Here is a 144,179-nt window from a genome sequence, read left to right as displayed (position 1 = left end):
CACATATTAATCCCACCTGTCATAAAGTGCACTGCTATTATTCAGTTCTTCTATGTATTTTCACTATTATCTAAGACTTGTGAGCAGTACTCAAGAATTGATCAAACAGAGGTTTTGCATTCAACTTTCTACTTGGGTGTCTCACATATCTGTAGGACTGTTTCATGAAATCACATAGTAGAAGATGCTATTTCTACAACTACTTTTAGCACGGTTTTGAAACTTTTATGTGCTCTGAATGCATCCTTCATAGTGCTACTGTTTCCTGTTATTGATTGCCAATCATACAATCAAACTGCAATATGTTTTTCATCCTACGTGCACGCAGTATATTACATTTATTTATGTCGAAGGCTAGTTTCTTATAGCTGTACAGTGTGATAATCGTCTACGTGCTATATTGGCCTGTGACCAGTTTGTTACTGTGTTACCCAAGTCGTCGTGTGGCTCTCCCTGTCGGAGGTTCGAGTCCTCCCTCGGGCATGGGAGTGTGTTGTCCTTAGCGTAAGTTAGTTTGTGTTAGATTAAGTAGTGTGTGAGCCTAGGGACTGATGACCTCAGCAGTTTGGTTCCACAGGAACTTACTACAAATTTCAGATTTTGCACAAGTGGCATATTGCCTTTAGGTTTACTAACTTGAATGTTGTCTAAATTTAAAGAAGAATTTGCTGTATGGAAAGGGACCAGAAGTGCTTTGTTTCCATTTTGGATCTCTTTTTATATAACTCTATATCCCATGTGGCCGCCTCTGTGCTGAATGGTCAGCATAACTGACTGCTCTCAGGAGAAAACAGGTTTGATTCTCGGTACTGCGAGGGATTTTTCTTTGGTGGGAGGACTGGAAAGGGGTGCACTCAGTCCCATGAGGCTGATTGACGAGATGCTCGATTGAGGAATAGCCAAGCCATGAAAATTGATAATGGCTGGAAAGTGGTGTGCTGGCTTCGTGCCCCTCCATACTGTATCCAATAACACTATTGCCAGAGAATGGCATGGCGGTCAGTCTGTTCTGATAACATGCCAGAGCCTGTGGATGTAGTTTATATAGTGTCTGGGTATGTACCAACATGCCACATGTAACGTAAAACGTCCATTGTCTGCTGCCCTAAACACATTTTTCATAGTATTAATTTCTGACTGGAGCACATATTAATGAAGCTGAGAATGTACTGCTTTTATTTATTTGCAGAGTGTACATTTACGGATACGAACTGCATAGCTTACAATGAAGTTATCGGCACTTACATAATTTCATTGGACTGTGTTAGTTTCACCAACTGCAATGTTTAATTTCTGAATAAAACAAAATACTCAAATTAATAACCAAAGGTGTTAATTCCCTACTCAAAATTATGTATTAATGCCAAAACCGTAAGATGACAAATTATAGGAACAAAAAAATATAGATGTATTGGGTTTGTCATTAAATAATTAGATCAAATGGTATGTTATACACTGCCTAACATGATTACTTTTCAAACTCTTACATACTATGTTCAAAGTTCTTCCCGTTAGCGTTGCTACACTTATCAACCCATGATTGTATTGAATTCCAGTGGTGCTGATGTATGCCTGGTCTGTTGCATATGATCCGGTCTTGCACAATAATCTCTACATCTCATACTAGGATCCAATGCGCAAGAGATTTCAAATGCCTGAATATGAGACTGCCCTGTTTAGGTATGGAAAATGTGGAGGCCAGGGAACTTGTTATTTAGAATCCAGCAGGCTTTAACTCTGAGTAGTAGCTCCATCACATTGATAGAGGCTCACCTTCTAAGGGATCTGACAAGGTATTCTGTAAGAAAAGAGTGAAAGTTTGTCCGTTGAGCAAGAATGCAAAAGCATGAAGCACTAACAAACAGTCATCGACAATGACATGAAAATTTTCATTGATATAATGTTTCAACAATTTCTTCAGGATTAATGCTAGTCTATCTACAAAGTTTGAAAATAATTAATGTACCTATCTGATCAAAAGTATCCAGACACCTTCACATAATGTGGAATTGTCTGATAGATGTTACGAGAGGTAAACCCACACGTATAGAAGGAGATGGGACGTACACTGTTGTCAGTAGTGAAGTAGTAGCAGCAAATCTGATTGGTCAGGAGAGCTCAGTGACATCAAACAATGGAAAATCCAGGATGGAAAAATGGCAATATTATGAAAAGGACAGATAGTGGAGATGTTGAGCACAACAAAAGGACTGCTGTACAAATAAGCTTTTGGGCCAAAGATGTTTTGGCTGAGGGTTGGGTCGGTTGTTTGGGGAGGAGACCAGACAGCGAGGTTATCGGATTAGGGAAGGATGAGGAAGGAAGCCGGCCGTGCCCTTTTGAAGGAACTGTCCCGGCATTTGCCTGGAGCGATCTGGGGAAATCACGGAAAACCTAAATCGGGACGGCCGGACGTGGGATCGAATTGTCGTCCTCCTGAATGCGAGTCCGGTGTGTTAGCCACTGCACCACCTCGCTCGGTGTTTTGGCTGAAAGCTTACTTGTTCAGCAGTGTTTTTGTTGCAGCTGTCTGTGACTCAACATCTCCACTATATGGTGAGTAACAGTCTATCCTTTTCATAATATTGTCAAGGTTTCAAAGATGGACTACTCATTGGATATCATCCAAGCAACAAATCCATGAGAGGCATCTCAGCACTTCTAAAGCTGCCCAAGACAACTGTTGCTGATATGATTGTGAAGTAGGGGCAATCACAGCTGAAGCAAAACTAGTCAAAGCTCATATAGTGACGGACAGGGACTGTCGTGCATTGCAGAGGTCGGCTGAGGAAAATTGCATGAAATTAGTGAAGGAATCACTCTTTAGTTTGCAAGTGCTACCAACAGTCCAGTTACCACAATGACTGTGCGTAGGAAGTTAGAAGAATGGGATACGATGGTCAAGCAGCTTATCATAAGCCACTCATTTGTGTAGTCAATCCTAAGTTACCCCTGACATCGTGTAAAGAACAATGCAACTGGACAGAGGGTGACTGGAAACGAGTGATGTGGTGTGATGAAGGAGGAGTTAGTGTTATGGTATGGATTTCTTTCATTGTTAGGATGTAAGGGAGATCTTCTTAACAGTGAAAGATCTACCCACAAATATAACACAGTAATTGGGAATCCCTGTAAATCTGGACACAATTAAAGGATTTATCCTATTAATAACTGTTCTACAGATAGTGCTTGTCTGGATCATAGGTTTCTGTAATCTCTCTTGACATCAAGATAAGAAACTGTGTTCACTGGGATCAGACCCTGGTCATACATTATACAGATTACTAATATACTTTGACAGTTATCATTTACATTTGGGAATGTCAATCAGCCAGATGCAGATAAACAGCATCATGTAATTGGGAAGTCAGCAGCTCTGTTAATTTGCACCTTGGCTAATTTCCCCAATCAAGATGTTCTGCTGATCCTTGGACCATAATTTTTAAGTGAATGAGTGAAGGTGTTTATGTTCTCTTAAGCATATGAAGAATGTAAACAGTGTACAAAGTGAATATAGATGTTGTATGCAGTGAGTGAGTGTCCCATGACTTAACTGCAATCTATTATATATCAGGAGGAAGCTGTAGCTTCTCCATCAGAATGAATGTAGTCCTGTGCTGTGTCTGCATTCATTATATTTTTGAGGAGTTGCTCTATAACTGAGACTGAGGTACACAGTTTGTGTATGTGAGTGCTGTCATTCACCAAGTATTTGAAATACAGGCCTCTCTTTGCAGGAGGTGTGACAATAATCTCCCAGCAACTCCTCAGCCATTGATGTTCTCATTGTAGTAGAAATAGGAAACTCTATGTTCGTAGGTTAAATTTCTTTTAGCTTACAAGTTATTTTTTCTGAGCATAATGTAGTAACAAACTAAGTGTTAACATTTGATAGACAGATAAAACATTACCTAACTCTACAAAAAAATTATTGCCTCAACCAAAAAAAGTTATGTTTTAGCAAAACAAAGCAAAGCTTCTCAGACTAGCTCTGATGGACCATTCAGTACCGACTGGCAGCCATGTCATCCTCTGCCAGTGGCATCATACAGATACGATATGGAGGGGCATGGGGTCAACATGCTGCTCTCCACCCACTATCAGCTTCCCAGGCTTTGGAATGGCTACTTGTCACTCACGTAGATCCTCAGTTCGCATCATCAGGTTAAGTGCACCTCTCTACGTCTACATATATACTCTGTGAATCGCTGTGAAGAGCGTGGCAGAGGGTACATCCCATCGTGCCAGTTATTAGGTCTTTTTCCCGTTCCATTCACGTTTTAAGCATGGGAAAATACCTCTGTGTGTGATGTAATTAATCTAATCTTATCCCCACAATCCATATGGGAACGATATGTTGGAGGTTGTAGTATATTCATAGAGTCACTATTTAAAGCTGTATTTTGTGATTCATATGTAAGCAGTCTCCTTTGGAGATTGATTTCATTTCCCTACTACTTCACCAATAAACTGAAGTCTGCTACATGCTTTGCTCATAACTGAGCCTCTATGATCATTCCACTTCTGTCCATACCGTTACACCCAAGTATTTGTATGAGTTTATAGATTCCAACTGTTACTGACTAATATTATGATCATAGGATACTATGTTTTTTCATTTTGTGAAGTGCACAATTTTATAGTTTTGAACATTTAAAGTAAGCAGCCAATCATTTATTAATCAAGCAGTGACTGAATATTTTTACAGCTTCATTCATACTGGACATTCTTGTAGATAACTGCATCATTTGTGAAAAGTCTGATGTTACTACTAATGTTGTTCACAAGATCATTAATGTACAACATGAACAGCAAGGGTCCCAGCCCATTTCCCTGTGGTACACCCAAAGTTACTTCTACGTCTGTTGATGTCTCTCCATCCAAGCTAACATGCCGCATCCTCCCTACCAAGAAATCCTCACTCTAATCACGTGTTTCATCTGATACCCTATATGATCATACTTTTGATAACAGGTGTGGTACTGAGTCAAATGCTTTTCAGAAATTGAGAAATAGCATATCTATCTCATTGCCTTGATCCTTGGCTTTCAAGATGTCATACGAGAAAAAGTGTTTTTCTGAAATCCATGCTCGTTGCCATAGAGGAGGTTGTTCTGTTTAAGATACATCATTTCAATCCTACCACCATGGAAAAGTCTCTGGTGGTATCAGGAATCATACCTGGGTTCTCATAGATGTGATTTAGTGAAGCCACAAAAGCCTTATCCAGTAAGACTGTCTATAGTTATGAATGCTTGTGGTTTGCAGAATGTACATGTAGATTTGTATGTGACAAATATTCAATAAACAGAACCTTGTCACTGCTTATACATATAATTTATTTCTTCACAACTTAATTGCTTATTATATACATGATGATGTACAATATGTTAGAAACTGAAATAGACTGTAATGAAACTCCATGGCTATTCAAAACACTATGTTATCAGATCTATGGGTCCAGAGACTCTGGTCACTTATAAAAAGAATGGCTAACAAGGTATTATTTTTTGTTTAGTTTTGTATATTTTGGAATTTTGAATTTCCTGACTGATATCTGAAGGCAATATATGAAAAAGTTTTTCAGCAGGACATAAAACTTCATTCTGAATCATAGTCAAGGATGCATAGTCTACATGAAAACTCTCTCCTTTAATACTGTGATTGTGAATTCCACAATTCCTGCTAAGCTCATTCTTTCTTCACAAATGTCATTAAGAAGTAAATGTATTAGCTTGTTTGTGTAAGAACCTTAAGGTCTTTGAAGATGCTGCTGCAGGATGTCTGGTTATCAACTTCACATAATATCCTTGCTGTGCACTTCTGCAGAATAAATACTCTTTTAATTTTAGCTGCAGTCGTTTCAGTAGATTAAGTGAAAGTTTACAAAGTATGCTAGTAATCCTATCTGCTAGTCGCTGTAGAAGAATGAATTTTAAATGCAAAACAGTCAGAAGTGAGTTTTGTGTTGACTTAGTCACATGCTGTTGCTGCCTTGGTTTGTCATCCACCCTAGATGCCTAGGAATTCGTATTTATTTGGGATTTATAATACAAGTTTTTGTTAGATTACGAATGAATGAGTAATTTAGAAGCTCTATGTGTGAAGTTCCTGGATATTCAGGTGGATAATAAACTGAGGAGATGCCAGCTTGTGGGTAAGTTAAAAAAAGGTTATTTCTATCTGCTAAACAGGCAGAACTCTCTGTCACTGTGTTGACCTGTAGGCAAGATTGCTAGCAAACTTTGCATGGTTTTACTCAGTTCTACGTAGTGGCATAGTTGTCTAGGATGTTAAGCTAAGTTGAAAAAAGTATTTATTCTACAGAAGTGTGCAATAAAATATTGTGTGGAGTTGTTAACAGAACTGTAGCAGAAGTCTCTTCAGGGACATGTGGATTGTTATACTTACATGGCAATACACACAATCTCTAGTGACATTTGTAATTAATAACACAAGTACATTTAGGATGAAGTCAGGAAGTCACAACCACAAATACTAGATGTAGAAGTGATTTCCATGTAAGTGGCATAAAATGGGTAATATACAAGATGTATAGGAACCAAGGTGGAACAAAAAGGCTGGAAGACCAAGAACGAAGAGCTCGGGTTAAAAAGGGTGAAAGACAGGGATGTAGCCTTGCACCCCTACAGTTCAATTTACACATCGAAGAAGCAATGACAAAAATATAGAAAAGTCAGTGTGAAAGGTTGTTGGTAATAAGATTCACTGATGACATTGCTTTCTTCAGTGATAGTGAAGAAGAATTACAGGATCTGGTGAATGGAATGAAAAGTCTAATGAGTGGATTGAGTGTAAACTCAAGAACTACAAAAATAAATAAATGAGGGCAGTGAGAAACTTAACGACAAAAGTGGTGATTGTGAAGTAGGTGAAGGTAAGGAATTCTACGAGTACTACCTAGGCAACAAAGTAACCCATGATGGACACAGTGAGAAGGACATAAAAAGCAGACTGATTCTGGCAGAAAGGGCATTCCTGTCCAAGAGAAGTCTACTAGTATCAAATATTGTCATAATTTGAGGAAGGAATTTCTGAGTAAGTATGTTTGGAGCAAAGCATTGCAATTTAAAAGTAGTGAAAAATGGACTGTGGAAAAACTGAAACAGAAGATAATAGAAGCATTTGAGATGCGGTGCTACAGAGAAAAGTTGAAAATTAGGACTGATAAGATAAGAAATGAGGAGTTTCTCTGGAAAACCAGTGAGGAAAAGAATATGTGGAAAACACTGACAAGGAGAAGGAACAGGCTGATAGGACGTCTGTTAAGACATTGGGGAATAACTTCCATCATGGTGCTAAAGGGAGCTGCAGAGGGTAAATACAATAAAGCAAGATCAAGATGCTAGTCTAGGGTTCAGAATGAAGTTTGTTGTTTTGTGTTTACATTACTTACATGGTACAGGTGATGTGTGTACCACATTTAATTTTTTTTTTTTTTTTCATTATGTGACGACAGACATGTTCCCACATATACTTATGCTGAATGTTATAAATTGGTAGGAGTGGTATGTGCAAGACTATGTTTATAACATTCTTCTATCCATTTGCTTCTATCCACATAACACAAAACTAATATTTTTCAATGTGACACAAACAACAACAATGTGATGTACTCGTAAGTAATTTAAACAACAATTGTAATATGCAAGCATAATGTTGTTCACTAATATGTCTTACCTATTTACTGTACTTTTGGTACTATATTGCAGACATTTGAAACTAGCCTCAGGTCAAAGCTGGCCAGCAGTTTAGTTTATATGCATGGTACATTAAAGAAAAAAGTAACTGACAGCCTATGATAATTAAAATGGTTCCATCATTCAGACAAAGTGTGTTTGTCTGGTACCTTTTCGTGGCTAAACTGCTGAATTGATTTTGACAAAATTTGGTATGCAGATAGCTTGAATGCTAAGGGAGAACTTAGGCTACTTTAGAAACTGTCTAGTACAAAATATTTGTTTATTTGAAGAATATTATGCCAATTAGGGAAAAATATTTGTTTTCAGAAAAAGCTATTTATTCTTTGACTACTGAACTTTATCATATTTATGAAACTACGATATGTTCTGCATAACACAATTCAATGTATTGAATACAATGCTTATACAGTCCTCTTGTTTAATCAATATTTCTGTTCTATAGTACAATATTATAAGTGTAAGAGCATCTTTCTCTGTTACGTTTTCATGACTAAATCACTGAACCGATTTCGGTGAAATTTGGTATGGACATTCAAGCTTAAGTTACTTTAGAAACAAAGATGACATGTGAAGTAGAGAATGGAACAATTTTTTTTTTACCTCAGTGAACATAAACAATGATAAAAAGTATTACATATGTTGCATTATGTACATGTTGTAAAATGTATAGCTACACAATACACATATGTGGGGTCCTGTCCCAGGCACTGTTACGCACTGCTTAGCAGCAACATTGCATGTGCCCCATTGTCATGCATTGGGACAGTATGGGGACGGGGAGGGAGGCAGTGCTTACCACAAGCTATACTTATTCGAACAGGTAGATCCATTAGGGCAGGTGACATTATTGCACAGACAATAGCACATTTATACATCATGACCAATCACAACAGAACTACAGATACCAGACTGCAGCTGGTACAGATATACAGTAACTAACATAATATTATCAGTGTGAGTAGATTAGTGCGAGCCATAATTTGTTGATAGTATACTTTACAGAAGCAGACAGCAGTGGTAGCTTCTGCCTGTTAAAGTATGACTTGACTCTTTCCACACAATTTTAGACTCTCTTCTTTATAACGGGATTGATCAAACACTATGTGTGAATTAATGGATCAGTCAGGTCAAACCAAACACACAAGGAAAGCACATGAAGGAAGTAAAAAATGAAATTAATTTGAAGATAACCTCAGATCCTCCAGTAGTCCTACATCATTTGCCAAATAAAGCTGGCCGTTGCTTTAAATGTAAAGTATTTTTCAGATCTGTGTCATCAGCAGTTCACTGAGATATTTTTATTAGTGTTTGGTTATAGTTTCATTTTAGAGATCTTGTTCTGTGTGTGGATGCAGTATATGTGTATGAGCTCTGTTGCACATCAAATTTTTGCCATCACAACGAAGTTTAGTTTAGTGCCCCAGCTGTGACATGCTTTATGTTACAGCTTCTCTTCCCGTAGCCAACCTAGACCTCCTATTCTCATTTGTATATAATGTTGCTTCTTATGTAGTTGCAAAATTTCTGGACTGAATCCTGTTCTTCTTTCTGGACATTTCTGTACACATCATTATGGCATGTGAAGTAACTTTTACAAAACTACACCTCAGTGTGACACAGATACACAACATAATCACCAAGTCCCTTTAAACAGTGGATAAAATGTTGTATTAATCATTCATTTTTTGAGAATAGAAATCCAGTCCTCATTCATGGGGCCATTCAGAAACACATTGCCTAGTTTGTTTTGACTACACTGCAGAACTTTCACTGGGAGGCCCTTCCGCATTCACCAGTCCCGATCTCTCCCCACGCAGTTTCCATATTTATGGAGCCTTGAAGAAAGACATTCGTAACCATAAATTTGTTTTGGACAGAGAAGTGCACACCTGGGTACAATTGTGGTTCCGTAGGCCGCCGCAAAAATTTTCCTATTCAGGTATTGACCATTTGGTGATCCTGTCTCACAGGTGATTACTTTTGAATTAATTAGCAGTGTACTTGCTCTTTTTTAATTTGCCTCATTGTTCAGGATGTGCTTGTTCAAACCCATGTCCAGCTACTCTGACTGGAGTATTCCACAGTTTCCAAAAGTTGCTAAGATTAATGCTGAGATGATTTTATGCAAAAGGAAATGACCATCTTCCTGCCACGTCCTTGCCTAATCTGATCCAAATCTGTACATGTTTTATATATGTATATCTTATATCTGTAATGTATGTAACAACAGTCTATATTGTTGAGTTGTGTGGTCAAAGGATGGATGAATAAATAAATAAATGTATTCATGACAAGCAATTAGTAACAAACAAAAGACTGCCTTGAAGCAATTCCTATGTGAAATAAAATATCAGAGATAAGACTCTCAAATCAGAGAAATTTTGTCATATACAGAGACTTATTCCATATAGTGATTCTTCCTTTGCATAAATCACAGATGAAGCACGAAGGGGTTGAGGTGGAGGGTGAATGTACTGATAATGGTACATGATGTTCTTCTGCCCCATATCATAGTGATGTTCTTCTGCCCCATATCATAGTGATGTTCCTCTGTCCCGTATCATAGTCATGTTCGTCTACCCCATATCATAGTCATGTTCGTCTACCCCATATCATAGTCATGTTCGTCTACCCCATATCATAGTCATGTTCCTCTGCCCCATATCATAGTGATGTTCCTCTGCCCAATGTATTGTAGCTTGCAAAATATAATTGTAGCTATAGATGTAGAAACATGAACAGTATCATAAAGCAGATGTTTTGTGACTGAGTCCCACTTGATAGTTTTAGAAATTTGGATGTAGTACCATAGTTTGTTTACTTTTGAAGGGATTGTGAGCAGCAGCTGTCGTAGGGGCAACGAACCTAGAGGTAGGCGCAAGGGGTGGTGAGCGGCAACTGTTGTAGGAGGGGGAATAGTATGGGGGAGGGGGATAACTTCGACCATCTTGCTCATTGCTGACAACATACATACAGCTTTTGTTTCATACCTATTAACTACTTTGTTGGTAGAAATGAGATGCACACAAGTAATAGGGTTCCATGGGAGCACTATTTTGTAGAGTCGTTCATCTTCACATGTGGTCTTACCTGTAACAAATAACACAAAATGAAATAAGCTGATTTTGGTACAAATAATCAATAAGAGTGAAGAAAGAAATGTCATTTGAAATATTTAGTAAACTTTTACATCACTAATAATATAAGCCAGTTGTGGAATGTGGAGTATAATAAATTAGAATCCAGGAAGCAAAAAACTTCAGAATCAAATCAAGCTTTGATGATAAATCAGACTTCAAAATCAGTAATCAGTCAGTTATCAATTTTATGTTCCAATGAAACAACACGTACGTGTTTCTGTTGGAAGCATGTTGCTGTTTATCTGTAACCAGAGCTCCGAAGTCTGGCTTGATTGAGCTCAGCTCAACTCTCAAATCTTCTTCAACATTAAGTCTCTTTCTGTGTTTATTTTTAATGTATGATAACACAGAAAAGCCACTTTCACGTATGTAAGTAGTAACAAATGGCACGAAACGCAGGATTCCTTGTTTGAAAAGAGAAGAGTAATCTACTTTTATTTTCATCCAGAAAGAACACAGAGTTTTCTTTTGAAGGCACCTTCCCCTGAACTGTGGCTAGCCATGTCAATGAAAGTTTTGTTTACTTGTATGAAACCACCTGAGTCTCTGTGTACCACCAGTGGTACGCATACTACAGTCTGGGAACCCCTTTCGCAAAGGATATGGGAGGCAAGCAGTAATTAGTGGTAATATGAAACTTTGTGTCACTCTGTATTATAGAGCAGAAAGAAGGTCAATATTGGTCATAATGTCACCTATTCTTTTACTGTTTTGCAGATCTAGATTTCAACTGACAGTGCAGCTGTCTTAAGTGAATTATAAGTAGACATGTAGACTGAGCATAATTATAATAACATACATTCCAATCTGACGCAGGCATTATCTTACAACCGATGCTGACCCCCTTTCTGTATGGATTACATCATGGTCATGGGGCCATTGAATCCCATGGAATCAAACATGATACTGTACTGTGTCCTTGGAAGGCTTTTTTCGTTAAATTACTGACACTAAAAGGTGAATGAATGTTTTGCATCCATGTCCATTATTTATATTCATTTGTTCTCAGAGGTTCTTGAATTCAATGTTTACTGACAGGATATCTTCCACCTGCAGCACTTGATTTGGAGGCAGCTGTGATAGCAATTAATAGTGCAGAAAAGGAAAATAATGTCAGTCATCAGGAGTCCATTGTTGAGTTTGGAAGTAGAAGGAAAATTAGGGTCTAACACCCTATCACTGATAATAATCATAATTTCTTGGGGCTCAATGGCCTGTTGCAAGTCTTTCTATAGGACGCCACTTTGGCGACTTACATGTTCCTAAGCTACCCCATTTGTCCAACAGGGGAAGGAGGATCTACAGTGTAACACGGAATGAAAAATTCATGGTCCGATGTAGATTTGATCCCGTGACCTTTCGGTTCCCAGGCGTGCACTCACCTGTTAACTCACCAGGCCCGACCTGTCACTGATGTGGTCATCAGATAGGTTATTGGTCACAACCTTTTTTAAAGTTAGCATTGCAGCTTTTGCTTTTAGCAACTTATGAAAACCACAGACACCTAAATCAGGACAGCTGGGTGGGGATTTGAACTCTTATTCTCCTGTGCACTAGTCCAATGTCCAACTGTTTTTTGTGGTGGGATAGGCTATGGTTTTTTTACCATAGCCTATCCCACCACAAAAACAGCTGGACACTGGACTAGCGCACAATGCAGGAAACTGAGAATTCTAAATGTGATTTCATGGACAGAAACAAAAATATATTGAATGCTGCCACTTTAAATGTACTGTCTCTGATTTTCATTTATACTGGTTTATTACTTTCTTCAATTCTAAGCTTAGATTAACTGTTACAAGAGAGATATAGGGATAGCACCAAGGGCACCTGTACTCGGGAGCGTCCGCAGTTTGTGGTCTAGTGGCTAGCGTTACTATCTCTGGATTGCAGGGTCCCGCGTTCGATGGCGATTTTCTCTGCCCGGGGACTGGGTGTTTGTGTTGTCCTCATCCTTCCATCCTACTTACAAGTAGCCATTCATCTTCCAAAGTTTTAAAAATACTTCATACCCCGAGGTCTTGCCTCACCCCACAAACTATCATATCGGTGCTCTTGGATAGAACTATATCTGTAACAGTATAATTATGCTGAAACATCGAAAGGGAGATTTTTGTCCTTGTTGTCTCACCACTGGCTTGTCAACAACAACATTTTTCTTAATACTGTGAAAGATAAAACTATTACTTTAATTTGAGGTGGATTTGAATCAGTGCCACAATTTACCATAGAAAAGCCGTTTATTTGAAAACATTGTATGCACACTTGCAGTTGTGAGTGTAAATTAATTTCTTATTTATTTTTAACCAGTGAAAGGGCATACTCTAAATGGCAATATATAGGACATGGATCCCTGTGCAATGAGTTTTGACGCCAGGCATATGCTGTCAGTCAAGACTGTCACAAGAAAGGTAATTAGGGGCAGATGCTGCGTAAAAATAATGACTTGAAGTTTTCTGGTAACATGCAAGGTTGACACTGTGATTTCATAGATATTTTGCTGCTGGGGAGTATTATTATCTGAAGGAAGGATGAAGTGAGGTGCTACTGTGGATTGGTTGGTTTTATTTGGTCCCATCTGATTACATCATGTGCAGAATGTGGATTTGTAATGTAGGACAAATCAACTTAACTTAATATTTTAACATATTTAGCCTACATATTACAACATAAAACATCAAATCAGAAACAATGATAGTGATGTTACATGCATTTTTCTCTCGATTGATATTTAGGTCTTTAAGTTATTTACATACTACATACTACAATATATTCTAGTGATTACAATATGTACATACAAGTAATAACAACATTCCTCATTCTTTACACTTATACTCCTCTGTACTCCTCTACAACATAAAATTATTTTTGCATTAATTAATCTTTTAGAAGTTTCTGGAATGTCCTTTCACTCATACTGTCCTGTAGACACTTAGAGAGTGTAGACTCTTAGGAAGATGCTTTACCAGTTGTATATCTGCGTACCGGGGACCTTTATTAGCAGCTTTCTGTCTGTCTGGTATACTTCATAGCTAGCCTGTATTTCTTGTCTCATAGGAATGAACATCTACATTTTTTTCTAGTAGGCCCAATGTATTGCCTTTGATTAATGAAGTCATTTTTCTGTATATGGATATAGATGGAAAAGTCAATATTTTTTGACTATGTAAGGATGTTCCTCAGGAGTCCTAATGCGCTTTTTTTCAATACAAAAGTTCTTTTTGTATTATTGCTGATAGATTTCCCCAAACAATAATTCCATACTGTAAATATGGTTCAAATGGAGCTTGGTACACTGTACATAGAAGTTTTTTTTTAGCATAATGTGCAAGCTGTTCACAATAATTATTACATTGCTTAATTTACATCAGACATTGTCTATATGTTGTCTCGATTGGAGCTTATTTTCAATTGTAATTCCCAAAAATTATATAGAGGTAACTTCTTCCAATCTTGTTTCCTCTATGGAGGTTTCTATGTGATCTTCCTTTTCTCTATTCATGAACATCACGAACATTGTCATTTTTAGATTTATAATTAAGTCTTTTATGTGACCACTCTACTGTGTTGTCCATGTGAACACACTTCTTTCCAGTGCTCCAAAGTTTTTTCTACATTTGCTAATGTCATGTCAGCAGCAACAGTATTTTTTCATCCTTCTTGCTGACTTTGAAATTGTCAAAGTGATGGTATACTTCCTAACATCATGTCACACCTCCTTTTGCCAGGCTTAGTGCAGCAACTTGATGTGACATGGACTCTGTAAGTTGCTGGGAATCCCACGCAGATATACTGAGCCACAATGCCTCTATAACCATCCATAATTGCGAAAGTGTTGCTGCTGCAGGATTTTGTGCACAAACTGGCTTCTCAATTATTTCCCATTTATGTTCAATGGGACTCATGTCAGGCAATCTGGGTGGCCAAAACATTCACTCGAATTGTCTAGAATGTTCTTCAGACCTATTGTGAACAAATGTTGTCTGGTAACAGGATGCATTGTCATCCATAAAAATTCCGTCCTTTTGTAGGAACTTGGAAGTCTATGAATAGCTGCAAATGACCTAGCATCAGCTCTTACCAACTGAAATTGGAGGTGATCTAACCAAGTCACTGTTTGTTAGTCATCTAGGATCCAACCAATATGATCACAAGTCCAGAAGGGGTGCTGCAGTCAAAGTTGTGCTGTTAGCAAAGGCACTTATGTTGGTTGTCTGCTGTCATATCTCAGTAACATCAAATTTCACTGCACTGTCTTAATGGATGCTTTTTCATACCAAAATTGTTTTCTGTGGTTATTTCATATGACAAGTCTACACAAACGCCGCTGCTCTCAGTCATCAAGTGAAGGCCGTCAGCGACTGCGTTGGCTATGGTGAGAGGTGATACCTGAAATCTGGTATTCTCAGCATGCTCTTGACGATGTGGATCTCAGAATATTGTTTTCCCAAAATATTTCTAAAATGGATTGTCTAGCTTCAGCTACTATTCCATGTTCAAAGTCTGTTAATTCCCATTATGTGACAATATTGACATCAGAAACCTTATCACATGAATCACCAGAGTACATTGTGTACATGATAGTACCACCATCTCCATATGTGCATATTGCAATCCCATGACTTTTGTTACCACAGTGTATAAATAGGTTGAATAGAAGTGGCCCGAGTACAGATCCTTGAGGCATACCATTCATAATATTCCTGATCTGCATCCAGATTCTGTCGTCACATACTGCTTAGTTTACTGACGTATGATTTTATCCATTGTACTGCATGTCCTCATATGCCATAGCTAAGTTTTATAGTTAGTGTTGTATGTGTGACTATGTCAAAAACTTTAGACAAATTGAGATACCTTGGATACAAAGTTCCTTTTGTGTAATGCAACTATAACAGATCCTGTTATACATGAGGTAGTGGCTTCTGTAGATTTCCCTTTTAGAAAACCATTTTGTGATGGAATTAAAATCCTATGTTTCTCTAGGAATTTGGTCATTCTACTATACATGATCATCCCTAGTATTTTTGAAGAACCAGAGATTGACAGTACTGGTTTGTAGTTATTCAGATCATCTATGTCACTTTTCTTATATAACGGTACTACTTTACTTATATTTAATTTTTCTGGAAATTCTCCTCTCAATGAGCAGTTTGCTATACCCAGAAGAGGTTAATTATTTCTTCAGTCACAAGCTTTATTAGAAAACTTGATATTTCATTATCTCCTGCAGACTTCTCAGATGTTTTCTGCATTATTTTTATGACTTCTGTTTTTGTTACTGGTTCTAGGAACATTGAGTGGGAACCTACCCATGAGTTCTAGGATGCTTTGATCCCTGATGATTTCTTTACCCCTTCAATCTTTGCACAGCATCTATAAAATTGTAGTCATCTATATTAGCAATTTTTGTTCCATCTCCAACTATATTGTTCTCAATTCTCATTGACTTAATGAAATGTCTACTATTTGCACTCTTTTGACTGCAGCTTTCTGTGTTCATTATGTGTATGCTGTTTTACTATTGTAATTTGAATTTGCGATGGATCTGTTTATTGAACTGGGTTATCCTCTGTCACTGATTGCCTTTTCTTCTCCTCATAGTTTATGTGCCAAATGTTCTGACATGCTTCACTCTAGTGTAGAGTTCAATTATTTCTTTGGTACTGGGTAATACATTGCCTTCTATGATCTTGCTGTTTGTGAAAGATCATTTTTGGGAAGACTGTATAAAAATGATGCATTAGTGTGTTAAGAAATGCATCATACTTCTCATTTGTGCTTTGAGCTTGCACTGTTTCAGGTCAGTCTTCTTTTCTCAGTCTTATTTTAAAAATGTTCATGTTTTGTAGATTTATAATCGTGACTTCCCTCTTATTTTGCTTTATTTCTGTTTTTGAGCTCCTATTTTTGTAGATACAAAACATTACACCAAGATGTTCAGGCATTGCTGTTTGCAGAACTTTTGCTTCACATGCACTATGTTTAATATTTGTGATAATGTCGTCAATTAAGGTCTGACTGATCCATTGGTCTTGTAGATTTGTTTATTATTATTTTAATATTACAGTATAATGATGTTTCTTTTAATTCTTGTTTTAATTTTGATTCTTTACGCATATCTATGTTGTAGTCTCCATACACTACGTCATTCATTTTAAACTTCAGTGTTAATTTTGCAAGTTCTTTAAAGAAATGTTGCAATATTACCCCTTAGAGACCTCTATACAAAGAAAATTCTTAGTTCTTCACTCACTGTGTGAGTAATTTCTGAATATTTTTTAATACATGCTGCAAGGTTTATACATTTACAGTATTCAGTATCTTGAGGACTAGCAACACCTCACCTTTATGTTATGACCTACAGAAATAATTAATCAGATCATAGCCTCTGATGGCTGACATTTAGCAACTCTTTTAACAAAGGGAGAAACCACCAACTGACTGCACAAATTTTATTGCATTGGCCTGGTTTCAATACCAGCTAAAGGTATCTTCATCACAATAAATTACAATTACCTATAAAAATTTTCTAAATCAAGAGAATAACAACAGTATGGTTTTCAAAGGTTGTTTTGATGAAAATACCCTTAGTTGATAATCAAGACAAGGTCAATGAAATAAAATTGGTGCAGTTGTTTGGCTGTTTTTATCCTTCATAGAAATGTTATTAGATTGCAAAATTCTGTTTCATTTAGCCTATGCTTACTAAGGCATAATACATCTGGTTATGTTTCATTCAGGAAAACCTCTACTTTTAATTTTTTGTAGCCTATGTATCGAAGGTTTGCAGCAAGACTTTAATGTTATTTTCCTTTTGATGACTTCTGAGTTGTTGAAAATCTGTTTTAGTTGGAGACTGGTATGTGAGCACATTGTGTTCATTATTATTTATCTTGTTCCTCTTCTCTTTCATTGGCTGTGGAGTAAAAAGTCTTTTGATAAGTGGGGAGCTGCTTGAACTCTCTGTGGGGTCCACTGTGTTTCCTTTGTTCTTTTGCAACATTTGGAGTTGCCAGTTTTCATACTTTGATGTATTTCATATTCTTTTGGCGATGTTGTGTATGATGGTTTAGTTGTTACATTTAATGTTGCACCAGTTGATTTTTTTTCTGTGGACAAATTGTGATCTTCCTGTTTTTTACAATGTGATGGCTTCAGTACTAGTTATCTGCTTCTACTGTTGTTGGATCAGTGTGATAGTCCTCATTTTTGGAGTGTGATGGTCCAGTTATGGTAGGACAATAAAATAGCTCCCTCGTATTTGTGAAAAGGATTTGATTTAGGTTTTACAGGTTCTACTCAAATCCTTTTCACAAATACGAGGGAGCTATTTTATTGTCCTAACATAAAGGGCTAAGGTTATGCATCATCTCTTATGAACCACAAGTCAACTGGATATTAAACATATATTGTATTCCATACTGGATATTTCATCACTGTAAACTATCTACTTCCTTACAAAAGCAGATTGTATGACACTGACAGAAAAAAGTGTAGGATCATGTGAGATGTAATGGTAAAAGAAGTACTTCATCATTTGTGTAGAATAAATGGAAACAGAGTGTCACTTACTTACAGATGAAGTATACGTAATGTATAGACACACATAAAGATTGGATAATCACTAGTTTTTGAAATTAAGTATAAAAAAGAATGAAGATTGGAAAGTTGGTGTCAGATCTTTGTACCTGTGTGTCTACTTTGTCTTATCCATAGCAGAGAGGCAGCCTGCCTTCATTTCTTAAAATTTTGTTTTTAATATTTTAATCCCATTATTGTGGTAAGACTAGCCATTTAAATAGACAAGGAAGTTACTTTGTAAGTGAGAATGCACTTAAAAGAAAATATGTTCAAGAATGATATAACAAATGCACACAAATACTGATTTCTAAATAGTTTATCAAAGAATGTACTGTATATCCTGACTATAGTTGGTGTTAATCTCTTCATTAGAAACCATACTAATGGGTGAAACTTCCTGGTAGATTAAAACTGTGTGCCAGACTGAACTCGAATTTGGGGACCTCACACACATGCCCGTGAAAGGCAAAGGTCCTGAGTTTGAGTCTCGGTCAGACACACAGTTTTAATCTGCCAGGAAGTTTCATATGAGCACACACTCTGCTGCAGAGTGAAATTCTCATTCTGGAAACATCCCCCAGGCTGTGACTAAGCCATGTCTCTGGAATATCATTTCTTCCAGGAGATTTGCAGAAGTGCGTCTGTGAAGTTTGGAAGGTAGGAGACGAGGTACTGGCAGAATTGAAGCTGTGAGTACAGTTGTGAGTTGTGCTTGGGTAGCTCAGTTGGTGGAGCACTTGCCCGCGAAAGGCAAAGGCCCCAAGTTCGAGTCTCGGTCTGGCACACAGTTTTAAACTGCCAGAAAGTTTCATATCAGCACACACTCTGCTGTAGAGTGAAACTTTCATTTTGCATACTAAGTGGTGTTTGGACACCAATTTGCTTTACTGGTTTTTGATACTACTGGAAGTATTATATCTTTCCTGACCCATGAACTGTCCTGGAAAGTCAGTTATTGAAGAACCTGCAGTTTAATGCTGAATATTGATCACAATGTATTTCTTTGTTTTAATATAGGAGGTGCCAGAAAACGTAGTGAATCCTACCTCAACCATCATTCGATAACACACATAAATGAAGAATTCAGTTTTATATTTTCACCATTTATGCACAATTTCAGCACTGTAGTAGCTATAATTTCATAAGGAGAGCCAAAAGAAACCATACAGAGGGCCAAAATTGTAAATATTTTTAAAAAAATTGGTGTGCATACATAGAATCTTGCTCATGTTGCTTGCTTTGATCATAAAAATATTAGAACAATTTTTTTTATTTCCCACCACTGACACGAACCTTTCCAACAGTTTCTTTGCCCCAAATGAATGGCTCTTTTCACTGGAAAACTAGAAGCCTGTGAAAATTTCAAAACAAAGCAGCGTAGTGAATAGTGCAAGTTTGCATAACTCTTTCTTCTGAACCAATTTTCGTGAAATAAGCAGTGCTTTTCCATTATAATTTCAAAATTTTTATTGGCTACTAAGGTGGTGTATTCTGCAGTTTCTGCTAACATGGAGTGCTGGACAGACCCAATCTAGTTTTTGGTCTGATGTGATACAGCTTCTCTTCTGCCCATTCCCACCCCACAGGAAGAACTTGCAGTTGCTTGAATTTGTACACCTTGATGGAAATGTAGATGATGATTTTAAGTTCAGGATGTTCAAGAGCCAGAAGGGTCATGTCAACCATGTTCTGGGTGGGTTCACAATTTTTGCCCCCTCACCCCCAATATAGCATTCTGTCACAACTACTTTTAACATTCTAAAAATACTATAAACTTTAATAATAACAACAATAAAACACTTTAAATATCTTGGAGAAACGATATAGGCAAATAGGATATGGAAAGAAGATTACAAACACAGAAATAAAAAGGTGACTAGGGCATTCTGGAAGATTGAGAAAAATTATATTAAATCATGCGAATCACATATGGTAAAAGTGAGATGTTGTAATACGGTCAACAAACTAGATACTTTGTACACATCAGAAATGTTAGTCATGGATCAGAAAGGTGCACTAGAAAATATCAAGAAATTAGGGAGAATAACCGTCAGAAAAATTGCAGGGCCTAATAAGACAGAAGAAGACTACAGACTGCAGAGTAGAGAAGAGACCGAACTGATATTCTGTCGTAGCACTTGACATGTAGAAGTGCTGATTGAAATTTTGTGGGCATATGAAGAGAATGGCAGCCACTCAACAAACTACACAATGTTCACAGAAAACGTCAAGATTATGAAGTCGAGAACTGAAATCAGGAAAACTAAGAGGATGCTGGCATAACAAACTCTGATATACAGGACAAACAAACATTTTGCTACAAAGTACTGAAGTGGAAAGTGAACCAAGAGGTGAAGAAATTTATTTAGCCATCTGTAGACATTTTAAAATGTATAGGAATGTATGAAACAGGCAAAATACCCTCAGACTTCAAGAAGAATATAATTATTCCAATCCCAAAGAAAGCAGGTGTTGACAGATGTGAAAATTACCGAACTATCAGTTTCATAAGTCACAGCTACAAAATACTAACACAAATTCTTTACAGACGAATGGAAAAACTAGTAGAAGCCAACCTCAGGGAAGATCAGTTTGGATTCCGTAGAAACACTGGAACACATGAGGCAATACTGACCTTACGACTTATCTTAGAAGAAAGATTAAGGAAAAGCAAACCTACGTTTCTAGCATTTGTAGACTTAGAGAAAGCTTTTGACAATGTTGACTAGAATAGTCTATTTCAAATTCTGAGGGTGGCAGGGGTAAAATACAGGGAGCGAAAGGCTATTTACAATTTGTACAGAAACCAGATGGCAGTTATAAGAGTCGAGGGATATGAAAGGGAAGCAGTGGTTGCGAAGGGAGTTAGACAGGGTTGTAGCCTCTCCCCGATGTTGTTCAATCTGTATATTGAGCAAGCAGTAAAGGAAACAAAAGAAAAATTCGGAGTAGGTATTAAAATCCATGGAGAAGAAATAAAAACTTCGAGGTTCGCCGATGACATTGTAATTCTGTCAGAGACAGCAAAGGACTTGGAAGAGCAGCTGAATGGAATGGACAGTGTCTTGAAAGGAGGATAGAAGATGAACATCAACAAAAGCAAAACGAGGATAATGGAATGTAGTCGAATTAAGTCGGGTGATGCTGAGGGAATTAGATTAGGAAATGAGACACTTAAAGTAGTAAACGAGTTTTGCTATTTGGGGAGCAAAATAACTGATGATGGTCGAAGTAGAGAGGATATAAAATGTAGACTGGCAATGGCAAGGAAAGCGTTTCTGAAGAAGAAAAATTTGTTAACATCGAGTATAGATTTAAGTGTCTGGAAGTCATTTCTGAAAGCATTTGTATGGAGTGTAGCCATGTATGGAAGTGAAACATGGACGATAAATAGTTTGGACAAGAAGAGAATAGAAGCATTCGAAATGTGGTGCTACAGAAGAATGCTGAAGATTAGATGGGTAGATCACATAACTAATGAGGAAGTATTGAATAGGATTGGGGAGAAGAGAAGTTTGTGGCACAACTTGACCAGAAGATGGGATCGGTTGGTAGGACATGTTCTGAGGCATCAAGGGATCAGCAATTTAGTATTGGAGGGCAGCGTGGAGGGTAAAAATCGTAGAGGGAGACCAAGAGATGAATACACTAAGCAGATTCAGAAGGATGTAGATTGGAGTAGGTACTGGGAGATGAAGAGGCTTGCACAGGATAGAGTAGCATGGAGAGCTGCATCAAACCAGTCTCAGGACTGAAGACCACAACAACAACAGGAATTATTTGATTGGAAAAAAGAAAGACAACGCATAGTGAGAAGCTGAAAGAAGCTGAGAAAATCTCACATCAGGTGCACACTGCACACTGTCCTCTAGTGGCCTATATGTGAGTAATAATAATAATAATAATAATAATAAGTAACAATAATAAAATGTTTTAAAATAATAATAATTTGTTTACATTCCTTTAATGTAACTTATAAGAAACTGCAGTACCAACTAATACATCTGTTAAAAACATTTTTATTATTACAATGTGTGATATTGGTGATGATCTGCAGTTGTAGTAATGTAATGAAAGTTTATTGCAATTGTGAATATTTTGACATCTGTTGCATTAGGAACGGAAGTGATATCTGTGGGTGACACACGACGATTTGTGCCGTACCGAGACCCGAACCCAGATTTCCTGCTTTTCGCAAGTAGTTGTCTCGACCTTCTCAGCTGTGTGTGTCGGCTTCCAGGACTGATCTAAACCTCCATATGCCACAGTGTCCACTCCCCATTACTTGCAGGTTACCTGGATTCCTGTAGCAGGATTAATATTACTACAACTGAAGCTCATTACCAATATCTGTTCCTTTAGACATCCACGCATTTCTGAAGGAACATTATAATAAAAAGTATTTCAGCATAGTCAGGGAAAACAACAATAATACCATCCTTCCTCATGTTTGTCTCATTAGTCCTGTTGCAGAAATCCAAGTAGGCTGGCATGCAATGGGGGCGTAGACAGTGTGGCATATGGAGGTTTGGATGGACACAATGACAATAATTCTGTTGTCGATCACGTTTGTTCCATTAACCTCGTTTCAGGTAAGCTGCGAGCAACGGTGGTGCAGATGCTGTGGCATACGGAGATTCGCATCGGTCTCGGAAGCACGCACACATAACTGAGGCTGTCGAGGCAGCCGCTCGGAGTGTGTGAGAAATTCAGGCTCGAGTCTCAGTATAACAAACTTTTGTTGAAAGCATTAGTTAGAAAACTCCAGCAGTACCTGTATCACACAGCTGATTCAAAACTATGATAGCAACTAGCTCTTACAGCTTTGACAATGTCATAATTTAGATGATATAAAATAGAAGTGTTCATTCAGCATTATCACTATGTGTCTAAGTGCTACGATTGTGAAAATAGATCTGCCGACAACAGCATGCTCAGGGTCTGCTCTATTGGGAGGGGGGGGGGGGACAGGGAGGGGCAACTCACATTAGTAATAAGATTTCATGACAATTCTTGCTTACCCTTGTTAATAGTAAGTATCCATTACATGTTCCAGGTTTCTTCAAACTGATACTAATGTCTGTCTGTGCAGTGAGGGCAGAATGCAAGTCTGATTCGTCAATATCATTTTCTTCTGAGAAAGCGAGGGAGGCGAATGCACATAAGTACACTGCCTTTCCCCTCCCCCGATTCATTCATTCATTCATTCAAAATGTCCCGCAGAACCTCCAGGGACGTGGAAGAAGTGACAATATACATTAACATGAGACAAAGACATTGCTGTAACTTTGTACTATATTTTTAACAGTAAACTCCTTAATCCTATTAATACTTACACCAGCTTTAATCAAGTAAATGTCCGCCTGCTCAGTTGGCTGGTAACGTGCTTGCTTCCCACGCACTGGCCTCGGGTTTGATTCTTCCCACGCACTGGCCTCGGGTTCGATTCTCGGCCAGGTTCGCGAGTTCCTCAGCTTGTGGACTGGGTGTCGTGTTGTGATCGTCATCATTTCATCCTCATCACAGGCCGCAAGTTGCGCAATGTGATGCCGACTGAAATAAGACCTGCACTCGGTGGGACCTCCCGTCCAACAGTGCCGTACCGTCATCTCATTTCATTTTTTTATCCAGTAAATTAGTAAGAAAGCTACTTATTTGAAAAAAGGTGCTGCCTTTTCTGTTTTACTGTATAGCTGCTGTTTACCTCTTATTTATGGCTCTGAACACTATGGGACTTAACTTCTTGGGTCATCAGTCCCCTAGAACTTAAAACTACTTAAACCCAGCTAACCTAAGGACATCACACACATCCATGCCTGAGGCAGGATTCGAACCTGCGATCTTATTTAACTGCTACTAGTTCAGTACCGTGGTTGCCTGGATGTGTATTTATTCCAGTTTTCTGTTAGTGCATCTCATACTTGCCTCTCTCTCTCTCTCTGACCATATCCTCGTTCACCCCCTCTGTCGATCTCTTTCACCCTCTGTACGTCTCCTTTGCCCTCTCTAATTCCATCTTCCCCAGCTCCCTCTCTTTGTCCACCTCCTCCTCACACCTCTCTCTGTCTGTTTTCTCCACTCTCTCCCCGTTCGTCTGTTTCCCTTCTCTGAACATCTGCTCATCTCCCCTCTTTCTGTCCATCTCCTCGTCTTTCTACATCTACATCTACATCTACATTCATACTCCGCAAGCCAGCTGACGGTGTGTGGCGGAGGGTACCCTGAGTACCTCTATCGGTCCTCCCTTCTATTCCAGTCTTGTATTGTTCGTGGAAAGAAGGATTGTCGGTATGCTTCTGTGTGGGCTCTAATCTCTCTGATTTTATCCTCATGGTCTCTTCACGAGATATATGTAGGAGGGAGCAATATACTGCTTGACTCTTCGGTGAAGGTATGTTCTCGAAACTTCAACAAAAGCCCGTACCGAGCTACTGAGCGTCTCTCCTGCAGAGTCTTCCACTGGAGTTTATCTATCATCTCCGTAACGCTTTCGCGATTACTAAATGATCCTGTAACGAAGCGCGCTGCTCTCCGTTGGATCTTCTCTATCTCTTCCATCAACCCTATCTGGTACGGATCCCACACTGCTGAGCAGTATTCAAGCAGTGGGCGAACAAGCGTACTGTAACCTACTTCCTTTGTTCTCGGATTGCTTTTCCTTAGGATTCTTCCAATGAATCTCAGTCTGGCATCTGCTTTACCGACGATCAACTTTATATGATCATTCCGTTTTAAATCAATCCTAATGCGTACTCCCAGATAATTTATGGAATTTACTACTTCCAGTTGCTGACCTGCTATTTTGTAGCTAAATGATAAGGGATCTATCTTTCTATGTATTCGCAGCACATTAGACTTGTCTACATTGAGATTCAATTGCCATTCCCTGCACCATGCGTCAATTCGCTGCCGATCCTCCTGCATTTCAGTACAATTTTCCATTGTTACAACCTCTCGATATACCACAGCATCATCCGCAAAAGCCTCAGTGAACTTCCGATGTCATCCACAAGGTCATTTATGTATATTGTGAATAGCAACGGTCCTACGACACTCCCCTGCGGCACACCTGAAATCACTCTTACTTCGGAAGACTCCTCTCCATTGAGAATGACATGCTGCGTTCTGTTATCTAGGAACTCTTCAATCCAATCAGACAATTATTCTGATAGTCCATATGCTCTTACTCTGTTCATTAAACGACTGTGGGGAACTGTATCGAACGCCTTGCGGAAGTTAAGAAACACGGCATCTACATGTGAACCCGTGTCTATGGCCCTCTGAGTCTCGTGGACGAATAGCGCGAGCTGGGTTTCACACGACCGTATTTTTCGAAACCCATGCTGATTCCTACAGAGCACATTTCTAGTCTCCAGAAAAGTCCTTATACTCGAACATAATACGTGTTCCAAAATTCTACAACTGATCGACGTTAGAGATATAGGTCTATAGTTCTGCACATCTGTTCGACGTCCCTTCTTGAAAACGGGAATGACCTGTGCCTTTTTCCAATCCTTTGGAACGCTACGCTCTTCTAGAGACCTACGGTACACCGCTGCAAGAAGGGGGGGCAAGTTCTTTCGTGTACTCTGTGTAAAATCGAACTGGTATCCCATCAGGTCGAGCGGCCTTACCTCTTTTGAGCGATTTCAATTGTTTCTCTATCCGTCTGTCATCTATTTAGATTTCTACCATTTTGTCATCTGTGCGACAATCTTTCCTTCCTCAGTCCATCTCCTCGTCTCCCTTTTCCCTGTCCATCTCCCCCTCTCTCTCCATCGCCTCCTCCCTCCTATCTGTGCCCATCTTCTGCTTCCCTCTCTCTGTCTGTCAGTCTTTCTCTCCTCCTCCCTTCTCTCTCCGCAGTATCACCCCCACTCCAGTAGGAGCCTGGTGGTTCTTAACCCCACACACAGTGATCAGCCAGTACATTATGAACACCTACCTAATAGCCAATATGTCCACCTTTGGCACGGATAACAGTGGCCATTGTAATGGTACTTGAATTACGTAACCATTACGGCACCTCACCTCAACCTCTCGATACCAGCAATATTCTACTGTGTTTCTGTAAAATAGTTAACATATTTCTGTGACAACATTCAGATTTGATTTTATTAATGTAGAGGTACTTCGATACATCGATATGTATATATTGCATTGATATTATTCTTATGTGTATTCTTTCTTTTATCACTGTGATCATTGATGTACTTGTAACTCTGATTTTTGGACGCTTAAGCGGTTATTAGAGTGTCAAGCTTTGGTCGTCATGTTAAAAAGACGCAAATTGTAGTCAGTTTATGAAATGTGAACTTTAACAGTGAGGAAGATACTTTCAAGTATATTTTATATTGTGAAGTGATGTTTTGGAACGAGTTACGTGATATTGCAACAAAAGTAATAAAAAAAGGTAGTGTAACTTAAATTCGGAGTGCTGATTACTTTTTTACATCACCATTGTCCTAACTTGCAAAAGTTTAATCTTCGAGAATGGTTTATGGCTAATGGCTCTGAGCACTATGCGACATAACTTCTGAGGTTATCAGTCCCCTAGAACTTAGAACTACTTAAACCTAACTAACCTAAGGACATCACACACATCCATGCCCGAGGCAGTATTCGAATCTGCGTCCGGAGCGGACGCTCGGCTCCAGACTGTAGCGCCTAGAACCGCACGGCCACTCAGGCCGGCAAATGGTTTATGAAACACATCTGTAAAACTTTTGAATATCGCAGAATAACACCTAGGCCTCTTTGCATCCGAACTTGGAATCATCACTACCTAGATTTTCGACGATTGAGCCATGAGTTCACAACGAGACCAGCGTGTGAAACACGAAAAGATGAGTGCCTAGTTTATCCATTATTTCAAGAGATGACTGTATTAACTGTGCTCTAACGACACCTGCCACATAATATAACGTTGTTGTTGCCCGAAAATGCAATATTTAGCAGCGTGAGCAACACTACAATCGCAATTATTTTTTGACCTTTGTTGTGGTAGGGTTGTCAGACGATGCAGCATCGCACGGAAACGGTGCGGCCTTGGGAGATCGCCGGAGGGAACTGGCGCGACATCTCTACACACGAGTCACCTAATTCCTGCAAATTCCAGGGAGGTGGGCTACGACCTCTGATCACATCCCAGATGTGTTCAATTGGTTTCAGATCCGGCGAATTGGGGGGCCAGCACGTCAAATTTAACTCGTCACTGTGGTCCTCAGACTACTCTACCACCTTCCTGGCCTTGTGACATGGCGCATTATTTAGCCGAAAAATGCTACTGCCATCAGGAAACGTGATCGTCATGAAGGGTCTGCAATCAGTGTATGCCTCTCCTTGACGCCTTGCGCGAGTTCTGTTGGACCTATTAACGACCGTGTGTATGTTCTCCAGAGCATAATGGAGCCGCTGCCAGATTGTCTCCATCCTGCAATACAGGTATCGAGGAACTGTTCCACTGGAAGATGACAGATTTGTGCCCTCCCGCTAGAATGATGAAGAAGGTATTGGGATTCGTCAAACTCTGCAACTCTCTGCCACTGCGCCCACGACCAGTGGCAATGGTCACGTGCCTATTTCCGTCGTAGTAGCCGATGTTGTGGTATTAACATTGGCACGTGCACGGATCGCAGGCTGCGGACACCCACTGTTAGGAGCGTTCACTGCATTATGCGCAGCCTATGATGTCTGACACCTGAAATGAGCGATGGTCGCCCTATGCAGTTTCACCTTGGGTTTGTCACGTATTAAAGTCATTCACCACGGCACTCCTCAAACGCCCAACAAGTTGTGGAGTTTCCGAAATGCTGGTGCTGAACCTCCGAGCCATCACAGTCTGTCCTCGGTCAAACTCAGATACACCGCGCGTCTTTCCCATTCAATACACGAGCAGCAAGCTCACCGATGCTATGTGCACCGTGCGTGCAATCACTTCTTGGCAGGTGATGCTGCCATCACCTGGGCAGGTTTATATCGATAGTAGGTCGCCGGTCACAATGTTCTGGTCGATCATTGTCATTTTTTCCAGATCGTAGCTGCACAGTAATGTGACCACCACCGTGTTCGGCATCAGTGTGCAATAACCAGTCGCAGATGGCAAGTGGCAGCAGTAGTGTATCGGGAGGGCGCGGAAAACAGTGTGCTTATTGTAATGCGGAAACGGAGCGATTTATCTGACGTTCAAAAGGGCACGATCGTTGGCTTTGGGGCTGAGGCAAGGGTTTCCGAAGCAGCTAACTTTGTAAATTGTTCGTGCGCCACCGTGGTTAAAGTATACTGTGCGTGGCAAAATGACGCTATCCGAAACGGGTCCCAAGGCATCTGTGGTGCACCGTGGGCCATAGATGACAGGGGTGAGTGATGCCTGTGGAGACGTGTACGAGCGAATACAACTGACCGTCCAGATGAACCGAGGTCCACCAACAGTCTCTCCTCGATGACCAATCAGCTAACATTGCTGTCTATGAGTCTCTGCAGCAGGTGTCCGGTTCATGCATACAAGCTGACTGCAGTTCATCAGCAATGAAGGCTGGAATTGGCACGCCAGTACCGAAACTGGATGTCCACTGGTTGACGACAGGTGGCCTTTTCAGATGAACAACATTTTATGTTCCAAGAGACAGATGTGTCAGGAAGTCGTTTCTGAAAGTATTTGTATGGAGTCTAGCCATGTCTGGAAGTAAAACATGGACGTTAAATAGTTTGGACAAGAAGAGAATAGAAGCTATCGAAATGTGGTGCTACAGAAGAATGCTGAAGATTAGATGGGTAGATCACATAACTAATGAGAAGGTATTCAATAGGATTGGGGAGAAGAGAAGTTTGTGGCACAACTTGACAAGAAGAAGGGATCGGTTGGTAGGATATGTTCTGAGGCATCAAGGGATCGACAATTCAGCATTGGAGAACAACTCGGAGGGTAAAAATTGTAGAGGGAGACCAAGAGATGAATACAGTAAGCAGATTCAGAAGGATGTAGGTTGCAGTAAGTACTGGGAGATGAAGAAGCTTGCACAGGATAGAGTAGCATGGAGAGCTGCATCAAACCAGTCTCAGGACTGAAGACCACAACAACAACAACATAGACAGCATGAAACGTATGAAGGCAAACACACTGCAACAATCACTGGAGCGCTATGATCTGGAGAATGTTGTAATCATCTCGTCATCCTGGAAGGCACAGTGGACGTAGGCATGCATCTATCCTCGGGGACCGTGTCCACGCCTACAAGCAGCTAGTTCTGTCCTCCACACAATGGCATCTAATGTCGAACAGCCTGAAATGTACGTGTGTGCTTCCAAAAGCAGCAGGAGGAGTTTACCATACTCCCCTGATCACTACCCAGACTTAAACCCGATCGGGAATCTGTGGGACCACCTCCATCAGGCTGCTCGCGCCGTCCATCCTCACTCGAGAATCCTAGCGCAGCTGGGCACGACACTAGATCCACATCCCTGTCGCTGATTCTCTTCCTGCACGTCCCGCAGCGGGCCGCGAAACTAATGGTCGTTATTCACGCTTTGGAAAGGGTAATTTGTGTATCAAACTACGTTGGAATCGTTCCAGGGATTTAGGACGAGCTTTTTAGCTGTGGCCTGCTCACGCACATGTCAAATATATTTCACAATTACTTAACATATTTCACTCTTACACAATTACTTAACATATTTCACTCTTATTTGTATACATATTCCACCCATATGTCTAGCGAATTTTTCCCTGCAGTTTTATTTTGATGCAGCTCAATATTTATGACGTCATATCTCCTGAAAAACGAGGAAATGAACTGAAGTGCCAAAGAAACTGATACACCTGCCTAACATCGTGTAGAGCCCCTGCGAGCCCACAGAAGTGCCGCGTAATGAGGTGGCACGAACTCGACTAACGTCTGAAGTAGTGCTGGAGGGAACTGACGCCATGAATCCTGCAGGGCTGTCCATAAATCCGTAAGAGTATGAGGGAGTGGAGATCTCTTCTGAACAGCACGTTGCAAGGCATCCCAGATATGCTCAATAATGTTCATGTGTGGGGAGTTTCGTGGCCAGCGGAAGTGTTTAAATTCAGAAATGTGTACCTGGAGCCACTCAGTAGCAATTCTGGACGTGTGGGGTATTGCATTGTCCTGCTGGAATTGCACAATGGACATGAATTGGTGCAGGTGATCAGACAATATGCTTACGTACGAGTTACCTGTCAGACTCGTATCTAAACGTATCAGGGGCCACGTATAACTCCAGCTACACATGCCCCACACCATTACAGAGCCTTCACCAGCTTGAACGGTTCCCTGCTACATGCAGCGTCCACGGATTCTTGAAGTTTTCTCCATTCCCCACGCGTCCATCCGCTCGATACAGTTTCAAATGAGACTCGTCCGACAAGGCAACATGTTTCCAGTCATCAACACTCCAATGTCGGTGATGACGGGCGCATGTGAAGCGTAAAGCTTTGTGTCCTGCAGTCATCGGGCATACACGAGTGGGGCTTCGGCTTCGAAAGCCCATATCGACGATTTTTCGTTGAATAGTTCCCACACTGGCCCAACATTCAAACCTGCAGCAATTTGCGGAAGGGTTGCACTTCTGTCACGTTGAACGATTCTCTTCAGTCATCTTTGGTACTGTTCTTGCAGGTTCTTCTTTCGGCCACAACGATGTCGGATATTTGATCCGAATTCCTGACATTCACGGCACACTCGTGAAATGGTCGTACTGGAAAATCTCCACATCATCGCTACCTCGGAGATGCTGTGCCCCATCGCTCGTTCACCGACTATAACACCACGTTCAAAGTCACTTAAATGTTGGTAATGTGCCATTGTAGCAGCAGTAGCCATTCTAGCAACTGCGCCAGACACTTGTTGTCTTATATATGTATTGCCGACCGTAGCGCCTTATTCTGCCTGTTTGAATATCTCTGTATTAAAATACGCACGCCTATACCAGTTTCTTTGGCGCGTCAGTGTATTAATGAACATTGATACCTTTGGGACCTTGATGAACTCCGTGAGAAAATAAGAAAGAAACGATCCGAATTATGGAAGAACAGGACCTGGGTTCTACGTCAAAACAACGCTTCGCCTCATATTGCATTGTCTGTTAAGAGGTTTCTAGTGACGTACAACTTCCCAATGTTAGACCATTCACCTGATTCGCCTGGCTTTTCTCTATTCCCCGAGGTCAAATCTGCATCAAGAGGAACAAGGTTTCGGTCCGATGAAGCAGTGAAAGAAAAAGGGACACAGGTCTTCAGGGAGCTCACAGAGGAAAACTTGGAGCACTGTTCCATCAATCGAAAAATTTGCAAGGGGCGTTGTAGGGATAGAGGAGGGCAGTATATTGAGGGTGACAGTAACTAAATATGTATGTACCTGGTATAAAATGTGTTACAGCGTTAGTCCCGTTATTTTATAACCACACCTCGTATACGTTTCAAAATCAAAATTATTAACCCTAAGCAACTGCAGAATTAATGTGAAAAAAGTCAAGGATTTTCGATTTATACTATAATGCGTGAAGAGTTTGATAGAGCACTGAAAGACCTAAGTCGAAACAACGCCCCGGGAGTAGAAAACATTCCCTTACAACTACTAACGGCCTTGGGAGAGCCAGTGCTGACAAAACTCTACCATCTGGTGAGCAAGATGTATGAGACAGGCGAAATACCCTCAGACTTCAAGAAGAATATAATAATTCCAATCCCAAAGAAAGCAGGTGTTGACAGATGTGAAAATTACCGAACTATCAGTTTAATAAGTCATAGCTGCAAAATACTAATAAGAATTCTTTACACACGAATGGAAAAACTGGCAACGTGAGGCAATACTGACCCTACGACTTATCTTGGAAGAACCTACGTTTCTAGCATTTGTAGACTTAGAGGAAGCTTTTGACAATGTTGACTGGAATACACTCTTTCAAATTGTGAAGGTGGCAGGGGTAAAACACAGGGAGCGAAAGGCTATTTGCAATTTGTACAGAAACCAGATGGCAGTTATAAGAATCGAGGTGCATGAAAGGGAAGCAGTGAGGGGAGTGAGACAGGGTTGTAGCGTCTCCCAGATGTTATTCAATCTGTATATTGAGCAAGCAGTAAAGGAAACAAAAGAAAAATTCGGAGTAGGTATTAAAATCCATGGAGAAGAAATAAAAACTTTGAGGTTCGCCGATGACATTGTAATTCTGTCAGAGACAGCAAAGAACTTGGAAGAGCAGCTGAATGGAATGGACAGTGTCTTGAAAGGAGGATATAAGATGAACATCAACAAAAACAAAATGAGGATAATGGAATGTAGTCGAATTAAGTCGGGTGATGCTGAGGGAATTAGATTAGGAAATGAGACGCTTAAAGTAGTAAATGAGTTTTGCTATTTGGGGAGCAAAATAACTGAGGATGGTAGAAGTAGGGAGGGTATAGAATGTAGACTGGCAATGGCAAGGAAAGCGTTTCTGAAGAAGAGAAATTTGTTAACATCCAGTATTGATTTAAGTGTCAGGAAGTCATTTCTGAAAGTATTTGTATGGAGTGTAGCCATGTATGGAAGTGAAACATGGACGATAAATAGTTTGGACAAGATGAGAGTAGAAGCATTCGAAATGTGGTGCTACAGAAGAATGCTGAAGATTAGATGGGTAGATCAGATAACTAATGAGGAAGTATTGAACAGGATTGGGGAGAAGAGAAGTTTGTGGCACAACTTGACCAGAAGACGGGATCGGTTGGTAGGACATGTTCTGAGGCATCAAGGGATCACCAATTTAGTATTGGAGGGCAGCGTGGAGGGTAAAAATCGTAGAGGGAGACCAAGAGATGAATAAACTAAGCAGATTCAGAAGGATGTAGATTGCAGTAGGTACTGGGAGATGAAGAAGCGTGCACAGGATAGAGTAGCATGGAGAGCTGCATCAAACCAGTCTCAGGACAGAAGACCACAACAAGAACAACTATAATGATATCAAGCACACCGAAGAATTGGGGCATCTCCTGCAAATGTACAAGGAGCGCTCAGTATACGATGTAACACTTTTTTTGTGAAAGTGGATTTGTTTTATTCAGGATTCCTATACGCGATATTATTCCCCACAGTTTTGGCTACAAAACTCCATTTTTCGACATAATCTCTGTTTAAATCGACGGCCTTACTAGGAGGGCCTCTGTGTCCGCATCGTACCACTACACTGGTCGACGTCTGAGCCAACGTCTCGCTGCATCAACAACCTCCCCATCTCCACGTACTGCTTCCCGTGGAGTTCGTCCTTTATTGGGCCAAACAGACGGAAGTCGGAAGGTGCGAAATGTGGATTGTAGAGTGGATGAGCAAAAACAGTCCACTGACGTTTTGTGAGCTGCTCTCGGTTGCACGGACCTGTGTGCCCTGCGATGTCGTGGACAGGGAGAAGTTTGATGACGGCGAACGTGCTGAATTCGTTTCTTCAGTTTCGTAGCACCAGTCACATCTGTGTGCGGCCGGCCGGCGTGCGGATCCGACAGGTCTGCGCGACCGAGTTGCGACCGTGGCAACGCCTCGCCCAACCATTCACCTTGCTTTTATTCGCTATCGGGTCTCTGTAGACATTCTGTAGGCGCCTACGATGCTCTGGTTTTCCGCTAAAAGAAACTCAATGACAGAACTGTTTGGCACACCCCTCCGTTACAGACACGATTTTGAAGGCTGCGTGTAGAGGCGCCACATATCGCAACTTCGTGAGTTGGTTGCTTGATTTGGGCGAGGGGACCAAACCGGAGGCCATCGGGCCCAACGGACTAGCGAAGGGTGGGGAAGGAAGTCGATCGCGCCCTTTCCAAATTAACCATCCCGGAATTTACCTGAAGCAATTTTAAGGAAACCAGGGAAAATCTAAATCAGAACGACCAGACACGGGTTTGAACCTCGTCCTCTCGAATGCGAGTCCAGTGTGCTAACCATTGCGCCACCTCTCTCGGTAAACTATAGGAGCTGAAGTGGGAATATTCCACGACGTCCCACTACCAATTCCACATTTTTTCAACCGAAATCGGCCTGCAAAAAAAATGTGTGCTGCATTGTTTGTTGAATACCCCCCGTACTTCGCTTTAACAGCGCCGGCTTTAAAATCGAAACAAAACAGCGCAAACAGCGATGTTAATAAACAGCGCTACGCTACTTCTTTAATGAAAGACTTAGTCGTTTCATTCCCTTACGCTACACGTGGGAGTCGCAGCACATAAATGTTCAAAGCAAAAAGATTTCTGGCACCAGCTGCACGTTAGAAATGTGGAAATCTGTGGTAAGGTCTTACGGGACCAAACTGCTGAGGTCATCGGTCCCTAAGCTTACACACTACATAAGCTAACTTAACGCTTACTTACCCCGTGCCCGAGGGAGGACTCGAACCTCCGACGGAGGGAGCCGCGCGGATACAGCTTAGAAATGCGGTCTGCGGCACAGTGAACAAAAAGCGTGTTTCGTATGTCAAAACAGTTGTACACGTACCTCTTACTTCACTGCGCGCGGGCCTTAAGGGGCCGCAGTAGCGCGAAGCGAGTGAGAAGCAGCCGGTGCTCGGCCACATGATACTAGGATGTTCATGCTGTGTCAGACAACGTTTCTTAAGGCCATGATCAGAGCAGGAATTCCTCAACCTGTATCTGTGACGGACCTGTTTCGACAGGTGACCGCAACGGACTATGTCAGTGTTGCCCAGTTTCTGCAAGAAACGGATATCCAGTTATACGTCAGACTCAAAGCCTCTAGCGTAAGAAGTTGTGATATGTGGACTGAGTTGAGTGCGTGAATGTACAGACTGCACCATTTCTAATGCGTATCCCGTATGCGTGATATTGTATACCAAACCTGTCGTTGTATTGTATTGTATGTTAACCGGGGCCTTAGAAACGACGGAGAGGCTCCGTCCCCGCCGCAGCCGCAGTGGTCCACAACCCCACGACGACTACCGCAGTCCACTTCACCCCTCCGCCGCCCCACACCGAACCCAGGGTTATTGTGCGGTTCGGCTCCCGGTGGGCCCCCCTAAGGAACGTCTCACACCAGACGAGTGTAACCTCTATGTTTGCGTGGTAGAACAACGGTGGTGTACATGTACCTGGAGAACTTGTTTGCGCAGCAATCGCCGACATAGTGTACCTGAGGCGGAATAAGGGGAAGCAGCCCGCATTCTCCGAGGCGGATGGAAAACCGCGTAAAAATCATCCACAGACTGTCCGGCTGACCGAACCTCGACACTAGCCCGCCGGGCGGATTGGTGCCGGCGACCGGCGCTCCTTCCCGCCCGGAAAGCCGTACGTTAGACCGCACGGCTAACCGCGCGTGCGAACGTGTAGTTACTTACTTATCTGGCTAAATGGTTCATGCCAAAGGCCAATAATTATATAAAAAAAGAAAAAAAGGCAGCCGGTACGCGCACGTGTTTAAAAGTTGTACTTTCAGACAGTCATAACTGCGTACTGTCAGAATTATGGCGCAAATTTTCGCGCGGCACCCATTTCTGGCGTTGATGATTTGCAAGCGTTCTTTTTGGCCTTAAAATATGGGAGCAGGTTAGTAACGTATCTTTGTGTGGTAAACAGGTTGGCGCAGGTGAGGTATTCTTGGCGGGCCGCATCAAACTACATGACTCAAAATCAAAACGTCTACCATGAGGTACAGGGAGGAGAATATTCGTACCAATGCAACAGGGAATAAAATTACAGATGGAACTATCAGTGTGTCCAGTGAAGGGGTCCCTGTTTTAGAATTAAACATCTCGAAAACTAAGCTCGGTAGACTCGTGCAACTAATGTGGGAGCTGTAAGAATTTTATACAGAAGTTAAACAGAAGCCGGCCGGTGTGGCCGTGCGGTTCTAGGCGCTTCAGTCTGGAACCGCGTGACCGCTACGGTCGCAGGTTCGAATCCTACCTCGGGCATTGATGTGTGTGATATCCGTAGGTTTAAGTAGTTCTAAGTTCTAGCGAACTGATGACCACAGATATTAAGTCCCATAGTGCTCAGAGCCATTTGAACCATTTTTTTTAGTTATGCAGAAGTTTCGAAATAATTCAATAAGCTGCTAACAGATGGCGCTTAATGGCAATACGTAGTGCCTATAAATAGTGCACCGCAGGACAGCTAACGTGGGGACAGCATGTTGACGAAGTCGTCCGAGAAGCCAGGGGTCGAGTGACCGGCCGTCAGCCCACAGGCGTCACTGAACGCGGATGTGGAGGGGCACGTGGTCAGCATACCGCTCTCCCGGCCGTATGTCAGTTTACGAGACCGGAGCAGCTACTTCTCGATCAAGTAGATGCTCAGTTTGCCTCACAAGGGCTAAGGTCTCGGATATACCTGCCATCAAAGACAGGTTTCGACAGACTGCTCGGATCTTCTACAAGAAGACCGTCTACTCAACGAATGGACATATTCGCAGACTGGGACAAAAAGTGCAGCGTGTCAACACTACTCGATGGCCTCACCTGCTTCGTGACGGCTAAGTCGCAAGCACACCTGGATAACAACAAGGCAAATCGTTAGGAAAAAAACAAGACGCCAGGCCACAACCACAACAATCGTCATTTTGGAAGCATAGCTACCCAAATGGAACTCCGCAGGACAAGAGACCCATCTCTGCCACGCAGCAACAGCAGCAGAACCATAAGTTGCACTGTTGAGACGTGAAAGGAGGTTAGCGTAATTGAAGGAGAAGACTGAAATCGTGTATTCCATCGAATAAAGTGTTTTTCCTGGCACTGGAGTACTACAGATTACAACACAGCCCTAAGGCAACGAGGCACATGTTTTAATGTCCCAAGAGGACCCGATGCAAAAACAACTCGCAAGCTCTTCGCCAAACTCGAATGGACAGGCAGTGTGGCTGATGACCCAGCAGGGAATGTTAGCCCCAGGCAAACTGCAGTTACTCCCGAAAATGTCGCCACGGCTTCCGGAATATTAGTCAGCAAAATCCGACGAAATCCGTCTGAAGAATTTCAGCAGAGACTGGATTGAAGCATCCCAGCACGCAGAAAATTCTGAGGCAGAGCCTACACATGTTTCCATTCAAAATCCAAAGTGTGTTCGAGCTGTGCGACAGAGGGCTGACTTTACGAACCAGATTCTTACGATGGTTGATATTGACGGATTTCATGTTGGTTGCATCTCGTTCGTAGGTGAAGCACAGTTCCACCCCAATGGAGGCGTGAATAAACAATCCCGAAAAATCCCTGTTTGTGTCAAGTGAAAACCCTGTATTACCCAAAGTTTTTGGGTTTTGGTATGCAGTTCTGGTATTATTGTTCCTTTTCATATGCAAGAAACGATCAACAGCGAGTGGAACAATTTGTCGCCTTACAGCTAGTGTTCGAGGATCGCCGAGGCATCCAGTGGCTCATGCAAGATGGGGCCACACTGTGGTGTGCGTACCGTAAGACCTTCGGTACACACACCATCAGATTATTTGACTTGTCGCTCTAACGAAGTAGGCGAGTGTCAGCAATATGTCTCGTGGTCTTATTGTCACGTTTTTATCTTCTGCCGTTAGGTCAGACGATAGAAATGCCGCTTGCGTGCTTAGAGTAGCAGGTTGACGGTGACCAACTTTAAATAGAACTTGATAATTTTCACACACATTTATTAAAATAATAACAAGCACAAAATTACTTAACTTGACTCTGGATGTTATTTACAATTGACAATCTGAAGTTCCTTTGGTCTTGGTACGTTAATCTTATTCCTACATATCTCTGATACTTGACAAAGTGTCTATACATTTCTCTTCATGGCTATGTACAGGAATATGATAATCTTATTAGGCGCAGACTGAAACTTGACTATAGACTGGTACAGACTAATGCATACTGGTACAGACTGGTGCAGACAAATGCAGACTGACTGATCGGAGGTCTGTACACTCTTTATAATACCTCGTGCGTTCAGGTATCACTGCGTGAGTGTGATCCGCGAGGAGAAAAGGTTCCACGTTAGCAGCAATCTCTTTGGCTACATTACATATTAATACGCGGATAGCCGGCCGAAGTGGCCGTGCGGTTAAAGGCGCTGCAGTCTGGAGCCGCAAGACCGCTACGGTCGCAGGTTCGAATCCTGCCTCGGGCATGGATGTTTGTGATGTCCTTAGGTTAGTTAGGTTTAACTAGTTCTAAGTTCTAGGGGACTAATGACATCAGCAGTTGAGTCCCATAGTGCTCAGAGCCATTTGAACCATTTGAATACGCGGATCGGCAGAAGCAGAATTTGGTCCGTCTCTAAGGTAGCGCCATCTCGTAGTGCGGAGACGGACGAGTGCTGCGCCTGCGCTGTTGTGCTTAGAGGGGCGCGCTCTAGTGGGAAAGGTGTGTACACCCTGACCATGCAGAACTATGTACACAACACACACCATACCGCACAGATGTTTCGCTTGCTTGATGAATACTTCTAGAATAGACTCACTGCATTGAATTATTGCAGACTTACTGAATCGGCATCCATATGTGTCCGACCTGGCTCCTAGTGACTACTCTTTTTGGGCACATTGAAAGACACTGTCTATCGGACTCATCCCATCTAGCTGGACGAACTGGAATCTGCGATCTGTGTGGCCTCTGAATCCATTTCTGCTGAGACACTACAGGATGTGGGGGAAAGTTTCATTGTTCGTTTGCGCTACTTTCGTACTGCGTGGACATTTCGGAAAGATTGCGATGTGATTGCAAACACTGCTTGCTGTAGGGCTGCACAGCGTACAACGCCATCTGTTAGATGCTTCTCGAAAAATTTCGGAACTTTTACATAATTTCTGTATAAATTTCTTACACCTTTCGCACTAAATGTACCTTTTGTTGCACACGTCTATCGGTCCTCTGTTTTCGTGAGACTTTATCTTGAAATCAGGGACTACTTCGCTGGGAATCCTGTATATTTACCATTTCAGTTACAGGGTTTAACCTGTCTAAACCCCCCGCTCTCTCCCCTTCGGCACCCCCTCCCCGTTCACGGGAATCGAACCCTGCACCCGTGCCTGCATTCTTGCCCGTCAGCAGGGAATGAAATAACAATAAAAGGGGGAAGAGGTTCGATCCGTTGGCTTCGACCAGTAGCGCATTTGTAGTAGCTGTTTCAGTACTTCCGGACTATGTGCGCACCGCGGCGGCAGTGCTACGTTAAAGCAAGCCAACTCGAATGTTCGCCAGGGAGCTGCAGTTCCGCCGCGGTGTTGCAAGGAGGCTGATGGTGGTGGGGATGACGGTTGAGTGGGGGGGGGGGGGGGGGTGGCGCAGGGCTGTGAATCATAGCATAGCCGTAGCGCTCGCGGGGAGGCCGGCATCCGTTCGATACGGCCGGGAACGACTGCGAGCTATCGATCGGCCGGTGCGACCCGCTCAGCTGTAGCACCGGGGGCTCCCCGTTGCTACGTCAGCGGCGTCATTGCGCGGGTGCACAGTGTAGTAGCTGGGCGTCTCCAACACACTGTGTACAGCTGGCGTAGCCAACCTTTTACCTTACCTGGGCCACAATGGAAGAAGAGGAGTATTTTTGGGGCGCAATTAATATACTCAAAACAAAGATGAACCTTTCGAAAAAAAAAAAAAAATAGGGACAGTCGGAAGTATATAGCTAACATATTCAAGAACTTCAAATTTACTAATCCTTTTACTGTACAAAAGCAAGAGGGAATCAATTTGACAGTTTATGTGTGAGATTTCATTAATAGTTTTTTATGTAAGTTATTACAAATCATAGAATTAATGTGACATTTGACGCTGAATTTGAGAAATTAATGTAACAATATCAGGCTCGATCGAAGTGGCTGTAATTCTCAGCATGTTCTCTAGGTGCTCACCTGGTATTTCGGTTCTATTTTTACTCTCTGTGGGCCTTATTCTTGAAAGTAAGTTTTCACAAAGGTGCGTGATTCCATACATAGAGGCATATATAATCCACGACTATGCATCAAGGGATATTTGTCTTTGGGCAGGTATGATTCGTCAAAGTCGAACAAAAATACGTAATCAAATTTTTCTTTCAGTTGGATCTCAGACTGCAACTTCGTATCTGAAAATCTTTGGCAACGTATCTTCATAATTTTTAAAGGCGTCGCATAAATACAACAATTCTGACTATTTTTTCCGGAAATCGTGAACTCTATTTTCAGATTGTTGCATTAAGTCGGAAAGTAAGGCTGCATATTTGATCAGGTCTTTAGGACTGACGTGTTGAAATGAACAGAATTGTTTGCATTTACTTGTTCTCGCCTTAATTTCAGCTTCATTTGGAACGCATTTATTGTTGGAAATGCTGTATGATAAATAGGCTTTTCCCTTGAAGACGCTTGTTAAGTGAGAGTCAAATCTGCCAAAATTGCTAAATCTGCCATTCACTTGGCATCGTCAAATTCTCACACAGATTTTCCTATTGATATCATGAACAATTTTATTCCATCAGTTCTGCTATAAAATGTTGTAACTGTCTTGACCTAACTGAGCTAACTTACTTCTGTAAAATATACAATATCATCATCATACTCAACATCCAAGCTTCGAGGAATTTCTGGAACTGGTGACGATTCAATCTCATAGGAAGCTAGTCCGTGGGCTGACGAATGAAGAAACTGAATTGAATTAAAGATCATTTCTTTGTACTGATCATTTATTATGGTAGAAATTGCACATGAAAATAAAAAGACTTTGTGAAATCTATTATAGATTCGTCCATGTTCAAATGCGGTTCTTATTTGTAGCAATGGGTATGATATCAAATTAAACCTTTTATAACAGAATTACGGTACTGTTACGTCATAAAAATTGGTGTAATTGCAACCCACATGAAGATTTGTAACCGACTTGTAGTGATCAAAACTACGGTGAAAAATGTTCTTTGTCATAACTGCACAGCAATAATAGAGAATTTTCTCGTATTTCCACAAATTAATTTCGTTCTACATCTCTAAATCTCTAGTTTCGCAGTTGCAGCTGAAGTAGCGGTAAGACAATAGACCAGCTGGACTGATAGATCGGCCGCTTGTGAGAACGAGGTTCTGCATATTCTAGTATAGCGCGGGCGGGACGGACCAATGAGAGATTAGGATCGTGTGGTGGGAGTTTGAAATTGAAAATATTCAATTTATCTTAACATTACATAAATGGATCTTTTTTTAACCGGTCGTGTGATAAATGCTTAGTTCTTGTGCCGCATGCGGCCTGAGGACAAGTTGGAGACCCCTGGTCAACAGGCAGTGATACACCCAGAGGGGGGTAGGGAAGGCAGCATGTTTTCCTTTTTCCTCCCCTACTTAGAAAAAAAATTGTGTGCTGCCTCTACAGACAGACGGATATGTCAATGTATCAACTCAAATACATACATAGGTGTAGCAATCTACTTCTACATCCATACATCCATACACTGCTAATCACTGTGAAGTGCATGGCCAAGAATCTTTCCCACTCTTCCAGCTATTAGGGCTGTGTTCCCAGTCCACTGACTTACAAAGCTCGAAAAGAATGACTGATTAAATGCCTCTGTGTGCTGTAATTGCGTACTCTGGATTCATGATTTCCTTTCAGAGAGGTCACAGTTCGTAGTAATTGACGGAAACTCATCCAGTAAAACAGAAGTGATTTCTGGCGTTCCCCAAGGTAGTGTCGTTGGCCCTCTGCTCTTCCTTATCTATATAAACGGTTTAGGAGACAATGTGAGCAGTCGTCTTAGGTTGTTTGCAGATGTTGCTGTCATTTATCATCTAGTAAAGTCATCAGAAGATCAAAACAAACTGCAAAACGATTTAGAGTAGATATTTGCATGATGTGGAAACTGGCAATTGACCCTCAGTAATGAAAAGTGTGATGTCATTCACATGAGAGCTAAAAGGAATCCGTTAAACTTCGGTTTCACCATAAATCAGTCAAATCTAAAGGCTATGAATTCAACTAAATACTTTGGAATTGCAATTACGAACGACGTAAATTGGAAGGAATAAATAGAAAATGTTGTGGGGAGGTTAACAAGAAACTGCGTTTTATTGCCAGGACACTTAAAAATGTAACAAAGCTAAAGAGACGGCCTGCACAACGCTTGTTCGCCCTCTTTTAGAATATTGATGCGAGAAAGTTCAAAGAAGGGCAGCACGTTTTGTATTGTCCCGAAATAGGGGAGAGAGTGTCACGCACATAATACAGAATTTGGGATGATCTTAATTAAAACAAAGGCGTTTTTCGTTGCGAAATTTCAATAAACAACATCCTAATGGCTCTGAGCGCTATGGGACTTAACTGCTGTGGTCATCAGTCCCCTAGAACTTAGAACTACTTAAATCTAACTAACCTAAGGACATCACACACATCCATGCCCGAGGCAGGATTCGAACCTGCGACCGTAGCGGTCGCTCGGTTCCGGACTGTAGCGCCTAGAACCGCTCGGCCACCCCGGCCGGCTACAACATCCTAATAAGGGACATTAGAGCTCTCACGGAAAGATATAGGTGTTCTATTTTTCTGCTCGCTATTCGAGATTGGAATAATAGAGAATTACTGTGAACGTGTGTCGATGAACCTTCTGCCAGGCCCTTAAGTGTGATTTTCAGAGTATCCATGAAGTTGTAGATGTACTCTAGATTTCGCAGTCTCCACTGGAGATAAGATTTCACGGGACAGCTCTGCGACGCTCCCCCATGACTCAAACAAACCCAAGCTTATCCGTGCTGCCCTATTTTACAGTGTCTATGTAGCTCGATGGAAACGTCTTTCAGATATGCATTTCGGTTTTATTTTTAGGTTAACACATCACTTTGAACTGGACAAATCTTCCGTCCGTAACAATGGAATCACCCTGCATCAACATTTGTACAACATTGTCGTATTGTACCTAAGATAAAAGCCTTAAAATAAGGAGAGAAGAGAGATAGCTCAGTCGGTAAGAGTTTAAGTCCGCTAAAAGCAAGGTTTCGGGTTTTAATCTGACAGTCCAAACTTTCGGCTGCAGTATTTCTTGACCCCCGTAAAGTATTTGGCTCGGTACAACATCAACGCACATTAAGGAATGTACGATAAAATTTAGTTTCTAGCCAAATTTGTGCCTGTATTGAGAATTTCGTGACATTGAGAACGCAACGTATTGGCTTGGATGCAGATTCATCGACCGGCGAAGAACGTCATGTGTTCCCTAGGGAAATTTATTATATCCTTTGCAGTTCATATATACGTTAATGACTTAGCGACAATGTTAGAAGTAATCTCCGATATTTTGCAAATGTTACTATCTTTCAAGAAGTAGTAGTACTATCCGAAGCTGCAAAAATATTTAGGCAATGTTGACTACATTCCAAAGTAGAGAAAAAACTGTCAACTTGCGTTAAATTTTGAGAAATGTAAAACTGCGCACCCCACTAAACGTAGACTTGTAGTGTCCTATGATTATAATACTAGTGCGTCAGAGCTGGAGTCAGTTCATACAAACAGCTGTCATACTGCTAGATATATGAGGTGAAATGATCACACATGCTCACTCGTAGGTAAAACAGGAGGAAGACTGCAGTTAATGCTTACAAAATGCTCCTGCGACCCGATTCCGAAAACATGCAATTATGACTCAGTACATGTTTATGCACTTTCTGCAGTATTATTTCCTTTATAATACAGGTAGCCTGTGGATGGACCAGTATAGACTAAAACAAACTGCAGAATTACGTATAATAGCAGCTGTTGTACTTACAATGAAAGGATAAAATCTTGTGTCCGATTCCAACCATCGCCTTTGACCAATGATCTCATACCTAAGTTAAAGACGCTCCATACAGGCGATATCTGAAGAAAACATGGAGGTAAGAATAGAGGTAGACGCCGTGACGTCACAGCTGTGAAGCTATGTGAAGCCGAGGGTAGCCATCTCAGTCCGACCAAAACATTGCTGCTGTAAGCTTGTGTGCATAGGCTTGTCGCTCGCTTTTGGAAGGATTTTGCGTTATTATGGTGACTTGTGTGGTGTTCGGATGTACGAATCGTTCTGATAGTGATGCGAAATCGAAGGAAATAACATTTCATGTGTAAGTTGTCTCGTTAAGTGTGATTTTACAACTTCATTGTGAATGAACGTGTGCTACATCGGTACTTGTACTATAGCGTGTTTTTCTCCTGTATGATTTTAATTTCCTAAAAATGAAAGTCGGAAAGCTCTGTGGGAGGATGCCGTGAGGAGGAAGAATTGGCGTGCGTCTAAATGGAGCACTATATGTTCTCAGCATTTCCGAGAAGAGGACATAGACCGAACTTCCCTTTTAACAGTAAGGCTCCGAGAAAATGCTGTACCATCAGTTTTCCCTACAAACCCAAAACATTTGCAAAAGGTATGTTAATTCAAAGAATTAAATTCTTAGTTTTCAAGTTCACGTTTCAGTATAATACGTACGTATCGTCGATAATCGAAGTGTTGAGTAACTCACTTTGTCTTCATCATGTACCAAATTAAAAGCTAACACTACATTAACTGGCGTAAAGTATAAGCCTAAACAGGACACTGTGTAGATTTGCCATTCTATGTACCGCATTTCAGTAAATATTGGTGGTAATGGACAGTGTTTCCCATTAGTGTAACGTATCTGAAATGTCCCAGTACGTATTACAAACAAGATGTATTTATGGGGCTTTGGAGGGAGGGGTATAGCTAACTTAGTTTTCAGTTTCTATTATTTAGTTTGTGATACACGTTTATTACTGAATTAACAAAATTGTATCGTTTACATTGAAGACTAGGTATTCGTAATATTACATTAAAAACTATTTTTAATCAGAAGAGACGCGGAATTTCGCCTTTACGAGATTTTATTTTAAACAAAAACTTTGAAACAACCAATCTCATGACGTTACATACGTATATGGTGCAATTAGCGACTGTAATACAAGCAGCGCTATAGCACACTGGCAATGTTTTGGTCAGTGTCATGGCAGCAAGCCACGCCCCCATGGCTTCAAAACGTAGTACGGCTGGGATACGTAGCGCCATCTCCCCTTATTCTTACCTCCATGGAAGAAAAAGAGGCTTATTCGTAAATAAGCGAACGTAACACAGAAAGAGACATAATACAGTTACATACGATAAAGTACCATCGCAGTTCACGTGACTAATTACACAGCCACGAGCTATATCGCAAAGACATTGAGGTAACGAAAGAGAAAGTAACAACAGCAAAAATGAAACATACGAGCGTGGAATAAATTACTATCATAGTTTACGCGAGTAAATGACAGAACCACAGACAACATTTAAAGTCAACTGTAATATCACGCGTAGTAAACTCGTAATATTATGGAATAACGGTAATTCTTAATAAGTACTGAATCAAGGGGGTTACCGCGCGAAAATGGGGGTTTTTGGCGGGGACAAACTACACTGGAGCGCCAAACAAAAAAAAATCTGTTATAGGCATTTGTATTCAAATACAGAGATATGTAAACAGGCACAATACGGCCCTGCGGTCGGCAGCGGCTGTATAAGACAAGCGTCTGGCGCAGTTGTTAGGTCGCTTACTGCTGTTGCAATGGAAGGTTATCAAGATTTCAGTGAGTTTGAACGGGGTGTTACAGTCGGCGCACGAACGATGGGACACGATAACTCCGAAGTAGCGATGAACGGGGATTTTCCAGTACGACCATTTCACGAGTATACCGTGAATATCAGGAATCCGATAAACATCAAATTTTCGACATCGTTGCGGCCGGAAAAAGATCGTGCAAGAACGGTACCAACGTCGACTGAAGAGTATCGTTCAGCGTGTCAGAAGTGCAACCCTTCCGCAAATTGCTGCAGATTTCAATGGTGGGCCATCAGTAAATGTCAGCTTGGGAACCATTCAACGAAACATCATCGTTATGTCCAGAATGAGATTTTCACTCTGCAGCGGAGTGTGCGCTGATATGAAACTTCCTGGCAGATTAAAACTGTGTGCCCGACCGAGACTCGAACTCGGGACCTTTGCCTTTCGCGGGCAAGTGCTCTACCATCTGAGCTACCGAAGCACGACTCACGCCCGGTACCCACAGCTGTACTTCTGCCAGTACCTCATCTCCTACCTTCCAAACTTTACAGAAGCTCTCCTGCGAACCTTGCAGAACTAGCACTCCTGAAAGAAAGGATATTGCGGAGACATGGCTTAGCCACAGCCTGGGGCTAAGCCATGTCTCCGCAATATCCTTTCTTTCAGGAGTGCTAGTTCTGCAAGGTTGTGGCTAAGCCATGTCTCCGCAATATCATTTCTTTCAGGAGTGCTAGTTCTGCAAGGTTCGCAGGAGAGCTTCTGTAAAGTTTGGAAGGTAGGAGATGAGGTACTGGCAGAAGTACAGCTGTGGGTACCGGGCGTGAGTCGTGCTACGGTAGCTCAGATGGTAGAGCACTTGCCCGCGAAAGGCAAAGGTCCCGAGTTCGAGTCTCGGTCGGGCACACAGTTTTAATCTGCCAGGAAGTTTCATCATCGTTATGTGCTTTCCGAGTCGAAGGCCCAATCGTGTACCCTTGATGACTGCACGACACAAAGCCTTATACCTCGCCTGGGTTCGTCAACACAGACATTGGACTGTTGATGACTGTAAACATGTTGCCTGGTCGGACGAGTCTCGTTTCAAAGTGTATTGAATGGATGGACGTATACGGGTATGGAGACAACCTCATGAATCCATGGACCCTCCATGTCAGGAGGTGGAGACTTTGTAATAGAGTGGGGCGTGTGCAATTGGAGTGATATGGGAGTCTTGATACGTCTAGATTGGTCTCTTGACAGGTGACACGTACGAGAGCGTCCTGTCTGATCAGTTGGGTCGATTCTTGTCCATTGGCATTCCGACGGACTTGGGCAATTCCAGCAAGACAATGCGACACCCTACTCGTCCAGAATTGCTACGGAGTGGTTCCAGGAACATTTTTCTCAGTTTAAACACTTACGCTGGCCACCAAACTCCCAAGACGTGAACATTATTGAGCATATCTGAGATGTCTCGCAACGTACTGTTCAGAAGAGGTCTCCACTCCCTCTTACTCTTACAATCTTATGGACAGCCTTGGAGGATTCAGGGTGTCAGTTCCCTCCAGCTCTACTTTAGACGTTAGTCGAGTCTTTGCCACGTCGTGTTATGGCGCTTCTGCGTGCTCGCGGGAGTCCTACACGATATCAGACAAGTGTACCAGTTTATTTGGCTCTTGAGTGTAATACAGGTAGCCTGTGGACGGACCAGTTGCTGAATTAGGTATCAGTAAAGAAAACTCAAGAGCAGCTGTTGTACATACAGTGAAAGGATAAATTCTTGTGTCCGATTCCACCTGTCGGCTTTGATCAATGGCATTACCTAATTCAAAGACGCTGCGTAGATGCGACATCTTAAGGAAACGAGGCTTATTCGTAAATATGCGAACGTAGCACAGAAAAAAATAGAATACACTTACATACGATAAAATACCATCATAGCTCACGTGATCAATTATACAACCATGAGCTACATCCCAAAAAATTGAGGCAATGAACAAAAAAGTAACAGAAGAAAACGAAACATCGGTGCTTGCAAAAAATTATTATAGTTTACACGAGTAAGGACAGAACCACAGACGACCTTTAAAGTCAACCGCAATTTCACGCGTAGTAAACTCGCAATATTATCGAATAGCGGTGCTCCATAGTAAATATTGAATCTAAGGGGCTACTGTGGGAATATGGGGGCAGGAACAAACTAATATCAAGTACAACAACCGCAAAATGAAATAAATAGTAACGTTCAGGGAACGTAAGGAGGACATAAGCAGAAAGCAATACAGAATTCCTAAAAGAAAATAAATTACCCAAGCAACGAAACTTCACGAGAATATAACAAATCTTGAAATCGGTAACTAAAATTGAGCTATGTAGATGAATTGTAGTTATCGATTCCGAGAATCATTATTTTCAGCGTTAATAGGATACGACAATTTATTTGTTGCAGGATTTCTATTTTTGGTTTTGCTTTCTATACTGCTACAATGAATAATTCTAGTTGTCGATTCCAAGGTTTGTTACGAAGTTTTTTTCTGCGGTAAAGGAAGCGAGGAAGCTATACCATACAGTTAAATCCCTTCGGAATCAGCGAAACACACCTGATGAAAATGACATTATAAAGGAACGTGGAATGGACAACTAGGGGGACACAACATGTGGAGGTTCTAAAAGGACGCAGAGCTGGCGCGTGCAGTGATTTGTTGAAGAATTTCTAGTTTTGCTTTTGCTCTCAGCGCCACCGTGAGTAACGACAAGTGTTTTCAGCGTTTCTGCTGTAGGTGTATACTATTCGATTTCTATTTCCATGTTGCTTTCTGTACTATTACGACCTATATAGGTCAGTTCTTGTTACCGATTCCATGGTTCATTATTTTCGACGTTTTGTCAGTAGGTGTGTGCAGTGGTTTGTTACTGGATTCCTGTGTCTGTGCTACACAGTAGTTTGGTACTGTGCGTTCTTTGAGAATTGTCGTGCATGGTATCAGTCGAATCGTCGATTTCACATTCTGTTATTTTTCTTGTTTTTTACTGGCTGTGAATTATTTCGTTAAGGATATAACTTTTTCGTATCGCTCTCTATTCTACTGCAGAAATGCGAAAAATAACAAACGCTGGAATCGACAACTAGACGTGACCTATATAGCGTAAGTACAGCGACAAGAACTAACAAAATAAATCCTAAAAGTAATAAGAATACACACTTAATAAAGCGTCACCAAAAATTACTAACCGTGTGCTGGAGAACTGTAATTGACCTCTTTCATTCGAGCTTAACCTCACCCTCGGGAATCGTGCCTCGTTCGGGAAAACACTCCTCAACAAAAGCTTGGAATACCACAGAGTTTACAGCAACGGCCTCTTATAGTACACCCATTGAGGTTAGTACAATACATTATTAACAAAATTCTTAATGAAAACAAGAACTATTTTGGTTAGTTAAAAAAATTCATTACAAGACGAAGCAGACTCTCTCCTAAGTGAACATCTTGAAAACAAAAATAGTGAAAATCTTTGTCTCGTGAGGACGATTATCAGTCTTTAGCAATGAGTATGTCCCCCCGCGCACGCGGTCGAGTTCTTCCACTCTGCGAGGCATGCTCTGGGTCAGACCACCAAGTTTATCGTAGTGTATGGGGTCCCACTCCTTCAGCGAGGCCCTGGTTTTCAGCTGCACCCGGACGCTGTGCGTTGGCCACCTTCTACGGGTCGCAGGCATCCTCAGTCACATTCTTTTCTGGGGACTGTGCTGGCCAACGCATTCGGTTGATGCCTCTTTGAAGATACCGAGACACTGCTAGAGGACGGTACGGTCTCGCACTGTCGTCGACTAGGATGAAGTTGTCAGCGATTTCACGTCTGGGGGACTTCACAATCGTTTGTAGGACCTCTTGGAGGTAAAGTCGCTTTGTACTTTCTCCACACCTTAGACACACTATTTTCAGTGACACGTAACCTATCGGCAACATCTTGCTGTGTATGACGTGCTGAAAGTAAAGCCACTATCCTGTCTCTATCAAAGTGTTGTATGCCCCTACGTGACATGTTGCTGCAGTGCTGAACAGAAACTCAGGCTGCTGTGGTGTGGCGCTACGACAGCAGTATATTTACGTGACTGGGAAACGTCCACAAAGCATACCAGTAGTAAACACTGTTCAGTATATAGGCTGGATAACGCATAAAGTGCCTAGGTCAATGAGACTTCTAGTATCGTAGATTACATTTTACGATTGAATTCCAAACTTTTGTTGATCAGTGTATTCGTGAGAACCTAGAGTTTAATTATGACTGCAGATCGTTTCACTGGCATTAATGTAGGCTGCGCTGTTAGGTTCCTGCCCAGACTCACATTCTGAAATCATGCCATATTCGGAAATAAGTAGCCACATATTTCTGAGGACCAAGATTATAAATACGGTTGCTGATCGTTCCAGTCGCAGCAATTTAAGCTGTCCTCTCGATGGGAATACTAAAGAATGGGGCGCAACCCGTAGGATTTGACAAATGAGTTCACAAGTTACCACAGATGAGTCATTGTAAGGATTTAAGGGGGGTAAGACGCCAAACGGGCCGACTTGGAGCAGGAGAGGCACCACAGGACATTTTATTTTCTACTGTCTATACTTTTACAAATAAATTCATTAAACTTTGTCAGCATGACCAGGAAGGATTCACACTCATAGCAGTGGAAGTGCAAAAACATAACAAAATAAATTTTTTTTAGATATGAAATTTCATCATTTTTTCACTTACTGTTGGCTGCATTTGTTGCTATAGGTACATTTTTCTTCACAAGTAAGAGAGATTATTTGATGAATTTTGCACAGCATACAAACCATACTTACAGGTGTATGAAACTCTAGAATTTTCCAAATCTATTAAAAACTGTGGTAAAAATTGAGGTAATTAACTACAAAATTTGATTTTTTTCTAAACATAAAGTTTAACACGTAACAGCTCAATCATTTTTTCATAAACTAAATAGATTCTAGAGTTTCAGACACCTGTAAGTATGGTTTGTATTCTGTGCAAAATTCATCGAACAGTCTCTCTTACTTATGACGAAAAGTGTACCTATAGCAACAAATGCAGTCAATAGTAAGTGAAAAAAAGGTGAAATTTCACATGTAAAAAAAATTATTTTTTTATGTTTTTGAACTTCCGCAACTACGAGTGTGAATCCTGAATCCTTGCTGGTCATGCAGCCATAGTTTTATGAATTTACTTGTAAAAGTAAAGAGAGGAAATTAAAATGTTCGGTGGTGCCTCTCCTATTCCAAGTCGGCCCGTTTGACGTCCTACCCCGTAGCATAGACGAATGTTGAGAAACAAGCGATTATAGTAGCCTACAGACTACATCTATATTTCGAACGTAATTTTACGAACATCACTCTTTTCATAGTGGAAAAGCCTAGTATCCTTTTCTTCAGTTGACTTATATAGCGAAGGCGAAAAAAGCGACAAACCGACAAACGTACAATTTGAATCTTCTACTTAAGTTGACCTATATGGGTTGAAAAAAGCGACATACGTAAAATATGTATCATGTACGTAAGTTGGCCTATAAAGGTCTGCTCAGATACAGGATGCCAATGTTATGTACGTCACTTTTTTTGCTTTCGCTAGTAATAGAATCATATTCTTCAGTTGACCTACACAGTACAAGATACGAAACAGCTGCAGGGGAAATAGCAATTGAAACAACTCACTATCGGAGAAAGGTATGATTCAAAACATGTATACAAATCATTTCAAATGATCAAAAGCGACAAAAATCGTACATGGTGTCTGTCTCATAATAAAAGATTCATTTATTTGTATTCACGACTGTGACGCTTACAGGAGATAAAAGATTTGCTATCTATGGCTCGAAAATGAACAAGTTAATATCTGTGACTAAAATATGACGTCATTAGTCAAAGCCGACGAGTTGTATCCCAGATTCCTGCCTAACCCTAGTCTCGGAAATCGCGACATGTTTATAATAAACAGCATAGTTTACGGCAGTTAGCAAAACAATCACTGAAACATTTAATAGCAGGCAACTTACATTCTTTGAATCGTAAACTTATGACGTTACACAGGACGTCACTGATCAAAGCTAACGGGTGGCACCGGACACTAGAATTGATTCCTATGAAATTCCTCAGATATCTTACAACTACCAACGACCTTTCGCAGAATATCATTTTAAGCGTATAGCAAAATCGAAGCTGCTACTTACGAGTGTCTGTGTTATTTCTACGTTCCAGTCCTTTGGCGATTTCCAGTATATAAGTACGTGAGGGACACTTCTTGGCAGCAGTATCACCCCACAGTCAGCGTTGATGGATGTCCTGTTAAAATTTCTCCTTGTCCTTTTTTCGCCCCTTGTAACTACGATTGTAAAAGCGTTTCGTATCCGTTGCGTAGCATTCCATTAACAATCGCCAACTACGCCAAAGAGTCTGTTCTCACAGCGTCACGGAGTCTACTTTCTGTTCCGTATCGTTCAGGAAGGTAAAAAAAGAAGGGAGATGGTGCTATAGAATTATGCTGTATGTGTTTTGAAGCCAGAGTGGGCGAGATCTGCCGTCATCTGCCCAAAACACTGACATACTGCTGTTTACGATTGCTTCTCGTCGATTACTTCCGTCGTGAACACGCAATAGCTTTTTTAAGTACTAGAAAATTACAGTGCTTACATTAATAACATAATGAGAGAAAGACAATTTCGAAAGGTTTTGAGTTCTTGAATGCGTATTTGCTCTAGTAGTACGACACAGTTGGCTCGTTAATGTAACTTGTTTTTGTTGATATATTTCGAATAACCAGGAAGAGTAGGATGTCATGTGAAAAGGATGTTTTTGTAAACACTTTAATTCCACTTTTACTGTTTTTTCATCAATAGCAAATGAAGCTGAAACTCCAAAACTAATGGTTGCTTGCTTACTCAACTCGTGTGCACTACATTTTTAAGGATCACGTTTGCAAAAAACATACCTACATCATCTTTGCTAGCCTATATACAAAATAGAGTATGCAGAATAGAGTTCTTGTTTTATTAGATTAGTCTCAATGTAAGTGGCACATCTTTTCGCTCTGAAATCTACCTATGATGCGTCATTCAGTGTGTGGCCAATAACAGCAATTTACGGGGAGAAAAACCAAACGCTGCTGTAAAAGTAGCTCAGTTAGTAGAGTATTTGCCCTCGAAAGTCAAAGGTGCCCAGTTCGAGCCTCGGTCCGGCACACGATTTTAATCTGCCAGGAAGTTTCAAGTCAGCCCACGCTAGCCGGCAGAGTGAAAATTTCATTCTGGATCTGTAGCTATGTTACGGTATGTTAAGCAAGCTTTGAACGGCAAACTGGAGCTGGCTCCCAAGCAATATGTGTGAATTGGTTAATTATTTTTGCAAAAGATTTTAATTTGGTTGAAATTAATTCTAATCAATGTGCATCGTTGAAATGTGCAAAAACATGCAAAAAACACATGTTTTCTGGGAGAATTTTGAAGCGCACCACTTTAATACTTTAGGCAACGGTCTTACCGCAGTGGATACACAGGTTCCCGTGAGATCACCGAAGTTAAGCGCTGTCGGGCGTGGTCGGCATTTGGATGGGTGACCATCCAGGCCATTTTTCGGGGTGCACTCAGCCTCGTGATGCCACTTGAGGAGCTACTCGACCGAATAGTAGCGGCTTCGGTCAAGAATACCGTCGTAATGACCGGGAGAGCGGTGTGCCGACCCCACGCCCCTCCTATCCGCATCCTCCACTGAGGATGACACGGCGGTCGGGTGGTCCTGGTAGACCTCTCGTGGCCTGAAGACGAAGTGAGTGCTTTGACACTTTAGTTCAAACTTTGTACGAAGGTAGATAAATGGATAAAGTCAAAACAAATTTTTTTTTTAATCCAGTAATTTTTATCCGTTGTTGAGATACGAATTTAAAGCCGAGCGAAACGTATTACGTAGAATGACATGAACTGAATGCGTTTTAAAGCGAATCAGATAAAAAAAATGCATTCGTACGATAAAACTGAAAACTCGCTTTCAAAAATTTAGCTTCATTTGGATTTTACGTGCGAAAAAACACGTTTTTGTGAGTTTTTCTACGCGTGCTACTTCTATGTGTCAGACTTGCGCGAATCGTTTCAAATTTTCAAAGAAGGTAGACAAATAAATGTAATTCACAGTCGTCCTATTGTTGTGTGAAAGCTTTACCCGTCGCTACAATATAGCGGTTTAAAGTTGCACATAAAATGCACGTAAAATCTGCTTTTCACGAAACGCACTTGCTAACACGATTTAAAGTGATGCATATGATAAATAAAAAATATAGTCTTGCGGTAAATGTAAGACGCGTTTGCGAAAAACTTTCATCGTTCAGCTTTTACGTGCGAAAAATCACGTGTTTGCGGATGAAACTCTGCTTTGGACGTACAAAACAATGCATCTACCAAACCAAAATTATGCCGAGCCCTGTACAAAATGGTATACTGTATACTGTTTGATCGTGTGTTTATTGTTTTATCCATGACCAAGCAGAAAATTAAACTGTGGTGTCACCGCCAGACAACACACTTGCTAGGTGGTAGCCTTTAAATCGGCCGCGGTCCGTTAGTATACGTCGGACCCGCGTGTCACCACTATCAGTGATTGCAGACCGAGCGCCGCCACACGGCAGGTCTAGAGAGACTTCCTAGCACTCGCCCCAGTTGTACAGTAGACTATGCTAGCGATGGTTCACCGTCTACATACGCTCTCATTTGCCGAGACGATAGTTTAGCATAGCCTTCAGCTACGTCATTTGCTACGACCTAGCAAGGCGCCATTACAAGTTACTATTGATGCTGTAAAACATGTACCATCAAGAGCGATGTTCACCAATTATGGATTATTTTGCTAGTCTCATTTCCTTGACCTGTTCCAGAACTCACGCCAGCCTGCGTGAGCTAAAACGCGTGCCTTTCGGCTTCCTCTCATAGTGGGTTGGCTCTCTTGCCAATCCGCAATATAAACTAACCCGAAAATTGCTATAAAATAACTGTCAGAAAAAAGGTTACCTTATTTCTAACCAATAGAAAATGTTTTACTGCGTTTTTCTTCATAAATTACAATGCTATCTTGTAGAAAATTTATTGTCTGAGAAAACAAGGTAAGAAACTTCCTGGCAGATTAAAACTGTGTGCACTCCGCTGCAGAGTGAAAATCTCATTCTGAAAACAAGCGTAGTTCGTCAATTTTTGTACAGGATTGAAAAGTGATAGTATTTTGTCGTGCGTACATTGTTTCGTAGTCCTGGATGTTTCGACCAATCGTATTCATACTTAATTCGGATTCATTGTTACAAAATTTCGCGCCAAAATTATTGGTGCGATTTCTTCTAGCGACGTTATCTTAATTTTCAGTTTTCACTGCGACATACTTTAAATAAAAAATGACAAGAATTTTAAGATAACAGATAATAACAAGATGTATGCTTGTCAATAGCTTGTCATTTGTTGCGCTTAATCTTTGAGCTTGCGATATAGTAAGCTTTTATGTAACATTATGGAGGCTTGTGTGCTCTGAGAAAGCAAGAGGCTACGTTAAGTGTGGTCAACCACACCAGGCATGTGACCGTGGAGGAGCTAGGCTAACAATACCTAACTCAAGCAGCATGGTTCCAAGGACATCGTTGTTGTTGTTGTGGTCTTCAGTCCTGAGACTGGTTTGATGCAGCTCTCCATGCTACTCTATCCTGTGCAAGCTTCTTCATCTCCCAGTACCTACTGCAACCTACATACTTCTGAATCTGTTTAGTGTATTCATCTCTTGGTCTCCCTCTACGATTTTTACCCTCCACGCTGCCCTCCAATACTAAATTGGTGATCCCTTCATGCCTCAGAACATGTCCTACCAACCGATCCCTTCTTCTGGTCAAGTTGTACCACAAACTTTTCTTCTCCCCAATCCTATTCAATAATTCCTCATTAGTTACGTGAGCAACCCATCTAATGTTCAGCATTCTTCTGTAGCACCACATTTCGAAAGCTTCTATTCTCTTCTTGTCCAAACTAGTTATCGTCCATGTTTCACTTCCATACATGGCTACACTCTATACAAATACTTTCAGAAACGACTTCCTGACACTTAAATGTATACTCGATGTTAACAAATTTCTCTTCTTCAGAAACGCTTTCCTTGCCATTGCCAGTCTACATTTTATATCCTCTCTACTTCGACCAACATCAGTTATTTTGCTCCCCAAATAGCAAAACTCAATTACTACTAGATTTTGAAAAGGTAGCACATCTACCAGGTGCCTCAATATTTCCACAAAACGGTTAAATTACGTGCGCGAAGCACAAAGAGAGATAAAATGAACTGCAAGAAATTTATCCCTCGATGGACACAGAAAGCTGAGGGCTCAATTGGCTCGTCCAAGGACGAACAAAGCAAGCACGCTTTCATACGGTAAAATACGCTAAACTCCATTAATTCACTCAAGGGAAAACGATTGATTACCGCTTAACTACACAGAAGGCAAGTTCGCCCCATGTGGTGCGAAGCATAGAGGCAAATTTATGGATTCACAGGTGAAACCAAAAGAATTCAATCCGCAAAAAGAAATGAAAACATTCACACGAGAATGTAACCACGCACGCCTACACACTTAGGAAAATCTACTGTAGCGCTATGTAAGCATCACTAGTAGGGAAGCCTTTGCACATCAGAAGTTGTGGTAGCACAAAGAAAGTACCACATGACACCTATTGAAATTGGTAAATTGCACCATGGCCTATCCTACGTAAACTTGTAACGTCCCCTTACGTTATTTGATAAAAATACGGCTGAGTAAAACTGAGCGTACTCGCACAGTTCTCTCTTTACTTATTCTCATCATCGCTAAACTGACTCACAATATTTTTTTTTCCGCAACGCAATCTGACTTGCAGTAATCCCTACATAAGAATGGCCCTGACTAACAATAACCTATACCATTCATGAATCACTTACCTCACAAAAATCTTCGTTACTCGAACTACTGCAACGCAGCGAGAGCCACTACTGCCAGCTAAATAAAAGATTCTAACTAGTGAAGGCATTAACTACTGATAGGCATAGTTAGCAAATGAAAGATTTTGATAGAGAACAAACAAAGTATTTACCTTAATAATGTTCAAAAGTCATATATATATATATATATATATATATATATATATATATATATATATATATATATATATATATATATATATATATATATATATATCAATTCATGACATCCATCTTTACAAATTTCCTTTTTCTGGTGGACACACGTCGAGATCGTCCACTTATAGTAAGTAACCTCTCAAAACTCTGGCATCTCTCTCTCTCCCCACATCCACCGCTGCTGGCGGCTCACCTCCAACTGTCTAACGCTACGCGCTGTTCACATCCAACTGTCCAACACTACACAAGCCGATATTCCAACAATGAGTTCAACCAGCCACTGACTGCACACATCGCAGTCTGCGATTTTCATACAGAGCACTACGTGGCGTTACCAACATACAAACCTACTCTAATTCCCTCAGCATCACCCGACTTAATTCGACTACATTCCATTATCCTCGTTTTGCTTTTGTTGATGTTCATCTCATATCCTCCTTTCAAGACACTATCCATTCCATTCAACTGCTCTTCCACGTCCTTTGCTGTCTCTGGCAGAATTACAATGTCATCGGCGAACCTCAGAGTTTTTATTTCTTCTCCATGGATTTTAATACCTACTCCGAATTTATCTTTTGTTTCCTTTACTGCTTGCTCAATATACAGATTGAATAACATCGGAGAGAGGCTACAACCCTGTCTTACTCCCTTCCCAACCACTGCTTCCCTTTCATGTCTCTCGACTCTTATAATTGCCATCTGGTTTCTGTACAAATTGTAAATAGCCTTTCGCTCCCTGTATTTTACCCCTGCCACCTTTAGAATTTGAAAGAGAGTATTCTAGTCAACATTGTCAAAAGCTTTCTCTAAGTCTACAAATGCTAGAAACGTAGGTTTGCCTTTCCTTAATCTTTCTTCTAAGATAAGTCGTAAGGTCAGTATTGCCTCATGTGTTCCAGTGTTTCTACGGAATCCAAACTGATCTTCCCCGAGGTCAGCTTCTACTAGTTTTTCCATTCGTCTGTAAAATATTCGTGTTAGTATTTTGCAGCTGTGGCCTATTAAACTGATTGTTCGGTAATTTTCACATCTGTCAACACCTGCTTTCTTTGGGATAGGAATGATTATTTTCTTCTTGAAGTCTGAGCGTATTTCGCCTGTTTCATACATCTTGCTCACCAGATGGTAGAGTTTTGACAGGACTGGCTCTCCCAAGGCCGTCAGTAGTTCCAATGGAATGTTGTCTACTCCGGGGGCCTTGTTCCGACTCAGGTCTTTCAGTGCTCTGTCAGACTCTCCACGCAGTATCATATCTCCCATTTCATCTTCATGTACATCCTCTCCCATTTCCATTTTATTGTCCTCAAGTACATCGCCCTTGTATAGACCCTCTATATACTCCTTCCACCTTTCTGCTTTCCCTGGGTTTCCATCTGAGCTCTTGATGTTCAAACAAGTGGTTCTCTTATCTTCAAAGGTCTCTTTAATTTTCCTGTAGGCAGTATCTATCTTACCCCTAGTGAGATAAGCCTCTACATCCTTACATTTGTCCTCTAGCCATCCCTGCTTAGCCATTTTGCACTTCCTGTCGATCTCATTTTTGAGACGTTTGTATTCCTTTTTGCCTGCTTCATTTACTGCATTTTTATATTTTCTCCTTTCATCAATTAAATTCAATATTTCTTCTGTTACCCAAGGATTTCTACTAGCCCTCGTCATTTTACCTACTTGATCGTCTGCTGCCTTCACTACTTCATCCCTCAAAGCTACCCATTCTTCTTCTACTGTATTTCTTTCCCCCATTCCTGTCAATTGTTCCCTTATGCTCTCCCTGAAACTCTATACAACCTCTGGTTCTTTCAGTTTATCCAGGTCCCATCTCCTTAAATTCCCACCTTTTTGCAGTTTCTTGTTTTAATCTACAGGTCATAACCAATAGATTGTGGTCAGAGTCCACATCTGCCCCTGGAAATGTCTTACAATTTAAAACCTGGTTCCTAAATCTCTGTCTTACCATTATATGATCTATCTGAAACCTGTCAGTATCTGATACCTTTTAGTATCTCCAGGGTTCTTCCATGTATACAACCTTCTTTCATGATTCTTAAACCAAGTGTTAGCTATGATTATCATGTGCTCTGTGCAAAATTCTACCAGGTGGCTTCCTCTTTCATTTCTTAGCCCCAATCCATATTCACCTACTACGTTTCCTTCTCTTCCTTTTCCTACACTCGAATTACAGTCACCCATGACTGTTAAATTTTCGTCTCCCTTCACTATCTGAATGATTTCTTTTATTTCATCATACATTTCTTCAATTTCTTCGTCATCTGCAGAGCTAGTTGGCATATAAACTTGTACTACTGTAGTAGGTGTGGGCTTCGTATCTATCTTGGCCACAACAATGCGTTCGCTGTGCTGTTTGTAGTAGCTTACCCGCACTCCTATTTTTTTATTCATTATTAAACCTACTCCTGGATTACCCCTATTTGATTTTGTATTTATAACCCTGTATTCACCTGACCAGAAGTCTTGTTCCTCCTGCCACTGAACTTCACTAATTTCCACTATATCTAACTTCAACCTATCCATTTCCCTTTTAAAATTTTCTAACCTACCTGCCCGATTAAGGGATCTGACATTCCACGCTCTGATCCGTAGAACGCCAGTTTTCTTTCTCCTGATAACGACATCCTCTTGAGTAGTCCCCGCCCGGAGGTCCGTATGGGGGACTATTTTACCTCCGGAAAATTTTACCCAAGAGGATGCCATCATCATTTAATCATACAGTAAAGCTGCATGCCCTCGGGAAAAATTACGGCTGTAGTTTCCCTTTGCTTTCAGCCGTTCGCAGTACCAGCACAGCAAGGCCGTTTTGGTTATTGTTACAAGGCCAGATCAGTCAATCATCCAGACTGTTGCCCCTGCAACTACTGAAAAGGCTGTTGCCCCTCTTCAGGAACCACACGTTTGTCTGGCCTCTCAACAGATACCCCTCCGTTGTGGTTGCACCTACGGTACGGCTATCTGTATCGCTGAGGCACGGAAGCCTCCCCACCAACGGCAAGGTCCATGGTTCATGGGGGGGGGGGGGGGGGGGGGACAATAACGAAACCTATACCACATCAGTCGTCGCCCGAGTCAACAAAACTCTACATCGGTTGCCAAGCTATGGCGATCTGATGCCAAAATTATGGTAGAGTAGAAATTGGGAACGAGAGTGAAAAATGATCCTAACATCCCATAAAAAAAGGCGAATATGTCCTGGGCAGAACCAGAAATGTAAAGGAAAGGACCTAGCTTTTCCACTTATCTGGCACGTTGAGCGACTTTTACATCGAAACATCTTGACATATCTGCGCTTTTTTGCTAGTTAACCCTACTTCCCCAGCGCACTGAAATCTCTTAGCTGTAAGGTGTTAAGACACATACATCGTGCAAAATCCAGAAGATTCGCCAGCCATAGTACAGCCATGTACGAGATGTACAAAGTTCACGTGCCGTATTGTGAAAGACAGTGGAAGAATACGCAAATCTCCCAGGTTACATCAGCGCATCAGGGATTTAGTACGACGACGGGCATTTTGAACATTTCATTTAGGAAAGTGTTTCATACCGTAACCAAGAAGTTATGGTAAAGATTTCATGTAAGAAAACGATTCATGTAATGCTGGTACGTTCTATTTCTGTGTGTTTCCCATGATTCATGTGATTATGAGGAAAAGTAGAAAATGAGCTATAACTAGGCAATAAAGTGTTTCCGGATCAATGTCCATATAACATATATTCTTCCTCTATGTGTGAATAATGTTTCCTGATAGTTCGACCACACCTTTTTATTAAGCCCTGTACATTGGACTGTGCTTCATAGTGTAAAACTTCCCATTTTTGAGCCGGCAGCGGTGGTCTAGCGGTTCTAGGCGCTCAGTCCGGAACCGCGGGACTGCTACGGTCGCCTCGGGCATGGATGTGTGTGATGTCCTTAGGTTAGTTAGGTTTAAGTAGTTCTAAGTTCTAGGCGGCTGATGACCTCAGAAGTTAAGCCGCATAGTGCTAAGAGCCATTTGAACCATTTTTTCCCATTTTTGCTTGTGTAACACTGGATAAAGTTATAAAATAGCAGACTTAAGAGGTTCTTCTTTCGTTACAGGTCATCTGATGACGTGGCGGGTAACTCGGCGCACACCATAAAGCAAAGGTACTGTACGCTACAGAAGGCACTGTGTTCACTCAGATATCACGACTTCGGAAAAGGCCGACAGTTGGTGTTCCGTAAAAGGTTTTTTTTTACTGAGCCTGTGAATGGTTTCGAAGGTCACTCGCTCTTTCATATCGTCACATTCCTGTCCATTATTGTGGTAAAATGTCATCTGATGCTGTGAAGTAGGGATTTCGGCGCTTTATTTAATCTTGATGCCCGCTGTATGTAGTTCAGTAGTTCATTGATTACTGTGTTTTGCAACATTTTTTCTGCAGTGGTATGCGCCGTAATGATCAATGTTCGATATTACAATGAAGAGCCAAAGAAACTAATACAGCTGTTTAATATCGCATGCTGAGCATGCAGAAGTGCCACAATACGACGTGGCATGGATTCGACTAATGTCTGAAATAGTGCTGGAGCGAAATGGCACCTTGAATCCTCGATAAATCCGTAAGAGTACGAGGAGGTGGAGATCTCTTCTGAACAGCACATTGCGATACATTACAGATACACTCAATAATGTTTATGTCTGGGGTGCTTGGTGGCCAGCGGAAGTGTTTTAACTCAGAAGAGTGTTCCTTGAGCCACTCTGTAGCAATTCTGGACGTGTGGGGTGTCCCATTGTCCTGCTGGAATTGCCCAAGTCCGTCGGAATGCACACTGAACATGAATGGATGCAGGTAATGAGATAGGATGCGTACGTACGTCCCACCTGTCAGAGTCGTATCTAGACGTATCAGGGGTCCCATACCACTCCAACTCCACACGCCCCACTCCATTACAGAGCCACCACCGGCTTGAACAATCCCCTGCTGACACGCAGGGTCCGTGGATTCATGAGGCTGTCTGCATACCCGTACAGTCCATCCGCTCGATAAAATTTCAAACGAGACTCGTCCCACCAGACAACAGGTTTCCAATCATCAACAGACCAATGTCGGTGTTGATGGGCTCATGCGAGGCGTAAAGGTTTGTGTCGTGCAGTCATCGAGTGTAGACGGCCCATATCAATGATGTTTCGTTGAATGGTTTGCACACTGACACTTGTTGACGGCCCAACAATGAAATCTGCAGCAATTTGCTAAAGGTTTGCAATTCTGCCACGTTGAAGGATTCTCTTCAGTCGTCGTTGGTCCCGTTCTTGCAGGATCTTTTTCCGGCCGCAGCGATGTAGGAGATTTATTGTTTTACCGGATTTCTAATATTTACGGTACACTAGTGAAAAGGTGGTACGGGAAAATCCCCACTTTGCCCCTTCTTCGTAGATGCTGTGTCCCATCGCTCGTGCGCCGACTATAACACCACGTTCAAACTCAATAAAATCTTGATAACCTGCCAATAGAAAATTAATTGTTGGTAAGGCGGGTGCCAGGCTGAGATTCATTGGGAGAGTCTTAGAAAATATAGTCCATCAACAAAGGAGGTGGCTCACAAAAAACTCGTTCGACCTTTACTTGAATATTGCTCATCAATGTGGGATCCGTACCAGGTCGGGTTGTCGAAGGAGATAGAGAATATCCAAAGAAGAGCGGCGCGTTTTGTCACAGGGTTATTTGGCAAGCGTGATAGCGTTACGGAGATGTTTAGCAAACTCAAGTGGCAGACTCTGCAAGAGAGGCGCTCTGCATCGCGGTGTAGCTTGCTGGCCATGTTTCGAGAGGGTGCGTTTCTTGATGATGTTCGAATATATTGCTTCCCCCTATTTATACCTCCCGAGGAGATCACGAATGTACAATTAGAGAGATTCGAGCGCGCGCGGAGGCTTTCCGGCAGTCGTTCTTCCCGCGAACCATACGCGACTGGAACAGGAAAGGGAGGTAATGACAGTGGCACGTAAAGTGCCCTCCGCCACACACCGTTGGGTGGATTGCGGAGTATAAATGTAGACGTAGATGTAGATGTAGCAGCAGTAACCGATCTAACAAATCCGCCGGACCGCAGCACCGTATTCTGCCTGTTTACATATCTCTGTATTTGAATAGACATGCTTATAGCAGTCTCTTTGGAGCTTGAGTGTTTTTGTGTTGCGACGAATCGTAGTTGTAGCTTGCATATATTGCGTAATCTGCTCCGATGTTAGTTTCGTAGCGCACCACCAGCTATAATTGTCGTGTTCTTCTGCCTGCTGAAATGTAGGGGGGGATTGGACGAATATATGGAAACAGCGCGAGGTATACGTTCTTGACCATAGAAGCCTGCAGGTTGCACCGTTGCGTTTGACCACGGACGGCACCTGTGGGATGTCCGCAATACGTCAGAACAGTGTACTGTGTGGTTGTGAGTGCATTACGTCAGAGATAAGTGAATTTGAACGTGGGCGAAATGTTGGAGCTCGTACGGTGGTTGCTTTCGAAGCCGAGGTAGCCGCAGTTTTTAGTATTTCAAGAGGACTGTATTCAAGATTCATACCGCATAAAGGGAAGGTGGAAAACATCATTTGTTAATCCACAACGCAGATGAAACTGTGTACTGAGTGACCGTAAAGGACGGCAGTTCAAGAGGATTCTGCTGAAAAATAAAGTTTCGCTCATGTAAGCACTTTTTTTCTATTCCGTTCCGAGAACTTTTCAAACCACCCTCGTATCAAAATGGGTCAAATGGCTCTAATTACTATGGGACTTAACATCTGAGGTCATCAGTCCCCTAGACTTAGAACTACTTAAACCTAACTAAAAAAATGACTTCACACACATCCATGCCCGAGGCAGGATTCGAACCTGCGATCTTAGCAGCAGCGCAGTTCCGGACTGAAGCCCTTGAAACCACTTAGCCACAGCGGCCGGCCCCTCGTATTAATCCATAGTAATGACTTACACTTGTTAAACCACTAAATTCAGCGTTAAAATATTTAAAATATGTAAAAAAACTAGGCGGGGTGTACTACACACCGTACAGTAGTAGCGTTAGAATTCCAGGCTACACCACTGCCAGGTTAAGTGTAACCAGGGGACCACGCACTAACAGCGAAATACGTACCCGTATCGTACTTCCTCCATGTATCACCACGGGCGTTACACATGACAGATGTAATGTTTTCCGGGCATTTACCAAACTCAAACGCGCACCGGATTGCCACAGGCTACAGCATGACTCACCCCTCCAGTAACTCGTTCCCAGTCAACCACTGTCCACTGGCGTGGCTCTTTACAGCATCTCGAGCGCCGCGGTTAACACAGGAATGTGTGGCTTATGAGGGGCCGCTCGACCTCCGTACACCGTCATTTTTGACTCCCTGCACCTAGCCATTATGCTAGCTCCAATACTGGTAGCACTCTGGAACTCACGAGGGACTCCTTCTGCTGATTTCATGCGACTCATCTTCCGCAATGCTTGTCATTACATGACGAATGTTTAGTTTTGGCTTAGCTACGGTTGTTCCTTAGCGTTTATACTTCACAACCACACCAATATCAGTCGACGTAGACAGCATTAGCTGGGCTGAATGTCCACGGTAGATTTGTGACTCACGTTCGAAGTCACGGATCTCGCCTGACCGTCCCGTTCCGCTGTTAACAGTTTCACTTCTGGAAACTGAGCAGTCTCCGCCTCCTTTTATACTAGCGGATCCGTGTCTCGCGACTTCTAAGAAAGCAATATATTGATTCAATGTTACAGGAACGAACGCTCTCGAACAGTAAGGCACACGGCAATGCAGAACAGCTCTCTTGCAGCGTCTGTACTGGGAATGACTGAGCCACTCCGTCGCGCTTTCGCGCTTACTGCACTGAAGAGCCAAACAAACTGGTACACCTGCCTAATATCGTGTAGGGCCCCCGCGAACGCGCAGAAGTGCCGCAGCACGAGTCGCCTAATGTCTGAAGTAGTGCTGGAGGGAAGTGCACCGTGAGTCCTGCAGGGCTGTCCATAAATCCAGAGGGGTAAGACGGGGTGGAGGTCTCTTCTGAACAGCGCGTTGCAAGGCAACCCAGATATAGTGTTCATGTCTGGGGGGTCTGGTGGCAAACGGACGTGTTTAAACTCAGAAGAGTATGCCTCGTACGTAAGCATCCTGTCTGTCAGCTGTCCATTGTGCATTCCGACGGGCTCGGACAATTCCAGCGGTACAATGGGACACCCACACGTCCTCGATTCCTACAGAACGGCTCCAGGAACACTCTTCTGAGTTTAAACACGTCCGTTTGCCACCAAACCCCCCAGACATGAACACTATATCTGGGTTGCCTTGCAACGCGCTGTTCAGAAGAGACCTCCACCCCGTCTTACCCCTCCGGATTTATGGACAGCCCTGCAGGACTCACGGTGCACTTCCCTCCAGCACTACTTCAGACATTAGTCGACTCGTGCTGCGGCACTTCTGCGCGTTCGCGGGGGCCCTACACGATATTAGGCAGGTGTACCAGTTTGTTTGGCTCTTCAGTGCAGTAAGCGCGAAAGCGCGACGGAGTGGCTCAGTCATTCCCAGTACAGACGCTGCAAGAGAGCTGTTCTGCATTGCCGTGTGCCTTACTGTTCGAGAGCGTTCGTTCCTGTAACATTGAATCAATATATTGCTTTCTTAGAAGTCGCGAGACACGGATCCGCTAGTATAAAAGGAGGCGGAGACTGCTCAGTTTCCAGAAGTGAAACTGTTAACAGCGGAACGGGACGGTCAGGCGAGATCCGTGACTTCGAACGTGAGTCACAAATCTACCGTGGACATTCAGCCCAGCTAATGCTGTCTACGTCGACTGATATTGGTGTGGTTGTGAAGTATAAACGCTAAGGAACAACCGTAGCTAAGCTAAAACTAAACATCGTCATGTAATGACAAACAGGGACCATTCAGCATTGCGGAAGATGAGTCGCATGAAATCAGCAGAAGGAGTCCCTCGTGAGTTCCAGAGTGCTACCAGTATTGGAGCTAGCATAATGGCTATGTGCAGGGAGTCAAAAATGACGGTGTACGGAGGTCGAGCGGCCCCTCTCAAGCCACACATTCCTGTGCTAACCGCAGCGCTCGAGATGCTGTGAAGAGCCACGCCAGTGGGCAGTGGTTGACTGGGAACGAGTGACTGGAGGGGTGAGTCTGTAGCCTGTGGCAATACGATGCGGGTTTGAGTTTGGTAAATGCCCGGAAAACATTACATCTGTCATGTGTAACGCCCGTGGTGATACATGGAGGAAGTACGATATGCGTACGTATTTCGCTGTTAGTGCGTGGTCCCCTGGTTACACTTAACCTGGCAGTGGTGTAGCCTGGAATTATAACGCTACTACTGTACGGTGTGTAGTACACCCCGCCTAGTTTTTTTACATATTTTAAATATTTTAACGTTGAATTTAGTGGTTTAACAAGTGTAAGTCATTACTATGGATTAATACGAGGGGCCGGCCGCTGTGGCTAAGTGGTTTCAAGGGCTTCAGTCCGGAACTGCGCTGCTGCTAAGATCGCAGGTTCGAATCCTGCTTCGGGCATGGATGTGTGTGATGTCCTTAGGTTAGTTAGGTTTAAGTAGTTCTAAGTCTGGGGGACTGATGACCTCAGATGTTAAGTCCCATAGTGCTAAGAGCCATTTGAACCATTTTAATACGGGGGTGGTTTGATAAGTTCTCGGAACGGAATAGAAAAAAGTGCTTACATGAGCGAAACTTTCTTTTATTTTTCAATGTAGTTTCCTTGTAGATTAATGCACTTGGTCCAACGATGTTCCAGTGCTTTGATCCCACATCGAAAATGATTTCTCTCCGGACCTGCAAAATAGTTACCTCCGGCTATCAATTCTTCGTTTGAGGTGAATCTTCATCCACCAAGTCCGTCCCCGTTAGGTCAGGGGCCCGAGTTCGATTCCCGGCTGAAGCAAGAGATTTTCTCGGTTCAGGGACTGCGTGTTGTGTTGACCTCATCATCAATTCATCCCCATCTCCGACGCGCAAGTCGCCCAATCTGGCGCCGAATGCAATAAGTACTTGCCCTTGGCAGCCGAACTTCCCCGAATGGGGGAATCCCGGCCCACAACGCCGTACGCTCATGTCCAATTTTTTTAAATCCAGCAAGAAAAATTTTAAGTTTTGGAAAGCGATGGAAGTGTGAGGGTATGGCAACAATTCATACCTTACTTGATGTAATTTTGCCATGTCCGTTCTCATGCGGTTTTAATCCAGCGTCAAGAGTCGCGGCAGCCATCTTGCAGACAAATTTTTCATTTCTAATTCTTCAGTTAAAATGTGGCATACCCTTTCAGATGACGTCTGGCAAGCGTAAGCAATTGTACGCAGTTCCAATTGGCCATCCTCCGTGACCATTTTGCCCACTTTTGCAATGATTTCTGGATTAGTGACACATCTCGGCCGACCACTGCGCGGATCATCATCTAAGCTCTCCCGACCAAATTTAAATTCATTTGTCCATCTGGCAACAGTTGAATATGAAGGAGCACCGTTCCCCAGTGTATTCTGGAAATCGGCATGAATGTCCTTTGCTTTCATACGTTTCTTTACGAAGTACTTAGTCACTGCTCGAATCTCGATTTTTTCCATCTTCTCAAATCACTACGCGGGATCAACATCAGAGCCACATCACCGCCACAGCTCTCTTCCAAGAGCGCTGGCGTGGCACGTGATTACAGGCAACAAAAACTGGTTCAAATAGCTCCGAGCACTATGGCACTTAACTTCTGAGGTCATCAGTCCCCGAGAACTTAGAACTACTTAAACCTAACTAATCTAAGGTCATCACATATATCCATGCCCGACGCAGGATTTGAACCTGCGACCGTAACGGTCGCGCGGTTCCAGACTGTAGCGCCTAGAACCGCTCGGCCACTCAGTCCGGCTACAGGCAACAGTCCAATGAGTATCGCGTGAACAACTCGTTGCGCTAGCGCTGACCTCTCATGGTGGTTCCGCCCTCGTATTATTGCCTTTTGCTAATACACAGTGACGAAAATAAAATGAAATATTATTTATTATTTGTGACATGCCAGTTACAAATATTTAGTCGTACTCTTCCAGTTTCTCATCCAAAGTTACATATTCACTGACAGAGTAAAGTTTTCTACAGTTACTCACAAACTGGTCAAGAACGCCTCTATTTGGAGCCAGTTTTCTTACTTCCTTCTAGGTTGCTCGAATATCTTGGTCATCAAAACGAAGGCAGCGAGAGAGTAATCTCAGCCCAAAAAATGTTTATCCAAATTCAAACCGATGCCCAAAGATTTTCCAAATCCATTCCTGTTAAATACAGGAGCTCACGCCCATTACTTCGTGCTACGCTATAGACTTTAGTACGTTTCCTTACGAATAATTCTCTGTCTGAGTGTTCAAGCGTTTGTTTGTAATCAAATCAGTTTATTCAGTAATACCAGAAAATATAAAGAGATTTAAATACTCTAATGATATGGTACATTGTTTGGCATCACCAGCGACGCCTGGTAATAATATTGTACGACCTTTTTTCTCCGTTTAGTCGTTCCATCTTTTCCCTGATAAAAACTGTCAGTGATTTCAACTTTATCGTTTTCATCTGCTATCCTGCCCTGGTGACGACAATAGCAGCACTGATAATGACAGCGTCGCCTTCCTCCTCGTGATCAATATCAGTTGGCTCATCTTCAAGTACGTCATCGATCAATGACCGTCCTTTGTCCCCTTCTGGCCCATAACAGTATATATATATATATATATATATATATATATATATGTATGTATGTATATATGTATATATATATAACAATATTTACTATTGATTATACGATGAAATATCATATATTATGCAAACTACACAGAAACCGTAATGAAACAGCTACCTTGACTTTTTATGCTTATGAGATCAATGTGCTGGGGTTTCGCAAATCCCAGGATGCTCAGACTTGTTTCAACAACTTCTCACGAAGCCCTGTTCTCAAACAAAGTTACAAAAACACACACTTTCATCATTCCTCTGACATGTCGTAGGAGCTACCAGGAACCACAAAGCATCGTGACGTGCCATAAGTAATTAACTACAGAAACTCGGGGGTGTACCAGACCCCTACATACCACTGTTGGGTTAAGGAAATGCTAAATGCAGAGCGCTATGAGTACATATTACGGCAGTGTGTACTGTGTATATAGCACGGGAACTGTTTGGAGACAATGACTGTATCAACATCACAATGTATCGCTTCGTAGAACAGCATCTCTGAGGCAGTGGTTTATGGACAATAACACTCATGAATTGTACAAGCCCGTCTGGAAGCCTGGCCTGTAACAAATGGAACGCCTTGGGGATGAGTTAGAACATCGACTTCGCACCAGACTCCAGCGACCAACTGCACCACCTTTCCTGGTTTGGGCTCTTGAGGACGAATGGGATGTTAGACAGTCACGTGTCTCATTGAAAGTGTCCCCAGGAGAGTTCAAAAGCGCTCGTAAAGGAGACAGGTGGATGCACTCCTTGCTGCGACTGGAAATAAATCACATTGTTTGGTCGTATGAGGTTTATCATTTTGTATGTACGTGGCGATTACTGATGAGACTCGGCTCTGAGCCCTATGGGACTCAATATCTGAGGTCATCAGTCCCTTAGAACTACTTAAACCTAACTAACCTAAGGACATCACACATATCCTTGCCCGAGACAGGATTCGAACCTGCGACCGTAGCGGTCGAGCGGTTCCAGACTGAAGCGCTTACAACCGCTCGGCCACACCGGCCGGCCCTGTAGATGTTTTGGAACGAACACTTGGTGCCAGGCCTCACCGACCGACATCGATACCTCTGCTCAGTGCAGCAGTCCGTGTGAGAAATAATGAATATTTGCTTACTCACATGCACATTACTGGGAACTCTTCGATTACATTTACGTTTTAGGCCAATCTTTGAAAATGGAAGTGGTAGTCTGAAACTAGTAACAACAAAGTAATGACTGTACTCGGAATTGTGACTGATATTGAAGGAAAAGAAAGATTTAATAAGCCGAGTTGATCGTCCCATCCTCAATTAGTATGTGAAAACTTCATACACATCACATTAATATCCACTAACAGGTGTCCAGTTACTTATCAGATAATGTATCTCGCAAAAAGACCCTGCAGCTCAAATTAGAGAGATTCGAGTTTACCAGCAAGCGTTCTTCTTGTTAGTCATTCGTGGCTAGAAGATGAAAGGGGCGGAGGGACAGGGCACATAAAGTACCCTTCACTACACGTCATTAGGTGGCTCGCGGAACATAAACGTAGCAGATGCAGGTGCAGATGCAGAAGGGGGAATCCCCTGGTGAGCGCCGCTTTAAGGCGGGTCTGGCGGGGCTGCCGTGAGTAACGATCGCACTCTGCGGAAAGCGAGAGCCCCGGGGCGCGCCGGCCAGCACGTGCTGCAGCTGCAGAGGGATTCCCGCGTGGTGCTCCTCGCGGTTCCCTGCTGGGGCCTCCGCTACTGCTGCGCGGCGTGCAGCGGGCGAAGCGCTGCCGGTTTAGTCACACGCTAGCGACGTCTCCTTTGTAATACAGACTGTGCCTTACTGTGAACTGAAGGAACTTACAGATGCTACTCTCATTGCGTTCAGTGCTAACATGTTTACTTTACGTATTGGTGTCTGGAGAGCAAAATCCCGTGCTTCCTTGGTTCCTTGTCGTAATCCATCGAGGGCAATATTTAACCAATAACTTGTGGACAGTTCTTCAGCTTTTTTAGTCGTCAAAAAGGAACAAACCCTTTTTATATTGGCAATTCTTCTTCGAAGAAATACAATTAAAGATTCTTACAAAATTACAAAAATTCTTACAAATAGACTTATCTGCCACTCCATGAAAATCTTTGAGCGTATTCTGGACCAAAGGATCCGTGATCACACAGATTTCGAGAAACCGAGCTGGATTTGTAAACAACTGCAGCACAACTGATACGATTCGTGCTGCGAGACTCTTAGTCGAGAAACATTGTGATAAAGCCGAGCCTATCTAGCATTCCTGGATCTCGAAAAGGCCTTTGATCGGGTGTCACACAGTCTCATCTGGCTATTACTTCGACAGCATGATGTGTCAGAGCTACTTATTAACTGGGTGCTGTTACCTTATGCACAGCCAAGAAGTTACATTCGTACAACCTCAGGACTATCCGAGGACTTCCCCATCACAGTCGGCGTCCATTATCACCACTTCTGTTCATTCTCGTAATGGTCAACGTGACAGTTGACCTGCACCAGGCATTACCGTGGCCCTTCTTTATACTGACGATGTGTCGCTGGCGACAGAAAACAAGGTTGATCCGCAGAGCCAAACTCAAAAATGGAGTGACTGGTTGGCGAAACACGGTTTGCGCCTTAATTTGAAGAAAACCGAGTACATGACATCAGACAGACACGAAATGGGAACCATTACGATTAATGGCGAAGATCAGACTCGTGAGTGTAAGTTTAAGTACCTCAGTTCCACAATCACTGTTGACGGCCAACTCACTGAAGAGGTCAACATCAGAACTCAGGCAGCCTGGATGAAGTGGAGTACAACAACCAGAGACACTTGTAACCGCAGGATGAAAGATAATTTAAAACCAAAAATCTATCGCACCATCATCTGACCAGTCGCCTTGTACGGTTGTGAGTGCTGGCCGACTACGGTTGAGAAACAACGCCAAGTGTAATGGAAACGAAGATGCTAGGGTGGACAGTGGGCCTCACTAAGTTAGATCACGTTTCCAATGACAGTATTAGGAAACAGTTTGGCGTTGCATTGATCCAAGACAAGATGTGTGAGAGTCGTCTTCGATGGTTTGGGCACGTTTTACAGGCGGGTTACACACTTGAAGTCGTCGGCAGAAGACCCAAAGGACGACCTAAGCAACGTTGGGCTGATACGATTTATGAAGACTTTAAATGTGTGAATATCCACCCAGATGCAGCCCGTGATAGAGTGAAATGGAGACAACAGACCTATGTAGCGGAACCTGCAGGCATGTGGGACAAACGCTGAAGGAAAAGAAGAACATTAATTCCATTATTATTTCTTCTCATTTCTTCACGTTCTGCCTGATTCTCTGCTACTTTACACCAAGCGACTCCGGAGAGGATGTTAAATGTAGCTGTGGTCTTCATCCTTGTGGCACGATATTTGAGTCGGAAACGCGCTGACAAAATTGTCGGCTCGCTGCAGTGTTCATGCTCGCAGCTTGATTGAAGCACTGTGCAACACAAATAAAAACAACATTTATTTATTTATTTATTCATTCAGCCAGTGATGGTCTCGTAGTGGCACAGGACTTGTCATGATGACACAATGAAAACGGTTAGCTCAAAATATGTATACACATGGAAGAGATAAGTGTGTTTTTTGACGGGAATAGGACACATTACACTTCATACGGCAACGAAATACACGCAGGGATTACCAACAGCTCGTTTTTGAATATTTTTGCAGGTCGCTTCATCTCATCCCCAACCCAAGCCTAAGGGATAATGGGGTTCCACAGTATTTTTATACGAACAACGAGTAATGTTCATACAAAATTTTGCTGAAATTTCTCGAGGTGTTACTGAGCCCTTTCCGCCCATATCCTGACCCCTATAGGAGGTAGTGGCTCTTGCCCCCTACTGTGCTTCTTGCCAGATAATAAGTGTGGTTTTGTACGGAGAGCGAGGCATCACAGCAAGGTTGGTACCTCGGAACACAATCAGAAGGGGCACAAGGGAAGATAGCTGCTGAAAGCCACACCAATGAATGAGGGACACAAGCGTAGCCATATCCAGAAACGTTTCGCTACACCGTCACAACCACCCTTATACTTTTGGCCGTGTGCAGTTCCACTCAACCCAGGCCGCGATCATCAACTAGGACGACAGCATCATCTTCTCGTAGGTCAGCTGTGTAATCAGTGTATTAGGCAGAACACTATGGGAAAGTTATTGTTAAATGCACTCTGAGTGAGAGACTTGTATTTTCTCTGAATCAAGTGCTATGTTATTGTTCAGAGACAGTTGTAAATAACCACTACAATACCGGTGAAATGTATTGCACAAAGTTAAATAATTCTTGTTCTCTATTTTATAATAAAGCATACTAATTTTTTGTGTGTTGTAGTATACACTCAGTCTCCACCCAGAGCAAAGTAAAGAATCTACTGTTGTACCGATGAGTGTATTTTCATCTGGTACAACAGTAAGTAATATGAATTGAGAGTAACCAGAAGAAAGGCGAAACTAATAAATAGTAGCTGATGTCATAGCGGCCCCTTATCGGTTAGAGGGCCCGCACGGCAGACAAGCAAGGTGGGCTGCGGACCTCCCATCAAAAGCTCAGTTCGAAACATCACCAATGGATGTAAACAATAAAAGACTTTCTACATAAACACGAAACTACTTCGTGAAAAGCCATGTGACAGAGATCCACCAATTGGAACTAATGTGACTACGTGTAGCATTCCGCCGAACTGACGTTATAAGCACGCCAGCAGAATCAGACCGGCAGTGTGTACCTACAGCTGGGACAGCTCCAGCCAATACCTGCACTGGCTCTAGCATTGTGGACACTAGCCGTAGCCTTCAGTAGAAAGATTTATTTTTGTAATTGTGTAGAGTAGTGTTTTGGTTATTATTTTCTTTTAATTATCTTGTACTCTTATCTGGTTTTGTCACCACGAGAGTTGCTGTACTTTTTGTTGTTCTTTTGTCTGAAATTTAGTGCACACCAAGAAGGCGTTTTAGTTATAATAAAGTGTATTCAAACTTTATCGTTAGTTCTTTCCTGGTGACCGCAGGACTTTACAGTTGAAATGAGATTATCGATAAAGTAAACATCAAAATTGATAACGACAAAGTAGATGAAGTGAAGAAAAACTGCTACGTTGGATGCAAAGTAACACATGACAAGCGAAACATGGAGAATATAAAATTCAGAGTAATACTGGCAAAGAGGGCATTCGTGGGCAAAAGAAGTCGGCCTCACTTTAGAGAAGGTATTTCTGAGAAGGTACGTGTGGAGAACAGTATCGTAAGGTAGCGAATCATGGACTGTGGAAAACAGGGAAAGGAGAGATCGAAGCATAAGAGGTTTGGTGCTGTACAAGGATATTGAAAATTAGGTGGACTGTTAAGGAATGAGGTGGTTCTCCGCAAATGAGTGACGAGTTGAACCTTTGGTAACATTGACAAGAAGAAGCGACAGGATGATAGGACATGATTAAGAGATGTGGGAGTAACTTCCGAAGTACCACAGGGCACTGCAGAAGTTAAAAACTGTAGGGGGAGACAGACAGTGCAATATATGGAGTAAGGAACTGAGGAGGTAGGCTGCAAGTGCTTCTCTTCGAAACAGAGGTTGGCAGAGGGGAGGAAGTCGTGATAGGTCGCATCAAACAGTCATAAAACTGATGAAGAAAAAAAAAGTAACATGTGTGCTACATTTGGTTGAAATCGATTCAGTGGTTTAGGAGATATGAAACATAGATACTACATACATAAATACAAACATACATAAAGTTTTTTTTATGAATCCAGGTTATTGTGCTGAATGGGCACAAGGTAGAGGAAATGATCACTGAGAGAATGAGGAGCGAAAGAGCTCATTTGGAATGCCCAATGATGCTGAGCGACCGGATGGTCATCATCAGCCGATAGGCATTATTGGATGCATATATGGAGAGGCATTTGGTCAGCACGCGGCTCTCCCGGCCGTTGTCAGCTTTCGTGACCAGAGCCACTACTTCTCAGTCTCACAGCTCCTCAGTTTGCGTTACAAGGGCTGAGTGCACCCCACTTGGCAAAAGCGCTTGGCAGACTCGAATGGTCGCCCATCCAAGTGCTAGCCAAGCCCAACAATGCTAACGTCGGTGACCTGATGTGAAATCGTGTTAGCACTGAGGCAAGGCTGTTGTCAGGGTGTATGCTACAGAGTATTTATCAATTCATCGTGCATGTACAGCAGGACATACTGTGATGAGACCGCCATCAGATAAGGTGTTTGGAGTGCCCCCCCCCCCCCCCCCAAGGACCTCTAAGCGTGCCTGAACACAAGACAGCAGAGACTGATACATGCATTTGAAACTGCCATCCTGCAACAGTATGGCACCAAAGGCAGCATGAATGCATTGTTCCAATATCTGGTTTGCAAGCATGTTTTCCTTCAGGCGCCCTCACAGGTGGAAATCTAGAGGGTTGACATTCAGTGACATGATGGGCCATGTGACTGGACCACCTGGTCCAGTCCATCAGGCTGGGTAGATGTTGTCACGATGCCTCTGCATGGATATGTGAATGTGTGCTGCAGCGTCATCATTAAGTAAGCACATTACCTGTCATACCACTAAAGGCGTCTCTTCCAGTGTGGAAGACAGGGTCATCTGCAGTGAAGTGTTGTTGTGTGTAAATTATATGGCATTGTGCTAGGCTGACTTGTCCCGTGAGACAGTCACTAGTAATCCACGCCAACACATTGAGGCTGAATGGTGTTGATGGTTCGTTGCCACCATACGATGGAGATTCTTCACGGTCTACTAGTGGATGTTGTGGAGGTTGACAATACTGTTCCAAGTAATGGTTGTCTGATCTATGAGTAGGATGCATAACAGAAATCCCTTAAAGTGGGTGGTAACATGTACGCCTACCATGCAGTGGGCTCGAATTCGATTTCAGGCTGGGTTGGAAATTTTCTTCGCTTGTGGACTGGTTATTGTGTTGTTCCTTATCATCAACGACACGCAGGTCGTCCAATGTGGCGTCACCTGCGATAAGACTTGCAACCTGGCGGCTGAATTTCCCCAGTTGGGGCCTCCTGGCCATCAATGCCACATGATCATTTCATTTCACTTTGCCTCCCTTTGAAGTCGTTTCCAGACGTATCTCCTTATGGTCTTTTCTGCTTCTTATGCCCTTATGGGTCGTTTAGTTAGATAGTTACATCTCCCACAGATCATTTGAATGATTCTTTTGTGAAGATGTTGTGAAATGAGTTAGTTTACAGGATATTTGTACATGACTAGTGTTAACATTAATGACTACATTATTATTAATTTTTTTTACGAGCTACCAGTTTCAAGTAGAAATTCGTCAATAGAAAAGAAGGAGTTGTCCAAGAGAAATGACTTTAAATTATATTTGAAACTTACTTCGCTACATGTCAGACATTAAATGTTATTGGGCAAATGCTAAGCTTTCTGTTGCTGCATATTGAATTCCTTTCTGAGCCATTGACATCTTTAACAATGAGCAACAAAGGCTATTTTTGTCTCTAGTGTTGTAGGTATATACACACTGTTCTTTTCAAATTCTGATGGGATTTTTTGTAATGAATTTCAGTAGCAAATGTGGGTATTGTGATGGCGCAGTTGAAAGGACTTGCTCCTTGAAGAGGTCCTTACATGATGTCCATTGGTGAACACTACATATTGTTCTTACTTTTCCCTTTGTACAATCAATACTTTATGTGTAAGTGACGAGTGAAATGGAAGTTAATTCACATATACACCGGTGGAAAAAAATAGTACACCATATAGGGTTTCCAGTTCACTCAGGATTTATTGTTACAACAGTGTATACGGATTTCATGAAGTGAATACATTTACCAATCAGTAGCACAATTCTGAGGTACCAGGTATTGACCCACACTGAAACACCCATATTAGTATGTGGTGTAGCATCCACAGGTGGCAATGCAGATGCTGACTCTGGCATCCAGTCGATTGTATAGCCGGTGAGTACTGTCTTGGGATATGTTATGCCACAGCTGCTCGACCTGTTCGTGTAGTTCTGTAAGAGTTGTTGATTGATGAGTCACATGACTCACTTCTTGTCCCATTGTATCCCACACGTGCTCGACTGGAGACAAGTCCAGAGATCATACTGGACAGGGAAGTTGCTGCGTGACTTACAGGGTACGTTGAGCTTCACGGGTAGTGTATGGGCAGGCGTTATCCTGTTGGAACACGGCATCACCTTCCTGGTGTAAGAACAGAAAAAAGAACGACTCTAACAACATTCTGCACATACCAAGCGTTGATTAGTGTCCCATCCAGTAATGTAGAAAAAAACCTACATAAATGAATTTTAAATTCGATACATTAATCTATCAAACTAGTAATCAGTTAATATCAATCAATAACATAAAAAAGGTGAACGAGAGTTGTAGCTTACTGCACACCAGATCAAAGGGCCTCAAATGGGGCCAGTTTGTTGGACGAACGCACTTTTATGAGACAGGTATGCAGAAACGACCATTACCTGCACGAAGGCAGAATCTTCATTCACCGCTGAAGATCGCGGCGTGCCATTCCAAGTGATCCGTCACTCAGAACGCCACAACTTGATCCCCTTCAAACTTACACATTTTCCTGTAGAAAGGACGAGTGCCTCTCCGTGCCATAGTTTCCTGCTTGTTTCACATTGAGCCTCCTGGCTGTGAGCATTCCCTATTAAAGGCAGTCTGGTAGCTGCGCCACTATACTACCTGTTGGCGGACGACGTTGAAACCATTATCGGTACATCTACCAACCCCCAGGTGGCATATCCCATCATCGGATCGAAATCGACATCGTCTTTCCAGGTGTACTATTTTTTTTTTCCAGGAGTGTATAAGCAGTAGGAGTGGACCCATAATTGAACCCTGTGGGACGCCCTTCGTGAGTTCTCCCCAGTCGCTAAAATTTTCTACCTTTCCAACACTGTGTGATTCAGCCCAGCAGTTTGCCCCTCTTACCAAAATAACTCTGTATAGGCTGAATGTCAGTGATGGCCCCGTAGCCTTGGCAGCTGTTCCGTGAGCCAGAGAGGCGACCCGGAGGGAGAGGGCGGTGTTTCGAGGACACGCCGGCGCGCGGCAGCCGTATTGATCGCACCTCGACCTGCCCGAACGGCTGCGTACGGCGCGTGACGTCACCGCTGCTGGCATGGGCTGCATCGACCGCCACGTCACGGCCCGGGCACGTACTCGCGACCACGTCACGTCGGGCCAGCAGCTCTCTCGTCTTATCACACGCGCTGAGGACGTTCAGAAGTCCCGCATCATCTGCTCTGCACTTCGTGCAGTGCACCGTGCCGTTACTGCCGCACAGTACCAAAGTCATCGACGAGAGTTGTTTGAAAAGTCTGGTAAAACAGTGAAAAATGTTCTTTGTTTCGTAAACAACTCACCATACTTCTCGACATAGTCTTCCACCGGAGAAATACTCCTTGATTGCAACGATCACTTCCTCATTTGATGAAAATTTCTTCCCAGAAAGCACAAATTTGAAGTTAGACGAATAGTCTGGGTGAGAACTAACTCAAACCCCGAGTCATCCACTTTCGCATTGTTATCATATGTTGGATGGTGCATTGTCCAGGTGAATGAGCATCTATTTTGCGTGCCACCCTCGGGCTTTTTTTCAGCCAACACAAGTTTCAAAAGACCTAACAATGAAATATAATAGGGTCTAGTTACAGTTCGGCTTTTTTCCAAGTAATCTATGAAGGTTATTTCTTGGAAGCCCCTAAAAAAAACCGGTGGCCACCACCTTACCAGCTTACAAAATGGTCTTTGCCTTCTTCGGTCCACTTTCACCAGCCTTTGTCCATTGTCTTGACTGCCGTTTGGACTCTGGAGTGTAATGATGGATCCACATTTCATCAACAGTCACAACTCGGCTCAAAAAGACATGCGGATAGCGAATAAACATAGGCAGACATTATGCTGAAATATTGTGCCGGAAGCGCTTTTGGGGGACTGTGAGCAGTTGCAGCACCTGCCTCTCACACAGTCTCCTCATAGCCAATTCTCCACGCAGGATTCAGAGACAGACCACCTCGTGTTCCTGTTGCCGGTAAGGCGAATACACCGCTCGCTTTTTACACATTTTTATGAGCTTCAAACAGGAGCGACTGCAGTAATGGGTAGGAACTGTGATTGCTGTGTACAGAGGCGAGCTGAGTTTACGGCCCTTCGCTCACAGTTTCAGGCTGCGTTGGCTTCCGTCACATAGTTTGAGGCTGCTGTCGAGGAGCATCACTGTGGTGTCCCAGACGTGGGGATGCGAGGGACGTCGAGATATCCTATGTGTCCACCGGTCGGTCCACTGCTGTGGCCGCCCCAGGTACTGCCTGCACTGAGGTTGAGCCCTCACTCGTGGTCGAGTGGGAGATCATTCCAAAGTCTGGCAGGCAGCGGAAAACTTTCTGAGGGGCCGCTTCGTTTGACGAACAGGTTTCTGGAGTTATCTATGGCTGACGATGTCTCCAAGCAGGATGCAGTCGTTCACCCTGTTCCAGAGGAAGCTTCTCGGCCCACAAGGTCTGGGCATTCACAGAGGGTGGGTTTGCTGGTGGTTGGGAGCTCCAATGTTAGGCGCATAATGGGGCCCCTTAGGAACATGGCTGCCAAGAAAGGGGAGTCATTCTGGAGATGGAAAGGCTGCGTCCAGATGCCACGAAGTGTACAGGGTGCAGCCAATTGCAGGTGGTGATTCATGTCGGTACCAATGACGTGTGTCGCTTTGAATTAGAGGAAATTCTCTCTGGTTTCTGGCGGCTACCGTAAATGGTAAAGACTGTCAGTCTTGCTTCCGAGATTAAGACGGAGCTCGCCATCTGCAGCATCGTCGATAGAACCGACTGCAGTCCTTTGGTGCAGAGCCGAGTGGAGGGCCTGAATCAGTGGCTCAGGCCGTTCTGTGACCATGTAGGCTGCAGATTCCTTGACTTGCGCCATTGGGTGGTGGATTTCCAGGTTCCGCTTAATAGGTCAGGAGTCCACTACACACAGGAAGCGGCTAAACAGGTAGCGGGGGCTGTGTGGAAGGGACTGGGCAGATTTTTTAGGTTAGAGGGCCTCAGGGAACCACAGAAATGACGCAAGGACGACCGTCTAAAAGGGGACAGGTAAAACACAATAAGGTAGCTGTAGAAACGATCGGTGTTGTAGCTGTAAATTGTCGTAGCTGTGTTCGGAAAGAACCAGAGCTCCAAGCCCTAATAGAAAGCACTGAAGCTGAAATAGTTGTAGATACAGAAAGCTGGCTAAAGCCGGAAATAAGTTGAGCCGAAATTTTTTCAAATGATCTGACAGTGTTCAGAAACGATAGATTAAATACAATTGGTGGTGGAGCATTGATTGCTGTCAGAAGTACACTCCTGGAAATGGAAAAAAGAACACATTGACACCGGTGTGTCAGACCCACCATACTTGCTCCGGACACTGCGAGAGGGCTGTACAAGCAATGATCACACGCACGGCACAGCGGACACACCAGGAACCGTGGTGTTGGCCGTCGAATGGCGCTAGCTGCGCAGGATTTGTGCACCGCCGCCGTCAGTGTCGGCCAGTTTGCCGTGGCATACGGAGCTCCATCGCAGTCTTTAACACTGGTAGCATGCCGCGACAGCGTGGGCGTGAACCGTATGTGCAGTTGACGGACTTTGAGCGAGGGCGTATAGTGGGCATGCGGGAGGCCGGGTGGACGTACCGCCGAATTGCTCAACACGTGGGGCGTGAGGTCTCCACAGTACATCGATGTTGTCGCCAGTGGTCGGCGGAAGGTGCACGTGCCCGTCGACCTGGGACCGGACCGCAGCGACGCACGGATGCACGCCAAGACCGAAGGATCCTACGCAGTACCGTAGGGGACCGCACCGCCACTTCCCAGCAAATTAGGGACACTGTTGCTCCTGGGGTATCGGCGAGGACCATTCGCAAACGTCTCCATGAAGCTGGGCTACGGTCCCGCACACCGTTAGGCCGTCTTCCGCTCACGCCCCAACATCGTGCAGCCCGCCTCCAGTGGTGTCGCGACAGGCGTGAATGGAGGGACGAATGGAGACGTGTCGTCTTCAGCGATGAGAGTCGCTTCTGCCTTGGTGCCAATGATGGTCGTATGCGTGTTTGGCGCCGTGCAGGTGAGCGCCACAATCAGGACTGCATACGACCGAGGCACACAGGGCCAACACCCGGCATCATGGTGTGGGGAGCGATCTCCTACACTGGCCGTACACCACTGGTGATCGTCGAGGGGACACTGAATAGTGCACGGTACATCCAAACCGTCATCGAACCCATCGTTCTACCATTCCTAGACCGGCAAGGGAACTTGCTGTTCCAACAGGACAATGCACGTCCGCATGTATCCCGTGCCACCCAACGTGCTCTAGAAGGTGTAAGTCAACTACCCTGGCCAGCAAGATCTCCGGATCTGTCCCCCATTGAGCATGTTTGGGACTGGATGAAGCGTCGTCTCACGCGGTCTGCACGTCCAGCACGAACGCTGGTCCAACTGAGGCGCCAGGTGGAAATGGCATGGCAAGCCGTTCCACAGGACTACATTCAGCATCTCTACGATCGTCTCCATGGGAGAATAGCAGCCTGCATTGCTGCGAAAGGTGGATATACACTGTACTAGTGCCGACATTGTGCATGCTCTGTTGCCTGTGTCTATGTGCCTGTGGTTCTGTCAGTGTGATCATGTGATGTATCTGACCCCAGGAATGTGTCAATAAAGTTTCCCCTTCCTGGGACAATGAATTTACGGTGTTCTTATTTCAATTTCCAGGAGTGTAGTTTCCCTTGTTGTGAAATTGAAATAGATAGTTCCTGCGAAATAGTATGGGTAGAGGTTATAACTGACAATTGGACTAAACTATTAATTGGATTGTTTTACCAACCCCCTGACTCAAAAGATATAGTAGCTGAACTGTTCAAAGAAAACTTGAGTCTCATTTCAAATAGGCACCCCACTCATACAATTATAGTCGACGGTGACTTAATTCTACCCTCAATATGCTGGAAAAATTATACGTTTAAAGCCGACGGCAGGCATAAAACGTTATCCGAAATTGTATTGAATGCTTTCTCAGAAAATTATTTTGAATAATTAGTTCATGAGCTCACCCGAAGCGTAAATGGTTGCGAAAGTGTACTTGACCTCTCAGCAACAAATAATCCTGGAAAAATAGTGAGTATTGTGATGAATACAGGGATTAACGACCACAAGGCAGTTGCTGCTAGACTGAATGCCGTAACACCTACAACCATCAAAAACAAACGCAAAGTATATCTATTTAAAAAAGCTGATAAAATGCTCTTAACACCTTTTTACGAGACAGTCTTCACTCCTTCCGATCTGATCATGTAAGCGTAGAAAAGTTGTGGAATGATTTCAGAGAGATAGTATCGATAGCAATAGAGAGATAAATGCCACATAAATTAACACTCGTAAGTGATGGTACTGATCCCCCATGGTGCAGTCGAAACGGGTCAGATCGCTGTTGCAGAAGCAGCGAAAAAAGCATGGCAAAGTTAAAAGAACGCAAATTCCCCAAGTCTGGCAAACTTTTGCAGAAGTTCGAAATATAGCACGTACTTCACTGCGAGATGCTTTTAATAATTTCCACAACGAAATTCTGTCTCGGAATCTGGCAGAAAACCCATAGAGATTACATAAAGCACACCAGTGGCAAGACGCAATCAATAATTTCACTGCGCGATAACAACGGTGAAGTCACAGATGTCAGTGCCACTAAAGCAGAGTTATTAAACACGGTTTTCCGAAACTCCTTCACCAAAAAAGACGAAGTAAATATTCCTCAAGTTCAATCAAGAACAACTGCCAAGATGAGAAACATAGAAGTAGATATCCTTGGTGTAGCAAAGCAGGTTAAATCACTTAATAAAGGCAAGGCCTCTGGTAAAGACTGTATACCAATCAGGTTCCTTTCAGAGTATGTTGATACAATAGGTCCATATTTAGCAGTTACGTACAACAGCTCGCTCACAGAAAAATCCGTACCTAAAGACTGGAAAACTGATCAAGTTGTAACACCCCACCCGTTGCTTGTCCGATTTTTGCGTGTGTTCGCCCCTAACAAACGACTTACAGAGAAATTGGGAGTGGAACCGTACGCAAGAACGGATAACGCTAGATTTAAATGTGTCCCTGTCACCCCTAATTAATCTGCGGTGGTAGTGTTGTCGATAAATCACACCTATTTTTACTTCCAAACATGACTTCAGACACATACACAAAAATAAAATAAAGCAAGAGGTGAATTCAGGATCAACTACTGAAAGTAAAGGCTCTACTGAATCACAACAGTTTTATTATAACCTTCAGAATAAAACACAATGAACAGTTTACAAATTATCCTCCTAACTGACATTGGCAGTAACTGTGATAAAATCGGTCCAAAACGCGGTCTCTTATAACTTATATACGAAGAACCACTACACTGCAAAGTACTGTGAAACCTCTGTGGAAACAGCAATTGCAATTGATCCAACTGTTTAACGTTACTCCTAACACAGACCGAAGCGGGAGCCATCTCACCGTAATGTTCCTGTTGCAGCAGCGGTCTCCGACGGCGACAGCGCGGCCGTGCGGTCGGCGTGTGGCGTCTCGGAAAGTACACTCCTACACTACTCGAACACCAGACTGCCGTCCGTAAACTTCTCCAATTGCAACAATGTTTCCGTGAGCAATGAGCTGGCGCGGCTAACGTCCTCTCAGAACGAAAGACCGAGAGGGGAGACGACTTGGCTGACGTCTTCTTAGTACGAGAGCCCAGAATGAAAGACCCCTACCGAGAGTCCAGCAAGATCGCTCTTCACCTTTTTTTTTCTCACCTCTACTTTTACCGAGCGAATCACATCACTACATGCTCTCCAAATACCCAGTTTGCCAGTGCCGAGCAATGCACGGCCTGGGAACAGAGCTCTTTTCCACAAATCTTTTATTTCTACAAAATTTCACAAGTAAACTCCGCCCTCGCCGGCTGGGAAGAACCACAGCTGTGGGCAATAACACGTTTACTGGAAGTTTTCTCCCAAGAGACCACTCGAGATTCCCCGTCGTGGCGAACGCCGACTCCTGCATTGAAAGTTTTTGTTATTCGGAACTCCTGGCCTGCCCCACTTGAGTCACTCGAAGGCGTAAAATTACTGGGACACAGGCGAGAGCAAGCACAGGAAAGCCCGTCCAGGTACCCACTGCTCTGTTTTGGTAAACATCCGCAGCCGCGCGTCCCTCAGAGGCTGGCGGCCGTTGTGGCCTCTCTAAACGGATTACAGAACTTCCCCAGTTCACCATTCATACCGTCAGGCTGTGGCCTTCGGCGGCTAGCCGGGGTAATGGCCGAGCTCTGTCTCGCGCACTGCCTTTCCGCAAATCGGCAATTCCTGCTCCGAATTTTTCTTTTGTTACCTTTACTGCTCGCTAAACATTCAAATTGAATAACATCGGGGATAGGCTACAACCCTGTTTCACTCCCTTCCCAACCACTGCTTCCCTTTCATGCCCCTCGACTCTTATACCTGCCATCTGGTTTCTGTACAAATTTTAAATAGCCTTTCGCTCCCTGCTCCCTTCAGAATTTGAAAGAGAGTATTCCAGTCAACGTTGTCAAAAGCTTTCTCTAAGTCTACAAATGCTAGAAACGTAGGTTTGCCTTTCCTTAATCTTTCTTCTAAAATAAGTCGTAAGGTCAGTATTGCCTCACGTGTTCCAACATTTCTACGAAATCCAAACTGATCTTCCCAAAGGTCGGCCTCTACTAGTTTTTCCATTCGTCTGTAAAGAATTCGTGTTAGTATTTTGCAGCCGTGGCTTATTAAACTGATAGTTCGGTAATTTTCACATCTGTCAACATCTAATTTCTTTGGGATTGGAATTATTATATTCTTCTTGAAGTCTGAGGGTATTTAGCCTGTCTCATACATCTTTCTCACTACACGGTAGAGTTTTGTCAGGACTGGCTCTCCCAAGGTTGTTCGCAGTACCAGCACAGCAAGGCCGTTTTGGTCAGTGTTATCATGTATGGATGTGAAACGTGGACGGTAAATAGTTTAGACAAGAAGAGAGTAGAAACTTTCGAAATGTGGTGCTACAGAACAATGCTTTAGATTAGATGGGTAGATCACGTAACTAATGAGAAGGTATTGAACTGAATTGGGGAGAAGAGGAATTTGTGGCCCAACTTGTCTAGAAGAAGGGATCGGTTAGTAGGACATGTTCTGAGGCATCAAGGGATCACCAATTTAGTACTGGAGGGCAGCGTTGAGGGTAAAAATCGTAGAAGGAGGCCAATAGATGAATACACTAAGCAGATACAGAAGGATGTAGGCTGCAGTAGGTACTGGGAGATGAAGAAACTTGCACAGGATAGGGTAGCATGGAGAGCTGCATCAAACCAGTCTCAGGACTGAAGACCACAACAACAACAACAACAACGCTATTGAAATTCTTTATACGGTCCTTGGAATATATTTACCAACCGTGAAGGTGCATCGAAACTGTTCCGTTCTCTCCTGTAAATTAACCAATTTTCTAAAAGCACCCATGTGTTTTTACGTACATAGCGGACGGTGCGTAGCGGATGGTGCTTTGTACCACTGCTTGCCATTCCCTTTTCCTATTCCTCTCGGAAATGGGTTGAGGGTAAAAGGACTCTGTACGAGCGCTGATTTATTTTCACGTGTATTCGGAGCCGGTACCTGAGATGTGCCGTGGTTGGACAAAAATATGCAGAAACCGCGAGAAATACATGCGTGGACATAAATACACATCCCCTGCAGGGGTGCACGTGGCGCTTCTGTATTTGACCACGAACGACACCTTTGGGGTGTCCTCAATACGTTTTAACTCTCAGTTGTGGTCCGAAGAGTGTTCTGTATGGTTGTGAGTGAATTTGAATGTGGGCACCGTATCGAAGATTTATACCGCTTACAGGGAAAGCAGAAGAAGAATCATCCGACAAGTCACAATGCAGACGCAAGTGTGTAATGTTCGTTTGTAACTAGAGTTGCGCTGTACGAAAACTACGGTTTGGTAGTTTTGGTGCAGTACACAAATGATGTACTAAATGGTAGGATTATCGGTAGTACTATAGGGAAAGAAAGTTAAATGAATGTGTGTGAGAGAAACTGGGAGCCGGCGACTTCTCGTTGGTTGTTGTTTGTCTGTTTTGCACCTTATTACAGCCGCAAATCGTTCATGGTTAGTCCACTGTGCGTTTTACAACCTTACACAATATAAACTGCATTTTCTAAATAATAGTAAATGATATATCGCGTAACTTTTACGCTTTTATGTAACCAAAGCAATTACTTTTTGATGTAGCTACAGTTTAAACGCACTAACATAAAAAATCTATATAATTATTGTTGTTATTCACTACTTAATAGAGTTTCCTGTTATTATTGATAAGTGCGAAAGCTATTCATGAATATAAGAAACATGTTTATGTAAGCTCTAGGTAGTACTGAAGCGATGTTTGATATGTTTTTGTTGCGCGGTTTTTTAGTTTTACCTTTTTTGATGATATTTCGTGTCCTAGCGCTGTATGATGATTCTGTATTGTATTTTATTTTTCCTAGAAACTCTGTTTCGCGCTATTGATGAAAACTCGAGCTGGAAGAAGCATGTTACTGAGTTTCTGAAACAATTAGGATATTCTTGCTTTTCGTATAATTGCTAACCTTTTAAACGTATCAACCTCCTCACGTATTTTGTATATTTCCACTTACTAATGTCGTACTGAATAATTTTCTGAGGATCTTACCGCTCAGGAAGAAAGTTTTAATTGCGCAAAAATGAGCAGTAAGAGTAATATGTGATATTCATCCACGGACGTCATGTAGGTGCCTCTTATGGGAGCTGGGCATTTTAACTGCGCCGTCTCAACACATATTTTCGCTAATGAAATTCGTCATAAATAATCCATTTCAGAACAGTGATCTTCATACATACAGCAATAGAGGGGAAAAGACCTTTATTGCCCATTGTTAAAGCCGTCAGTGGCTCAGAGGGAAGTTCAATACGCAACAATAGAAATTTTTGAGCATTTGCCAAAAACATAAAATATGTGACAGGTAGCGAAGCAAGTTTCAATACTAACTTAAAATCGTTTCTCCTGGACAACTACTTCTATTCTATTGACGAATTTCTTTTAAAAACTGGTAGTCAGTATAAAAAAATCTAGTTGGTTTTCCGCGTAGCAGCGTGAGTAGGAGTAAAATAATAATGTGTTCATTAATATTAACATCTATCATGTATACATATAGTGTAAAGTGACTTGTTCCACTTCATTCGGTAAAAGAATCGTTCAAATGATCTATGGATCGTGTAGCTAATTAACAAACTAACTAATGTTAGAAATCAGCAATTTTTTGAATAAAACGTGAATTAAACACTGACAATTTCAAGTTTTCTATAGACATTGTTTAGTTCTAAGTAACCGACAGGAGTGTAACTACGTAAAATGAAGAAGTTCCGTAGGCTAAGCAGCCCTCCTCACTCAGTTTATACAGGGTTCACCTCTTCCGGTTTCTAAGCAGAGCTAATAAGAGACTCATCGCATACGCAAACAAAGAGATCGAAATACGGTAACGCCCGATAGGTATGCGACGCACCTCACGTGCAGACAACGTGGCCACGGCTTTAACTGAGCGAGGCTGTCAGCAGAACTAACGTATTCTACGCTCACTGCAGTAGCCTGTGGCAGTCTTACTACTCTATTCGTGACAGACGGCCATTCAAGAGGATTGTGACGAACGATAAGTGGACGATGGCTGCAAAAGTCACTGCAGAAGTGAATGTTCCATTCGCGAACACTGTCATATCCAATTGGCTATAAGTTCCAAAACGTGGATTGTTACTGTTGTTTCCAACAACCAAATAATCCCCACGCAACCATATGTGATTTAACTGGTGACGTTTCGGTAATGCCTATATTCTATCAACATCAAATTTATTTTAAGAATTAAAGTGCTATTTGAAAGTTTGCGAACATTGGCCGTAGTTAAAGAAGTGTGGAGTGTATATTATTTAATTTAGAAAGTTAATACAAACGGATGCACCTAGTGCAGAGAAATTTTCTTTCTTATGCCAGATTGCCAACACTTGCCGATAATGTAACGTTTCACGCTAGGCAGTTGTATACTTACAATTTTACAGCGTGGGATGGCGGCTCGGAGGCGCCGCAGAACAGGAAATACTTGGTCAAACGAAATTTCATCTGCAGTGTATAACTGCCTGGCAACTTCCAAGTTTCAAGATATCGTCCATTACATTTTATTGTTCTACGATGGTTGTCCAGGACGAAACAAAAATTCTGCACTAATTGGAATGCTTTGCTTTTGGCTGCACAATGAAGCCCCAGCAAACGTCAAAGAAGTGCGAATAGGCTACCTAGCTGTTTGCCACTCACTCCTTCTGCTGTATAATGTATTGGGACGTACTGAAAAAGCTGTATGTCAGTAAGAATCTATTGTTCGTCCGGAAGAATACTTCCAACTTTGAAATGATAATTAAATCAAGACCCTAAGCTGTCGACTGGCGTTGATATACATCAATGGGGGCAGTTGAAAAGGTGTGTCCCGACCGGGACTCGAACCCGAGATTTCCTGCTTACATGGCAGAGGCTCTGTCCACCTGAGCCACCGAGGGCACAGAGGATAGTGCGACTGCAGGGATTTATCGCTTGCCCGGTCCCCGTGAGACTCACATTCCCAACTTAATATCCACATACTTCATTCGTAGTGCCCCTGCCCATTACACTCCTTACTCGCTGTAGACAATCTTACCGAGTTCCGTAAGGGTTCGGGCAATGCGTGTGCATCCAGCACAGAAGATGGTCATTGGCCGGTTAGCGCTAACTATATATGAAGATGGTATCTGTTCTTTCAGACATGTCTGAAACAACAGATACCATCTTCATATACCGGGTGATCAAAAAGTCAGTATAAATTTGAAAACTGAATAAATCACGGAATAATGTAGATAGAGAGGTACAAATTGACACACATGCTTGTAATGACATGGAGTTTTATTAGAACCAAAAAATACAAAAGTTCAAAAAATGTCCTACAGATGGCGCTTCATCTGATCAGAATAGCAATAATTACCGTAACAAAGTAAGACAGCGCAAAGACGATGTTCTTTATAGGAAATGCTCAATATCTCCACCATCATTCCTCAACAATAGCTGTAGTCGAGGAATAATGTTGTGAACAGCACTGTAAAGCATGTCCGGAGTTATGGTGAGGCATTGGCGTCGGATGTTGTCTTTCAGCATCCCTAGAGATGTCGGTCGATCACGATACACTTGGGACTTCAGGTAACCCCAAAGCCAATAATCGCACGGACTGAGGTCTGGGGACCTGGGAGGCCAAGCATGACGAAATTGGCGGCTGGGCACACGACCATCACCAAACGACGCGCGCAAGAGATCTTTCACGCGTCTAGGAATATGGGGTGGAGCACCATCCTGCATAAACATCGTACGTTCCAGCAGGTGTTTATTAGCCAGGCTGGGGATGATGCGATTCTGTAACATATCGGCGTACTTCTCACCCGTCACGGTAGCAGTTACAAAACCAGAATCACGCATTTCCCCGAAGAAAAAAGGCCCGATAACGGTAGATGTGGTAAATCCAACCCATACCGTGACTTTCTCGTCGTGCAATGTAGTTTCCACGACAGTTCTAGGATTTTCGGTAGCCCAAATTCTGCAGTTCTGGACGTTGACAGACCCTGGGAGCGTGAAATGAGCTTCGTCGGTCCACAACACGGTACTCAACCAATCGTCATCTTCCGCCATCTTTTGAAACGCCCACACCATAAATGCCCTCCGCTTCACTAAATCTCCAGGTAACAGTTCATGATGCCGATGGATTTTTTACGGATAGCATTCGAGGGTACGACTCAATACCACTGTATGCAATGCCGGTGCGACGTGCAACAGCTCGAGCGCTGACTTCCCCGTGCATAGACAAACCCGCTACAGTCTCCATTTCTTCCTGAACTGTCTCAGCAGCATTACGCCTTGTGCTCGGTCGGCCACTACGGGGTCTATCGTCTAAACAACCCGTGGCTTCCAACTTCGAAATCATTCTCGACACAGCTGCATTTGTCAACGGACCTTTACCCGTTCGAATCCCCTTCCTATGGCGATAGGATCGTAACGCTGAACTAGCACATTCCCCATTCTGATAATACAGCTTCACTAAAAGCGCCTTTTCAGGTAACGCCAACATGCTGCGGCTGCTGGCGCATCTGATTCTCTCTCTCATTACAGCTCCTTTTATGCACGATTGTCATGCGCAGTCACTGACGTTTTGCTGTCCAGCGCCATCTGTCGGACATTTTGTGAGCTTTGTTTTTTTTGTTCTAATAAAACCCCATGCCATTACAAGCATGTGTGTCAATTTTTACCTCTCTATCTACATTATTCCGTGGTTTATTAAGTTTTCAAATTTATACTGACTTTTTGATCACCCGGTGCATGTTATGTGAATATGAACGTGAATATGTCACATAAATTGCAACGTGATACTTCTACATGTTCCTGAGAGAAGGGGGCCTTAACAGACGGACAGCCAAACAATTTTTGTTTGATTTAGTTAAAAATGAACAATTTTGGAGTTCTTTTGCTGTAGTTGTACTGTGGAACCTTGTTTCCTGCCAAATTTCATGACTCTAGGTTCACGGCAAATAACCTACAGGTTTTGATGAGAGAGTCTGCGATTATCAAAATACGATGAACCCGGCAGTGATTCGCAGCTGCTAAATATGTGTGTACTGGATGTATACGCCAACTCTGCTCTCCCGCCCCCCCCCCCCCCCTCTCTGCGGACATTTTCTCTCTGTCCCCTGCCCCCTCTGTCCACTTATCAGGTGAAGAAGCGTGAATCCGGAACTTCCCTGTAGATGAGTATCAGTGTATGGCCCGTGAAACCGCCTCTGCAGCGCCATCTGCTTCCTGTAACGGCTGACGACGAACGTCAACACACAGAAACCCAAATTCCGTACATCGGTATCTGCTTCAAACCCGTAAACATGTCGATTTTTGTGCCTATGAAATACGATTCGTGGACAGCATTGTTTTTCTGTTATCATTTGAAGAAAACTGCTGCAGAATCGCATCGAATGCTTGTTGAAGCTTTCGGCGAACATGCTCTTGAGAAAACAGTGTTTCGAGTACCGGTAGTTCAAAAAAATTAAAGAGTGGTTATTTTGAGTTGAGAAACGACGAGCGCGGGAAACCACCGAAAAAGTTCGAAGGCATGGAATTGCACGCCTTATTGGATGAAGATGATAGACTCAATACGAACTCGCGCGGAACAATTGAATGTGATTCAGGAAGCCGTTTCTCTTTTGTCGTAAGCTATGGTAAATGTGCAGGAAGTTGGAAAATGGGTTCCGCATGAACTGAATGAAAGACAGCAAGCAAATCGAAAGACCACTCGTGAAATGCTGCTACAAGAGAAAGTCGTTTCTCCATAGAATAGTGACAGGTGTTGAAAAATGGATATATTTTGAGAATCCTAAGCGTCGTAAATCATGGGTGAATCCAGGCAAACCACCGACATCCACTGCAAGACCAAATCGCTTTGGAAAGAACACAATGCTCTGTATTTTGTGGGATCAGAAGGGTGTCATCTAGTAGGAGGTGCTAAAACTTGGTGAAACCGTTAAGACTGATAGCTAACAACAGCAAATGATCGATTTAAATCGAGCATTACGAGAAAAACGACCGGAATATGAAAAAGGCAACACAGAGTCATATTGTTCCCTGATAATCCCCCCCCCCCCAATCACACACAGCAGGGAAAAGATCGAGGCGTTCAGTTCGGAAATACTAGGGCATGCGGCTTATTCTCCAGACTTGGTTTTGACTGATTAGCAACTATTTGCATCTCTGGGACACGCCCTCGCTGAGCAACGCTTCAATTCTTGTGAAAATGTACGAAAATGGCTCGCTGACTGGTTCGCTTCAAAAGAAGAACTTTTATTGTGGCATTCATAGGGTGCCGGAGTCGTGGGAGAAATGTATAAATACCAATGGAGATTATTTTTGAATAAAATATTGTTTATTAGTTTCAAACAACAGATGTGTAATTATTGAAACCAAATTCCGGTTTCATACTTGTACATCTGGTACACGTCTCTCTGATCTTGAACCTTATTTATTGTTAGTGAAAACGAAATCTTAATCAGGAATTAAAGTCGCGTAAACGAATGAGTATATCGGTTGGAACCATTGGTACCGGAGATATCAGAGAGAGACCTTTCCAACTGCCGGAACTGTCAAGATGGCAGCTTCGACGACAGTATTTCGCATGGTTTTTATCTCCGAGTGACTAGTATTACATTCCGTCTGAATCTTCATTACAGTGTCGTGTAAAAGGCTGAAGTAAATTGGTTAAGGACTTTGAGATTTTCTGGTAACGTTTCCTGTTTATATATTGCATTTATAGGTTTGCTATATTAAAGTACATAGCCTATGACCGTTCAAATGTTCATTAGAGCATCGTGCAAAAATTTGGAGATTTCGAGATTTTTTGGTAACAATATTAAAGGACGACCTGACTTTATAAGGGTATTCCTTGTTAAAAAAACGGGTCGAATACTTTGAGAGGTGATAGTACACATCGAAACAAGAAAAATAAGTCCAATAATCATGGGTTCTGAAATGCATAATTTCTTAGATAAGTCCAATAAACATTGATCCGGAAACGCATACTTTCTGCCTTAAACACGTGTTTACGGGAGGTCTTAACGTGGCGGCCATTCGTGACAATGCACTCCTCTGCCCTCCGGCGTAAGGAATAACGCACCCTTTGACATATACCCGGTTGTTGTATCTACTGGTACGCATTAAAGATACGACGCTATAGCGTCCACACATCGTTGATTGGCGTGGAGTAGACCAGTCACTTCAAATGTCCTCATAACCAAAAGTGTAGGGGATTGAGGTCTGGGACACGATCAGACGAAAAAAATAAGCCACACATCACGCCAGTAAATGTTAAACGACGCCTCGCTTGGTGTAAGGAGCGTAAACATTGGACGAGTGAACAGTGGAAAAACGCTGTGTGCAGTGACGAATCACGGTACACACTGTGGCGATGGCAGGGTGTGGGTATGGCGAATGCCCGATGAACGTCATTTGCCAGGGTGTGTAGTGTCAACAGTAAAATTCGAAGGCGTTGGTGTTATGTTGGTCGTGTCTTTCATGGAGGCGGCGTACAGACCTTTTCGTTTTCCGTGGCACTATGACAGCACAGGCCTGCACTGATGTTTTAAACACCTTCTTGCTTGCCACTGTTGAAGAGCAATTCGGGGATGGTGATTGCATCTTTCAAAACGATCGAGCACGTGTACACAATGCACGGCCTGTGGCGGACGGGTTCTATGACAATAACGTCCCTGTAATCGACTGGTCTGCACGGAGTGCTGACTTGAATCCTATAGAACACTTCTGGGATGTTTTGGAATGCCGACTTCGTGCCAATCCTCACCGACCGACATCGATACTCAGTGCAGCACTCCGCGAGGAATGTGCTGCCATTGCCCAAGAAACCTTCCAGCATCCGATTGAACGTATGCCTGCGAGAGTGGAAGGTATCATCAAGGCCAAGGGTGGAGCAACACCAAATTAAATTCCTGCATTGCCGATGGAGGACACCACGAACTTGTAAGTCATTTTCAGCCAGCTGTCCGGATACTTTTGATCACATAGTATAAATTTAAACTTGATACATCTACCCGTTGAATGGGTGTATACACACTGAAGCGCCAGAGAAACTGGCAGAGGCATGCGTATTCAAATACAGAGATATGTAAACAGGGGGATGCTGTCACTGCAGTTCAGCTGACAGACTGTTGTTAGTAGCGAGTGCTAGGATCAGAATTCTTACTTGTGTTTGTCTCTTCTGAAGAAGACTGATTATTTTGTATGTCGTTCCTTTGCTTGCGACACATCTGTGTACTTGCATTTTGAACGATCATGTTCAAAGGACTACGAGGATTCAGAAATAATAGTTAAGTATTTGTACTTGTAAATAATAAAACTCATTAATAGGAATTGTTTGATTGTTTGTCTAGCGAATCGAGTATGCAGGATTCCTATACACGACAAGTACAAATCATAGCTCGGCCAGTGCACTGCTGTTTTATACCTTGTGTAGGCAAAACTACCGCCACTTGCATGAGTACATGTCGCTGTCCCATGACTTGTCACCTCAATGTATAACGTACATTGCTATTTACTTTCTGTATCATTCAATACGTTGTCAGGTTTACACATATACAACAGTTAGTAAACTGTCTAACATGCGTTTTACGAAGTATGAACTGAAAAGAACGTATTTTTTACTCATTCACCTCTAGATTTACGTCAGTACTCCGCAAGACACGTGACGACATGTGATTTCTCGTAGCGCTAACTAATCCTCCCTTCCCAGTTCGACTCGCGAATGGCACGCGGGGACAGTGATTGTGGGTAATCTTCTCTGTTAGCTCTAATTTCTCTAATATCTCCCGTCGTGGCCATTTCGCGAGATGTATGTGGGAGGAAGTATTACATTATTCAGCTCTTCCCGGAACAGTACGCTCTGGAAATTTCAGTATTAAACTTATACGTGACGCACAATGCCTCTATTGCAACGTCTGCCGTTGGAGTTTGTTGAGCATCTTGGAATGGTCGGTACTCATGGATATAACACGAATGCTCCCAACATTAATTCCGTAACTGGGATTTCCCTAACGATTTCCGAAATGGAATGTGCTGTGTGTTGAACGTCAACTACCATTCCACGTGGTTAGTTTCCATCATGCAGCCATAATCACGACGGAGACCTTTCCACGTGAACAGCCTGAGTACAAATGACAGCCCCACCAGTGCGCCGCTCTTTTCCGCCTTGTGCAGCAGATGTCACGGCCCTCTGTGTGTGTGTGTGTGTGTGTGTGTGTGTGTGTGTGTGTGTGTGTGCACATCGCTGTCCCGTGACTTGCGCCACCTCAGTGTAAGTGAATGTGTGAGAGAGAAATTGGGAGCCGACGATTGCTCTTTCTACATCTACGTGGATACTCTGCAAATCACATTTCAGTGCCTGGTAGAGGGTTAATCGAACCACTTTCACAATTCTCTGTTGTTTCAATCTCGTATAGCTCGCGGAAAGAACGAACATCTATATCTTGCCGCGCGAGATCTGATTTCCCTTATTTTATCATCGTAATCGTTTGTCGCTATGTAGCTCGGCGTCAACAAAATATTTTCGCATTCGGAGGAGAAAGTTGGTGATTTTAATTTCGTGAGAGATCCCTCGGCAACGAAAAAACGCATTAATGATGCCCACTTCAAATCCTGCATCATTTCAGTGACACCCTCTCTCCTATTTCGCGATAATACAAAACGTGCTACCCTTCTTTGAACTTCTTCGATGTACTCCGTCAATCCTGTCTGGTAAGGATCCCACACCACGCAGAAGTATTGTAAAAGAGGACGGACAAGCGTAGTGTAGGCAGTCTCTTTAGTAGATCTGTTACATTTTCTAAGTGTTCTGCTGATAAAACGCAGTCTTTGGTTAGCGTTCCTCACAACATTTTCTATGTGTCCCTTCCAATTTATGTTGTCCGTAATTGTAAGTCCTAGGTATTTAGTTGAATTTACGGCCTTTAGATTTGTCTGATGTATCGTGTAACCGAAGTTTAACGCATTCCTTTTAGCACTCATGTGGATGACCACACACTTTTCAGTATTTAGAGTCAATGCCAATCTTTCTTTCGTTTGCCTCTTTAGTTGTTATGCACAACTGCACATCGTTCAATGTTGGTCTATTGCTTATCTTATATCCTTACAAAACATAAATTGCATTTTATAAGTAAGAGTAATTGGTTGATCGGTTAAATTCTGAGCTTTTGTGCAACCAAAGCATTTGCTTTTGGTGAAAGTGCAGTTTACATGCACAAACATAAAAGGTATATATATTTCTTGTTATTTTGTACTCAGTAGAATGTTGTTCATCGTGATCAAAGACAAGAGTTTCCTGTTATTATTCCTAAGTGCGTAAGCTGTTTATGAATATCAGAAGCATGTTTTATATAAGCTCAATCAACTATTGAAGCAATGTTTGATATGTTTTTGTTTCGTATTTTTTTTAGTTATGCCTTTTTTCTGAGGAAATGGCGTTTACCGAGTGCTGGGTATTGTTTTTTATTTTCCTATAAGTTTCGTCGGTTCCACGTCGTAAAATCAACAGTCTTCGAATAAACATTGACAATTTCGATTTTGCTATAAATACTATTATTTTTAAAATATCAGACAGGAGATAACTGTATGGAACAAAAATATTTGGTAGGTTACTGGCCTTGTATATATTCTCACTCGGTTTCCAGAAGGTTCACACTCTTCTGCTTCCTAGGGGAATCTAGTAAGACCCTAGATGCACGTGTGCACAAAGCCATCGAATTCAGGTAACGCCCGATAGGTACGCAACACACCTAACATACAGGTAATGCGGTTACGATTTCAACTGATCGAAGCAATTAGGAAATCTACCGTATTCTATTTACGGAAGCCTACGGTAGATTTACAAATAGCGATTTATGTTCCGTGGGTTGTTGTTGTTGTAGTGTCCAGTCCTGAGACTGGTTTGATGCAGCTCTCCATGCTACTCTATCCTGTGCAACCTTCTTCATCTCCCAGTACCTACTGCAACCTACATCCTTCTGAATCTGTTTAGTGTATTCATCTCTTGGTCTCCCTCTGCGATTTTTACCCTCCACGCTACCTTTCAATGCTAAATTTGTGATCGCTTGATGCCTCAAAACATATCCTACCAACCGGTTCCTTCTTCTTGTCAAGTTGTGTCACAAACTCCTCCCCAATTCTATTCAATACCTCCTCATTAGTTATGTGATCTACCCATCTAATCTTCAGCATTCTTCTGTAGCACCATATTTCGAAAGCTTCTCTTCGCTTCTTGTCCAAACTAGTTATTGTCCATGTTTCACTTCCATACATGACTACACTCCATACAAATACTTTCAGAAACGACTTCCTGACACTTAAATCTATACTCGATGGTAACAAATTTCTCTTCTTCAGAAACGCTTTCCTAGCCATTGCCAGTCTACATTTTATACCCTCTCTACTTCGACCATCATCAGTTATTTTGCTCACCAAATAGCAAAACTCCTTTACTACTTTAAGTGCCTCATTTCCTAATCTAATTCCCTCAGCATCACCCGACTTAATTCGACTACATTCCATTATCCTCGTTTTGCTTTTGTCGATGTTCATCTTATATCCTGCTTTCAAGACACTGTCCATTCCGTTCAGCTGCTGTTCCAAGTCCTTTGCTGTCTCTGACAGAATTACAATGTCATCGGCGAACCTCAAAGTTTTTATTTCTTCTCCATGGATTTTAATACCTACTCCGAATTTTTCCTTTGTTTCCTTTACTGCTTGCTCAATATACATATTGAATAACATCGGGGAGAGGCTACAACCCTGTCTTACTCCCTTCCCAACCACTGCTTCGCTTTCATGTCCTTCGACTCTTATAACTGCCATCTGGTTTCTGTACAAATTATAAATAGCCTTTCGCTCCCTGTATTTTACCCCTGCCACCTTCAGAATTTGAAAGAGAGTATTCTGGTCAACATTGACAAAAGCTTTCTCTAAATGCTACAAACGCTAGAAACGTAGGTTTGCCTTTCCTTAATCTAACTTCTAAGACAAGTCGTAGGGTCGGTATTTTTCCGTGGGTAGGAGACTCGAAAGAGCTGACGCACAACGCGGAACACTACATCGCGCAGTGTTTATTTCCATGTCAAACTTACGCTTAACAGAAATTAGCGACTAGCTATTTGTAGAGAGCAGAAGCGGCGACTGGAACATCCTTGGCCCTGAGCTGTCAGACGGGCAGCTGCGACGTGCAGGCGGGGGCGGGCAGCCCTGCTCTCCAGTGTTATCGAGCGCGGCGCGGTGGCTGCGTTCCCAGATCGGAAGCGCGCGCTCCGCGAGGCTCCGTGCTCGGACCCGCCCTGTGGCGCGTGACGTCACCGCCAGCCAATGGCGGCCGCCCGCCGCTGCTGTTGCACGCAGCCTTTGTTTGCCAACAGCCCTGCATCGATTGGCTGGCGCCGCGTCTCGGTCACAACCTCGCCCGCGCCTCAGCTACGTCACGCCGGCGCAACACCTGCAGTGGCCCGAGCATAAACAGCCGACACAAGTACTCAGGACAAAAAAACGCCACACCACAAAGAAAGTATACAAATGGGACGGAATACGGAATTCGGTAGATGTGATGTTTATGTGCAGACAAACAAATGATTACATCATCATCATCATTTAAGACTGATTATGCCTTTCAGCGTTCAGTCTGGAGCATAGTCCAGTTTATAAAATTCCTCCATGATCCCCTATTCAGTGCTAACATTGGTGCCTCTTTTGATGTTAAGCCTATTACTTCAAAATCGTTCTTAACCGAATCCAGGTACCTTCTCCTTGGTCTGCCCCGACTCCTCCTACCCTCTACTGCTGAACCCATGAGTCTCTTGGGTAACCTTGCTTCTCCCATGCGTGTAACATGACCCCAGCATCTAAGCCTGTTCGCCCTGACTGCTACATCTATAGAATTCATTCCCAGTTTTTCTTTGATTTCCTCATTGTGGACACCCTCCTGCCATTGTTCCCATCTACTAGTACCTGCAATCATCCTAGCTACTTTCATATCCGTAACCTCAACCTTATTGATAAGATAACCTGAATCCACCCAGCTTTCGCTCCCATACAACAAAATTGGTCGAAAGACTGAAAGGTGTGCACAGATAACTTAGTCTCGGTACTGACTTCCTTCTTGCAGGAGAGAGTAGATCGTAGCTGAGCGCTCACTGCATTAGCTTTGCTACACCTCGCTTCCAGTTCTTTCACTATGTTGGCATCCTGTGAGAATATGCGTCCTAAGTACTTGAAACCGTCCACCTGTTCTAACTTTGTCCCTCCTATTTGGCACTCAATCCGTTTATATCTCTTTCCCACTGACATTACTTTCGTTTTTGAGATGCTAATCTTCATATCATAGTCCTTACATTTCTGATCTAGCTCTGAAATATTACTTTGCAAACTTTCAATCGAATCTGCCATCACAACTAAGTGATCCGCATATGCGAGACTGCATTTTTGTGTTCATATTATTTATGGATCATATGTTGAAAACAATAGACTGGCTTGGTGAGATTAAGATATGTGAACACAAATGATTACAGTTTCAGAAAAATTGCACGATTTATTCAAGAGCAAGGGCTTCGCAAATTGATCAAGTCAATAACGCTTTGGTCCACCTCTGGCCATTATGCAACCAGTTATTCGGCTTGGCATTGATTGACAGTTCCTTCTGATGGTTATCGCGCCAGATTCTCTCCAATTGGTGCATTACATCGTTAAAAGCCAGAGCTGGTTGGAGGGTTCTGCCTGTAATGCTCCAAATGTTCTCACCTGGGGAGACACCCGTCAGTCTTGCTGGCCAGCGCGGTCCGGCAAGCACGGAGACGAGCAGTAGAAATCTCCCCACCTGACACACAAGCCCAGCATGTCTCGCCACGAAGGGCAGCAAAACGCGACATAGGATATTCTTGGCCTACTGCTGTGCCGTAAGGGCGCCACGGATGACAACCGAAGGGGTCCTGCTGTGAAAAGGATGGAACCCCAGACCAACACTCTCGGTTGTCAGGTCACATGGCAGGCGACGGTCAGGTTCGAAACCCATTGCTGACCAGAGAGCCATTGCTGGAATCTCATTGACTGGAGTGGCAATGTCTTCGGTGATGAGTTCCACTTCGATGAGTCCTGATGACCAGCAAAGGCACGTATGGATTTCTCTGGACAGCAGTGGGACACCAAACTCTGTCGCCCACCATAAGGCCCAACGTCCAGGAGGGATAGGCTGGGGTGCCACTTCAGGTCTGTATTTGATGACCTAACGCGCCGATTGGACAGAATTTGATATGATATCCCTCAGGACATCCAACAACTCTATCAGTCAGTCCTGAACCATCTGTATGTCTTGTAATTTTCGGACAGTTGTCTTCTCAATTCATCGTCCGAGTTCAAAAATGGTTCAAATGGCTCTGAGCACTGTGGGACTTAACATCTGAGGTCATCAGTCCCCTAGACTTAGAACTACTTACACCTAACTAACCTAAGGACATCACACACATCCAGGCCCGAGGCAGGATTCGAACCTGTGACCGTAGCAGCAGCGCGGTTCCGGACTGAAGCGCCTAGAACCGCTCGGCCACAACGGCCGGCTATCGTCCAAGCGGTCGTGAAAGAGTTGAGTGAAGAGAGGAGAGTGTATCCATCTTGTGCCGTCTGTGGGAAAATTAATCGTGATTTCTGGTCTCAGTGTTCAGTGCATAATGCAGCTGAATTTCCCCCAAATTGCAGGGAGGTGTAAACTGATTAAGTAAGAGACAGAGAAGGTGGTCCGGTGTTACAACACCCAAAGGTTATCAGTAAAGTATTCATATATTACAGCCAGGGATTTCCACATTACTGAGAACAGCCATCAGAAATCAGTGGTTAGAGCCCATAACTGTAGACAGTCATAAGCTACACTAAAACTTGAAAAGAATCAGACGTTATTAACAAGTTACTAAACAAGTAGTAGTTACAGAGTTGCCTGTAGGCAAGGGGCAGTCAAAAATTTAGCTTACCAGCCGTGCCACGTGACTCATTCTAGCTGCACGCTTCTCCCACCACCTCGCCATGCTGTCAGAGCCTGAGGAGGAGGGAACTGCAAAGTGCACACCATGGTAGATGGCAATGTAGTCGCACTCCATGCCACTTGCGGTTTTACGTGTCACATTTCTCAACAACACGGATCACAGGCAAAACACATTTTCGGTAGTATTTAATCATTTTTGGCACTGGGAGAGAGAATGTATTTTTTATCTGGTACAGACTGTTGGCATATGGACAGACACAGACAATTTCACAGATTTTCGCATACTTATTGCCACGTATTCCTGACTTATTTACTTTCATAATCCAAAAAAGGCCTTTCACACACACATGTTGATCAAAATTTTGTAGACTTCCGCAACCTCATTATGGAGACGTGGAAATTCCACCCGAAGAAAACAATTTAGACGTCGTGGAAAATTTTGACGTAAAAGAATCTGTCTTTAAAAAGGGAATTACACTGCAGATCAATCTGTTGCATATGAACATGAACAGGACACTTTTAGCTGAAACGGCAAACGGTCTCGAAAACAGCTCGAAGACAGATATGTGATTATAATTGTCCTCACACCCTTTTAGAAATCTATCCTTGTAATTCTTTCAAGATTAGAATTAACTGTTCAATCCTTGCGTTTTCTTTAACGGCAGTGAGCTTAGGGAATGGCACTATGTTTGTCAGAATTTGTCTCTGCCACAATTCGATTTTCTTTTCTAGTGTATCCTAATCGAATCAGAAATAACTTGTTTAACACCTTGCCATATCTTACTGTGGGCAATTTGCAGTCAAGTCTTATAAAATTCGAGGTCTGCAGTCCATTCCGAATGTTCTAATTTTCGGCCCTGTTCTCTTTTTTCCTTCATAAATTCAAGAATAGCGGATTTTAAATTGAAGAATCATTCCAGGTACGCCTCTTCACCTAGCCAACGTACTCTGCAGAAATATGTAAAGTCTCCATACTGCTCCTTCAGTTCCATTGAAACTTGTTGCAAGTGCTAATGGACTTCAGAAATTTTATTACTCCTACCATCAGTTTCTTCACATGCTCCATGCCTGCAAATTTCCCACCGAGTGCTTCTTTATGTACAGAACATGTAACCAGTGTCATCTTATACATACATACTCTCCCGCTTTTTAGCTGCTACTTATATGTTTCATGGATGATTTTGCACGATAGATCGTAATAATGTGGAACGAGTCATTTTAGATTCACATTGCAAATTAATTTGTGCACGTGGTTACATTATCAACATTTCAAATTTCGTATGTATGAAAAAAGATATACAGATGTGAGTTAGTAATTCCTAACCACTTCCTTTTGCACATTACAGTAACAGAAGTTCTTCTATGGAACAGAAGCAGTCGTCAACGAAGAACTTTCTCGGTTGGTTTTCAGTTTTGTTTTACTGTCTGTCAGAGAATTTATATCACTGGGTAAGTGATAAAAAATTTTTGTTGCAGTATTGTGCATCTCTTTTTGTGCTGAAGACAATGTAACACTGTCATTTTCCCATGTGGTATTGTAATTATGTACATTATTGTTGCTTTTGAACTGTAATGGATTATTTACAACGAACTTCGTGAGAGCAGTGTGAGTTATCGGCTTTTTACTGAAGGTTGTTTTAATTCTTTGCATCACAAATATAATAGCGGTTAATCTTACAGCTATACTATAAGAAGATAGCATTTTTAAGTTAACAATAAAGTGTTTTAATAAGCTATTATGAAATAGGAATTCGTTCTTCAACTTTTGTAGTCCTGTCGTTCTCAGTCGCGTGTAATATTACGGTATGTTGATAATTTTTACTTATTGGCCTTCTCATTACAACTGAGTGTAACACAAATTTCGTGCCATACACGTTTCGCCTTTGTTTTTTAAGGCGTCTTCAGTGGCCTGCAATGTGTATATATTTTCCTTTATACTGTTTAGTTTACATTTTGAACGATGTTTATATAGGTTTTAAACAGTTCTGGTGGTTGGCTTTTCTGTGATATAGTAATGATTTAAAACAGATCCCGTGGGTGTTGTTCTACATGTTCCGTTCTTGTTCAATTTTTGACGCTCCTCTTCTTCTTATAATTGCCACTTGAAATCAAAACAAGTGTTCAGTTCCTAGTAGTGTGAAGTTTGCTAAAAAAAATTCCAAATGGCAGTTATAAGAAGAAGAACAGCGCTAAATTGAATTGAAATTAATGCTACATGATAGAAAAGCCAACCGCTAGAACTGTTTATAACCTTGTATACCTCGTTCAAAAATGTAAACTAAAATATGTACATATTACTGGCCACAGAAGATGCCTTAAAGAATACGGGCGAAACGTGTATGGCAAGAAAACTGTGTTTCATTCAGTTGGAATTAGACTGTCAAAAAGTAAAAATTATTAACATACCGTAATATAACCATTCATTGTGTTTGTCACAAGTAGCGTGTGAAGACGGCTAGAGGGCGGAGCCTCCGTTGTTTAACCACACCACATCGTTGCTTCTCCAGCGGTTGACAGCATCTGGAGACTTCTGCAGGTCCTACTCCGTGGATCCCTCCCCACACATCGACTCTGATGATGATCTGCCTCTGGACTGTAAACGTTCGCCAATAAATGTGATTTGTGCGACAGACTGTTTTCTAACATTTATAGTGCTTTGGCTCCCATTTTAATGTGAAGCAGCGTCCACAAAAATTTGAAAACAGAAACGATTCTGACATTTCCAGTTGATCGTCTAGAAAGCCGTGTGACACCGGAGCCAAAATTCCGGCAGCCCAACGTGGCGAGAAGGATTGCGGGCAGCGTGCCTGCAGGGGCCAATCAATACGACTCTGCCAGCGCCCCAGCCGTTGTGTGATAGAACGACTGCTGCCAATGGGCGTGTCCCGCTGCAGTTATGGCCGAGAGCTGCATCTTCACCGTCGCAGCTCAGTCTGTTACACTTACAACTACACCCACGTATTGTAGTTGTTCTGGTTGTGGACTTTGGTCGGAACACTTATTTTATACCGCTGTGCGCGTCAGTCTGTCGTGTGCACCATACATCTGCATCTACATACATACTCCACAGTCCACCATACGGTGCGTGGCGGAGGGTACCCCGTACCACAACTAGCATCTTCTCTCCCTGTTCCACTCCAAAACAGAACGAGGGGAAAATGACTGCCTATATGCCTCTGTACGAGCCCTGATCTCTCTTATCTTATCTTTGTGGTCTTTCCGCGAAATATAAGTTGGCGGCAGTAATATTGAACTGCAGTCAGCCTCAAATGCTGGTTCTCTACATTTCCTCAGTAGCGATTCACGAAGAGAACGCCTCCTTTCCTCCAGAGACTCCCACCCGAGTTCCTGAAGCATTTCCGTAACACTCGCGTGATGATCAAACCTCCCAGTAACAAATCTAGCAGCCCGCCTTTGAATTGCTTCTATATAATCCCTCAATCCGACCTGATACGGATCCCAAACGCTCGAGCAGTACTCAAGAATAGGTCGTATTAGTGTTTTATAAGCGGTCTCCTTTACAGATGAACCACATCTTCCCAAAATTCTATCAATGAACCGAAGACGACTATCCGCCTTCCCCACAACTGCCATTACATGCTTGTCCGGTTTCATATCGCTCTGCAATGTTACGCCCAAACATTTAATCGACGTGACTGTGTCAAGCGCTACACTACTAATGGAGTATTCAAACATTACGGGATTGTTTTTCCTATTCATCTGCATTAATTTACATTTATCTATATTTAGAGTTAGCTGCCATTCTTTTTACCAATCACAAATCCTGTCCAAGTCATCTTGCATCCTTCTACAGTCACTCAACGACGACACCTTCCCGTACACCACAGCATCATCAGCAAACAGCCGCACATTGCTATCCACCCTATCCAAAAGATCATTTATGTAGATAGAAAACAACAGCGGACCTACCACACTTCCCTGGGGCACTCCAGATGATACTCTCACCTCCGCTGAACACTCACCATCGAGGACAACGTACTGGGTTCTATTACTTCAGAAGTCACCCTCGCCATCTCTGTCCGGATGTGTCCTACCAACCGATTCCTTCTTTTAATCAAGTTGTGAGGTAAATCTTCTTCTTTCCCAGTTCCGTATCGTACCTTCTCAGCTTTATGCACACAAACGCAACCTGCGTAGTTTGTGCCTGCAAAACTCTACAAGTAGGTGATCAAGTTGAGTTGAAATTTAGACATAACGTAGAACGCAAATACACACGGTTTTCTAGAGGCCTATTTTTCAAATAAATATATATATATATATATATATATATATATATATATATATATATATATATATATATATATAATAAAAGGAAAACGTTGTTATCGAAAATCTCGAAGTTTTTGACCGACTTAATCCTAATTTTTACCCGATATTCTAATGAAAAATAGAAGGAAAATAGGCTATATGCAGTGTCTACTTCTGAAAGATGATGTCTATGCGAATTTCGTGGCAGTCGCATAAGATAGGCGCTACTATGGGGAGGATGCAAGTCAGAATCTGTTTAAGGGGGGTAGGACATCAAACGGCCCGACTTGGAACAGCAGAGACACCACAGGACAGTTTATTTTCTACTGTCTATACTTTTACAAACAATTCATAAAACTTTGTCAGCATGACCAGGAAGGATTCAGGATTAGCACTGATAGCAGTGGAAGTGCAGAAACATAATAAAATAAAATTTTTTTAGATATTAAAATTCATCATTTTTTCACTTACTGTTGGCTGCATTTGTTGCTATAGGTACATGATTTTTCACAGGTAAGAGAGATTCTTTGATGAATTTTGCACAGCATACAAACCATACTTGCAGGTGTATGAAACTCTAGAATTTTTCAAATCTATTAAAAACAGTGGTAAAAATTGAGATAATTAACTACAAAATTTGATTTTTTTCTAAACATCAAGTTAAAACGTAACAGCTTATTAATTTTTTCATAAAATAAATAGATTCTATAGTTTCAGACAACTGTAAGTATGGTTTGTATGCAAAATTCATCGAACAGTCTCTCTTACTTGTGAAGAAAAGTGTACCTGTAGCAACAAATGCAGCCAATACTAAGTGACAAAATGATGAAATTTCACATGTAAAAAAAATTATTTTGTTGTGTTTTGAACTTCCGCTGCTACGAGTGTGAAACCCGAATCCTTCCTGGTCATGCTGACAAAGTTTTATGAATTCACTTGTAAAAGTATAGACAGCGGAAATTAAAATGTCCTGTGATGCCTCTCCTGCTCCAAGTCGTCCCGTTTGACGTCCTAACCCCCTTAAATACACTGTGTAATGGTAGTGAGCGTTAGTTACCTTTGAGCATGTTAATAGTGAGTTGATGTTAGTGAAGAATGCCTTTAAGGCGACAAAGACGAGCCTGAGTGGGGTCGTGTAATAGGACTACGACAAGCTGGATGTTCATTCGGAATGTAGCCGCTGTACATGACTGCCGGCAGCGGTGGTCGCGCGAATGTACGTCTCTGTATATACACTACTGGCCAATAAAACTGCTACACCAGGAAGAAAAGCAGCTGATAAAAGGGTATTCATTGGACAAATATATTATACTAGAGCTGACATGTGATTATATTTTCACGCAATTTGGGTGCATAGATCCTGAGAAATCAGTACCCAGAACAACAACCTCTGGCCGTAATAACGGCCTTGATACGCCCCGGCATTGAGTCAAACAGAGCTTGGATGACGTGTACAGGTACAGCTGCCCATGCATCTTCAACACGATACCACAGTTCATCAAGAGTAGTGACTGGCGTATTGTGACGAGCCAGTTGCTCGGCCACCACTCACCAGATGTTTTCAATTGGTGAGATATCTGAAGAATGTGCTGGCCAGGGCAGCAGTCGAACATTTTCTGTATCCAAAAACACCCGTACAGGACCTGCAACATGCGGTCGTGCTTTATACTGCTGAAATGTAACGTTTCCCAGGAATCGAATCAGGGGTAGAGCCACGGGTCGTAAAACATCTGAAATGTAACGTCCACTGTTCAAAGTGGCGTCAATGCGAACAAGAGGTGACCGAGACGTGTAACTAATGGCACCCCATACCATCACGCCGGGTGATACGCCAGTATGGCGATTACGAAAACACGCTTCCAATGTGCGATGTCGATAAACACGGATGCGACCATCACGATGCTGTATCCAGAACCTGGATTCATCCGAAAAAATGACGTTGTGCCATTCGTGCACCCAGGTTCGTCGTTGAGTACACCATAGCAGGGGCTCCTGTCTGTGATGCAGCATCAAGGGTAACCGCAGCCACGGTCTCCGAGCTGATAGTCCATGCTGCTGCAAACGTCGTCGAACTGTTCGTGCAGATGGTTGTTGTCTTGCAAATGTCCCCATCTGTTGACTCAGGGATCGAGACGTGGCTGCACGATCCGTTACAGCCGTGCGGATAAGATGCCTGTCATCTCGACAGTGATAGGAGGCCGTTGGGATGCAGTACGGCGTTCCGTATTACCCTCCTGAACCCACCGATTCCATATTCTGCTAACAGTCATTGGATCTCGACCAACACGAACAGCAATGTCGCGATACGATAAACCGCAACCGCGATAGGCTACAATCCGACCTTTATGAAAGTCGGAAACGTGATGGTACGCATTTCTCCTCCTTACACGAGGCATCACAACAACGTTTCAGCAGGCAACGCCGGTCAACTGCTGTTTGTGTATGAGAAATCGGTTGGAAACTTTCCTCATGTTAGCAGGTTGTAGGTGTCGCCACCGGCGCCAACCTTTTGTGAATGCTGTGAAAAGCTAATCATTTGCATATCACAGCATCTTCTTCATGTCGGTTAAATTTAGCGTTTGTAGCACGTCATCTTCGTGGTGTAGCAATTTTAATGGCCAGTAGTGTATATTTTGAACATGGCTGCGCTTTAGTAACTGTTAGAGTTCAATAAATGGATACAAAGCAGCCAACCAGTTGCATCAAAAGCTGGTTTTCTTCAACCTTTGACCATGGTATCGAAGGACGTAAACCCGTCTTCTTCAGATTTACATGTAACTGAAGGCAACGTAACAGCAACAAGTACAAACTCAGAAACATGTTGTCCAGAATTATGCGTCATGGAGAGAGAAGACCCCACAGAGGGGTAGAAATATTACATATATCATAAAACATCTCCAAAGTAATAAAACTAGAAGTTACCAAAATTTGGAAACACACCAAATAAGAAGCGATCTGATATTTGTCCAATGAAAATATGCTGTCAGCGCACATCAATATATTCATTATTACGTATGCTGGCCCCTGTGATCAGGGCTTGTCAGGTAAGAATAGTTAAAATCCAGAAATAAAAGCAATCAGATAAAATGATAACGTCATGTTTTGAGCTGGACGCCACCGACAGGAAACGGAGAGGGTGAACACCAGGAAAACAAGGTACGTGGCAAGTGAGCCGACAGCGCTTGCGGCATAAACGGCCGATAAGTGGAAATACATTTGTACACTGAAGACCCATACAAACTGGTACACATGCGTAATATCGTGTAGGGCCCCCGCGAGCACGCAGAAGTGCCGCAACACGACGTGGTATGAACACCACTAATGTCTGAAGTAGTCCTGGAGGGAACTGACACCATGAATCCTGCAGGGCTGTCCATAAATCCGTAAGAATACGAGGGGATGGAGATTTCTTCTGAACAGCACGTTGCAAGGCATCCTAAATATGCTGAATAATGTTCATGTCTGGCGGCCAGTGGAAGCGTTTAAACTCAGAAGAGTGTTCATGGAGCCACTCTGTAGCAGTTCTTCACGTGTGGGGTGTCGCATTATCCTGCTGGAATTTCCCAGTTCCTTCGGAATGCACAATGGATATGGAAGAATGCAGGTGATCAGACAGGATGCTTACGTACGTGTCACATGTCAGAGTCGTATCTAGATGTATCAGGGGTCCCATATCACTCAACTGCACATCCCTCACACCATTATAGAGCCTCCACCAGCATGAACAGTCCCCTGCTGACATGCTGGGTCCGTGGATTCATAAGATTGTCTCCACACCCGTACATGTCCATCAGCTCGATACAATTTGAAACAAGACTTGTCCGACCAGGCAACACGTTTCCAGTCATCAACAGTCCAACGTCGATGCTGTCGCTCCCAGGCGAAGCGTAAAGCTCTGTGTCGTGCAGTCATCAAGGGTACACGAGTGAACTTTCGGCTCGGAAAGCCCATATCGATGATGTTTCGTTGAATGGTTCGCGCGCTGACACTTGTTGATGGCCCAGCATTGAAATCTGCAGCAATTTGCGCAAGGGTTGCACTTCTGTCACGTTGAACGATTGTCTTCAGGCGTCGTTGGTCCCGTTCTTGCAGGATCTTTTTCCGGCCACAGCGATGTAGGAGATTTATTGTTTTACCGGATTCCTGATATTCACGTTACACTCGTGAAGGGGTCGTACGGGAAAATCCCCACTGCATCGCTACCTCGAAGCTGCTGTGTCCCATCGCGCGTGTGGTTGGTTGGTTTACAAATTAAACGGATCAAACTACAAAGGTCATCGGTCCCTTGTTTCATAAATATACAGAGCATGTTAAAACCTTCCACAGTCAGGCTAAGCACTAAAAAACAAAATTCCGGGAGACGAAAAGCCCCTAGGTCAATGGTAAGGCAACATGGAAAATGGAGCGCAGCAACAAAAAACAACGTAGAGAAGAAAGGCCGAAAGAATTAAAACTGTACAGCAGAGGATGGTGGCTGGCTGATCACGAAAATAAAAGGATGAGCCAGCCACGCTGCAAAACGTTAAAACCTTCAGCCTAAAAGATCAGGGTAGAATCGAATTACAACACAAAACGAATTAAAAGATACAGCTCAAAAGAAGGTGATGCAATAAAATTAAATGGACCTATAAAAGCCGCTTTCGCGAATAAAACTTAACACCCGATCTACCTTAGAGAGATTGTCACCTAAAAGAGATGATAAATCACCCTGGAGATTAAAAGTTTGCCTGAGAGCGGTTGAAAGAGGACATTCCAACAACATATGGGCTACCGTCATGTTTGCACGTCAGCGACAACTAGGGGGGTCCTCTCGACGCAGCAGATGACCACGCGTCAGCCAAGAGTGACCAATGCGGAGCCTACAGAAAACAACAGAGTCCCTGCGAGACGCCCGCATGGAGGAACCCCACACGGTCGTCGTCTCCTTCACTCGCCGCAGCTTGTTGGGTGCAGACAGAGTGCGCCATTCGTCTGCCCACATCCCAAAGACCCGACGGCGCAACACCGATCGGAGATCAGTTGCCGGGAGGCCGATCCACGTTTGTCGTTTGAACTGATTTAAATCTTGACAACCGGCCGTTGTAGCAGCAGTAACCGAAGTCACAACTGCGCCCCACACTTGTTGTCTTATATAGGCGTTGCCGACCGCAGCGCCGTATTCTGTCTGGTTACTAATCTCTGTGTTTGAGTACGCATGCCTATACCAGTTTCCTTGGCACTTCAGTGTATGTGGTGTCTCTTCGCTCGGACATGTCTGAAAGAGCACGCACAATCTGGATCCCGCAGCCACTACGAATTAAGACAGAAAGGAATGAATGACACTAGTTGCTACTGGCATTACTTAAGTCAGTGGAGTATGTTGACAATTTATGCGTACTAGGGAGATATTCTGGCCACCTAGTAATCTGGACGCAGAGGTCATTGCAACTGCACGGACTACGCTAGCCCGTCTCCCGTCAGACCCAAATTCTCAACTCATCCACATTCTACTGGCGTAGCGCCCCTTCTCCATTATCGCATTCCGCCTGGTGTCATCTCCAGGAGAGCGATCAATTGATCGCCCCGCCTTAATTATATTTGTGGTGTCTGTTCTTTCGAACACGTCACTTCAGTGCGGATGCACTCCACACTCGAACTATTACGGGAATCGGCGAAACGTCGCGGGTAATGAGGATAATGGGGAAGGGGCACTACGTCACTTTCGTGTGGATAAGTTGAGAATTTGGATCTGACGAGAGGAGTCCTTGGGTAGTCTCCTCAGTTGCGATGACCACTCAGTCCGGATGGAATCTGCTTAATAAGCGGGAGAGCCGGGTTTAAATCAATGTCGATTCGCAGCCGATGTCTGTAATTCCTTTGTGTGCGGAAATACCTTGAGGTTGCTACAAAACTAAGAAATGTAACAATGAGAAATAACGAATGTTAAAGCACGCTGTTGTAAAGTAAAATATGCAAACTTACATTAAAACCCTTATGAGACCACAAGTACATTCGAGAATGAGATTTTCACTCTGCAGCGGAGTGTGCGCTGATATGAAACTTCCTGGCAGATTAAAACTGTGTGCCGGAGCGAGAGCTTCTGTGAAGTTTGGGAGGTAGGAGACGAGGTACTGGCAGAACTGAAGCTGTGAGGGCGGGGCGTGAGTCGTGCTTGGGTAGCTCAGATGGTAGAGCACCCGCGCGGAAGGAAAAGCTCCCGAGTTGGAGTATCGGTCCATTATCATACGAACGGTAATAATGTTAATGTGTAGTCACAAAAAGAAACAAAAGAAAAATTCGGAGTAGGTATTAAAATCCATGGAGAAGAAATAAAAACTTTAAGGTTCGCCGATGACATTGTAATTCTGTCAGACAGCAAAGGGCTTGGAAGAGCAGTTGAACGGAATGGACAGTGTCTTGAAAGATGAACATCAACAAAAGCAAGTCTGGTGATGCTGGGGGAATTAGATAAGGAAATGAGACATTTAAAGTAGTAAAGGAGTTTTTCTATTTGGGGAACAAAGTAACTGATGGTCGAAGTAGAGAGGATATAAAATGTAGACTGGCAATTGCAAGGAAAGCGTTTCTGAAGAAGAGAAATTTGTTAACATCGAGCATAGATTTAAGTGTCAGGAAGTCGTTTCTGAAAGTGTTTGTATGGAGTGTGGCCATGTATGGAAGTGAAACGTGGACGATAAATAGTTTGGACAATAAGAGAATAGAAGCTTTCGAAATGTGGTGCTACAGAAGAATGCTGAAGATTAGATGGGTAGATCACATAACTAATGAGGAGGTACTGAATAGGATTGGGGAGAAGAGGAGTTTGTGGGACAACTTGACTAGAAGAAGGGTTCGGTTGGTAGGACATGTTCTAAGGTATCAAGGGATCACCAATTTAGTATTGGAGGGCAGCGTGGAGGGTAAAAATCGTAGAGGGAGACCAAGAGATTCAGAAGGATGTAGGCTGCAGTACGTACTGGGAGATGAAGAAGCTTGCACAGGATAGAGTAGCATGGAGAGCTGCATCAAACCAGTCTCAGGACTGAAGACTACAACAACAACAACAACTCGCGCTTTGATAAACGTACATGAGAATGAAAGATTGCATGGGTCGTTGTGTAATGAAATGCATACTGTAACGAGAGCGGGTAAAATCAATGTCTTCACAAAATATAAAACATGGGATACGAACACGTATGCAAATGAGCAACTTGCAAAGGCTGCCGGCAACTGTATAAAGTCTTTTTGCACAGTGTAGGTTTGAAGTATCCGAAAAATTGTCTGCAAGCAAGATGCGGTTAATCATATAGTTAATTTTCGTTCCTGAGCTCTAGATGTTTAAAAGTCTCTGGTTCTTCCCGACGGTACAACTCGCGCCCTTTCACTGCTGTCTGTAAAGTAACTATGTCTTCCAAATTTTTCTGGGTGTGGCTAGCAGTGAGTAAGTGTTCGCCACACGTAGAATTACGTGTATCCACTCCTCTCTTTCCTAACAGATGCTCTGCCTGACCAGTGTAATAGCATGGTCAGTTATTACAGGTCCGGTTATAGACACCTGAATTAGAAAACCTATCAGCAATACATGGAGTTTCAAACTGAATATACGGGTTTTAAGGCTTTGTAGCATTTATCACGTTCAACTTGGGATTGTAAATAATACACAAAATGAAATAGCAACTCAAACAGTTTTGTTCGTATAACTGCGAGCAAAGGGAAGAGTATGAAACGACCTAGAGTGACTAAACAACGTGTTGAACGAGTGGGAGTCTGCCATAGGTAGCCCCAAGAAATCATTTCGGAAGGCTGGTCGTGAATTGGCAGCTCCAGTGGAGTCTGTGTGGAGATTTTCGAGGAGACGCTTACAACTACGTCCTTATCGTTTGCAGTTGTTACAAGTTCTAATACCTACAGACTACGGTTTGCGTGCCACCTTGGGAAACGAAATGTTGCTGCATGACAACGAAGATTTTCTGGATCGTGTCGTCTTCAGTGATGAATCGACATTTCTCGTCAGTGGAAGTGTTAACACACATAATGTGCGCATCTGGTGATCAGCAGATCCCTCGGAGATGATACAGCTGCAACGAGACTGCCCTAAATTGAATGTGCCGTATCCCCGCAGAAAGGTGATGGGGTTTCTTTTTCGGTGGAGCAACTGTTGGTGTGGTACTACTACGGCCCGTGCCTTAACTGGAATAGGCGTACACGACGTGACACCCTGTGATTTTTATCTTTGGGGATTCATATAGGATCATGTGTATCTGGCTCCGGTGCCAGCTCATCTGTCCAACTCTAGAAACAGTATTATTGCAACAGCTACAGCTGACACATTGGTCAACGTTTCGAAACAACTCGCGTATCGACTCAATGTGTGATCGGTGTTCACCGAATAATTGTATGAAAAACTGTTGGTGTTGCTCTTTGATTTGGTGTATTTTACATAATTCTAAAGTGAATGCAATACGTACTACAAAACCTTACAACCTGTATATGAAATTTTGAAACACAGTCTATTTCCCGCTGTACGCAGAAGTTTTTTCTTTAAACTTTTATCTCTAGAGAAGGAAACATTTCACTAGCAGACACTTAATCCTCTAAGAAACATTTTCCAAGAACGTCTAACAACCCTACCACAACAAAGGTCAAAAATTAATTATGATTGTAGTGTTGCTCACGCTGCTAAATATTGCATTTTCGGGCAACAACAAAGTTATATTATGTGGCAGGTGCCATTAGAGCACAGTTAATAAAGTCATTTCTTGAAATAATGGATAAACTGGGCACTCATCTTTTCGTGTTTCCTACGCTGGTCTCCTTGTGAACTCGTGGCTCAATCGTCGAAAATCTAGGTATTGACGATTCCGAGCTCGGATGCAAAGATGCCTAGGTGTTATTCTGCAATATTCAAAAGTTTTGTAGGCGTGTTTCAAAAACCATTCTTGAAGATTAAACTTTTGCAAGTTAGGACAGTGGTGATGTAAAAAAGTAATCAGCACTTAGAATTTAAGTTACACTTCCTTTTTTTATTACTTTTGTTGCAATATCTCGTAACTCGTTCCAAATCATCACTTCACAATATAAAACATACTTGAAAATATCCTCGTCACTGTTAAAGTTCACATTTCATAAACTGACTACAATTTGCGTCTTTTTAACGTGACGACCAAAGCTTGACTCTCTAATAACCGCTTACGCGCCCAAAAAATCAGAGTTACAAGTACGTCCAAGATCATAGTGACAAAAGAAAGAATACACATAAGTATAATACCATTGCAATATATACATATCGATGTATGAAAGTACCTGTACATTAATGAAATCAAATCTGAATGTTGTCACAGAAATATGTTAACTATTTTACAGAAACACAGTAGAATATGCTGGTATCGAGAGGTTGAGGTGATGTGCCGTAATGGTTACGTAATTCAAGTACCATTGCAAACTCCACTATCCCTCCTCAGCACCTCTATCACACTGAAGTGACAAAAAACGTTGGACAGCGATATACACGCATAGAGATGGCGGTTGTATCGCGTACACGACGTACGCTATGTGCTCGAAAGTATCCGGAAGCCCCCAAAAACACACGTTTTTCATAATAGGTGTATTGTGCTGCCACCAACTGCCAGGTAGTCCATATGAGCGACCTCGGTAGTCATTAGGCACCGTGAGAGAGCTAAATGGGGCGCTCTGCGGAACTCACGGACTTCGAATGTGGTGAGGTGATTGGGTTCAAATGGCTCTGAGCACTATGGGACTTAACATCTGTGGTCATCAGTCCCCTAGAACTTAGAACTACTTAAACCTAAGGACATCACACACATCCATGCCCGAGGCAGGATTCGAACCTGCGACCGTAGCAGTCCCGCGGTCCGGACTGAGGGCCTAGAACCGCTAGACCATCGGGGCCGGCGAGGTGATTGGGTGTCGCTTGTGTCATACACCTGTACTCGAGATTTTCGCAGTCCTAAACATCCCTAGGTGCATTGTTTCCGATGTGATAGTGAAGTGCAAACGTGAAGGGACGCGTACAGCACAAAAGCATACAGGCCGAACTCGTCTGTTGATTGACGGAGACTGCCGATAGTTGCAGGGGGTCATAATGTGTAAAGGCAGACATCTATCCCCACCGTCACACAGGAATTCCAAACTGAATCAGGATCCACTGCAAGTACTATGACAGTTAAGCGAGAGGTGACAAAACTTGGATTTAATGGTCGAGCGGCTGCTCATAAGCCACACATCACGCCGGTAAATGCCAAACGACGCCTCACTTGGTGTAAGGAGCGTAAACGCTGGGCGATTGAACAGTGGAAAAACGTTGTGCGGAGTGGCGAATCACGGTGTACAATGTGGCGTTCCGATGGCAGCGTGTGGCGAATGCCCGGTGAGCGTTATCTGCCAGCGTGTGTAGTGGCAACAGTAGTGTGGTGTCACCGCCAGACACCACACTTGCTAGGTGGTAGCCTTTAAATCGGCCGCGGTCCGGTAGTATACGTCGGACCCGCGTGTCGCCACTATAAGTGATTGCAGGCCGAGCGCCGCCACACGGCAGGTCTAGAGAGACTTCCTAGCACTCGCCCCAGTTGAACAGCCGACTTTGCTAGCGATAGTTCACTGACAAAATACGCTCTCATTTGCCGAGACGATAGTTTAGAATATCCTTCAGCTACGTCATTTGCTACGACCTAGCAAGGAGCCATTATCATTTGCTATTTATCTTGTGATGTATGTACCGTGAGACCGATGTTCACCAATTATGGATTAAAGTTAAGTATTCCAGAAGATACGTACTTTTTTTACTAGACTCAACTCCTTTAACTGTTCCAGACCTCACGCCACCCTGCGTCAGCTTAAACGCGTGCCTTTCGGCTATCTCATAGTGGCTTGGCTGTCTTGCCAAGTCACAACAAGTAGAATTCGTAGGCGGTGATGTTACGGTTTGGTCGTGTTTTTCGTGGAGGGGGCTTGCACCCCTCGTTGTTTCGTGTGGCACTATCACAGCATAGGCTTACATTGATGTTTTAAGCACCTTGCTGCTTCCCACTGTTCAAGAGCAATTCGTGGACGGCAATTTCATCTTTAAACACGATCAAGCACTTGTTCATAATGCACGACATGTGGCAGAGTGGTTGTACGACAATAACACCCCTGTGATGGACCGGCCTGTACAGAGGTCTGACCTGAATCCCATAGAACACCTTTGGGATGTTTTGGAACGCCGACTTCGTGCCAGGCCTCACCCACCGACATCGATACTTCACCTCAGTGCAGCACTCCGTGAAGAATGGGCTGCCATTCCCCAAGAAACGTTCCAGCACCTGACTAAACGTATGCCTGCGAGAGTGGAAGCTGTCATCAAGGCTAAGGGTGGGCCGACACCATACAGAATTCCAGCATTACAGATGGAGGCCGCCACGAACACACAGTGTATAAAACGACAGTGCATTGGCGGAGCTGTCATTTGTACTCGGGTGATTCGTGTGGAAAGCTGTCCGACGTGGTTCTGGGCGCACGACGGGAATTCAAAAGACTTTGAACGCGGCATGGTAGTTGGAGCCACACGCTTGGGACAGTCCAGTTCGGAAAACGATTAGAGATCGACAGTATCAAGAGTGTGCCGGGAATATCGAATTTCAGCCATTACCTCTCGCCATGGACAACCCGTTTGTCGACGGCCTTAATTAATGACGGAGACCAATGGCGTTTGCGTGGCGTTCACAGTGCTAACAGAGAAGTTGGTTTGGGTTGTTTGGGGGCAGGGACCAAACAGCGAGGTCATCGGCCTCGTCGGACTGAGGGAAGTTGGGGATGGAAGTCGGCCGTTCCCTTTCAAAGGAACCATCGCGGGATTTGCCTGGAGCGATTTAGGGAAGTCATGGACGGTCGGATGGTCGGACGCGGCAGAGAACCGTCGTCCTCCCGAACGCGGGTACAGTGCGCTGTAACAGACAAACAACAGTGCGTGAGATAACCGTAGAAATCAGTGTCGGACGTACGGCGAAGGTATCCGTTAGGGCACTGCTGCTGAATGTGTCGTTAATGGGATACGGCTGCAGACGACCGACGCGAGTGGCTTTGCTAACAGCACGACATCGCCTGTCGCGGCTCTCCGAGGCTCCTACCGTATCACTTGGACCATAGACGATGGGAAAACCGCGGCGTGGTCAGACGAGTCCCTGTTTGGGTTGGTACGAGCAGAGCGTGGCGCAGACTCCACGAAGTCAGGGATCCGGGTCGTCGACATGGCGCTGTGGAAGGTGGTAGGGGTTCCATAAGGCATATGGGATTGGTTCCCAAGTATGTGAGTGGCTCGAAGACTTCTTAAGTAATAGACCCCAGTACGTTGTCCTCGATGGTGAGTGTTCATCGGAGGTGAGGGTATCATCTGGAGTGCCCCAGGTAAATGTGGTAGGTCCGATGTTGTTTTCTATCTACATAAATGATCTTTTGGATAGGGTGGATAGCAATGTGCGGCTGTTTGCTGATGATGCTGTGGTGTACGGGAAGGTGTCGTCGTTGAGTGACTGTAGGAGGATACAAGATGACTTGGACAGGATTTGTGATTGGTGTAAAGAATGGCAGCTAACTCTAAATATAGATAAATGTAAATTAATGCAGATGAATAGGAAAAACAATCCCGTAATGTTTGAATACTCCATTAGTAGTGTAGCGCTTGACACAGTCACGTCGATTAAATGTTTGGGCGTAACCTTGCAGAGCGATATGAAGTGGGACAAGCATGTAATGGCAGTTGTGGGGAAGGCGGATAGTCGTCTTCGGTTCATTGGTAGAATTTTGGGAAGGTGTGGTTCATCTGTAAAGGAGACCGCTTATAAAACACTAATACGACCTATTCTTGAGTACTGCTCGAGCGTTTGGGATCCCTATGAGGTCGGATTGAGAGAGGACATAGAAGCAATTCAAAGGCGGGCTGCTAGATTTGTTACTGGGAGGTTTGATCATCACGCGAGTGTTACGGAAATGCTTCAGGAACTCGGGTGGGAGTCTCTGGAGGAAAGGAGGCGTTCTCTTCGTGAATCGCTACTGAGGAAATGTAGAGAACGAGCATTTGAGGCTGACTGCAGTTCAATATTACTGCCGCCAACTTATATTTCGCGGAAAGGCCACAAAGATAAGATAAGAGAGATTAGGGCTCGTACAGAGGCATATAGGCAGTCATTTTTCCCTCGTTCTGTTTGGGAGTGGAACAGGGAGAGAAGATGCTAGTTGTGGTACGAGGCACCCTCCGCCACGCACCGTATGGTGGATTGCGGAGTATGTATGTAGATGTAGATGTAGATGTGGGCTGTGTTTGCATACAATGGGCTGGGTAGCCTTGCGAAAATGGTTATGTTCGGCTTCTGGGACTTCATGTTCCCAAACAACAAACTGGACCACAGTTGCTCGAGATTAGTTTGAAGAACATTCCCGAAAATTCGAACGAATGATTTGGCCACGCATGTTGCCCGACACGAATCCCATCGAATATTATTGGGACAAAATGGAGAGGGCAGCTCGTGCACAAAGTCCTGCACCGGCGAAACCCTCGCAGTTGTGGGCGGCTGTAAAGGCAGCGTCTCTCAGTGTCTGTGCAGTGGATTCCCAGCGACTCGTCCAGTCCGTGCCACGTCGTGCTGCTGTAGTAAGCCAGGCGGACGGAAGCACAAGGTGTCCCACGACTTTATTCACCTTAGTGTTGATCACTTCCTGAGTACTGTGCACTGGATGGCTCTGCCAATGATCGTATTAATTCGTTTATCTGTCGGGAATGTGGCGGTAACAGTTAGGCTTAGGAAGGTTCGAGAGACGAGGGTTAGCGGGTACGGCGGAGTTGGGGCGACCTTGAGCCGCTGCCCCCGGCCTGCGGCTGTTGCTGGGGGCGGGAATCCACCCCCGGAGGCAGCTGGCGTCAGCCCGGCCGCTCGTATCGACCCGGCGCGCCGTGAGTCCTGGGGGCGGCGGCCAGGCGGGGCGGCCTTCACGCCCCCACTCGCCGCTACGTAAAGCCGCGGCGGGCTGCACCCTCCAGTGTCAACAAACACGGAGGAGGTCTGAAGGCGGCTGGGCTCACGTGAAGAGGCGGCTACTACTGGCTCTGTTGATCTTCTGGTTTCTTTAGAGAATTTCATTTATCACCGTGAGAGGCTTTTAGTGAATGACCAGTAACCCCCTCCTTCATCACTGATTTCTTAAAGAATCGGACTACTGTCTAGGAAATAACTTCAGAAATCTGATTATTTTCCCTCTCTCTCTATTCGTTTAGTCGGTTCCGACTCTTCGTGGCCCCATGAACCAAATCACGCCACTTTTTCCTGTCTTGCACTTTCTCCCGTAGACCTTTACAGGTTGGAACACATTGCTTCTGTGATGCTATCGATCCATCTCATCCTCTGACGTCCTCTTCTTCTAGTTCCTTCAATCTTCCCCAGCATTAATGTTTTTTCCAGCGAGGCATGCCTTCGCATTGTGTGTCCAAAGTAGGTCACCTTTTGTTTTAACATTAGACCTTCCAGGGAGAAATCTGGTTTAATTTGCTCCAATATTGATCTGTTGGTTCTCTTTGCAGTCCATGGAACTCTAAGAAAAATGGTTCAAATGGCTCTGAGCACTATGGGACTCAACTGCTGAGGTCATTAGTCCCCTAGAACTTAGAACTAGTTAAACCTAACTAACCTAAGGACATCACAAACATCCATGCCCGAGGCAGGATTCGAACCTGCGACCGTAGCGGTCTTGCGGTTCCAGACTGCAGCGCCTTTAACCGCACGGCCACTTCGGCCGGCGAACTCTAAGAAGTTTCCTCCAACACCACAATTCGAAGGAGTCAATTCTTCGCCGTTCAGCCTTTCTAATGGTCCAGGTCTCACATCCATCCATCACAACCGGAAAGACCATAGCCCTCACAATACGGATCTTTGTTGCTAGTGTTATATCTCTGGACCTTATAACCCTGTCAAGGTTTGACATCGCCTGTCTACCGAGCAACAGGCGTCTCCGGATTTCATGGCTGCAGTCGCCATCAGCAGAGATCTGGGAACCGAGATAACTGAATGTGGTCACTACCTCCATGGTTTCTCCTGCTATATCCCACGAACTGGTAGGTGTAGTTGCCATAATTTTCGTTTTCTTCACATTCAGCCTAAGACCGGCCTTTTCACTTTCGTCTTTCACCTTCAGCAAGAGTGTTCTCAATTCTTCTTCACTTTCTGCCAACAGGATCGTATCATCCGCGTACCTGAGGTTGTTTACATTTATTCCAGCTATTTTAATTCCTGTTTCTCCTTCATCTAGCCTCGCATTCCTCATAACATGTTCTGCATACAGATTGAATAAGTACGGTGACAGTATGCAGCCTTGCCGGACTCCTTTCTGAATCTTTATCCATTTCGTTGTTCCATACATAGTTCTCACCGTGGCTTCTTGGTCAACGTATAAACTCCGTATCCGATGAATGAGGTGATCTGGTACACCCATGTTTTTCAGTACGTTCCATAATTTGTTGTGATCGACGCAGTCAAAGGCTTTGGCGTAGTCAATAAAGCAGAGATACACATCTTTCTGGAATTCTCTCACTTTTTCCATAATCCACCGAATGTTAGCAATTTGATCTCTAGTTCCTCTTCCTTTCCTAAATCCAGCTTGTTCTTCTGGTAGCTGTCGATCTAGATATTGGCGAAGTCTATTTTGTAAAATTTTCAACATAGCTTTGCTAGCCTGTGAAATAAGTGCGATTGTTCGGTAATCTGAGCATTCTTTAGAACTTCTCTTCTTTGGAATGGGGATGAATACTGATCTTTTCCAGTCTTCTGGCCACTGCTGCGTGATCCGTATTTTTTATCATATTGAGTGCAGCACTTTCACTGCACTTTAACGAATGTTAATAACTGCTTTATACGAGATTTGGAACTTTAATAGTCGCAACTATTTATCAACTTTACCACTCAGTTAATGTGTTAAGTATCTGATGTTACGGCTGAAGACGCAAAACCGTTAATGTGTCACTTTTGTCAGTTTAGAATTATTCATCCTTAGACTAACGAATATTTTTTATGTAGGTGGTGGTGTACAGATTTAACGAATGTTAATAACTGCATTGTACGAGGTTTGGAACTTTAATAGTGGCAACTATTTATCTACAGCTCGTACAGCTGGTCGTAGATTGTGTTCCAAAAATGAACAGCATAGAGACAGAAGTGATGACACTTTCTGCAGAACCTGACCATCATTTTGTAGGACAATGTTTAAGCACGTACAGTGCAAGCTGTTACTGATTTGTTTGACTGATGGGGCTGCTAAGTGCTATACCACCTACTGCACTCCTCTGACTTAAGCCCTCGTGAGTTAAACTCGATTTCTAAACTGAAGGAAACATTTTACGGCATTCGCTTCAAAACTACTACAAATTCTTCGAGCAACAGACCGCGACGCTCGAACTGTCAATACAACTGCTCTGCTGAGAGTATCCTACGACTTCCATGTCGCTGGCAACGGGTTATACACAATGCTGGTGACTACTTTGAAGCCGGCCGAAGTAGCCGAGCGGTTCTAGGCGCTACAGTCTGGAACCGCGCGACCCTTACGGTCGCAGGTTCGGATCCTGCCTCGGGCGTGGAAGTTTGTGATGTCCTAAGATTAGTTAGGTTTAAGTAGTTCTAAGTTCTAGGGGACTGATGACCTCAGAAGTTAAGTCCCATAGTGCTCAGAGCCATTTGAACCATTTGAACCAGAGATATGTAATCAGGCAGAATACGGCACTGTGTTCGGCAACGCCTATATAAAACAACAAATGTGTGGCGCAGTTGCTAGATCCGTTAATGCTGCTACAATGGCCGCTACAATCGGCGCACGAGCGATGGGACACAGCATCTCCGAGGTAGCGACGAAATTGAGATTTTTCCCGTACGATCATTTCACGAGTGTATAGTGAATATCAGGAATTCGGTAAAACATCCAATCTCCGAGATCGCTGCGGCCGGAAAAATATCTTGCAAGAGCGGGGCCAACGACTATTGAATCGTTCAATGTGACAGAAGTACTACCCTTGCGGAAATTGCTGGGCCAGCGAACCAGTCAACGAAACATAATCGATATGGGCTTTCGGACCCGAAGGCCCCCTTGTGTACCCTTGATGACTGCGCGACACCAAGCCTTACGCTTCGCCTGGGCCCGTCAACACCTAGTCGGACGAATCTTGTTTCAAACTGTATCGAGCGGATGGACGTGTACGGGTATAGAGACATCCTTATGAATCCATGGACTCTGCATGTCAGCTGTGGACTGTTCAAGCTGGTGGAGGCTCTGTAATGGTGTCAGGTGTGTGCAGTTGGAGTGGTATGCGACCCCTGAGACGTCCAGATACGACTCTGACAGGTGACACGTAAGCACCCTGCCTCATCACCAGCATCCATTCGTCTACATTGTGCATTCCGACGGACTTGTGCAGTTCCAGCCGGACAATGCGACAGCCCACACGTCCTAAATGGTTGCAGAGTGGCTCCAGGAACACTCTTCCGAGACTTCCGCTGGCCACCAAACACCCTAGACATGAACTTTATTAAGCGTATCTGTGATGTCTTGCAACGTGCTGTTCAGAAGAGATCTCCGCGTCCTCGTACTCTTACGGATTTATGGAGAGCGCTGCAGAATTCAAAGTGCCAAATCTCTCCAGCACTACATCAGACATTTGTCTAATCCATGCCACGTCGTATTGTGGCACTTCTGCATGTTTCTCGTGGTTACCTTGTCGCCCTCTTATTCCGGGCAATAAAGCGGTTAATATGGAAGTACTTCACACTGCTGTGTACTGGAAATGGAAATGAGCGTCTGGCGCCATTGGCCAGGAGGCTCCTTACGGGGCAGGTCCGTCCGCCTTGGTGCAGCTCTTATCACATTCGACGCCACACCGGGCGATCTGCACGTCGGATGGCGATGAAATGATGATGAAGACAACACAACACCCAGTCCCTGAGCGGAGAAAATCCCCGACCCATCCGGGAATCGAACCCTGGCCCGTAGGACGGCAATCCGTCACGCTGAGCACTCAGTTACCGGGGCGCACGATAGAGCAAGACTCGAGGTTGTTTGCGTCAGCGTGACAATGCAGCGTGTCGTAAAGCTGTACCCGTGAGGCAATTGTTTGTGGACCTTAACATCCCTGAAACCACGAGTAGATTCGTTGCGAGATCCAGCGCCGATTTTAGGATCTATACACCACTTAGAAATAATTTTACGAACACTAACACGTATAAATGACATTTTAGAGCAATTGTCAAATTGAAAGGCTGCAACGCATCATTTAAGCTTTGCTATTTAATTGTATCAGTTTATGGTGTAACAAACAGATGCTGTTAGGGAACGAAAAGAATCTTAATCATTCAGGGATTGAATACAATCTATTAATACGGCTTTGAATAACTTCCTTTGTTCAAATACAGAATAAATAGTTGAGATCAGTGATATTGCAAAATACAGCATTTTTAATTCTAAAAATTACAAAAAAAAAAAAAAAATGGTTCAAATGGCTCTGAGCACTATGGGACTCAACTGCTGAGGTCATTAGTCCCCTAGAACTTAGAACTACTTAAACCTAACTAACCTAAGGACATCACAAACATCCATGCCCGAGGCAGGATTCGAACCTGCGACCGTAGCGGTCTTGCGGTTCCAGACTGCAGCGCCTTTAACCGCACGGCCACTTCGGCCGGCTAAAAATTACATATTGCCATTATAAACAAACATGTTTCTTAGGAAAATAGACGATGACAGTAGGAAAGTATTGACCAAACACTACTTAGCGATATTCAATTCGGATACAGTACTTTCACCAATAATTAACGGTAAAATGGAAGTTTTCAATTATTTTATGCCCCACTTACATTTGTTACTAGTGAAGCTACTCAAAACGTCTTTGTAAATTAGTTGTCCAAAAATATCTCAATCAGTACCGCACTGGACGAAAGGAAAATGTTGAGTCTGTCTTCTAACATAGAGGTTTGGACCCTGTCTTCGACCAAGTTCAGCTTTTGAAATATCCTTGTCCACAGCTCTTAGTGCTCACCAGTAAACTGTCGAGTCTTTAAAGCAGTGTTTTCCAACCTCTGGGTCGCAAAGCCTTGCTCAGGGGGCCGCGGTCCCAGGAGAAAAGGAAGTTGTCCGTTTTATGCTCGCTCGGAGCGAAGCGCCAAAACAATAATCACCTCCGTACTTGCCGAGGTACTCGGACAACTGACTGCAGTGACCGGAAACGCGCGCCTCGACTACGCCCCCGCTGACCGCTTCTCACACCCACGCGTCTACCGCGGCAAAGAATATGATTATGTCTCTGCCAGCAGAGTACTGCCACCTCTTTGCACATTGTACTTGGTTTCTCGATCGGTATAGTATTAATAGAAGGAAAATTAAATACGTTGCCTTTGAAATCGTTGACATACTTTTATTATGGTTCAGGGGCTCGCCAGAATATTTTTACTTGGAAAGGAGTCGCGAATTCGAAAAGGTTAAAAAACACTGCTTTAAAGAAAAGAACTCCCATGTCAGGTTCAAACGTACGATTACTTTGCAAATGAGGTAACTATTTGAGGTAGGGAACCTGCGGTCGGAGAAGGGAGGAGATATGGGAGTAAACTTGTCCAGCCGGCCGCAGTGGCCGAGCGATTCTAGGCGCTTCAGTCTAGAACCGCGCAGGCGCTACGATCGCAGGTTCGAATCCTGCCTCGGGCGTGGATATGTGAGACGTCCTTAGGTAAATTAGGTTTAAGTACTTCTAAGTTCTACGGGACTGATGACCACAGATGTTAAGTCCCATACTGCTCAGAGCCATTTGAACCATTTTTTGAAACTTGTCTACAGCTGTTTTCAGCTTATTTACAACTAACATGCGTTAAGTTTACACGTTCTGTGCTGCTTATTTACATGTACATTCTGGGCTAGCATTGTAGGCGACTCTCCCATTGGGCCATATCTTCTACATGGCTGTCTGAATGGCCACCTGTACTTGAGATTCGTACAAAGAGTTCTACCTGAATTGTTGGGGAACGTAGCCTTGGCCGTTCGTGAGAAGATGTGGATGCAACATGACGATGTGTGGATGTCCGCAACCGTCTCAATGCTTCATTTCCTGGTCGCTGGACTGGAAGGGGGGCTCTTGTCACGTGGTCTGCGAGGTCACCTGAATTGAATACCCTCGATTATTTGCTATGGGGATATGTAAAGTTACTCCCGTACGAGACCCCAGTGGATACGGAAATGGAATCAGCTGCCGGAATTGTAGCTGCCTGTGGTGCCAGGGTGCATCAAAATCTTGTTCACCGATGTCATACTTGACTGAGGTTGATGGTATTTTATACGATAGAGACCAAACGGTACGTTCATTGTCGCACTGATGGTATTTCCAGTTAACTATAACTACTATAAATAAACAAGTACAGAGCAATGTGATTTTATTGCTATTACCTCCTTAAGAACATAATAATTCCAATCCCAAAGAAAGCAGGTGTTGACAGATGTGAAAATTACCGAACTATCAGTTTAATCAGTCACAGCTGTAAAATACTAACATGAATTCTTTACAGACGAATCGAAAAACTGGTAGAAGCCGATCCCGGGGAAGATCAGTTTGGATTCCATAGAAATGTTGGAACACGTGAGGCAATACTGACCTTACGACTTACCTTAGAAGAAAGATTAAGGAAAGGCAAACCTACGTTTCTAGCATTTGTAGACTTAGAGAAAGCTTTTGACAATGTTGACTGGAATACTGTCTTTCAAATTCTAAAGGTGGCAAGGGTAAAATAGAGGGAGCGAAAGGCTATTTACAATTTGTACAGAAACGAGATGGCAGTTAGAAGAGTTGAGCGACATGAAAGGGAAGCAGTGGTTGGAAAGGGAGTGAGACGGGGTTGCAGCCTCTCCCCGATGCTATTGAATCTGTCTATTTAGCAAGCAGTAAAGGAACAAGAGAAAAATTCGGAGTAGGTATTAAAATTCATGGAGAAGAAATAAAAACTTTGAGGTTCGCTGATAACATTGTAATTCTGTCAGAGACAGCAAAGGACTTGGAAGAGCAGTTGAACGGAATGGACAGTTTCTGGAGGATATAAGATGAATATCAACAAAAGCAAAACGAGGATAATGGAATGTAGTCGAATTAAGTCGGGTGATGCTGAGGGAATTAGATTAGGAAATGAGACACTTAAAGTAGTAAAGGAGTTTTGCTATTTAGGGAGTAAAATAACTGTTGATGGTCGAAGTAGAGAGGGTATAAAATGTAGACTGGCAATGGCAAGGAAAGCGTTTCTGAAGAAGAGGAATTAGTTAATAATGTGTATAGATTTAAGTGTCAGGAAGTCGTTTCTGAAAGTATTTGTATGGATTGTGGCCATGTATGGAAGTGAAACATGGACGATAAATAGTTTAGACAAGAAGACAATAGAAGCTTTCGAAATGTGGTGCTACAGAAGAATGCTGAAGATTAAATGGGTTGATCACATAACTAATGAGGAGGTATTGAATAGGATTGGGGAGAAGAGAAGTTTGTGGCACAGCTTGACTAGAAGAAGGGATCGGTTGGTAGGACATGTTCTGAGGCATCAAGGGATCACCAATTTAGTACTGCAGGGCAGCGTGGAGGGTAAAAATGGTAGAGGGAGACCAATAGATGAATACACTAAGCAGATACAGAAGGATGCAGGCTGTAGTAGGTACTGGGAGATGAAGAAGCTTGCACAGGATAGAGTAGCATGGAGAGCTGCATCAAACCAGTCTCAGGACTGAAGACCACAACAACAACAACAACACCTCCTTAAGCTGGTTGGTATCTCCGACTGCAGGTTCTGTACCTCTAACTGTTTAGTGGAGCACCCTCTATGCCGTGTTAAATTTTAGCACGCTGTTAGGAAAACACCCAGTATACGCACACCCATTTTTAGAATATGATTGGACTCCAAGAGAAGACATTTTTTTTTTAATTTTAAATTTTTGTGGTGCTGGTGCCCCTAGACTGCAGTCTAGAAAACTTTCAGTGTAAAAGCGGCGATGATGAGAGCTTTTACTTGCTATCAGTCAAATATGAAGTAAACCACTCGGTCGTTGTGATTTGCACAGGTTGCGAAGCGTTGTGGTGAGACCGCTCGGCGGTCACAGCCTCAGGCGCGGTCTCGCGCGGGCGACGACTGTAAAGGGGCCTGCAGTCCGCGCGGGACTTCCCCTCTCCGGCGGGACTTCCCCGCGCGGCCTTGAGGTGCGCTGTGCTCTGCCGACCCTCCCCCCCCCCTTTCCGCGGCGCCGACCACGGCTATTGATCCGCCACGTCCACAGCCAGCCGCCGCTGTCGGGCCGTCGACCCGCGTCGCCCCACTCCCGGCTCGCGGGTCACGGGTTCGAATCGATGCGGCGACCGGGCCGCTGCCGTGACGTCACACGCCGTCTGTCGGTCACGGCCTTGCTCTGCGGTTAACAAGTGACGGCGGCGGTCTGCCCGAGCTCCCGGGAACGCGCACCGCGCATCGCGCAGGGGGGCGTCGGCACGAGTCACGTGCACTAGCCGGCGGTACAGTGATGAGCCAAAACGTCCCAACCATCTGCTTCATCGCATCCCAGGACGGCCATTAACTGTGTGAGCTCAAAATGGGGGGCATCAAAATCACACCAAATTGCATTAAGGGGACCCTGGGGCGGGGGAGGGGAGGGGGGGGTGGTACATTAAAAGCCTCACGTCGACTTTCAGAGAATATACACTACTGGCCATTAAAATTGCTACACCACGAAGATGACGAGCTACAGACGCGAAATTTAACCGACGGGAAGAACATGCTGTGATATTCAAATCATTAGCTTTTCAGAACATTCACACAAGGTTGGCGCCAGTGGCGACACCTACAACGTGCTGACATGAGCAACGTTTCCAACCGATTTCTCATACACAAAAAGCAGTTGACCGGCGTTCCCTGGTGAAACGTTGTTGCGATGCCTCGTGTAAGGAGGAGAAATGCGTACCATCACGTTTCCGACTTTGATAAAGGTCGGATTGTAGCCTATCGCGGTTGCGGTTTATCGTATCGCGACATTGCTGCTTGCGTTCGTCCATATCCAATGACTGTTAGCAGAATATAAAATCGGTGAGTTCAGGAGGGTAATACGGAACGCCGTGCTGGATCCCAACGGCATCGTATCACTAGCAGTCGAGATGACAGGCATCTTATCCGCATGGCAGTAACGAATCGTGCAGCCGCGTCTCGATCCCTGAGTCAACAGATGGGAACGTTTGCAAGACAACAACCACTTGCACGAAGAGTTCGACGACTTTTGCAGCAGCATGGACTATCAGCTCGGAGACCACGGCTGCGGTTACGCTTGACGCTGCATCACAGACAGGAGCGCCTGCGATGGTGTACTCAACCTCGAACCTGGGTGCACGAATGGCAAAACGTCATTTTTTCCTATCAATTCAGGTTCTGTTTACAGCCTCATTATGGTCGCATCAGTGTTTGGCGACATCGCGGTGAACGCACATTGGAAGCGTGCATTCGTCATCGCCATACTGGCGTGTCACCCGGTCTGATAGTATGGGCTGCCATTGGTTGCACGTCTCAGTCACCTCTTGTTCGCATTGACGGCACTTTGAACGGTACGTTAAATTTCAGATGTGTTACGACCCGTGACCCTTCATTCGATCCCTGCGAACCCCTACATTTCAGGAGGATAATGCACGACCACATGTTACAGGTCCTGTACGGGCCTTTCTGGATACGGAAAATGTTCGACTGCTGCCCTCGCCAGCACATTCTCCAGATCTCTCACCAATTGGAAACGTCTGGCCAATGGTGGCCGAGCAACTGGCTCGTCACAATACGCCAGTCACTACTCTTGATGAACTGTTGTATAGTGTTGAAGCTGCATGGGCAGCTGTACCTATACACGCCATGCAAGCTCTGACTTAATGCCCAGGCGTATCAAGGCCGTTATTACGGCCAGAGGTGGTTGTTCTGGGTACTGATTTCTCAGGATCTGTGCACCCAAATTGCGTGAAAATGTAATCACATGTCAGTTCTAGTAAAATATACACTCCTGGAAATTGAAATAAGAACACCGTGAATTCATTGTCCCAGGAAGGGGAAACTTTATTGACACATTCCTGGGGTCAGATACATCACATGATCACACTGACAGAACCACAGGCACATAGACACAGGCAACAGAGCGTGCACAATGTCGGCACTAGTACAGTGTATATCCACCTTTCGCAGCAATGCAGGCTGCTATTCTCCCATGGAGACGATCGTAGAGATGCTGGATGTAGTCCTGTGGAACGGCTTGCCATGCCATTTCCACCTGGCGCCTCAGTTGGACCAGCGTTCGTGCTGGACGTGCAGACCGCGTGAGACGACGCTTCATCCAGTCCCGAACATGCTCAGTGGGGGACAGATCCGGAGATCTTGCTGGCCAGGGTAGTTGACTTACACCTTCTAGAGCACGTTGGGTGGCACGGGGTACATGCGGACGTGCATTGTCCTGTTGGAACAGCAAGTTCCCTTGCCGGTCTAGGAATGGTAGAACGATGGGTTCGATGACGGTTTGGATGTACCGTGCACTATTCAGTGTCCCCTCGACGATCACCAGTGGTGTACGGCCAGTGTAGGAGATCGCTCCCCACACCATGATGCCGGGTGTTGGCCCTGTGCGCCTCGGTCGTATGCAGTCCTGATTGTGGCGCTCACCTGCACGGCGCCAAACACGCATACGACCATTATTGGCACCAAGGCAGAAGCGACTCTCATCGCTGAAGACGACACGTCTCCATTCGTCCCTCCATTCACGCCTGTCGCGACACCACTGGAGGCGGGCTGCACGATGTTGGGGCGTGAGCGGAAGACAGCCTAACGGTGTGTAGGACCGTAGCCCAGCTTCATGGAGACGGTTGCGAATGGTCCTCGCCGATACCCCAGGAGCAACAGTGTCCCTAATTTGCTGGGAAGTGGCGGTGCGGTCCCCTACGGCACTGCGTAGGATCCTACGGTCTTGGCGTGCATCCGTGCGTCGCTGCGGTCCGGTCCCAGGTCGAAGGGCACGTGCACCTTCCGCCGACCACTGGCGACAACATCGATGTACTGTGGAGACCTCACGCCCCACGTGTTGAGCAATTCGGCGGTACGTCCACCCGGCCTCCCGCATGCCCACTATACGCCCTCGCTCAAAGTCCGTCAACTGCACATACGGTTCACGTCCACGCTGTCGCGGCATGCTACCAGTGTTAAAGACTGCGCTGGAGCTCCGTATGCCACGGCAAACTGGCTGACACTGACGGCGGCGGTGCACAAATGCTGCGCAGCTAGCGCCATTCGACGGCCAACACCGCGGTTCCTGGTGTGTCCGCTGTGCCGTGCGTGTGATCATTGCTTGTACAGCCCTCTCGCAGTGTCCGGAGCAAGTATGGTGGGTCTGACACACCGGTGTCAATGTGTTCTTTTTTCCATTTCCAGGAGTGTAGTTGCTCAGTGCGGGAAGACGTGAAACAAAATTAATAAATAAAATATTAGCAGCATCTGGCGGCCAGTGGTCAGCGTCTGTTCCGCTAGTTGAGGCGGCTGCACAAAATCTTCTCGAACTCAAAAATCGAGTCGTATACCTGTGGTCTCAACAGAGATCACCACAAAAACTAAAATTCAACTTGGACGCATGATGGAAAAGACGATCACAGAGTCACTACCCCAGGCACCAGTCGATAGACTGGATTCACCTGATCATCGGATTCTGGGGGATCAGGGACACCATGCGGAGAAGAATCGGAGCTTCTCAAAAACTCCTCACACTCTCAAAACGAAACGTAAAAATTTTATTGGCACAATTAATGTGAACACCCTCACTAAAACAGGCAAATTAAAGCAACTTACCAACGCAATGGGAAAATTTAACCTGAAAATCACTGCACTGCAAGAGACAAGATTCGCAGATGAAGGACACTTTAACACAGACAATTACAGGATCTACAAGGGCAAACCTGCCATAAAAGTAAGAGACAAACTACCACTTTTCGGAACAGGATTCGCCGTACACACTTCCGTACTCAGTTACTGACTTCACGTCTCCCAATGAAAGAGTCTCCCTGTTAAATCAGCTAATAAAGCATACACTCTTATCAATGTGCACGCTCCCACAAATCACCACAATAAAATCTACCCTGAAACAGTGGACAATTTCTGGGAAACACTAGAAGAAACAACAAATAAAGTACCTAGGCACCATGTGAAAATCTTAGTAGGCGATTTTTAACGCACAACTAGGGAAGGAAAAAAAAATTCAGAGATACCACTGGACCCCACACCAAACACAAACGTACCAACAAGAATGGTGAAAAACTAATCGACTTCTGCAGAAACTTTGGACTTAAAATAATGAGTACCCAGTTTCAAAAACCTTCACATAAATTAACCACATGGAGATCACCCAGTCTTAGACAGGGTGAATACCAAACAGACCATGTCGCAATTTCCAAAGAAAACATAAAAGAAATTCAAAACATCAGAACCCGCAAAGGTGTCTTTGAATCAGATCATCATCTTCTCCAAATAAAAACAAAATTCCAACCCAACAGAATGCTAAAAAGGCCACCCAAAAGTACCAACCAGATCGGGAATATCTGCAACTCAACAAAGAAAAAATCATCATGCAAATTAATCAGGAAAAATCAACAGACTGGAAGAAACTAGCAGAGAAAATTCAGGAAGCCCTCAAATTAGGACAACCCCCTCGCAACAGGAAACATCGCTGGTGGAATGCAACCTGTGATGAGACAATCGACAGCCGAATAACTGCATGCAAAAAATTTAGCAGTCACAAAACTGAAGAAAACTGGGAGAACTTTCTTAAAACCCCAAAACAGACCCCAAAAATAATTAGAAAAGAAAAACGGGGATATGACAACAACAGACTCTCTGAAATCCAGCAGGATTTCATCAAAAGTAATACAAGAAATTTTTATAAGACTTTCAGAGAAAACTTACAGGGATACCAAGCGCCTAGCTTGTGCTTCAAGAAACCCGATGGCTCTTTGGAAACCAACACGAAAAATAACTGCAAAATCTTAGCCCAATATTTCAGTTCCCTCCTCAACTGCGAACCACCCCAAGAAAAACTTGTCTTCTCTTCTCCAGTATTCACATACCCAGACTCACATGCCCCGGATCTTGAAGAAATTATGGAGAGAGTCAAGCAGTTGAAAAATAACAAAGCACCAGGAGAAGATGGGATCATTGCTGAGTTCTGGAAACTAAACGATCCTATACTTATGCAGAAATTACACCGTATAATATCAGACATATGGATAACGGAGCAGATACCAGAGGACTGGAAATGCGCTCTAATTCACCCGCTACACAAAAAGGGCGACAAGACAGACATGAACAATTACAGAGGAATTTCCCTGCTCCCAGTCGCTTACAAAATCCTTTTCAAAGCGCTTTTAAACAGGATAGAATCCCAAGCAGATACACTAATTGGTGAATACCAGGCCGGATTCAGAAAAGGACGCTCATGTGCGGAACAGATCTGGTGCTTAAAGACAATATTACAAATGAGGAAATGCAGAAACAGTAGTTACATTCATCGACTTCAGGAAAGCATATGATTCGGTGGACCGTGGAACCCTGTTTAAAATCATGGAAGAATTTGGGATCGACCGAAAGACACGAAAAATCACAGAACAGACACTTACAGGAACAACGGCCAAAGTGAAATTCGTGGGCGAAGTATCAGAACCCTTCGAAATCAAATCTGGAGTCCGACAGGGGGACGGACTATCCCCAATCCTTTTCAATATTGTTCTAGAAAAGATAATCAGGGAATGGGAACCTCACGTAAAGGGTATCCAAATTGGTATCAAGAAAGAGAACCGAATTAAATTCAAGTGCCTTGCTTTCGCTGACGATATTGCAATTATCACCAATAACAGAACAGAAGTGATTCACGCAGTGGAAAAACTACATGAAATTTCACAAAAAACCGGACTACAGATATCTTATGAAAAAACACAATATATGGAAAGGCAGCCAGAAAATAAATCCCCTTTAATAACAAAATATGGTAAAATTGCACAAGTCTGCCATTTTAAATACCACGGTGGAACTATACAGTCCTCAGGATTAAACCGAATTGCCAATGAACAAAGAATCACCAAGCTCCAGAAAGCCTACAAGCTAACATGGACGCATTACAACAAGAAGTGCATTTCGACAGACGCAAAATTAAGGCACTATACAACAGTGATTCTTCCAGAAGCAATCTATGCAGGTGAAACAATGGTGATTGATGGTCATTCAAAAATTAAGGAAATAGAAAAGCAGGAAAGAAAAATTCTCAGGAAGATTTACGGTCCAATCAACAAAAATGGCATTTGGATGAAGAGACCACAAAACGAACTCTATATAAAGATCAACATAGTAACAGATGAAATCAGAAAGCGCCGAGCCAAATTTTATACACACATCTACAGGATGGAAGACTCCAGAACAGCAAAGAAATTATTCAGTATTATAACAAGGAGTAAATGTGGCACAGAATGGCTGAAAGAAGTCCAGAGGGATCTACAGCAGATCAACATAAAAAATCTCGAAGATCGCATCGAGTGCCGGCATAAAATCACAAGTGTGAAGTTTGAGGAAAGAACATCCCGTCAGCCTGGTAAAAAACGGACTGAGGAACGGAAGAAGGAGCATTCTGAGAGGACGAGGAGGTTTTGGGAAGCAAAGAAGAAAAACATCCGAAGATGAAATTATGAATTCAAGTTCAATCGCTCTCCTAAAGGGGAACAATCGTTGTAATAATAATAAACTAGCAGCTCTTCGGAATGTGTTCTCGCTATCAGCTATCACTATTTAACCATCGGTAAATAGTAATGTCATAGAATAATTCCTTTCGTTTACCGGTGTAACCCATTGCTTCAGCACGCCATCAATACAAATATTGAAATGAATCGGAGAGAAATCGCTTCCTTGTCTTATTCTGAATTAACTGCATCATGGGTGAGAAGTCTGAGACCGCTACTGATATTGTCTGCCAAGTCATTCGTTTGAACAGCAGGGCTCCCAACACATTTCACTAGGGCACGTCTGAAGTTACTTCTGTATGTATCGATGACTATCTATCCGAGGTAACACGCACCGAGTAACACAATAAAGTGCAGATATTGTTAGACCCTTTTTTTTTTTTACTAGAGTTGCGCTCTACAAAAACTGGGCTCAGTTCCCGGCAGGGGACTGGATGTTGCGTGTCCTTCATCATCATTGACTCGCAAGTCGCCGATATGGCGTCACCGAAAAAGGACTTGCAATACGGCGGCCGAAGTCCTCTGAATGGGGTCTCCCGGCCAACAATGCCATATGATCATTTCCATTTTTTTGCAGTTCGTGAATTTTGGTACAATAGACTACATAGATGACGTAATAAACTGTATCATTACAGGCAGTACTGGTAGCATTGGTAGGGAAAGAAACATAAATGAATATGTGAGAGAGAAATTGGAAGCGTAGGACTTCTCTTTGTTTTTTGTTTGGCTTCTTCTTTTTCTGGCATGTTATTAGAATCGCACGTTGTTCGGTGTTAGTCAATTGTGTATTTTACCTGCTTACAAAATATAAATTGCACTTTATAAATAAAAATAATTTGTTGATTGGGTAACATCTGAGATTTTGTGTAATCAAAGCAATTACTTCCATGTAGTAACGGCATGTATCCACAAATATGAAAAATCTATGTAATTATTGTCATTGCATTGTAATCAATAGAACATGTTTCCATCATGACCTGAGGCAAGAGTTTCTGTTATTGCTGATAAGTGCACAAGTTGTTCATGAATATCAGAAACATGTTTTACATTAGTTCGATGGAGTATTGAAGTGATGTTTGATATGTTTTGCATCTTTTGTTTTAAAATTTTACCTTTTCTGGCGAAACTGGTTTTCTAGCACTATATGATAAATATGTACTTTTATTTTTACTACATCATCCCTGTGTTTCACGATACAATTCAACAATTTTCGAATAAAAACCGAATTAAACACTGACAATTTCAATTTTTCTATAAACACTATTTATTTTTTAGTAACCCACAGGAGGATAACTAACCACATAGAATAAAAATTTTTTGTGCGTTATGTGGCGCTTTATACATCCTGACTTAGTCTCTAGGCGGTTCTCCGCTTCTGGTTTCTAAGGGAATCTGGTAAGACACTGATCGCACACGCAAACAAAGCGATCGAAATGAGGTAACGCCTGATAGATATGCAACACACCTTACATGCAGGTAATGCAGCTACAATATTACCTGACCAAGACTATTAGGGGAACTACCGTACTTTGATAGTCTACAGTAGCCTACGGTACTTTTTCAAGTCTGTTTTTTACTCTTCTTGTGTGCATTGCGGAGAGTTTGTGACGTGTTGCCTGGTGAGGGCCGACGCTTGCCCACGTGCTCCGGGCGCTGCGGCAGGCCTGAAACATCCCGCGTGTGACGTCATCGAGAGCCCCGCCCGTCGTTGTGAGAGGCATTGGGGACCGCCAGCGAGCAGATCAATACAGCGCCTACCCCCATCCCAGCTCCCCCTCCCCATCCCGTTTTGCCTTCTGCATCGGCAGACACTGAGTGTTTAGGGCATCCTGTGGCTATATTCTGCACGTGCGAGGAATAGTACAGAGAGAGATGGGGTGGCCTGCGCTGTGCAGTGCGCTGTACGAGCGGTGTTAAACTGCTGGGAAGGAGGCTCCGATGTGGATGCATTGATATTACAGCACCATGAAGGCGACACGCAATAAACGTCGACATGCGACATAGTGTCCAGTCTAACTTTACAATCTGACTCCAAAAATGAAAAACTTTATTTGACTTTTGCAAAAAATTATGTATTTTTACTTTTCAGGTGATTTATTGGAGCTTTAACCCAATACGTAAATGGAACCCGTCCTAACCATTACTAAAGCGATTATAAGAACAAAACTACATAGCTAGCATAGGATGCAGCACGCAGATTATATTACTAACAAAACCACCGCGCTAAGCCTCATCACGGATTTCGTCCAAATTTGTGGTAGCTGCAGGGCTTGGCCGGAAGTGAAAGTGTGATCTCTAGGTGGCCAAAACATTAAAAAAGTAAAATTTTTCGCGCGGGTCGGACAGGGCATATGCCATTTATGTTAGCGCTAGAGTTGTAAAACTACCGTAGGCTATCATATTAAGGGGGTAGGACGTCAAACGGGCCGACTTGGAGCAGGAGAGTCACCACAGGACATTTTAATTTCTACTGTCTATACTTTTACAAATAAATTCATAAAACTTTGTCACCATGACCAGGAAGGATTGAGGACTCACACTCATCGCAGTGGAAGTTCAAAAACTTAGCAAAATACCATCTTTTTAAATCTGAAGTTTCATCATTTTTTCACTTATTACTGGCTGCATTTGTTGCTATAGTTATACTTTTCTTCCTAAGTAAGAGAGATTCTTCGACGAATTTTTCATAGCATACAAGCAGTAGTTACAGGTGTATGAATCTCTAGAGTTTTCCAAATCTATTAAAAAACTGTGGAAAAATTGAGATAATTAACTATAAAACTTGAGTTTTTTCTAAACATGAAGTTTAAAATGTAACAGTTCATTCATTGTTTCATAAATTAAATAACTTCTACAGTTTCATACACTTGTAACTATGGTTTGTATGCTGCGCAAAAGTCATGGAAGAATCTCTCTTATTTAGGAAGAAAACTGAAGTGAAGTAAGTGAAAAAATGATGAAATTTCACATGTAAAAAAATTCTGTTTTGTTACGTTTTTAAGCTTCCGCTGCTAAGAGTATGAATCCTGAATCCTTCCTGGTCATGGTGACAAAGTTTTATGAATTTATTTGTAAAAGTATAGACAGTGGAAATTAAAATGTCCTGTGGTGCCTCCTCTACTCCAAGTCGGCCCGTTTGACGTCCTACCCCCCTTAAGTAGTTCTACTGGTTGCATTGGCCGGTTACAATCGTAGCCACGTTGCCAGTATGTTGCGTGTGTTGCATATCTATCAAGCGTCAACCCATTTCGATCGCTTTGTTGGCGTTGTTGTTGTTGTGGTCTTCAGTCCTGAGACTGGTTTGATGCAGCTCTCCATGCTACTCTATCCTGTGCAAGCTTCTTCATCTCCCAGTACCTACTGCAACCTACATCCTTCTGAATCTGTTTAGTGTATTCATCTCTTGGTCTCCCTCTACGATTTTTACCCTCCACGCTGCCCTCCAATACTAAATTGGTGATCCCTCGATGTCTCAGAACATGTCCTACCAACCGATCCCTTCTTCTATTCAAGTTGTGCCACAACTTCTCTTCTCCCCAATTCTGTTCAATACCTCCTCATTAGTTATGTGAGCAACCCATCTAATGTTCAGCATTCTTCTGTAGCACCACATTTCGAAAGCTTCTGTTCTCATCTTGTCTAAGCTATTTATTGTCCACGTTTCACTTCCATTCATGGCTACACTCCATACAAATACTTTGAGAAACGACTTCCTGACATTTGAATCATTACTCGATGTTAACAAATTTCTCTTCCTCAGAAATGCTTTCCTTGCCATTGCCAGTCTACATTTTATATCCTCTCTACTTCGAACAACATCAGTTATTTTGCTCCCCAAATAGCAAAACTCCATTACTACTTTAACTGTCTCATTTCCTAATCTAATTCCCTCAGCATCATCCGATTTAATTTGACTACATTCCATTATTCTCGTTTTGCTTTTGTTGATGTTCATCTTATATCCTCCTTTCAAGACACTGTCCATTCCATTCAACTGCTATTCCAAGTCCTTTGCTGTCTCTGACAGAATTTTAATGTCATCGGCGAACCTTAAAGTTTTTACTTCTTCTCCATGAATTTTAATACCTACTCCGAATTTTTCTTTTGTTTCCTTTACTGCTTGCTCAATATACAGATTGAATAACATCGGGGAGAGGCTACAACCCTGTCTCACTCCTTTCCCAACCACTGCTTCCCTTTCATGCCCCTCGACTCTTATAACTGCCATCTGGTTTCTGTACAAATTGTAAATAGCCTTTCGCTCCCTGTATTTTACCCCTGCCACCTTCAGAATTTGAAAGAGAGTATTCCAGTTAACGTTGTCAAAAGCTTTCTCTAAGTCTACAAATGCTAGAAACGTAGGTTTGCCTTTCCTTAATCTTTCTTCTAAGATAAGTCGTAGGGTCAGTATTGCCTCACGTGTTCTAACATTTCTACGGAATCCAAACTGATATTCCCTGAGGTCAGCTTCTATCAGTTTTTCCATTTGTCTGTAAAGAATTTGCGTTAGTATTTTGCAGCTGTGACTTATGAAACTGATAGTTCGGTAATTTTCACATCTGTCAACACCTGCTTTCTTTGGGATTGGGATTATTATATTCTTCTTGAAGTCTGAGGGTATTTCGCCTGTCTCATACATCTTGCTCACCAGATGGTAGAGTTTTGTCAGGACTAGCTCTTCCAAGGTTGTCAGTAGTTCTAATGGAATGTTGTCTACTCAAGGGGCCTTGTTCCGACTCAGGTCTTTCAGTGCTCTGTGAAACTCTTCACGCAATATCATATCTCCCATTTCATCTTCATCTACATCCATTACCATAATATTATCCTCAAGTACATCGCCCTTGTATAGGCCCTCTATATACTACTTCCACCTTTCTGCTTTCCCTTCTTTGCTTAGAACTGGGTTTCCATTGTTGGCGATTGCGGTCAGAAACTGGAAGTAGAGATCCGTCTAGAAACTGAGTACGGATGTATGATGGGCCACGTAACCTTCGGAACTCTTCAGTTCTACATAGTTATCCTCCTGTCAGTTGCGTAACAATAAACAGTGTTTGTAGCAAAATTGAAATTGTTAACGTTTAATTATTGTTTCATTGGAAAATTGCTAATCTGCAACGCGAACCAGAAGGATGTTGTAGAACAAATAAAAAATAATATAGATTTTATCATGTAGCGCTCTAAAATGGAATTTCCCACAAAAAGAGGTAAAATTTAAGAAAACGGTAAAACAGGAACATATGAAACACTGCTTTAGTACTTTGTCGACCTTGCATAAAACATGTTTCTGATACTCATAAACAACTTTCCTGTTATCAATAGTAACAGGAAACTTTTTGCCTTCTATCCTGATGGAGAACGTTCTGTTTAGTACATAATAACAACAATAATTATATAGATTTTTTATGTTCTTCATGTACTCTGTTATTGCATCAAAAGTAATAGTTTTGGTCAGAGGAAAGCGCGGCATTTACGCGATCAGGCAATAATTATTAGTTGTAAAATGCGTTTCAGTCCGGAACCGCGCTGCTGCTACGGTCGCAGGTTCGAATCCTGCCTCGGGCATGGATGTGTGTGATATCCTTAGGTTAGTTAGGTTTAAGTAGTTCTAAGTCTAGGGGATTGAGGACCTCAGATGTTAAGTCCCATAGTGCTCAGAGCCAGTTGAACAATTTTTGTAAAATTCGATTTATACTTTGTAATGATAAAAAATACACCCTGGGCTAGCACTAATGGTGTGCGATTCTAATTACGTGCAAAACAAGGGAACAGAAAAACAAAAAACAAACAGAGGTCGTCGGGTCCCAGTTTCTCTCTCACACATTGATTTAATTTTCTTTCGTTGCCAATGGTGCCGACATTCTCCATAATCTTACGATCTGCCACGTCATTCGTGTACTGTACCCAAACTACCGAACCCTAGGTTCGGCAGAAGACAACTCTAGTTAGCGGGCTGTCCAGCCAGAGCTGCAGCAGTGCACAGTGTTGATGCGAGGTGAGGCGGAGTGCGCCACTGCGCCGGACTTCTTGTTCTTCTGTTTGTACGTTACTACAGATAAACCGAGGTAATGCTCCGTGTACTGTAATTCATAAAATGCATGAAAAGGATATCGAAGCAGCCCCAACTCTCTTGTGGTTCCCTTTTTAGGTACTCCACGTCGACGTCTGCTCGTAGATACGTATCGTCGGTAGGTTTTCCGGCTTTACTTCCCGACGTGACAGCGACGACTCTCCGATGAGGTGCGGGCCTTGTGTTTTGCTATTACTGCGAGTCTTGTAAATATCGCTTTTATTTAGTAATTTGCCCGGCTAAAACTCTCCCGTTTTATGATTAAGACAGCCTGTGCCACCTTTCGGAGGGAGTGGGGACGTCAAAGAGTCACAGACGTTCATATTAAGCAGTCCGTAGAACACGTACACGTTCACTTCAGTTAGCGTGTTTGTTAATGCCCACGCTTTCCGCTAGATGGTGCTGACTTACTGCTGAATGGCTTTCGTCCGTAAAACCTTCACTGATTAGTACTAGGTAAATGAAATAAATACAACACTCTTGTATTTCACTTTCACTCTATATTCAAGGATTAAGATGGCGATGGATGATCGTCTATTTAAAAGGTTCCTAGCCTGGAGGAATCTAAATAGTCCGCAAATGCCGATATGCACGCGCTCTACGTCCAGATTCGCAACTTACGGCACACGACACTTTCAAAAGTCCACACGTTAATATCTGAATACCGGTACCTGTGAATTCACTCGTATCAGCACATAATTTGAGTTGCTGTCGTCTATATGTCCGTAAAGTTCCAATCTAGCACTAAAGTCCTAAAATCCCCTTAATACTCCGTTGCTACCAACAGTCAGACATCGTATACTACATCACTTTTAATCTCCGTAATATTCTAATAGTTTATCGTGAATCGTAACACGATAAAGTCCAATCTAATTATTGTCTCGCTGACTGACACGGGTTCCCCGCCCTTTAACGAAACAATCTAGGAAAAGAGCGGCCCTTTTATAGGTTTTTCATCACAAGAGTTTAACGTCACTGCCTTCTCCATGACGGAGCTTCCGTCGCTCTGCTGTACTTAGACGTTAAACTACTTGCTGATATACGATAATTTTGATCTGCAATTACCGAACTCTGATTCTACACTATTTTCCCCTCTAAAAATTCTATTCTTAATTTTAAATCATTCTTTCTATAGCTTTTATCACTGTAAACTGAACCGAGGTGTTACAATATGCAAAGGAAAAATTGGGATTACAGATAAATTTCGAGGAGGTGATTGTAATACGTACTCGAGAACTTGCTTAGATACTTTTATAACTTAACAGTTAATGATTTGTACGTGATGCGGTAATATTCGCTGTAAAAACTGTGGAAGCAACAATTTCTGTGGCACGCGTTGTAGACGTCGCATTTTCAGTCTCATCGATGTTTTAAATGTTCTAATAAAAAACAGATTTGGTTGACAGTCGTAAAAGATTCTCTCCCGTCGCACCGTTTGTCAGTAAACCACGTGTGAGGCATAATTTCACCTAATATTGTCGAGGAGTCTTTGTGATTAGAATGAAATGGATTTTCATGCAGTCTCCTGGGAATGTGATTTCTTTTTCTTTCTCTCGACAAGATAAGAGTAGTTTTGAAGCTTTGTGGTCAAAGCATTTAGCTGGCGATAAAAACAGACATCGTAGGGTTGCATTAGCAGTGTGCATTTGAGGGCGGGGGGGGGGGGGGGGGGATGGGAGTTACTCTAATACTGCAAGATGGGAATTATTCTTCATCTTGAAAAATCTTGTCGTATAGGTGTGGGTTTGCTTGTACTTTCCACGAGTCAGTTACCAAAAGAAAGTTGTTCTCATACACTTAGGGTTTAATCACCTGAAATAAGGTTTTAATTTATTCGAGTCATCAGACTTCTGACTGGTTTGCTGCGGCCGCCACGAAATTCTCTCCTGTGCCAACCTTTCCATCTCAGAGTAGCACTTGCAACCTGCTGGATGTACTCCTCTACAGTTTATATCCTCTACAGCTCCCTCTAGGACTACGGAAGTTATTTCCCGACTCTTAACAGATGTCCTAGTGCAATGTTACATGACGTTGAGGCAAGCGACATTTTCCACGCCCTGTTTGTGACAGGGAAAGATGATCGTAGGCAATAAGTCACGAAACGGGTAATGTGCACGGTGGTTTTGTTTCACGTTTGTGCAGAGTTGAATGGCGAGGTGTGCGGTTCGAGTAATCGGAAGGGACGTAGGTTGCAAGTGCTCCTCTGAGTTGGAAAGGTTGCTGCTGTGGGCGGGGGCTTTTATGTTCTGTCGTCGCGGATTGGCGCTGTCTTGACTGTGAAAGAGCAGACACCCTCTCCAAAGATGCATACAGCAATGCATAAAGGAAGCTATAAAGTGAAATGGCACTTAATTCTTGTCAGCCTTCGAGTCGGATGTCATGTTTGAATTAAGTTGTATCTGCTCCAAGTTACGAAGTAACTGCCACCTGTACACCTACTGAAAGAAACACAAGATAGTCGATGATGAAATATTGACGCATTTCGTAATTAGAACAGATATCGTTTTTCCTTACTAAGCACGGGTCTTCGTAGATGCTGCTTTGCAGGATCTCCACATAAAGGAGATAATTAAAGGCGACCGAGTTACATTAAAGGTAAATTAACACGCGATACGTCGGGTGACAGATCAACTGTGAATGTTCTGGCTCAGCTCCAAATACATAAGAAGAGGGTCGGAAACACTTCACTATCGGCTTGTCCCTTCTTCTTGTCATTATCTCGGCTTGTTTACAAAGTAACGTAGAAACTAAAAATAAAAGAAAAAGATTTCGCGTAGCGTCTCGAACCCATGCCTTTAGCACTATCGTTCTGTTCTCTTTCCGCTGTGACAACCGCCGTGTGGAGCCTACGCCAACATAAATGGCTTACGCCTCGCCCGCCAAAAATGCTAATTTTTGTAAACGCTTGGCCGTCTGGAGCATGCAGTCTGTCACTTTCATTTGAGGGCAAGTCCTGTATGTATCATAAACTTAGACGAAATTAAGTCATGTGTTTATGTGACAAACAATTATAAACTTCATTTTACGGAGCTATATGAAGATATATTAAGAAAATTTTCATATAGCATGTTGCATAATAATTAATGTAACTAGAGAAGCAAACGTGTTCTTACACATTTACGTGCTTATAGAATCTGAAATATACTGTGGCGTTTAGTAGACTAATGTATCTTGTTCTCTTACATGTGCGTCTCGATCTGTGGCATTACATCAACACTCTCAGTCGAGACAGGGAGTGAAACTGAGAGTAACAGAGCAAAACCTTACAAACGTCCCTTACAAAGAAAAACTCAGGAGTAATGGCTCGGTTTAATTCTCGTACCATTGCAAAGCAGAGTGAAATAGATATTAGTGTCGGTGTCTAAAATTCTCAAAATACTATGCAATCACTATAAGAATTTAAACGGAATTTGCGACTGACTATGCCACTTTTTTTGCCATAATACATACAACAAAAAACCGTGCTCTATGGTTGGTCATCTGTTCTATAATTCTAGAACGTGTTGTGAATTTAGATGTAAAGAGGTATCTCCAACAGGATGGCCTCCCCTATGCCAACCAGCATGCATTACGAAAACATCGATCGTGTAAAATCCAACTCGCAATTTTGTCACATATCCTGAAAGCCATGACTCGAGACAGTCAGGGGGGCGGTGGTAAGCTACTACGACAAACATATCGATTGCGTTATCGTAGCCAACGTGCACAACAGTAGAACAGGTTTATATGAAAACTATGTAGATTAAGAAGATAGTGAAAGAATGTACGATAAGATTTAGCTGGCTATTCAGAAAGTTAAAGAATACGAAAATTTAATTGTGATTGGTGAGGGAAAGCGGGAAAAATACTAGGAGAAATGGACTTGGGGAAAGGAATGAAAGAAGAAGCAATGTGGTAGAATATAGCACAAAGCATAATTTATTCATTCTTAAACCACGGTTTAAGATTCATAAAAAATGACTGTACACGTAGAAAAGAGGTGGGAACACTGGGAGGTTTAATATTAATTGTATAATGGCAGGATAGATACTTCAAAATCAGGTTTTAAAGTGCAAGACACTTTCAGGAGCAGATGTGGACTCTAACCGTAATTTATTGATGTTGAACTGCAAATCAAAACTGAAGAAATTACAAATAGGTACGAATTAAAGGAGATGGGCCCTGGATAAGTTGAGAGAACCAGAAGTTGTTGAAAGTTTCAGAGGGACCATTAGCCAACCTTCGGCTGAAACAGCGGAAAGCAATACAATAGAAGGCGAATGGGTAGCTTCGAGAGATGATGTAATTGTGGCGGCAGAGGATTACATAGGCTTGTCTTCGTCCTATTTTTTCGTCAGTGATTCTGTGCGGAGGTCGTATGGCATCTTTGAAATTCCACCTGTAGAACTTCATTCAGATTATTATTATTGTTATTCTG

This window comes from Schistocerca serialis, chromosome 10, assembly GCF_023864345.2.
Source record: "Schistocerca serialis cubense isolate TAMUIC-IGC-003099 chromosome 10, iqSchSeri2.2, whole genome shotgun sequence".
Lineage (NCBI taxonomy): Eukaryota > Metazoa > Arthropoda > Insecta > Orthoptera > Acrididae > Schistocerca > Schistocerca serialis.
This window is presented reverse-complemented; position numbering follows the sequence as displayed.